This window comes from Coturnix japonica, chromosome 6 (assembly GCF_054131305.1).
Source record: "Coturnix japonica strain WE chromosome 6, WE-NBRP24, whole genome shotgun sequence".
NCBI lineage: Eukaryota > Metazoa > Chordata > Aves > Galliformes > Phasianidae > Coturnix > Coturnix japonica.
Window position 1 is genome coordinate 36,407,300 of NC_140668.1, and position 129,327 is coordinate 36,536,626.

Genomic DNA, 129,327 nt, shown 5'->3' on the forward strand with positions numbered 1-129,327 from the left:
TGTAACCAACCAAACCAACCCAAGCCCACTGAGCAAGGAGTTAGCAGGTGTGTAAAAAAAAAACCCATGCTTAGTTCATGTGTTTTCACATCTGCTTTTAGGTTTGTATCGATCAGCCCAAATCACATGACAGGGGTTCTGCTAAACTGGGACTTTAAAAATAAAAAACAACAAAAAACCATGGTTCTGAGAAATGAAAGTTTTCTTCTGGAATAGGGAGTTTTGCTGTGAGGAAATGCAATTCCTAGTACAGGTCATGGAGTGAAGCTTGGGGATGTGTTCTGCCCCAGGCTGGTTGATGCTGGGGACCTCTACAAACCTCCCTCTCCATACCTTTATTCCTTTGGAAACATGAAAAAAAACCCAACAGTTTCTACTCTGTTTTAAAAAGGTTTTGATACCTGCAAATGAGAACTGCTGCAGAAATGCTAAGGGATGTCACTGTATAAAGTGTATGAGGACAGAGGGCAGTCAGTGCTCAAAAGATTAGTTAAACGTAGAGCCTGCAACTGATGAGGGGCAAGGTCAGTGAGCTGAGAAGCAGCTGAATATCATATGGCTCAGATGCAGGCCAGCCAGAGCTATGAGCTCCCTTCCTTCCTGTCAGCTCGTTGCTAGCTGCTTCAGTTTACCTGAAATCAATATTTACTTCATTATTTATAGTATTGTGATGGTGACAGTAATTTACCAAAGTTAAAACAAAAATATTTGAAGGATGGTGCCAAGTGAGCACCAGAACACTTTTCACTTTGCCAGGAGCCCAAACTCCACCAAGCTGAGATGTGCTGAAGCTGTTGTTGCAGCTGTCAGTCAACATGCACCACACTGAAGTATGTCTACACCTAAGGCTGCTATATTTTGCTGTGCTGCTTCACTTCTGCAGCAAAGACTGACTATCAGAATGATGGCCAACTCCGTGCATGTGTGGCTTGCAGGTTGCTCAAGGGTAGTTCCTGTGCTGAAGCCGTGCCGTGTGACTGGTGTGATGGTACTGAGCCTTGTGAAGCAGAACCAGGAGGGGCTGCCTGGGCTGAGATTCACTGCTATATATCCACATTAACACTGGATTTGACGGCTGGGATTCGGACAGCAGAGGTACAAGGTTTGGGGCTTTCTTTTTGTGGTGGTTTTGCATGCACTCTTTGGTTTCTGGTCCTGAGAAGTCGAGCTTAGAAGTCCTATTTCTGGTCCTGATCTGTCATGGATGCTCTTAACTACAAGTGTTTGCTACGTGACTTGGGCAAGAGTTTCCTAAAATTCTCCTGGCAGCTTTGGTGGATACAGTGAATAATTTTGGTCCTTTCTGACCTTTGCAGCGAGGCAGCATTGCTCCTGGTGTTTGCTGTAGGACTTGCTGTCACTACCTCATTCCAGGTACTACACTGTTTCAGTAATTTCTGCACGTAGAAATAATCAGAATCAATCAGGCCAGATTGTGATCGACACATTGTTGTGATATGATGGATATGGCCGTGGATCCCGTTCATTTTAAGCCTTTTAAGACCCTTCGGGGGCGCCGAAGGGACGGTAACCGGTCCGACCAGCACCGCCCGCCCCGCGCACCAGGAGGTGGCCGCCGGGGTGATGTGTCCCGCCCCTTCCCGGGTACGACAGAAGCAGAAGTGGGAGCCCCGGAGAGACGCAGCCGGGCGGGGCGACGCCGCCACCATCTCCACCCCGTCCTCCCCCCCGACCCCCGTGCTGACACCGGCATCGTCCGCGCGGCCGGTGGAGGTGAGGCTGCGGGGGGCAGGAGGAGGCGGGTGGGGAGGGAAGGTGCCGCCAGGGGCTGCGGGGGAATGGGGGCTCGCCGATGGGTTGGCTGTCACCGCTGCGTGCCGACCTGCTGGAGGGGGAAGAAGCCCAGAGTCCTGCACGACGGGTGGGCGCAGGGCTGAGAGCCGCAGCTTTGGCCGGCGTTTGGTCCCTAGCAGGTGTCCCGTGCTCTGCAAAGCTCCGTGCAAACAGCCTATTGTTGGTCGTTATTAGTTGTTAGCGAGGTGGTGGTGCTGTCTGGAGGCAGGGCTGGGGCACAGGGTGCAGCGACGCGTGCAGAATGGGGACGGCAGCGCCCAGAGCTCATGGGAAAGTGTAGAAATTGGGGCGAGTCTGACTTCAGATTCCGCTTTTTGAGCGGCCTTTGTGTGCAGGGAAGGCACCTGCGGTGGCCTGTGGCTCAGGAGAGGTTCTGCTGTGCTCGTCTGAAATGTTTGTTGCCAACCTGCATGTCTGCAAGTTCACCTGTCTACAGCTCTTTCTTTCTGTGTTTCATCAGGTGTCTGCACGGTAGGAATTGTAGGCTGATCTTCAGATAAGGGTTTGGTTTTGAAACTGAGAAGTACTGCAGTGAACTAACACTAAATATGCAGGTTCTTGGATAGCACCAAGTGCGTCTTTCTCCATGTCTGAGCTCACTTGGCTCCTCGCAGTGGGCCTTTCTGACTTCTTGGTACAAAGTGTTCAGGGTCTTCACTAAAAGGCACTGTAGAAATTACTGTTGTGTCACAACACAATAAGTAATGGGAAATGCTGATTCTGCTTTTGATATAGGACAACATCGAAGTTTTGCTCCTGTGCTGCTTACACAAGGGAAAGACTCATACGTTGGTGTCTGTGCCTAAACGAGATCTTATATGTTATGGGGTTGCCAGATCTCATTGAATCATTTGGTTCTTTCTGCTTTAGGCTTTGGAAATGCTTCCATAGAAGAGCAGCAATGCTTCTGCTTTGCACAGAGGTGACTTGTAACTCATGGTTCACTGATTTAGAGGCAACCAGGTACTGTGTTGATCAGGGTCATAGTGGAGTTTCTGCTGGGTGAACTGGTAGAGATACTGTAGATTCAAGATAGAGATATTGTAGATTCATGCAGCAAATAGCGTAAGAGGGCTGAAGGGCACATGTGTCTAGGAAGCCTCTTAATGCTGAGAAGGTTAGGTCTGGTATCAGGTGCTTCTGTTAGTTCTTTTGGGAGGTCTGGTGTGTTGCACTGCTAGGAAGCTCGTGTGTTCTAATGTGTGGTGTTTGTTCTAAATTATGGATTAAGTAAACAGACAATAAAGGAATGGTTGGTTTGGTTGATGAGGTGCTATGGTGTTTTTTCCACCTTCTTGCTGATGGAGTCGGTGTCCTCAGCTACGGTGTTGTTTGGCAGTAAGTTAAAAGCCTGGCTTCTAACTTAAGATTTTAGGTAGGCTAAAAGCAGCGTTCACTTTCTTTTTTAAAGAAAGAGCTACTTTAAAAGAGGAAGTCCAGTCTATTATATTCAGCGGAAACTGCTTAAGAAGCCACCTCTGAGAGGCAGTTCCTTTGTACCAAGGGGCCAATCTCTCAAAAAATGCTTCATTGCCTTTTATTAAATTAGTATGTTTAGAAATTCTTTTTCATGTTGTTTTTAGACACGTTTCATTTTACAGCTGCAAAACAGTGTGCTTTTCGAAGACTTTTACTCCTTACCGTATTTCTTTTCTCCTTGTAGTTTTGATGTTATAAGTCACTGCAGTTAGATGACTGTGGCTGTATTGCTAGATGCAAGCTGGTGATGATTTCAATGATAAGCTAAATTGCTGCAGGGAGTCAGAAAGCATCAGTGAAATCTGCCATTGTGTACAATCCTTAAATACTGTCCAGCAGTCTCAGCTGTAGGATTGGCATATATGTATTTTTTAAGTACCAGTAGGACAATAGAGTACCCTTTTCTTTTACAGTAACAAGCTAATTAAACACGGTATAATCTGCATAACTCTTAGCAAAACACTGGATGCAGGAGAGGCCGCTTTGCAGATAAGAAGGGCCTTGTGTTTGCTTCCCTGATAGCCTAAAACAACTCCCAGTGTTCATTGAAGTTATAGAATTTAAAAAGAGATTGGGAAGATTGCACGGAACCGCTCCAGAGTTTGACAGATGGGACTGAAACTGGTTAGTGACAACACTGAAAGGCAACTTTGTGGTATTAATGAGAGAGCAGAAAAGAGAGCTCCTTAGTGAAGCGCAGGTCAGGAGTCTGACGTGGGGTGATGGGGAGGAGGGTTGGAAGAAGTTACCAAGGGGAAGCGAGAAGTGACATGGACAAATTAGTTATCAGTGCAGAAACTGAAACTGTGCTGGTGAGTGCTGGGCTGAGGAGACAGGAGAAAAGCAGGGATGCTGTGGCAGGGGGAAAATTATACATAGACCTGTCCTGCCTGGGGTGAAATTAAGAGGGAGTCATTGAGAGCCATGTGGCAACAGCTCCTGCTGCTTGGGCAAAAATGGTATCACTTTGTATGTGGATGATAGAGCAGGTTCTAGGGCTTTGTGTTTGTAAATAATCCTGTGGAGGAGTAATCAAGCTTGTAATTAGCTGTTGGGTTTTTGGAATTCTCTTCAAGAATTAAATTAATGCTTCTGTATTAAGACAAGGCAAGGAGAACAGCAAATCTGCTGCAGTTCACCATGGCTGCAACATTTTGGCTGTCTGAAATTGGTATTGTGAATATAATAATAATAACAATAAATACAACCTTGGGGGAGGAAAAAAGTTTTGATCGTGGTTCATATCTTGCAACTATTGTTTTCCATTCTGATATCTTGATTGTTAATACTAAGGACAAAATCATTTTCCAGATATGTTTTGCAGTTCCAGAAGTTAAATTACCCCTCAGTTTCAATCAAGAACTGAAGATTTAACTTCTACCATAACACAGAACTCACAAAGTTTATATGGCAAACAAGTCTACAAATACCCTAAAACAATAAAGAAACTTCTATAGGAATGACTGAGAACAGCTAATTTTGTCTCTGTCAAATAGAAAAATGTCCATGAGCAAAGACTTACTGGTATTTTGCTTGCTGTAAAATGGTAAGTAAAAGCTGATGTGATACTTGAAAGGATCTCAGGCTTGAAGCGATGTTTTTCTGATGTCTTATGAGACTCCTGAAGTCATCAAATCAAGATAAATATAGTCAGGGTTTGAGCTTTGTTTAAAGAAGTCTATTCTTTAATTTTAATAAATGTAGTTTCAAAGGAATAAAAATACTGTTTTAAATACTGATTTATTTTTTTTTTTAATTTTATTTTCTTTTCAGCACAGTGAAAACCAGACAAGTTTGATCGAAAAAGAAACCTAAAAAAATGCCCAGAAAGATTATAGATTATGGAGAGCTGCCGGAGTATGAGAAAAGCCAGATCAAAAGGACATTGGAGCTGGGAACTGTTATGACTGTATTCAGTATTAAGAAGAGTAGTCCAGAAAGAAGGACTATTCAGGTGATAATGGAAACCAGGCAGGTAGCCTGGAGCAAGACAGCTGACAAGATCGAAGGTTTCTGTGAGTATTTTCAAAGTGTCCATGAACTTGGAATTAATAATGAATTAACGTGATTAACAAAGGCTCACTGAACAAATATTTGACAATGTGATTAAGCTTTTGGCTAAGAAGAGTTTGGTAATTTGCCAAGAATGTGCTGAATAGTTGCAGTGCTGGTGAAGGATCTTCTGCAGCTCGTTAGTTAGACAACTAATGCTATGCTTATATGTGGTTAACATAACATGCTTTTTCTCTAAATCCTGCCCTCCCAAGTTTTCATCCTTTAATATGATGGTGCTTTTGTTCTCTGTTATGAGTGACAACTATTTTCCATCAAGCTTCAAGGTCTTGCACCTTAAAATGATAATTGCTTCTTTACCTCTTCTTTCTCCTAAATAAAAAGCCAAATGGAAGGAAACTGAATTCAAATCAGTTTTCTTGAGGGTTTTGCCATATCAGGATAGGAATCATTGTTTAGGACCATTGTTGGAAAATACCAATGACTTATAGGGGTGGAGGTGTGAGATTTAAGGGGCAGTTTGAAGGTCCTGAGTTGACAGTGCCTCTTTGGCTGATATCTAAACTGCCTATAATTAGGTGGGGAAATAAAAGTGGTGTTTGTAGCTACATAGGACTGCAAAAGCCATGGTATAAAACAAAGTGAAACTTATTTTCAGTTCTTACTGAGCAAGGTTGATATCAACCAAGCTCAGCCTGTAACTTCTGGGATTCTTGCAATTCCCACTGTTATAATGTAACTACAGCGTTTGCATAAGACCACATGGTAACTATTTTATTTTACTTTTTTATTCTGTTGTGGCCATGATTTTCCTATGCAACTGCTAAATGCCTTCAATAAAGGAATTGAGTTGTTTGTCTGAGTTGCCAGAATCATTTATTGCTCAGCCTCAGATAATATGAGAATCTGGGTGCTGAATTTAGGACCTGAGATTATGATAAGAAATTGGAGTTTAAAGGTGGATGATTGTGATGACTGAACAGATACACTGTAGTAAGAAGTTAAGTATAGTATGGGGAGTCTCAGAGGTGAGACTAGAACTTACTAAGAAGAGTCAAATCGGTCCAGGCCTGAGAGAAGGAAGAGGGGTTGAGAACGGGAGAGAAACTGAGACTGAATTAAACTGGGGTGAGGGAAAAGGTCATAGATATAGAGGTGTGTGTGTGTGAAATTACATCGTAATGTGAGTGAAACTGAGGAGAAGAGGAATGAGGTTTGACAATTGATTTCTGGATTTCTAGAAACTTCTTTTTTGCTAAATCTACAGTAAACTAAAAGTGCATCAATCTGCAGGGTTGTGCAGACCAGCACTAAGAACATGCATAACTTTTGGATTGTCTGTGTAACTTCATTTCATGCTACTTACAAGCATTACATTTCTACTTGCTGCTATTTCTGCTGGCTCCTGTCTGGTTCCTTGCATGGCCTGGAAACAGGAAATCTATTGGAATGAAACGAAAGGCTGGTTGTCATGAGAATGGTTTTTGTCATTGGTGGTGAAAATGTGCTCATATGTAGTGTTCTGGGAAAAAGCAAGCATATCTGGAGATGTTCATTAACTTTAATTAACTGTCTTGCTGTGCCTCAGTTACTCATGTAAAATGAGGGTAATTATCCCTTCCTATAATTATGAGTGTGAATGCAAGTACTTCAGTAGTTCTGATACGCTCAGATCCTGGAACGAGGCGTGCTGAAAACCGAGTCCTGTGTGGAGGAGTAATTCAGTTATGAGAGCATGGCTTGAATGTACTTGGTAAATAAAAGCTGGGGTGATGCATGGGTTAGAACAGATTGGGAAATGCCCACGTGGTGGGTGAATGAGGCCTTAGAGTCCTCTGGCAAAAATATCATGGGATCATAGAGGTAAAGGCTGCCACAGCCACTTGAACAAAGTAGGCAGACCTAAAGAGGTGTGTGCGTAGTGCTGCATCCCATCAATTAAATCACTTGCTCTGCACTGAGATGTTGACACTTTACAGAGAAGCTGAATATGATGTTAGACTCTGACACCAGGGTAATCCAGCAGGGTAATGACTTGCCTTCAGACACACTGGCACTCGTTACCAGAACAGGGAATTCAACTGTAGAGCTGCAATTTATCCAAAGGCCGTCCACCTCTCTGCCTGAAAGTTCCAGTGCTAAAGCAGTTATTTTAATTCAGCAACATGTAAGTGACCTGTACAGCAATGGAAACTTCAGATCTGAGAACATGACCTACTGAGGGTGTGTCATTTGCAGATATGCACAATATTATTTAAACTTACTTATCTTAAAAATCAAAGAACCTTCCCTAACCCTCAGAATTATTTTGCAGGCATTGCTTCAGAAAAGCTATATGTGAACTGTTGGGAAGGGTCTGTCTACTTGAAATGAAAGTCACTGCAGCTTTAACTTGCTGACAGTGTTTCTGCTGAAGAGGAAGGAAATCTTTTTTCTTGTTGTTGTTGTTTTTTTAAAATAAATTTGCTATTGCTTTTTTAGTCTGAGGCCCAGGCTTCCCTTTTTTGCTTGAAAATTGGAATACTTATGGATATACACTTTACATGTATTTAGTAACTAAAGCATAGGCTTCTTGAGTACCAGTGATAGGGGGATGTAAAGTTTTTTGTTCTCTGGAGCTGTACTAAAACGATACAACCAATTTTATGATAAGAGAAAAACTGTTTCCACTTGTGTATGTCTAAACACCCCAAATGACCCCAAAAATTCACCGCTGGATTGTGTTGACTTTGTGAAGAATAAAAAGCCTTACACATTCGCAGTGTATACATATATCTCGTGGCAAAGGGCAGGGGATTATGATCTCAAGTTTTAGATTGTTGTTCCGTATCCTGTGCTTTAATACTGACTAGTGCTTTTCAATACATAGTTTTTGTGACGTGAATTTTAATGGTTGCTATTTCCATGTGCTGCACTCCAGTAAGAATTGGTATTTATTAAGGGTGAGAGTAGTAAAGTAACTGTAGCAATCCAGGAGAGCATGGTATGGCTAGATACAGTAATGACTGAATGTGTCACTGTGTATTGGATGTTTGTCAGCACGGTGGATTTTGGAAATAACTGCACAAATGAGTGGAGGTGATTCTGCTCAGTGCTTGTTGTGGATGAACCCTCAGGTTATTACAAGGACCTTTTTTCAGTTTGGTTAGTGTTGTTTTGGAAGGGATTTAAGTTAAGCCTCAAGCTAACGATAAGGCAGCTACTTATATTTGGATTAAAGAGGTCTGTTCAGGGAGATGTAGGATTAGCTATGCTGATAGAAATGTTTAGACAACCCAGTGGCTCTCAGTGTGGTAGTTCTCTGTGTTTTTAATTGCATTACCTGCAGAGAAAGCTGCCAGCCAAGCCTTTGCTGTGGCAATGAGTGACGATATGCCAGGGCAAGGAAAGCTGGTTTAATCATTCTTTGCTGTATAGCTTAGACTGTGCAGTGCCATAGTACTGGAGATATTCCATTGGCCATCCAAAAGAGTTGTGTGACCATACACAAAAGAGTTTTTTTAACAAAAAGGAACTGGTGTGAAATCTTTGCATTGTCCTTTGTGTGAAATAATGCAGGTTATCCGTGTCCTTTTAGTAGGATGTGCTATCTCAACAGTACATCAGGGAGCCAAGTTTTCAACTGATACTTGTCATGGAAGTTCTTTTACTTTAATAGAGCATCTGAGGGTCTTCGTAATTTCTTTTGGCTTGAGCGTTGTGTTGGAACAGAATGGTGCTACACAGCTTCTTAATTTTGCAAGCACAAAGTCCTGTTTCAGCTGGTGCTTTGTTCTAACTCTGCAGATCAGGGTGTGCAAAACACACCACATTGTAACCTCACTGTTTCCCTTGAAGGAGCCTCACGTACCACCTCTCATTTTAGTGTCTGTCCTCCCTGCCCACCTGCAAGTGAGGGGAAAGAGCTGCCCATTTGTGGTTGTCTTAATGCTGTGGACAACCTGTGTATGTGGCTTTCTGTCCTGCACAGCTGTGCAGCCAAAGAAGTTCTTGAGTGATGGCTTCATTTTCATGAGGACAAAGTAGCTGTTGAGTTTGTCTGAGCTAATCAGGCTTACTCTGGATTATTCTGTGTGGAATCTCAGATCCTCCTGTGTGACTTCCCTTTCTTGGGTTTACTGTGATTTTGCTGTTGGAACATGTAACGTGTTGTAGGACTAAGCACAGATTAAGTGAGGTGACTTTCTTTTCTTTATAACCTGCAGTGTTTGAAGAGACTGATACATGAGCACCTTTCAAGAAAAGATAAATACAAATTGTCCAGATTTTACGTTCTTTGGAAGCATCAAGTTGTCTTTTAAATGAGAGGAAGGGTCAGCAATGGAAGGAAGGAAGGAATGGAGTTGCCTGACCCAAAGTTATCTGGGTTTAGCAGAGGCCAAGAAGGTTCCTGGTGCTGCTATTCTTTGTCATCGTACACATGCCTTTCCTGGATTCATTTGGGTCCAATGAACCCATTGAGCAAAACTGAAATAGATAGAAAGGAGCAATACACCTGTTAGAACAGCTGTAATCACAGATCTGTGGCATGCAAGATTTCATTAATGTATTTGAGTGCCAGTGACATGTGCTTCATTGCATGAATCTGCAGACAAAAAGCTAAAGGGAACAGATCTGTGCTAGATATTGCTATGTTCACCCATGCCTGGATTGTTTTTTGTCATCTTGCTACATTTCTGTACAGAGAGATGTCTTGGGTGCCCTCATAGCTCTGAAGTCATCTGAGGGAAACACTTGCAGGTGCTGGCTACAAAATGTTGGGGCTTTTTCTTCTGCATTCTTCTTACTAAAGCCATTCATTTTTATTCTGCATTGTCCTCTATCTTTTTAAAGTACAAGGATAATATTTACTAGGTGGGCTATGGGACTGCTGGTGGGGCTCAGAATATCAGAGCTCTCAATCCTAAGTTACCAGGCCATCAGTGGCCAAACATTGGTTTAACTTCTGATGACGATGTTTTTGCCCTCAAGTCTTTTATTTACTTCTTTTCCCCGTTGTGCTTTGCGTATTGCATTGTGGTATTAATACATGTGCCTTGAATGAGACCCAGTATGACATGTCCATAGATTTTGGTGGCCTATGACTGAGTTTATGGATTTGCAATTTCAGAAGTACTGATCTTGGTTACTGGAACAGAGCTAAACTGATGTTTGTATTATCAACACATCAGAAAACAAAGTTTCAGTTTCCTGGTATGGAGGGAATTGATTTGCTTATTTAATTTGTAATGGTTCTTTTCTGGCAAATGCTAATTTCTTCATGCCGTGTGTATGACTGTGAAGCTGTGACATTATTGCAATGCGCTGCTCAGCGTGTCACTTCCTGTAGTTATGCTGTGTGGTTGTGTAGCATATAAACCCTTTACAGCAGTGCACAGGTCTTCGTGGTGGCCCCAGTCATGCTTGTGCTGCTCTTTAAGCTCTCTCCTCTTTAAGCTGTTGCAGGCTGACCACAGCTGCAGAGAACTTCTTGGCAGCTGTGAAAAGCAGAGAGGAAGGGAAGGGTGACCAGGAGTGGGACCTGCTGAAGGCAGTGTTCTACCAAGAGACATGTTTGGGGTCCAGCACCTGGTGTTTGCTGACTTGGAGTGTGTATTCAGCACTACCAAATAAAGCTTCCAATATTTCTTGGAGTCATGATATACATACTTAGATGCACATGAATAAACTAAGGCACAAAGAGGTTATGTTATCTAAGTTGGTGTAGCAAGTACTTTGATGAGTTGTAGACCTTCCAAAAGGTGAGCTGGAATTGGTATTTTGTTCTTTACTGATGGGAAGTACCTTAAGGAGAGTTGTTAAGGGAAAGTTTGTGACAGTTGGAGTCTGGAAAACATGGGAGTTTCTGCACGCTCCTCCATCAATCCTTTTGTGAAATGATGATTCATAGGTAGGATAATTTATGCTCTGTGGTATCCATGACACCACCATGGCAAACTTGTGAAGAAAGGGAGTGAAAGAAACAGAGAACTAACTCAGTAAATTCATGTTGTATGTAGAGTTTAGACCTGTGCGTACTGCTCTGTTTCTTCCTTACCTGTAGGACTGTGCTGTGTTTGTTGTCAGATTTTGTTACACTGCCAAGTAGAAACTACAGTTCTGCAGAATGCTGCACTTGGATAATAATCAATGCTCCCTGGAGCAGCAGTGCATCTATAATGTAGTCATGTAGATAACTGGAGCAGATCAGGCCAAGTGCGATTTACAGGTTGAGGTGAAATGCAGGGATGTGTAACTAATATAATGGCAAGCTTATGTCTGCTGCCACAGATGGTGCCGTTCTAACTAACAAGGTATTTATTTAGATCTTTACTCTTGTATTTTGTGAATTTTATCCTGCAGTGTGTTGTCCCTGAAATGAAATTGTGCTGAATTTGCTTTTAGTATCCCTGCTAAAATGATGTGCTGAAGGGAGCACGTTTTGGTCCTAAGCACCCCGTCTGCTTTCAGACCAGCAAGAGCCTAAGAGGCTGTTTATGGAAGCATTTTTTGCATTCTAAAAGCCATTAAGAACAAAATGTCATTGCATAAGTGAATCTACTTCTTGCTCTTCGCAGAGCAGCATTTCAAAAAGATATTAAAATTCACCTTTTTCTAAGTTGAAACTGTTGTATTTCTGTTCTTACCCAGGGGATCTTCGTGTGAGCCTCCAACTGAGAATTTAGGCCATCGTTTCTGTGGTCAAATGAAAAAATGAATGTGTTTTAGCCTTTAGCTGTTCTCAAATCATTTTTCAACAGCTCAATTTTGTGGTGTTTAATGCTAACTTACAAAGACCAGAGTTCCTGTTGTGGCTGGCCAGTGAAATGGGGATCCCGCCAGGTGATCTTTGCAGACCAGAGCACTGCTAGTAGAGTCGATCAGTGTGAGTGGGAGATGTGGATACTCCAGTATATTATTCCCAAAGTCAAAGTTTTGCCTGGCAACCTTTCTGTTTTGTTTGAGGGAGTAGAATATCAGCTTTTATGGGCACTTGTATGTTTTTTTCCCATTTTCTGAAGGTGCCTTTTGCTTTTTAATGTGAAGCCAATAGCCGTTTGAGGTCTGTGGCCCTTTGAATTCAGGGCCCATCAAGCTGAGAAGGGCTGTAATGTGCTGTTGCTCTGCTGAGCAGTGCAGCGAGGAGTTGTTAATTCATAAGGTGTAGCTATCATTGGTAGGATGATAATTCACTGCTTCTGTAGATGGTGGCTCTGTGTGACATGAGGGCCCCTTGAGAAGGTACTCAGGTGCTGTGCCAAGACCCACCATGCCGTTTCTTGCATTGCATCCTTGCAAACTGTGCTTTCAGATACTCCTGTGACTTAGCACTAATTCCTTGGGCCACTGCATGTCATATTCAAGTTCACTGTTTGTATGTGCTGGATCACTTTGCATACCACTTCTGTACTCGCGTGCTTCAGTTTTCTTCCTTCATATGACTTTGCCTTTCTGTGAGAGAAGCCTCCCTTTTTTTTCTCTTTGGAACTGCACACGGTGTTTCACCGCTGTTTTGAATAAAACAGGAGACGCACCTTACGTAGTTAATCTTTAATTCTGTAAAACCAAGACCAAAGTCATTGTCCTCACAAACCACAGTGAAATCCATTTGCAAAAGGATACTGAAGGCCTTCTTCATTCAACGGGGGCTCATTTGCACATTGCCTATCTGGAAGGAGGTAGTTTCTGCCTTTCTGAAATGAAACCTTCTTTAGCGTATTTTGTAATGCAAATCGTTGAAAAGATGTGGATTCTGAAAACTGGTTCTGAAATGCTTGTGCAGAACGTTACTATATATACACATAAAAATGCAAAGATATTCTTACAGAGAATGCCCACCCTTGTGTCTGGGTCTGTGCCGTTTGGATGATCAGAATCTCTTATCTTCCTTTCTGAAACATTGCCAGTAGTTCCCCTGTAGACTTCTGGGAACTGTTAATGAAAATACCTAATGAGTAAATAATGCATTTAATGTATTAAAGCATGCCTTCTTAATATAACCTTACATGGTCGCTTCCAGCTAATGTATTGCAGTTCTACTGTTAGCATTGGATGATGTTTAGCAGAGTTCCTTTGCACAGTTATCTGCTTAGCCACTGAGTAGTTGTGCTTCCTGCAAGCAATGAGTGAAATGTGGGTGCTAGGAAGGAGGCAAACCATTCCCTTTGGGTAGCAGTACTGGTTTGTTCCTGTTTAAAGCGTACCTGAAATGATCAGCACAGTGTTGTCATATACAACAACGTAATGTTTTCTGCAGTGCTGTTTGCGTCATGCACCTGCACCTTCTATAGTGAAATCCAAGTTCTGTTTTCCTATCTGCCTCCTGGGGTAGCTGACAGAAAGGTAACAGCAGTTCATGATTTTTGCTGCCAAGTTATTTTGAGTGAAGATCAGTGTTGATGTTGTGGATCAAAAGGTGGTGGTTAAGTTTGTGGCTGTAAAGAGCTCTTGCAGGCACTCTTAGTTGCTCTGTGCAGTCTTTGGAAAGTTGTTGTGTAGTGGTGTAATGATCCATTGAATTAACTGATTTACCAGACACAACATCAAGAACAGACATGCAGCTCCTTCAGGCACTAAACTGCCACAAATGCAGTGAAAACTGCTTATCCAGACAGGAGCCTGAAACAGAATAGGAACTGAGGGTGCCTTTGAGTCCAGTCTGGTTAAACAGTCACCTGAGAGAGTTGTCAGAATCAATAGGGGGCTGCTGAGACTGCCAGGAAGATTCTTTTAACCCGTGGAAGAAATGACTTAGAAGAAGGGATGAAACGTGAGCTGGAATTGTAGGATTTTTGAGTGGCACTTGGCTTCTTAACTCTTTGGTATCTTAATGAATGCATTAACAGTGTCCTCCTTATCTTGTTGGGTGTTAGTCAGCTCCTCTACAGAGCACGTTTTGAACAGTTTCCTTGAGAGATTCATTAATCTTAAACTGTTACTTGGAAATTGCGCTTGCAAGCCTATTGTACTTGATCTTACAATTTGCAAGCTGCATATGTCCAGATCTGTGTTTTTTTTAGACATATTAGGCTCCAGCAATATCTGTCCATGAAGTCAGGTCAGAAAATGACTGCAATTTCCAAGTGAGATTGAGAATAAAGCTTCCATAAGATCAAGGCAGTAAGAAGATGGAGTGTCCAAGGCACTGCGCTGCTAGTTGTAGCATACGCATGAAGTTATATTTTAACTGTTTGGTGGCAGATTGTGCTATAATAAGTCCACAGTAAGAGGTGACTTGGTGCGGTTGGTTTACTAATCTGAGTCTGAAACATGTTGCTGCTTTTCCTGGCTGTTCCCTTCTTGGATCATTAGGATTGGCCATTCCGGATGCAGTGGGTGTTGGCCAGAGGGTGCTGGCAGCTCTAGCCCCTGTGGGGGGACAGCAGGGCTTAGCTGAGACCCGAATATATCCTATCTGTGCGTGTCTCTCTGATTTTTTTCCCCCCAACTTTCCTAACAGTATTATGAAATAGACTCATATTAATTAAGCTTGTTCTAAAGAACACATGAGAAATCCCATAAGAGCAATATAGTTTTTGTAAGACCTTATTATGTGAACAAATTCCAACACTTCAGTATTACTACACATTAAGAGGATGGTATAGTTTTCTCTAAATTGCTGACTAGCCCTTGTAAGAAAAATAATTTACATTTATTCTATTGTTAACAGCATCTACCCCCATAGTCCAGTCCTTAAAGCAGTGTGAGTAAAACAAGAATGTAAGATTAGCTGTACCACTGTGAAAGCTGTGTGGGCAAATGTCCTTGTGCATGTATATACACACACATACATTCACATGAGAGAGTGGAATGGTAGGGTTGAAAGGTTGTAATGCAAAGCAAAGGAGTGTAGTGAGTGCTTATGTAACTGAGGGAAGACATTAAGCAAGGCTGCGTGTTAGTTTCAGAGGCCTGGATGAGGTAAGAGCTACTTGAAATGACAACAGCAGTGCAGATTGTGAAACTTCTATTGCTGCTCATAGGTCATGCTTTGAGGGGCTCCTTGTGGTGTGGTGTTTTGTCTGCATGGATTTATGGGAGTGTGAAATGAAAGGTGCGCTTTGCTTTCAAGTTAAAATTGTGTTTCTCAGCAGAGATTTGTTGGTTGAAGGGAAAGAAAATGTACCTGGCATTGTTCTTATTCATTATCAGCATGAGCCAGTGTGGTGTACGGTCCCATGCTGTATACTGTGGCCACTAAAGTACTTTGCAGCCTGAGTGATGAATGGGATTGAGTGGGCTTAGTCTGTCTTATTCAGATGCTGGCATTTTGGGATGTGTATCCAGGTACGCTGCTGGGGATCTAAGTGAGACTGTCAGAAGATTTGAGTCATCAGGAAGAGCTTCTAGTTGTGGATCATTTATGGTTACATCATGAATTTATTTTAGAAGGTTACACTTAGGGCTCTTGTCCATCCAGATATTATGAGATGATCTAGTAGTTTGAAAGAGTGGCTGAAGAGGCTGAGACATTAGCTGCCCTCTTTCTTGAAGGTAATTATGCTACGAAAAGTAAGTTCAAGAAAGATGCTTGTGTCTTAAGGGCAATTGAGGTTGACATTTAAGGTCTTGTTTTCCCAAGAGAGGTTGTTTAATGTCAAAGAATAAGGATTAATATGAATTAATAAATGAGTGTTTCATTATCAGCATTCTGTTGGTGGATGTCCTTGCTTGTATCCCCCTCCTTTGCACACTGGCTTCATGGAAGTGTAGTGATAATGGGCCAAAGCTTTAACAAGTGTTCAGCTCCTCCACCCTTTTGGCAACAGAGCTGCTTTTTCATTATGTGTTAATAACTGTGATGAGGTGTTCAGTTAAAACTTGCTTTTCGTATTATACAGTTCTTAAGTGCATGAACAGAAACCCTTGGTTATTTTCCTTGGATCTTGCTAGGTTTGATAAACACATTTCAAGAACAGCCATTAAACGTTTCTCTTCACTCTTCATTCTGCAGCTCGTAACTCAAGATTGTCCAGAAGTGGGAAGAGCCACTTGTTTGGTTCACAGGCAGAACAAACCACTTCCTCAGTTTTTTAATAAGTATCTTATCTTGAGACTACACATATTTCTATTTCAGTGCTGTCTCACTGTTCTTATGTAGGCAGTATAACAAAGGCTGGACAAAAAGGGAGCTGACTTGAGAAAATGCAAGCTTATGTGTTGTTCCCACTTTGCTATGCTGTAATCAAATTGAAGGTGCTACAGCAGCTTACGTTGAATGACAGATGCCTGTTTTGAGGCGGCTGTGAAAAGGCTCATAAATGCTTTAATTTTTAGGCTGCATTTTCTCTTTCTGGAGGGTGCCAGAAACACTTGTTCAGTGTATTCATATGAGTGCTACCAAGTGTGCTACTAAGATGTGATGCATAATTTTTTAGATAGGTAAATTAGAACCTGTATTATTTTTCTGTCTCTGAACAGTTGGCAGTTGGAAATTTCTTGTTCAGTATAAATTTCATTTGTGAAAACATGTCTTCTATATCCCAAAAGGACTATATGTATAACCTTTGTCCCTTGATAGTCAGTGATAGCCATATGATAAGAACAGAAGTTATTTTTCTTCTTCTTTTGGTCTTTCCCTGCTATTGTCTTATGGTCAGTAATACACCGAGTTGTTTATTTGTGGATTGCAAGCTGGTGTAATTGTCCTTTCTTGTCATATAACCATCTATAATGATATACATATATTATATATGTATACATGTTTTGAGTTTTTTGTCTTACTGTTTCAGGTTCTGCTGGAAGGTAAGTGCAGTTCTGCCGACTGACTTACTGTTGTTTGCTTTCAGTGGATCTGATGGAAATAAAGGAGATTCGCCCGGGAAAAAATTCAAAGGACTTTGAACGATGCAAAGCAAAACACAGAGAAGAACACTGCTTCACTATTTTTTATGGTACCCAGTTTGTCCTCAGTACCTTAAGTTTAGCAGGTAAACTTGTTCTTTTCACTTTTTTTTTTTCCTCCTTAAACCTAACTACTAAACAGTCAAATACACTAATAAATAGCAATACAAAGAATATTGTGATTTTTGACAGTTCAGGAGTGCACCAAATGCTTAAAGCCTGAAACCTTTTATTTGGCCCCTAATCATCTGAGAACTGACGCATTTGTAATGTTTTGCCATCAAAGTGTATTGTGTGAGACTTTTCCTTATATTGTCTAAACAGAACAGTTATATAACTTGTGGATGTAGTACGTGAGTTGCCACAATCCGTCTTGCACTGTAATGGCCAACATCGCTGTGTGTTTGGGGAACTTTTGTGCTTGTTGTTTATCAGAAGACAACTACTGTTAAAGCACTAATAAATAACATGCCTCTTAGTATATATTTCTGTTAACATATCACTTCCTGAGATCACATTGAGAGATATACCAGAGGTTTTTAGCATAGTTTCTGATGTGTTCAATCATCTGTAGAACCTGGTTAAACCTCTCTTGTAAAGTTTTCAGTGCTGAAGAGCAGGGATGATGTTGACCTCTTTAAAGGCAGCGAAGGATCTGTCTGCATTAAAGATGAGAGCAAAATACTGCCCTGGCATTTTCAGTATGGCCAAACAATATAACGGAAACAATATCCATAGAGTTAGACTAAGTCTGTATCACAGAAACTTTCCTATTACCTATGAGCAGGCTAATTTGAAAATGAGGTTATAGTTTGTGTGGGTGGGAGTCGCTTGATAATACTAAGCCTCTTCTAAAGGAGGATTAGGGGACCACAAATAAAATTGGAAGGTGGTAAATTTAAAGTGAAGGGATTGATGGGAAATAAAGAAATGGTGCCTCCTGTATCTTGGGTAAGGATTGGAGCACTTCTTTCAGGTGAGATTATTTAGGATGGCAAAGTGAAAGATTTTGAATTGAAAAAGGATATTGGTTTTTATAGTGCAGGCTGAATATGGTTTCTGACTGATGGAGTTTGTGAAGGGATTCTATTCTGAAAAGTTTGTAATTGAACTCACTTTAGAATCATGCTGATGGTTTATTCACAGCAGTAGTTCTTTCTCTCCTTCCTGTGCAAAAATGTGCCTGCCCATTTTATTCATTAAAGTTGTTGCAAAATCATCGTAGGGAAAAAGAGGAGTGCTTTCCTGAGCATTGTAACACTAACGTACCTTCCTTTTTATTTAATGATCATTTTTTTATTATAGAAACTATATATTCCAGGTAAGCTAACAGTGTTTTCATGTGTGTCTGAGAATTAAGTGCTTATAGATCACAGCTACATTATTAGTTCTAGAATTAGCAACATGAAACCATGAAATGAGATTTATCAAAAAAGAAGGTTGACCTGCAGCTCTATGTACTGGGGTTTGGCCAGATTTCATAAGTTATGTCCTACTTCTCACAGCATTTTTATCTTTCCCAGCTGATTCTAAAGATGATGCTGATAAATGGTTGTGTGGCTTGAATATCTTGTATCAAGAGGTCATGAGAGCTCCGACACCTGCAATCACAGAGAGGTATGCAGACATTTTTTCACACTGTGAGACTTAACATTTCTTTGGGATTTAAAGAAGAAAACCTGAAAGAAGTTTTTAAGGTGCAACCAGTGGTGCTTGCCAGTTACCTTAAGAAACAACTTTCCAGTTAGTTGATGGTACAAAAAAGTCAAATGGAAATTCTCCATGCATATTTTTCTATATTAATGCAATCACACCCTTAGTGCTTCTTAAAATATCACACTTGAAGCTACTTATGTTCAGAATGTGGATTTTCTTGACAAGCTTCTAACACTGGTTCTGCACTTGATTGCTGTTTATCACTGCTGACTTTTCTGTTTAAGGATGAATCACTATTACCTGTTTCATGGATATACTCTGTCCTCAAATTCTACCTAACCAGGTGCATATTAACAGAACTTTGAGTCAGGAGTCTCAGCTGGCCTAAATCATTGATTTGGTCGAGTAACTCTGGTTTGGGTTAGCTGAAGTCTCGGTCCATTGTAGCAAGCTACATTTTATAGTTTCTGTTTGTTCATTCTTTGGTGCTGTGCACACCCTTCCCTTTCCTGTATTGTTTATCTGGCTTTCAAATGTAGTATTAAGCAGTAAAAAAGTGTATGTATATACAATTACAGTTACAAAACTGTTTGAAAGCTTAGATGCTGTGCTGAAAATATTTTTGCTTTATCAAAAGACATGCATTTTCTGATTTATAAATGCTTCTGTTGAATTTCGTCTCCAGATTTTGATATTTCATTTGTTATATTTTCCTTATTATTCTCAGATTAACTCTATTTTTCCCCCATTTTCCTCCTTTTCCCCAAGCTGGCTGAGAAAGCAGATCTATTCTGTTGATCAGACTAGAAGAAATAGGTAAGAAACTCTCCCTTTATGTTCTTTTTAATAAACTTTTTTTGCAGGCCCTAACATAGAACTAACATAGAAATAAATATCAGGCAGTGTCATATACATCCAGAGATTGAGCTGCCCCAAGCAATAACATAAGTTATTTCCTGCAGGGGGTCAGAGAAAGAACAGAACAGAGTCCTTAGAGGGAGATAACAGATATACTTGTTGAGTGCATTGGGGGAGAGGAGGGGCATTGTTGTGACAGGGTATTACTGTGGGAAAAACTTCCTTTAGCAGTTGGAAACCAAAGACACTTTAGATGATAGCTACAGAGAGAAAGTAAGTAAGTTTTTTGGAATGAGGACAAAAATCTCTGGTTGTATGTTGGTTTTTTTGGGGGTTGTTAGTTTTGTTGTGCTTTCTGAAGGCTTGCTGTGTTGAGTGAATTTCTTGTGCAATTGGGCTAGATACCTGGGTTTGTGTCTTTGCCGCGTATTCAGATAGCCCAGAGCATCACTGATGCTTCTTATGTGAAGAAGTGCCATAGGCTGTAGGTTCCAAATTGCTGTGTTGCTTCATATGTTTGAGTTTTAGGACCTTCTTTCAGCTCTGTGTGTGCACTGGGTTTGCAGCTTTTGCACAACAGAAGGGACTTTCTAAATGTATTCAGCTGCACACTTCTGGTTAAAGTTGCCAGAACATGTGCAACACTGGGAAGAACATTAACCCTTTTTCTTCTGTATATATTACATTACCATGATTTTGCTCTTTCATTTCTTTTCAAAGTCTGGAAAAGAACAAGTGTTTCCTCTCATTTAGACCTTTTCCTTAAAACAAAATAGTGTGATGTGTCATTGTGTGAATAAGACTGTTATTGCAGGAAATAACACCCTTCTGCAGACAGCCTGTGACATTGTGCTGCTGGCTTCGGTGTGAACCAAGACACAGTTTGAGGAATGGTGTTTTCAGAAGTGCCCAGAACAGTGAAGGACCTTAACTGGATGCTGGCTTACACCTCCTGATGTGTTTTGTAAAACTAGCTCACAATTGAGGTGTTTTGGGGGGGAATCATGAAGCAGAAGCAGATGTTAAGGTTCAGAGGCTGTAGCTGACAGTATGCCTGCTGAAGAGGTTTCACTTGGTGCTGGAGCATTGTTTCATCACTGCAAGGCAGTCTGCTGAGGTTTGAGGGGGCTTGCAGGTGGGGAGGGCAGTTCTTTGTTCTCCTGGTAGATGATTCATGCTTTTAGAGAAATTCAGGAAAGGAGTATGAGCTGGGCTTCACTTTGTTTAGAGCTGCAGTTTCTAGGGAGGTTGATTGTAAAGGTTAGGATTCCAAGCAAGTCATATTTACTGTGCTGAGTTTTTGCCAGTGGTGATGGAGCCTCAGCTCTTTGTTTTGGCTTGTGCTTGTTCAGCCAAAGTAAACTGCTTGTTCTTGGTGTTTGGGGTGCAAGCAGAGAGCTCATTCTTGCTCCGACAAGGAGTTTTTTTCCAGAGATCTGGCGACAGGACGGAAAGCCATTTCCTGACCTCTAATCTGGCTTTGGCATAGATTTTGGCTAAGTTCCTTCTTGTTTTGCAGTTTTCTGTCTATGCATAGTAGAGATGAGGATCTCTCACAGAGCAGTTGATTACATGGGCACAGTTGGAATATGTTTTTTTTTTAATCTAGATGCTGCTTGCTTTTGTTTCTTTCAGGTTACTCTGTTCTGATCCTGTGATTCCATAGAGTTAATGGCTTATGAATTGCAGCGGGGGTCAAGGCAGAGCAGCTTAGCCTTGTTTTCTTGGGTACTATTGGTACTGCACTGATGTCTCGTGAGCATCGGCTGTAGCACCCATAGATGTGTTTGTGTTTCTTCCCTACTTCAATTTGCTGCTATTCCCTTCATCTTCCAGCCTAGGACTTGCCCTCATGCCCTTCACACATCCTGTTTTAATGCTGTACCCTCCTTGAGTCCTCATACCAGTACCTGCCCAAAGTACAAAACTCTCTATTAAAATAAGAAGCCTAGTATCTGTTCTTTGCTATCCAAATACATATGGAGTAGCAGGCCACTGAAATGGAGCTGCATGGGATGGATTATCTGGTGTATCAACTTGGTGTTGCTGGGTGGATGAAGTCTTGCTGTTTCCTTTTTCTGCACCATCTTTACTTGCTTCTAATCAGGCTCTCAAGACACTTTGCTTATTCCAGCTATGATACTGTTATGGAGCTGGGTGAGCTCACAGAGCCAATGGAAGACTTGAAGACTTGTTCTCTCTGCAGCTTTAGACGTTTTTCCCAGCCTAACAAGTTGAATTATGTTAACTGAAGGTTTGAGGAGTGTCAGAGCTGGTCAGTGGAAGCACAGGAGTGGAGCACAAGTGGGGTTGGGGTCACTTTTTTCACATAAGTGTTTTATTGTTTTTTTCTTTTCTTGCTATGTTTTCTTTTCTCCAGTATCAGTCTTAGAGAGCTGAAAGCTGTCCTTCCCCAAGTAAACTTCAAAGTGAGCAGCATGAAGTTCTTGAAGGATAAATTTGCGGTAATTGCCTGTTAAATCTGTTTTGTATTATCTGATAGATGTTGATATTTTTGTTCAGGTTACTGTGTATACATTTTTTGTTTTTAATTGCTGTGTATAGATACTTACATCATATTCTCATTGCTCATTAATTTCTAAGTTTGACTTTGCCTACGTTTAAGTCTTTAAGAAAATACAGAGATAACTTCATTCACTTCTCAGACACTGCTTCATTCTCACTAAAGGTACAAGGCACCCAAATGTAAGGTCGCTAAACAAAAAGGACAAAAAACAACTTCCCCTTTACCCCCCAGTAATAAAAAGTAATAATCCCCAAATGTAAAAAAAAAAAAAAAAAAAATGAAGTCAGAATGGAATTCAGTGTGGCTGCTGAAGCAGAAATAACTTGCATGCTGTGCAAATGCTGTGTAAGTTTCATGGAATTCTCAATTCACTACATGCAACTTTCTGTTGTAGGAAATAGGTGCTCACAAGGAAGAACTTAGTTTTGAACAATTTCATTTGTTCTACAAAAAGATCATGTTTGAACAACAGAAATCGGTAAGTTCTTTAAGTAGTCTTCATAATGTTAAACTGATCAGAATAAAGAGGAAATGCTTTCCTTGTAACAGCAGAAAGCAGCATAGCACTGTGCTTGATGTATAGGCAACAACCACCATCAGCAATTGGCTTAAGAAGATGAATAATGGCATTTCTATGAATAACTTTTCTTGTGAGATTTTTACGGTAAACAGAATGTCTCCATATTGAGTTTGGTTAATCTCTCTGCTGATAGATGCAATGATTTTTCACACTTCTATTAATTTTGCACCACATCATATTGTAAATCACTGGGATGTATCCTGAATATCAAATAATAGTTATTGTTCTCATTGGCTCGTACAAATTACAAGCAATGAGTGTAAAGCATGACGTGCTTCAGATAGTGCTTGGATAATATGAGTGCAGCGGAATAACTGCCTGACTGTAGTTTTCTCATGTTAATTGTGTAGTTTGATAAGACTGGTGAAACCTGCATATATTTAGGGCTTCTGAAAATTAGGAACTCTCTGTAACTGTGAAAAAGGTGATTTGAAATTACTTGCATACATATCTTTATTGACGATGTACGTATTGTTGATTCAACTTAAATTTGTTAAAACAGAAATAGTGAAAATCAGTGCCGCTGCCTTTTGGCAGTAGTGCTTTCTTGTGCTGCTTAAAAGTGATGCTGAAGTTATTATAATAATCTCTGTTTGCTGCCAGGGTTTAGGTTTTGGTCATGAAAATTTAGTTAATTAGCTTGAGTAGAAAGCTGAGGAGTAAAACAGAATAAGGAGTTTATCTGACTTCCTTAGACTCTGGTTATCATCCCTTGTGGATTGTTTCAAAGAAACTCCTCAGTTTGTTGAAAAACTGCTACGATTCAGTTGACAAGTTTCCTGTGATCTCTTACTAGATTTCTCCAAGCTGGAAGCAATATAGATTTTACATTCAAATGAACAAATATGATGGAAGAGATGCAATTCAATTTTATATGGGATATAGAGCAATAAAAGCTCCCCTAGAAAATTGACTAGCTGTGTGTGTAAGGTGCTTTATCAATAGCAAAATTTCTGTTGCTTCCACACTGAAAAACCTGATATGCAATTGTCCACCTTGGATGGGAGTAGATAGAAAACGTCATGTCTCTTATTTTTCTTCTTACATCCTTTCTCTCCCCACCCTCTTTCTTTTTAAAGATTCTCGATGAATTCAAAAAGGATTCCTCTGTGTTCATCCTTGGGTGAGGCTCCTCATTTGTGTTATTTCTCCAAGTATTCGTGTGGTTGCAGTGCTGCAAGATTTTTTTTAATTACATCATAGTATTTTGGTTCCTGTGCTTTAGTAAGTGAGAAGGAAGGATGCATCATTTCGTATTCAGAAAAGCGAATTTTTCATGGAAGTACATTGTGGATACTGTTTGGTAAATGTTTTCACTCAGAGGATTTAAAAGTTGTCTCTGGTTATATTGTGTATTTCCTCAGTCCTTGGTCATGCTGTGTGAATTAAACTTGGTGATGCAGGTAGTAGTAAGGAATACCGCAGGTATCTCAAGGATGGGTACCAGATGATGCAACTTTTGTGTCCTATTACAGAGAAAGCAGCTGTGCTTTCTTAGTGCTAGCTGCACATTTATACTGCAAATGCAAAATGTAAATCCCTACCATCTTCTGCTATAACATCTGATGATGCTTTTTCTGTTGTTTCTTTAGCTTCACTTTTCCTTTCTTACTCCCTTTCTTTATTTTGTTTAAGAAATACTGACCGTCCAGATGCTTCAGCAGTTCATCTCCATGACTTTCAGAGGTTTCTCCTACATGAGCAGCAGGTGGGAAAGCTGTAGAAGCTGCGAGTTACTTTTTCTTGAGGTTGTCTCTCAGAATTAAGTGTGGCTTTAAAAACAACAGCAAAACAACCCACAGGAAAGTTATGTCATAGTATTACATCTGACATAAATTCCAGGTCTTAGAAAGTTTTCTCCTTATTTGTTGCTATTGAACTTCACAAGGACTATTATTTATTTATGTAAAGACTCTACAGGTGCGCTAGAGAAAAAGAGGCAGGATAAATTAGGGCAGCGGTTTTAACAGGTCTCCACTTAGTAATGTAGGTAAACAAAAAAGTTTGGAAATAAACACTGCATGGTAGCCTGACCTAGTTACGGCTGTCACCATAGATACATCTGGGGTATTACCTTGTCCATGGCCCCATTTTGTCAGCTCTTAAATAAAAAGCTGAGCTGACTGCCTACATTCAAGTTACTTTTCTTTTGAATGAGGCTAGTCTGGTATTCAGTTCCAGCAAGCAGATAACGATGGATGCAGGGATTAGATCTGTCTGCATAGTCTTCTGTGATCTTATTTAGCACAGATACCGTGGAAGAAAAGTAATTCAATAAATAGGCCAGTATTTAAAGCTAGGCTTTCATAAAAGGATATGATGGAGTGAGTCTCAGAGGGGTTGGAGCTGGTGATCCTTGAGGTCCCTTCTAACACAAGCCGTTCTATGAGTCTGAGGCTACTGCTGGGATCAGTCCGTGTTTCAGTTCTCTATCACTATGCCTTTTAGATAGCATGGTATTTGCTAGGTACTGCTAAATTCCAGGTTTGCAAATATGATTGAAAAGTGAGAGATGCACTTCCTTTATAAAGTTGCTACTTTCTTTTTTCTCCTATTTCATTGTCTTAAAGGGCATTCAGATTGTACTTAGAAGTGAAAAGAGATTATTGTTAAGGCATATACTCAAAGGAGGCCCCCTTTTTCTTTGTGTGTATATGTGTATATATGTAGTGTGTAACTTGTGGGCCTTCAATCTATATAAATGTACTTGACTGGAAAACTTTCTTCCCTCCTAAGCATCAAAGAGGAAACTGCATAGATATGTGCATACAACAAAATGCATTGGAAGCAAGATAGCTGAGAGAGTGGTTAATTATATCTATCTGTAGCCCCCTCTGTTATTTATTGGATTTGATACAGCATCTCACCAGATCTATTTTCTACTTTATTGTTATAATTTGAAGGAATCTTGGGCACAAGATCTGAGTAAAGTCCGAGAACGAATGACTGAGTTTGTAGATGACACTATGAGAGAAACTGCTGAACCCTTCCTCTTTGTTGATGAGGTAAGATGATGATACTTTCTAATTGTTCCTTACAGACATTTTCCTTTTGCTGCTAGCTCTTGGTTTCTTAATGGGTTGACAGATCCTTTAGGATGCTTCTGCTACATTGTTGGACTTCTTTTAGTCTTGTATGGTTAAAAACGTTTGAATTCTGTCTGTCTCCTTGTATTTTAGTTCCTCACTTACCTTTTTGCAAAAGAAAACAGTATTTGGGATGAGAAATATGATACAATAGATGTGCAGGACATGAATAATCCTTTGTCCCACTACTGGATTTCTTCCTCTCATAACACGTAAGTTACCAAAAGTCCCACTGTCTATCCCCATTCAAGCACACTTGGCACATGTTAGGAGGAAGTAACTTTTAAATTATGATATCCAGAAATATACTGTCTGGTTGTTTGGAGATCTTCCTAAAGTGTGGTGTAAAGGTGGCAAAGTCATCTTCTGGGATTCCTTTCTCCTCTTCTCTTGCTGTCTTATGTAGGCTTTGAGATACAGTTGAGCTCTTCTGCGGTAACCCTGAATTCTGTTACAAAATAAGCCTTGAGCTCAAACTATTCCAGAAATGAAAGATACTGAGAGAGCTTCAATTTTTCTAAGCACTATCAGCCTTTTTGAGGTCGTGTTAACATTATTTGTACTGAACATAAAAATGCTGTAACGACCCACTTGTCCTGTGGGAAAATTCTGTATTACTATTGTGATCTGAAGGGCATCTGGTTCAGGAGAATCTAGCTATTCTGTAGCAAGTTTTTGAAAAAGAAGTCAATATAATCAACATACTGCCTTCATAATGGAGGAAAACATTTTGCCCATGGAGTGGGAAGTGATTGAAATTAATTGCCAGTGTTCTCTTGCAATTTTCTCTTATTTATTTAGATATCTGACAGGAGACCAGCTTCGAAGTGAATCCTCCACAGAAGCTTATATCAGGTGTCTTAGAATGGGATGCAGATGTATTGAGTGTAAGTAATGAGTTTGTGGAGTGGTTTATAATGTGTTCTCCTTATAAGCACTGTTTCCCTTGTTTACTAAAAAAGAAAAAAAGAACTGAAATAAAGAACTAAATGGAGTGTTTTTTGGTTTTAATAAATTTTTTGTTTTAATAAATTGAAGTTAGCCGCATGACAAACATCCATTTCCTGAGTCGATTTTGTCATGTCTCACTATTACCCTGTAATAATCTGAAGGACTGGATATACATTATATTCTTTCTACTGTTTGATGTCTTCATTTTTAATCTGCTTGTCTTTCCTAGTGGACTGCTGGGATGGTCCTGATGGAAAGCCCATCATTTACCATGGATGGACACGGACAACAAAGATCAAATTTGATGATGTAGTACAGGCAATCAAAGATCACGCTTTTGTTACATCTGAGTAAGCTTTGATTTATTTTCTTTAACATTGTTTTTGAATGCTTAGATTTTCCTGAACTTATTTAATCTGTGATTTAAAGATGAAGAGCAATAAGGGAAGAATGAAAGCCTAGTCTTCCTCTTTATTGCGAAGTACAAATTAATAGATTCATAATTCCTGAACTGGCAATGTGAGTTTAAACCTGGACCTCTGCTCTGCTCTTCTTCTAAACCTTGTGCTAAGATGTCCTTAACAAGAAAATTGTTATCCAGCAATTGGGAATGAGAGAGGGATATCAGTGTTCTGATTTTTCTCTTTATCAACTGGACACTGAGGACAAGGATTATTTTCTTAAACATGGCAGGCGTACTTGCCTTAATGAAAACCATAGTTCAAGTTGGTTTCATTAAACCAATAGTGTGGTGTGATGCTTTCCTACGTTTGTTAAGGGATAGGCTTCTCAGGAGGAATGTCAAAGTATTTTCTGAACGTGCAGGGAGAGAATTATAAAAGCCAAAGCTCATCTGGAGATTAAAGCACTGAGAAATGTGAAGGGCTAGAAAAACTGCTGCAAGTAGAACTGCAAGAAAAGGAAGATGTAAGAAAACTGAGCCTTCTGTTGAGTTGGACAGGAGACTTACAGAGAAGATTGAAGTATTGTCTTCTTTGCCTTGGTTTTCAATATTAGAGTCAGAGCACATGATATCCAAGGGTAGGCTTCCAAAACTGTTTAATTTAGAGAAGAGATTAATGAGAAAGACTGGTTGCTGTCTTCTGACACTTAAGAAATATATGTCCTTTTAGCTATTCAAAACTCGGTTGGACAAAGCTTTGAGCAGCCTGATCTAACTTAGGAATTGGGCCTCCCTAAAGAAGTGGTTTGGAGTAGGTGATTTCCAGAAGTCCTTTCTGACCTTATGTGTTATGACTACTCCTTTTATCATCTTGTTTTCTTTAAAGATGTTCTTTATTTTAGAGTTGAGATAGGGTGGTGTTTTCCTTGCCGTTTCAGTTGAGGGAAGAGGAATGACTTCATTTGTCTTTTTTCTGCAAAGATACCCAGTCATTCTGTCAATTGAAGAGCACTGTAGCGTGGAACAGCAACGGCACATGGCCAAAGTGTTCAAGGAGGTATTTGGGGATCAGCTTTTAATGAAACCTGTTGAAGCTAGTGCAGATCAGCTACCGTCACCAACTCAGCTGAAAGAAAAGATCATCATCAAGGTGAGTTTGTGTTGTGTGCTAGCTGATAAAGTGGAAAGACGAGCTGGGGCCAGAGTACTGCTTTTGAGTTCACAGCTCTACTGTTAGTATACAATTTAGTGAGCCACTTCTGAAAGACTGCAGTGCTTCTCTTGGAAGGCATTCACTGTGAGGATGTCTTACCTGCTAGGCAATACTGATGTTTTACTTGGTAGCCTTGTGCAACAACATGAAGCATATAATTGAAAGAAGTCTTCATGAATTGAAACTGCGATAGAACTTTTTCGAAAGGCAAAATTAGGTGGATAATCTGAAGCTGATCTTGATCTTTTCAGTAAAAGAAAAGTTGCTTTTTGGCTGTGTTTTTGTTTTCCAGCTCTTGTCACAGTACTACATCACATGCATTGAACTGCAGAACAGAAGAAGCAAGGGTAGATGGATATAAACGTAGTTCTTTAAAGTAGGACTGGAAATGATAGCACCCCACTGTGAGGTGCAGAAGAGCAGGAAGTAGAAAACCTAAATTTATGTGTTTAGTTTTCTCTCTCTCTTTTTTTTTTCTTTCTTTAAACTGTCTTTTATTACCACACAATGCACAGAAGGGGTATTGTGTAGACACGTGAATAAATAACGTGACAGATCTAATTTAAAGGGAATTTCCAACTTTGCATGAGAACATCCATATCATTCTTTCCTCTCTAAAACAGCATGAAAGAATTTTTATAAATGGATCAGCACCTGTCAGTAAGCTAGTTGTGTTATCTGGCCTTTGCCTGGCAAATGCTGTTAGTAAACAGAGTCAATTCCTGCTGCAAGGGCCTGTGGGAGTTTTCAAATAAGCCTGTCAAATTGAAATCTTCCTATAGTAGAGTTTGCAGAATTGAATGTATTTGAGAACTACTCCCTACGAGAGGATTTATCTTGTTATTAACTGCAATTTAAGCATTTGATATTATCTTTAGCGCCTCGAGCCACTGTTTTTCACGAGCCCTTTCAAGGTAGGTGTAGCTGAGCCTTACCCTTCAGCATAGCTTGCATTGTATTGTTTCAGTGTGTAGTTAAATGAGAGTGTACTGAGAGCACACTGATCACTTATGACTATTTCTAATGTACTTTTAAAGAAAGAGCGTTCTTGCAAGAATGAAATAACAGAAGTTGCAACAAGTAATGTTCTCCAGTGTTTTGTGTTTGTTTTGGTTTTTCTTTGCTCTTCTTGCAGTGGCCAGCCTTTTCCTTCTTTTACAGCTTTCTTTCAGAATAGTCCAGCTATTGCAATTTCATCTGTTCAACCTTTTATACAAGGATTTGCTCTGTGGGCTGTATTTGATTGCTTTCTTCTCTTTCCTGTCATGCCCTGTCATAAGCTTTTCATTGCTGCACTGGGATTGTCTAAAGCGTCATGTCATCATTTTTCATTGTAACTGAGGATTTTTTTCTGTGTGTATATAGCAGGAGTTAGATGTGAAATACTTCTCAAGGGTACTGACTTGTGCTTTTCTGTCTGCCAAATTGTGTGCTGCACGAAAACCCCATGAACTTTAGTAGCTATGAATTGAAAGCTGTCTTCCCCTACCCCCTACAAGGACTGGTGCTGTTCCTGACCTTGCAGTAACTTGCCCTTTTTGTTCATCCATCTCATATCCTTCATACTACTTGAATAGGTTTGGGCTAAATTGCGTAGCACTACTCAGATAACCTCTTTCTGCACTCATGTAGAGTGTGGTCCATAGACTAGGATTTAGGTGGCAAGGAGAAGTGGAACTTATCCCTTTTCCATAAAATATTTCACTTCTGATAATTTTTGTTCTAGGACTGTTCATTTTAATTTGTTTGTTTGTTTTTTGCTCTGTATTTCCTGATCTATGTAGAATCTGTCTTATCTTATTCTTATTCCTTGTTATGCAAGTGTTCCCTAAGGAACTGTAAGCTTATCATACTGTTTCTTCATTGCTTGAATGATACCTGTGCTATCTTTTAAGTCCTTGTTTTGAGATTTAAATCTTTAAGATAAATTCCACTTCTGTTACATAAAGCTTTGTGGAACAGCTGCTGTTCTGATAATACTAGAAGAAAGCTGAGCAAAGGAGAGAGATACTTCCAGTAATACTGAATATATGAGATTGTGTGATTGACTTCACATATAATTCTGTAGGACTGTATTTATACACTATTTTTTTCCCTTTTCTTTTTAGCATAAAAAACTGGGGCCGAAGGGAGACATTGATGTCAACCTGGAAGACAAGAAAGAAGAAAAAAAGCAACAAGGAGAACTTTACATGTGGGATGCAATAGAACAGGTACAACTTATATGATGTTTGCTACGGTTTGCAACTATGTTGTGTAATAAGCGTACATGAGTTTTATCAGTATTTGTATTCTGAGTGCATGACATGTGATTGAGGGGAAATTTGTTCAGTGCTGGAAACTGTCACTTAGAGTCTGACTCTTAATTTTATTAATAAGTTTTAATCTCTCTCAACTTTTAGCAATGGACTCGGCACTACTGTGCTATTGCTGATGGAAAGCTTTCATTCAGTGATGTCATAGAACAGAATGCTGATGAAGATTCATCTAAGGTGATGGCTATTCTTTATTAGTTGTCTTCTTTTTAATCTCTCCTTTTGTCATTTACAGTTCTGTGTTTTTTATGTTGACATTATTGAAATTAGAGAGAATCTCTATCTGAGAATATGAGTATCTGCAAATAAGTTTTTAAAAAGGATCTTTGCCAAGGTACTCCAGTTATCTCCATGTTTAATTTAAAAAGATCTATGTATATTTTCCCTTGGCTAATTGACGACATACAAATGCTCAGTACAAAGACAATGAAAAGTGATTTTGATAGTTAAATGGTAATGCTGATGAGTCTGCTGACAGTCAGAGTTCTTATATGCCTTTGGCTAAGTGTTATTAATTAGAAACGGACAATAAAAATTCTTATTTTCTGGTCTAGGAGGTAAAACATACTGAACTGCACTTAAAAGAGAAATGGTTCCATGGGAAAATGAAAGAGGGGAGAACAACTGCTGAGAAGCTGCTCCAAGAATATTGTGCTGAAATGGGTGGCAAGGATGGGACGTTTCTGGTTAGGGAGAGCGAGGCTTTCCCTAATGATTGCACCTTGTCATTCTGGTACGGTAGTTGTCGTAAAAGCTTTGGATGAATTTTGTTTATCATATTGCATTGCATAAAAATATGTATCTTGTAAATACGTGTTTGTATCTGAGAGGAAGTAAGAATTAGTAGTTTTTATTTATTAGAATGGTACTGATAGGATTTGAGAGACTATTTTCTGCATTGAACTTCAATGCACGGAATGGCGCCTTATGGCAGAGCAGGCTCTACTTGAAGAGTTGCAGTTATCAAGAGGGGACTTGGCAGGTCTGATATGTTTTTCCTTTTCTCACATTTCTATTCCTCTGTCAGGATGCAGGATTTGTTACTTCTTCTATGAATGGGCCAAAACTTGATCTTTTGGTTTTGAGATAAATTACAAGTTTCCACACTGATCCGCCATTCCAGGCTCATGGCCTTTATTAGCAGAGATTTCTCTTTTCAATGAAAGTATCCTCTTGGGGAAAAAAAATCAATAATTCTCTGTTAGTTATAGCTGGGTGTGGTTTTGGTTGGTTCTTTTTGTCTTTTAGGTGGATTTCTGAGCCATCAGAGTTGTCAGAGTAAATCTTGAGAGTGTTTGCTACATTTTGAACAGCTGTGTACTGACAAATATTATTCTGGGGATTGTGATAACACTTGTCATGATTTTTGTAGCTGTTGCTACTTTGGTTATTTTAAGAGATACTACAGATTTCTTGCCTTTTCACAAGTAGATAACTATTAATGAGTGAGGTTAAGAGTAAAAGCTGTTATAATGCCTTTCTTTTTCTCTTACTCCCCTCTTTGCTTCTTCAGGAGATCAGGTAGAGTCCAGCACTGCCGTATCCGCTCTTCAAGTGATGGGGACACTGTGAAATACTACCTGACAGACAATGTCACTTTTGATAGCATCTATGATCTCATTCAACACTACAAGGAGGTCCACTTGAGATGTGCTGAATTTGAGCTGCGTCTGACTGATGCTGTGCCTAATCCCAGCCCTCATGAAAATAAAGAGTACGTACAACAGAAGGCAAGCAGAAGGGTTGTTATGTTACAGAGTATTTTGCATTTCTTGTATGGTCTTGGATTTTTGCTATGAGGATTCTCCAGATTCAAGAGCATATCTGAGTGTTGTTTGCTCGTGGATGCTAGAGATAAACCTCCTTGAGAGAGGGTAAATAAGATCACTGACTTTGTCAGAACCTGTTAAAACAGGGCAGTCTCTGGGAAAGCAGTTTTGGTAACAATAGCTAGAAAAATCAGTGAGAACTGCATTGCTGTGAAGTGTATAATCTTCCTTCTCTGGTTAGTGATTTATAGAACTCATGGGGTTGGGTTAGATATTTAGTAGTTGACTGTGATGTAGCAACTGTTCTGTGCCATCTGGAAACTCTTATAATTGTGGCAGTGGGCCCAATAGAGTTGCCTTTCCCTAATCTTCACTTTCAGTTGACCCTTGTCAGAATTGGTTAGGCTGACTTGGCCCCATGCTGATTGGAAGTGGTGTAACTTGATGTTTATTTCTGGCTGGTATTTACCTGACATAGATCACAGGCAGAGCTTACTCTTGTCTGATGGAAGAACAGTCTCATCACCGCCCTTTGATCTGTTTCCTGTGCAATCACAAAAAAGAATTCTCCCGTGCTTGAGAAATATTGATCTATGACTTTAAGCTTCTCAATCCCACTGTCCACGTCACCAGACATGATGTTAAATAACACTACTCCCAGTGCTGACCCCTGAGGGATACCACTTGTCGCTGATCTCCACTTGAACATCAGGGAGCTCCTCAAATGCAATCACTGAGCCAATTCCTTATCTGCTCCGTGGTCCATCTGTCAAATCTCACGTCTCTCCCTTTTACAGTCAAATACTTAGTAGGCTTAAGGAGAAGCCCAAATACAGATAAAGGAAAATACTATGTCAAAACTGTGATTGTAACTACTGAAAACTGAATGGCAGATGAGAAGTAGAATCCACTAACTTTGTTTTGGGAAGAAATGCTGTTTTATGTTTTACCATTGCAGGGTGGCAAGATACTCTGCCATCTTCTTGATGGTTTAATCCAAAACAAGCTGTTGTGTTAAAGTATTTTGTAATAAGATGCTGTTGTAGATGGCAAGGTGTGGAAAATAGAGTGAATAATTTTTCTTGTATTGTTGGAGATTCTGTTGTTTGTAACGCTACCTGCTAGTGTTACTGAATTACATTAGACAAGCTTTATAATCCTCTGTCCATTTTGATTTTTGGCTGTTGTAGTTGGTACTATAGCAACTTGAGTCGAGGAGAGGCGGAAGACATGCTGATGAGAATTCCTCGAGATGGAGCCTTCCTAATAAGAAAGAGAGACGAGCCTGATTCATTTGCCATGACATTCAGGTAAGAGAAGACAGATGTGAATACATTATCTAGTAGCCAACAGTGTTCTGGGTGGGGTTTTTTTTTTGTTATTCTCTTTTTCTTCTCTCATTTAAAAATGATTGTTTATTTTTTGAGTCATAAAGTCCATGCTGTCAAATTTGGAGTAATTAGTATGGCTGATTTGTATAGCAGACCACTTGTGGTCAAAATTGTGTGAGAAAGTGTACAGCAGTAAACTGTCAATGGAATAAACCTTAACTTTACAAAACTGGGCACCAGTTGTCCCTTTTTTTGCAGTGCAGAGCTGTGTGTGACCCTTCTTTAATTCCTTGATATTCCCTGCATCAGAGCACTGTTTTGACTTTCTTTCTGGTGCTGGTTCAGCAATAATTCTTTATCCTCTGGGAATTCCACCCTGTCGTCTGACTGACTTAAATCCGTTCGGTATCTGTCAAAACAACAGTGTTTTCTATCTATTTGTAGGCTTTTATTGCCAGGGAAAATATTTTTGAAACTCTGGTGCCTATAACAACATTAATAAAATGTATGGAATTATGGTATTCTCCATTGTGCCTTCAAATCAAATTGTGTTTGAGGTGAGTTTGACTTATTGCTTAGGGACAGCGGCAGATCAGCAGCGGTGGATTCCGAAGGGACTCTTAGTCTGATTCTAGACATTTATGTTCGTCTGAAAGTGACAGAATACCCCTGTGTACGGGAACAAAATAGGGAAATTTAATCTAGGCAAAAACATGGATTTTTCCCGAGGCCCTGTATGTTGTAGAAAAGTCAGAATATCTTTTTGTGAATTTAATCAGGCAAATGAAATTCTATTTGAATAAAAGATGTTTTGGAAGAGGGAGAAACTATTTCACGTGATTAAGATGCGTAAAACAATTTTAGTCTAGTTTGCAGCACTGATGCTTTCGCTATGCCAAGTACCAATACCTTCAACAGCACTTATACTTGTTTCACAGAGCTGAGGGGAAGGTGAAGCACTTCCGAATTCAGCAAGAAGGTCGCCATTTTGTGCTTGGAACATCAGCCTACTTTGAGAGTTTGGTGGAGCTGGTAACATACTATGAGAAGCACCCTCTGTACAGGAAAATGAAATTGCGTTACCCTGTGACTGAGGAGCTGCTGGAGCGCTACAGCACAGTAAGTGATGTCCTTTGTATGAGTGCCAAGTGCTTTAGCAGATGGAGTCCCAAGTCTGGGTCTGGTGGAGCTGGGTTTGGTTCTGCCTGTGATAGATGTCCTTCAGGGAAACTTAAGCAGTCTGTGAAATCAAGATAGTTACACTGATTTCTCTAAAAGTTTTTCAGACATGCGAAGGAAAAAGCCTCATCTTCATTAACAGGGTGGCTTCTGCTTTCCTCATAATTTAATTAGAATAGCTCCTCCATGAAATGGGAGATACTGCTCTGTTTTTGATAATAGCCTCACCTGCAGTTGGCTCTCTCTTCTGCAGGGAAAAACAAATTTGCCATCTTTCAGGAAATTCAAGTCTGTTTTTTTTCCTGTCTCTTCTGGAGAGCCTAAAAGGACCAGAAAGAATTTTAGACCTCGTGATTATTGTTAATATTGATGCTCAGCTGGGAGCATGGGGAGGGAAGCCAAACACCTGTCTTACGATCTTTAGTTTGCATCTCTGTTGTCAGAAAGGTATTTTTCTAAGTTTTGATGACTGTAATTTACCTTTTTTTTCCTTTTTCCCATTTTTAGGAAAAAGATATAAACTCTCTTTATGATGTCAAGATGTATGTGGAACCCAGTGAAATCACCCCTACAGTGGTATGTGTTTGGAGAGATGGCCTTCAGATCTTCTCTTAGACTTCTGAAAACAATGAGTTCTGTTCTGATTCACCCATATTGGGAATTCAGGCACTTCTTGCTATTTAGTCTGTGGAGGTGGCTTGATTTGTACATGTGCTTATTCAGGTGTGCTCCAAAATTTAATACCAAGCAGCACAGCAAACATTTCCTCACCTCTAATTCTTGTTATGGTCTCCTCCTGGATTCCCCTAAACTTCACCTGTTTGGTTAATTCAGTGGCTATAATTTTCTTTTAGTCTTTTTGGCTGATGTATTTAAGTTGCTTCTGAAGAACTGGAGTACTAATAAGATAAAGCAATGATTTTTTCTGCTGAAACTAGATGTCTTCCTAAAGGAAATGTGAGCAGCAGGATAGCTGATGTGGTTTGGAAGTGGAAGCTCTCTGACTGTATACTTCTAAGCCTATGAGCTCCAGCTGTATATAAATACTGGTAATGGTGTAGAAGATTGACACTTCTTTTTTTCTTTGCGATAGTAATTATGTTGCAGTGCTTTTCAAAAACCAAACAAAACACTTTTTTACCCAAGCTGATACTTGAAAAATAGCAGTTAAGTAGCATTACTTGCTTCCAACAGTGGGTGTCACTATGGAGCTTTAGTACTGTGTTTTCCGGGCGTTGTAACAGCAACAGAAAAGGATTCAATTCCACCCTCTCCTCCTCCTCTCTTAAAAACAATAAAATTGCATTATTGATCATTTTATGACCTGTCCCCCTGGATGACCTGTTTGCTTTGTTTCTCTTAAAGCCTCAGAGAACAGTGAAAGCCTTGTATGACTACAGAGCCAAACGAAGTGATGAATTGAGCTTTTGTCGAGGAGCTCTCATTCATAATGTCACAAAGGAAACTGGAGGCTGGTAAGGACAAAGATTCCTCGTAGGAGAACTTCTAGTGGCTTACTGGATGGGAGAGAAAGATTAAACTTTGGATAGCATGTTTTTAAAAGCATGCCTGTTTGATGGCTGCTTATTAAATGCGGCCTTATAAATGTTATAACTGATATACTAAATGAAAGCAAGAAACATCAGATGTAAATCTCCTGTCTTTTGCATAGTTTTTGGCCCTACAGAACTAGCCTCAGCTTGCAGAATCTTCATCATGACAGTGTATCCCCTATTTCTCTGTTACCACTTTAATACTTCCTTAACACTTGTGTTCTGAGAAGTTGTGCATCTATTACCTGTGTCATCATTACTGTGTTTCTTTTGCTCTGTTTAGTACTTCTCAGGAATGAAATCCATTTTATTTAGTTGTCTGTATAGTTTCCTTTCATCAGTGGCTTTGTTTCTTAGCTGCCTTGCAAATTGCTTGGGAATCTAATATTTCCCTGTAGTTTCTGCAGGGCAATCAACCACATAATAGTATTTTTAGTAGTGGAGGGGGAAATGCCTCTAAAGTCATTAATTGCAGTATATAGTAGCTGTAATCCCTCTGAAATGATCTGTTACTGCAGTTAATGATCACTTTGTTAGATCTTGCAACTATTTCATCGCTTATATTCTTGGCGATTGCCAACTAGAGAAGCTATTGTTGGGTATTAATGACCAATTTCTTGAGGATTATTTCATAGAATCATGGTATCATTTCCTCATTAATGGCCTGTTGAAGCACTTAAACTATTATTTTTTTTTTCTCTGTGTATGCTTTTTGTCTTAATTCAGGTGGAAAGGGGATTATGGAGAAAAAGTGCAACACTATTTTCCATCTAATTATGTTGAAGACTTGTCATCTGATAATTCTGCTGAGCTTGAAAGCCAGGTGAGGTTTAAGGTTTGACTTCTGTGTTTCCTAAAAACACACTGCCTGCTGGAAGTAGGAATCTGGTTTATGGACTTCAGATGCTTTGTTTAAGGGAAAGCAGAATAAAGAAATGAATGCATTCTTCACTGTTCTCTGTGCTGTCAAGCATTTTTGTCAGGATGTCCATCAAGGAAAACTGCTCAAGGAGATAACTGATTTGATTCTGTTTTCTTGTATATTATACCAGTATGGATTTTTATTTCAGATGGCTTATCTAATCTATAACTTGCCTGAAACTTAGAATTAGTTTGCCTTTTAAATATTACAGTGGATATGCCTTCAATGAAAGTGTAATTAGATTGAGTGGTGTGTATTTATTATTTGTTAATGTTCTGCGCAGAAGGCTGTGTCAGCTGTATCTCATGTTGTTCACAGATTATTGAGGACAATCCACTAGGCTCTCTGTGTCACGGCATCTTGGTGCTAAATACATACAATGTTGGTATGTACTTTCTGATTTGTGTGTGTTGACTCCTGAACTTTCTGTGCTGAAGTGGATCCCTTATGTTTAGCATAAAATAACTGGCTTTGAAAGCTATTAGTATTCATGTAGCAAATACTATCAATACTTTAAAAGATTCTGATACTAATTGTTCGGTCCCATAAGAGCACTTATTGCGGCCAGGACTTTAACAGTGCAATTTAACAGTGACAGCATAGAAGAACTGTATTTTAGTGTAAACTTTTTGCTACTTACCTGACAGTGAAAATGCCACAAGGGAAACACAAAAAGCCTTTTGTCTTCATTTTGGAACCTAAGAATCCAGAAGATCCGTGTGTTGAATTTGCAACTGATAAAGTAGAAGAGCTGTTTGAATGGTACCAAAGCGTCCGTGAAATCACATGGAAAACTGCGGAAGAGGTATTGTTAAAAATATACCCTTTTATTGGTTTTTAATATGTAGTGCTGTTTTAATATGTGCTGGTTTTTAATACGTAGGACTTGTTTTATACCGCTAAATCTTGCTAAACTACATACCTAATCTGTGTACCTGTACTACTACCTCTACTTAAAAACGTTCTTCAGGACTTCTTTTTCCTGCTCTGATGTATTAATTTACTTCCCTGTTGTCTTTTTTGGTATTTAAGAAGTCTTTGACATGGCCAAACTGTCCTTGTGTTGACTATGCTTAAAAACACCATTTCCTTCTCTGTTTATACTCTTTATTATTGAGTGGGTGTTATGAATGACAGAAAATATTTTTCAGTATCATGTTGGCTTGTGCTGTTTATCTTTCATCTGGAGTGGCAATATTCTCTGGGTCATCAGAATCCCATTTATAGCAAGCAAGTTGGTGCCTCAAGCAGAGGGGGCAGCAAATTCAGCAAGGGGAGAAACAGCAGGAACTACGGTAGAGGGAGGAGAGATGTGATTCTTCTGCCAGGCTTCTGTTTAGAAATAAAAAGGAGAAAAAGATAAACCTGGCCTAGAAGAAGTGTCTCTAAATGGGTTGTTTTTCATAGCACTTCAGTGGCTCTTCAGGAGCTTGGCAGCTTTCTCTCCCTCTGTACGGTTAGGAAAGTATTAAACAGCCTGCATTCAAAGATGCCTTGAACTCATTTCTGTCAATCAGGAGGCTTTTCTCAGTGTAGCCTCTTGAAATACTTGCAGCACGGTGAGAAGAAAAAGGCAAGGAAAGGCATTCTGTGCCACTATAATTAAATTCTGGGGAAGGAAAAAGTATAATGCTGCACTATGGCACAGACATGTTTGTATATAAAAAGGCTTCCCATACCTTGTTCATTACTAGCTCTCCTGGCTAGGTATCTCCAGTGTGTTATGTCTAAAAATGAGCTCAAGGCATCTGGAAGCACTCCACTGCTACATGGAGCACTGCGTACTGTTGAGCTATGTTTGGGAAACCAATAAATCACTAAGTACAACGACACTTGTGTTTACAGGTTTGGGTTTTTTCCCAAGTCTATTTCAGTTCTTAATGCTGTATTTCTCTTTGCGTTTCTTAGACTTCAGTGTATAATCTCTGGTTCAGAGAAACATTCTAGCATCTCATCAGCTTCTCTGATTTTCTTTCCTCTTCAGTTCATCTTGTTGAGACAATTCTTTTGGAAGACTTCCTAATTGCTGCTGCTTCATAACCTCTTGTACCAAAGCTAATAGCTGTTTGATATGGGGCTCTTCTAACATTTTCTGTCCTGTAATTGCTTCTTGTGTCTGAAAAGCCTCCAGCCAAAACATCTCTGCTTAGGACAAGTCTTGCTGATTTCAATAGCTTCCGGTCTGTGGCTGCAAGGACTTTGGCTCAGCTTCCTCGTAGCAGGTGCTTACAAACAGGAAAGTATATTGTGGACTACTTATTGGTGAGGGCCTACGTGATTACATATGATTTTCTATAAATAACATTTTTGGTTTCACGTGCAAATAGAAAATTACAGGAATTATGCACTTGGGGATTGAATTTAGCTGTTGGGGAGTTACTAACAAGACTTATGTCCTGCTTAAGATGGTAAATAGAGAGAAACTTCACTATATTTTGCATTTTTCGTGCACACATTTGCATTTACGTGAGGTGTAGAGTCAGGAATCTAATAAAAATGGAGTAGAACCAAAATGCTTTTTTTTTTTTTTTAATTAAGAAAAATGTTGCCAAGCTTCTGAGTAGGACTGATTAAAGAAACAATCTGAAACACAAGCTTTAAAAAACCAAGCACTTGGTTAATCCATTGTCTAAATTGAAACCATTACATCTGTGCAAGTGTTTTAAGTACCAATTAAGAATATGGGCACAAAGGAAAGAGTCAACTTAGTCATTTTGTTAGAGTGGAGTTACTGTACCGTATTGCCTGCTGTGTCCATAATCTAAAACTTCATTGAACTTTACAGGAGAACAGGAGGAAATACTGGGAAAAGAACCAGTTGATTGCTATTGAGTTATCTGATCTGGTAATCTACTGCAAGCCAACAAGCAAAACCAAGGACAATTTAGGTATTTTCTTTAGTATTACACCTGAATTTTAACTTTTCTACTAATCAATGTCAGTTGAAATTCCAGAAATGGAGCTAGAATCTATTCTTTTTCTACTAGAGAATATTGAGCCTCACCTGGAGAATTTCAGTGATGATTTCAGTTGTACAGTAGGGGAGCTTGTGGCTCTTCATACTGTAAAGTATTGGGTAAAAAATGCTGATTTATCAGAGTTGTTTTAGGCACGTATCTCAGCCTGTTACGATTTAAGTGTGGGACCAAATGTGGAACTAATTAATGGTATGAGATGAAGAAATAATAGACCATAAATGAGAAGTTGAAAGCTCAAGCAGTTTCTCATTGTTCTCATTTCCCACACCATGTTTTTGTAGTCAATACAATCATAGTAAAGACTTAGAAACTTCTTGAGTTTGGTGAATTTCCTTTAGAAAGGAGGCTCTGAAAGAGAAGAGATTCTTGAGACTGTCCCAGATTTCTTACCTAATTGATTAAAGACATCATCTTAATATAACTTAAATAGGGGGTTCACTAGTTGTATGTCAGGTGGGTTTTTTTGAGATTAAACAATCTGTCTGAGCACTTGATGTTTCTTTGTCAGAACTCTCAAGAATGGTTTTATTACACATTTACTATATATATAAGCTTATAGCATCGATATATAGTTCCCTAATATAAATGAGTACTGGGATCTACGTAAGTGTGCAGGTAGAATCTGACACTGAAATATGTACTTAGTATTCCAGAGAAGCCAGCATATGTGCCCTCCTTCCTTAAGTTTCTTTGCAAATGCTTTTAATAAGCTGTCACCGTGGCTAAGACATTATAATTACAGTCATTGTTTGAAGCATTGGGTAACCTTGACTGACCCTTTCTTCTCCCCATTTAAACCTAGGAAACGATGTCTCATTTAAATGTGTCCTGCAGTGGTCAGAAGTGCATTATTAGCAATGATGAGATAAGAGCATGGCTACTGACTATCTGCCCTGTTGCAAAGCATGTGGCAGGCAGGCAATTTTAACTTTCAGACCTGACGTTCAACCAGATTATTGTGTCTGCACTAAAACAGTACCAATTATTTCATTAAAGGACAAAGCGAATCAGAGTAAAACAAAATGTTAGTAGAAATAAAGCATAAATGTCAACTTCTTTCTTCCTGTATAAAAGCTCTATTCTTTTTTTTTTCTCTCTCCCTTGTGTAGAAAATCCTGATTTCAGAGAAATCCGTTCCTTTGTGGAAACCAAGGCAGAAAGTATTGTAAAGCAAAAGCCAGTGGAGTTGCTGAAATACAACTTGAAGGGACTGACACGTGTCTATCCTAAAGGACAGAGGGTTGACTCATCAAACTATGACCCATTTCGCCTCTGGCTTTGTGGCTCTCAAATGGTGGCTCTTAACTTTCAGACTCCAGGTAATACTCCCTTTAAAAAGGATTTTGTCCGCATTGTGTTTGTGAATGTGCGAATCCTTTTTAGAGCAGGTCCACAAAAATCGGGCTTTCTATCTCTGAGCCCATTTGTTACCTTTGAAAGGTGCGTTCCACTTTGATTTCTTCTTGATAAGCAAGCAGAGATATTTGCAGTAAAGCTCAGTTGGATGAAACAGTTGTTCATCCATAGGGAAAGCTGTACACAACTTCCTGGCAAGGGAAGCTAGCTTATGACCCACTCACAGGAAACTAATTGTGAATGGAGATGGGTTTATTAGGATTAAAACTGCTGAAAAATGGCCTGTCAGGTTCAGTTACTGAAGGGAACTGAGTCTTCCAACTTGCCTTTACAACTCTTTCTGTGGAAGTATCAACCAGGAACAAGTGCTGAGAGGAGCCATTGATTTGGTACTTCCTAATATTCAGATGGGGATCTTTCTGTTATGACTGTTTAACTCTCTCCCTAGATAAATACATGCAATTGAACCATGCCTTGTTTTCACTTAATGGACGCACTGGCTATGTTCTGCAGCCAGAAAGCATGAGAAATGAAGAATATGACCCAATGCCAAATGAATCGAAGAGGAAACTGCAGATGATTATGACAGTGAGGGTAAATCTCTTTTCTAAATTATGTTTGTTACATGTCATAAATATCTATAATGCTATAAATAAAGTTATTATGTTGCAGAGCAGATTGTCAAAATACTGTTTTTAAGTGTTGGAGTATTTGAGAATAAAACTAGTTTCACTGGTTCCTGTTAGGAAATACATATCTTTATCATGCTAATGAAGCACATGCTATAGAACTAAAAACACAATCCTGGGATAATTTTATGTTATATTATGATAAAAATTCCAAATATACTAACTTGCATTCCCAACCTAGTAACTTCTTAGTAGAAATATCCTATTGGAGATTGATTAGCAGCAGACTAACTAGTTCCAAAATTTCCAGTATGGGGATGAAAGATGTTTATAATGAAAGAGAGAAACAGAACAGAAAAAAATAAGCTGATTATTTTTTTCTCCATTCATCATATTATTTGGTATGCTGTGACTTAATCGGAATGTCAGTCTCATTTTCATGGAGAAATGGGATATATCGTTTGAAAATTATACCATGTTGTTTTCTGGTGCCAAATGTGAGATGAGCTTGTTTCTGTTCTCAGTTGTTATTCAGTAAGAGCGATGTCCTCTAAAAATATGCTCTTTGAGAAGGCAGAAACATATTAATTGCTTTTTACTACATTTAGAGGAGTGGTAAACAGGGGTTGTGAAATAAAGCACGAATGTTTTAAGGTAATAAAGACTGAATGAAGATAATGTTACAAGCTTGATTTGGAACTGCATACTGTATGCAGTGGATGTCAGCCATCATATCTTTCAATGAAAATCACTGAGTCACCCAGACAATTTGGAGTGTTATTATTAGTGACATAGTGCACTTAATACATGTAAACAATATTCAAGAGAGGGAGCGAGCATTTCTGCGTGCTCTTTTGGGTATATTTTCTTTAGTGAAATTCTCTTTTAGTTCTGTAGGACGCCTTTCCATGTGAGGTCTCCTCTGGATGTGGTTATAACTCACAGTTTCTTTTGAAGGTTTTAGGTGCTCGTCATCTCCCTAAGCTCGGTAGAAGCATTGCGTGTCCCTTTGTAGAGGTAGAAATATGTGGGGCTGAGTATGATAACAACAAATTCAAGACAACAGTTGTGAGTGAGTATCTGCTGTTTTCTGTGTAGTGGGAGCATACTTTGAGTGCACTTAAAGTAGGTGGTGATGATGTATTTACAACGTCTATAATTGGTCAGCAACCTATATGGGGAGTAATTTGGTAACCTCCACTCCTGGTTAATTTGCAAAACTTGAATGAATATCTGAGTTTTCAGGGAATCAACCTGAACCATTAGCTTACAAGAAACTGCAGCTGTGTTATGTTTTTTGCCTGTGCAACACTTTGGACAGTCTGCATGTTTTTCTTTAAATCACTGTCTTGAAAGTGTCTCCTACAGAGTTAGTCAGTTGCTAGAATTCTATCTGAAATGGGGACTTAGTACTGTGAGATCCAGACTGTGTTTAATTCGAGTTGGGTTCTAAGACTGGCTTCCTTTCAGAGACAGCTTGGGTAGATATGGTTGTAAAGCTGTATAACCTGCAATGCAGTAAAATTTTGATCAAAGCTTACTCATGGTCAGTTCTGGGATAAGGAGTGTGTGTGTGTACATGAACTTCATGTAAGCAACTGAAATGGGACAATATCTAAGCAGAAGTCAAACAAAAATTGATTATTGAAATTTTGTGTGCAAGAAGATAAGGCAGAACAATCTTTAATAAACTGACTGGCTGTCTTTTCACAATTTAATATATCTGGATGCAGCAGTGTTCCTGTGGTAGACAAGAGGCTTTGAATCTAATTATCTAAGCCACTGAAACCTACAGCTTAGACAGCAGTGGAAGATAAATACAGAATTAGGAACAGAATGTACATTGTGGCTCTTCAGTACTTCAGAGAAGAGGATTATGATTTTAAATTTTTGTCAGGAGTGACCAAGACCTTAGACAGCAGAATTCCTCACTGCATTGCACGTGCCAAGTTACTCAGTGTTCCATAAATGAATTGGGCCATTGTACATTAGCATTGGACATTGTACATGCTTTTCCTGTGATATGGAACATGAGGCTCATGAATATGAGCAATGAATTAGGGTCCACGGAGGTTTTGTATCTATAAAGACAAATAATAGCTTTTCTTCATGGATTTCTATCCCTGCCAAGTTTCCTCCTATCTCCCCTCACAAATAAACAAATACAAACTGTGTGCAGTGAGGTTACAACATGAGACAGATGGTAAATAGGATTTTTGGGCCTTTGTGTGCCCAGAAAAAAAGGCCTGGGATACATACCCATATAGGAATGAAGTGAATTTATTGTTTCACACTGTAAATGCTTCCTTTTCATTACAGATGACAATGGCCTTAATCCAGTTTGGGCACCCTGTCCGGAGCAAGTGAAATTTGAAATTTATGATCCAAATCTAGCATTTCTGCGCTTTGTTGTTTACGAGGAGGATATGTTCAGTGACCCCAATTTCTTAGCACACGCCACTTTTCCCATCAAAGGAATCAAATCAGGTAAGAATAGCAGGTGTGATCAGGGGCTAAGTCAGAATGATGTTAAAAATTATTGTGCTGTGATTTTGCTCTCTGCAGTGGCAGCTGTAACACGCCAAATGAGAAGTATTTTTTTGACCTGAATTCCTTCAATTTGTTGTTCATTATGATGTTAGGTGTGTAGTGTGAAATTATGTAAAATAATCCTCAACTTGCCTTCTGAATTTATTTGTTCATTTTTAATTCTGTTTAGATAGGATAGAAAAAATTGCAGCAGCAAAAAATCACAACAAAGGCAGTGTTAGAAATGCTACTAAACATGTGCCATGACTCTGTGAAAGCTAAATATAGTTCCTGTGTACCGATAGACCCAGAGGTTTCTTTGTTCTAAAAGTAAGAGATTCTATTGAAGTTCTTCCTTCCGCTCCTACTTTGAGCTGTTTTTCAGGTGAAAGCAACAAGATCAATGTTTTGATATTATTCCTATCTCCTTAGTAATATGATTCCTGTGTCTTTAACTGTCTTTACTATGGACTCCGTTTCAGCAACAGAGTTATGTGCTCTGAGTAAAATCTGGGAAGGTTTGTTTTCTGTTTTTGTGTCGGAGTATTTGTTAAATTAAAAGCCTTAGACATGGACATATTCAGTGTAAGTTCTTCTGATTTTTCCCTGCATCTCATTTTCTAAGAGCGTATGAAATCCTTTGTTTCTTAGTTCTAGCATGCTTGCCTTTTGTTTCTCTGTAATTCTCATAGGAAAGCATGCTCTCAGCAGTGAAGCATTTGAGCAGTGAAGGATCTTTTTAGTCCTCAGGCTTGCTTGCACCATTTCTGTGATAGCCTTGACTCTAATACTTGTTTGTATATGATTTGCTTCTGTTTTTCTTTCAGGTTTTAGATCAGTTCCTCTCAAGAATGGTTACAGTGAAGACATAGAGCTAGCCTCACTTCTGATTCACTGTGAAATGCAGCAAGTTCTGGTGAGAACCTCTCGCTTGTTTGTGCACTGACAACATGTGTTAGCAGTTCTTCATGGAAACCAGGAAACGAGGATTTAGGTTTTCAGTGTCTGATGTGGTATTGTCTGATTTTTCTTCTTTAGGTATCGGGGAAGACCAGTAATGCAAATTGAGCTACTCTCCCACTGAGGAGACAAATTACTCATTTCTTAAAATAAATAATGCACAAAGAAGGACTAATTACCTCCACTGTTTTTTGCTGTACCAGCATGGTTGTTGTATTTCCCATGTTAACTGACTAATGCCATGCAAAGCTTGCTAAACTCAGGCTTTCACCTCTGAAATCCAGGCTTTTTGCCACTTGAGATACCAGTTAGCATTTGTACGCATTCAAGGAAAAATGATGATGGTGCATCCTTTGCTCATGGAACCACACATTCAAATGCTTAGTGTGTGAAGATCATTTGTTGGTCTTCAGAGGTGCTCCTTTATAGGATAATTTAAAGCAGGCTTATTCTTAGACTCTCTTTATATGTCAACAATATTTTATTTTATATATTAATATAACTATATATAACTAAATAATTATAACTATATATGAATCTGTATTTTATTATATCTCATTAAATACAATGGCACAGAGAATAAGTAATGAACTTTTACGGTGCTTCTGGGAAGTGAGGATTTCTGGGTGCTTTCCAGTACCCTTCATATTCAGAGGAGGAAAAAGTGTAATTCATCTGTAGTTGTTCACAACTGTTCAGCTAATGCTGTAGTTCACACCGGTATATGTTAGTTTTCATGATTAAAACACTGGGTTCTGCTAACAGTAAGTTATCATGTCTCTGGAGAGATTTGTCCCTGCGGTTATGACGCTGAAATGGAAATCACTGAATTCTCAGTCACATTCTTCATGGAGAAGTGGCAGCCTTTTTCAAACATTCTTGTTAAGATTTTTGCAAAGCCACCTAATAAACACAATAATGTAATATGGCTGTGTGTAATCAGCATTTGGCAGCCGTAGTAGCTGAGAGAAGGAGGCTGGGAGCTGAGACCAAGAGTGTATGTTTAAAGAAAAGAGAAGCATGTCCTTTGAAGATAACATTTGAAGTGTTCGTATTCCATGAACATGAGTCTGATCCAGGAGACCAGATAAACTCATATATTTATATATTTTTTGGCTTGTTGCCTTTGGGAAAACTGGTAACAACTCACTATTACCTAATGTTCAGCATGGGAATGATGCATAGATATATTGCTGATACTTCTTCAGAAATTCAGATCGTTCTTTGCCTGGGGCTGGTGTATATCTTAATGTTGCTCATAGCAGCAGCATGTCTCCCAGTCTGTCAGTACTAAGTACTTTGGTGGTAGCACGTTTCACGCTCTTGAAACACCTGCAGTTTGTTGAGCCAAAGGAAGATGCAGCATAGCTCTTTGTTTTCACAAGATCTGATGTTTCTGGGTGGTAATGCAGTAGCAGGAGAACTTGCAAAAGAATTTCCTTTTGTTTGGCAATCTGCAGCAAATCAAGTTTTGCCATGGTTAATCAGCTTCTGGAAGTTCTGCCAGATCATTCAGAGGAGGCATCAGGAATGATCGGGGCTGTATCCATCTGTTCTTCTGCCCTTTTTTGTTTTTTTTCTTTATTTGTGTAATGACCCTTCACAAAATGGTATAGTTTAATAACAGGCCTGTTTATATACAGGACTCCATCTGCATTCTTTTGGATATGAAATACACTGTTATAAAGGGGAATCAGAATGACTGTGAAATTTCCGTAGGAACAGAGTAGTGAGAATCTTGCAAATGTAAGCATGCATATATGTGAATTGTTATGTGGGGCCTCATGCAGTTTTTGTTCAAGTTAACCAGTCTTCTTGATACTGTAGAAGTTGGGTTACACTGAGGTTTATACATTTGGAAGCATGTCTTATTGTCTTGAAAACTGATTTGCCTGCATTGGAAAGTGTGTACATCTCTTTAGCTTTTAGTTGCTTCATTCCATGCCAGGGAACTGTAGGAATATCTTTTGGGAGGAAAAAGGTCAGGAAAGGATCTTGTTCCTTTAACTGTGAAACTCCATGGGCATGTTACTAAATATGTCAATTTTCCTGGATCTGGACTGAGTCCTATTAAAGGCACTCTTGTTAGTACGCCATCTCTGGAAATATTTAGATTTGTTACGTTTATTGATTGCATGTCATTTCTTTTAGGATATGTATCTCATTTTGCTGCTGATTTGAAAATTAAGACTTTGTTGCTGCCAATACTATTTCCCAGAAGTAGCACTAGAAAAGAGACAGCTTGTGTATCCAGAGACTTTGAAGTGTTAAATTAATTTGAAGTTGTGAGAGGAATCATATTGATTATTTATACTTGAGGAGAATTCTGAGACATTCTACCATGGGCCACATACAGTGGAAGTAAAGTATTCCTCAACTACTTAGTGTGTTCCTCTGCAAGTTGAAATGGCCATAGCTCCTTAGAAACAAAGGATCTGTCCTTCCTTATTAGGAATCCTGATTACCACTCACTGGTTACCTGTATTATTACATTGATTTCCAATATTCTTTTGAAGGAATATGAAGAAGAGCTTTATTCTTCATGTCGGCAACTTCGGAAGCGCCAGGAGGAGCTTAATAACCAGCTATTCCTTTACGATACCCATATGAATTTAAGGAATCCTAACAGAGATGCATTATTAAGAGAATTCAATGTGAATGAACACAAGCTACAGATGTGTCAAGAAACATGTAACCGGAGGTGGGTTGATAATCATTGTTCTTTCCAAAGCAGCTCCATCTAAGTAGGGCTTAATGTTAAGAAAATCTCAGATTTATTAAAACAAGCCTCTATGAGAAGTCAGAATAGGGTGAGCAAATCTGAAGTGAGGCAGGGCTGCAAGCCACTAGAGGCCAGCAGACTCAGTGAAATGTCTGCTCAGTGAAATCCTGCTTTCGGTAATCACAGTGTAATCCTGTGAGTTCATGTTCTTTTCTCCTGCTTTCTCGGAGAAAAGCTTTGAAATACATTCTATATAGCCAAATAAACCAACCACCTCTCCTCCATTGTTGGAGTTATGTCCCTGGTGGTGTATTAAATATAAGAACAATTTTAAGACCACACACTTGTCAGTTAAGTGTCAGCGTGGTATCCAAAGCTGAGGGAAGGGTATGTCTCATTTGCTGCCACCTTTGAGTTGGGTAGCAGGAAGACAGGCTTCCTCTACCAAGTGACCACGTGGAAGTATTGAGTAGATCTTTGGGCCTTTCTGAGGTGATGAAATGGGAGGAAGGCTTTTCTTTAAATATATTTATATATATTTTACCTTTGTGTGTGTGTGTGCGCTGAACAGTATGAATCACTGGTTTATTCCCATTTATTGCAGGAAAAAAATGTACAATCCTTGTTGCTGATACATTACTCACCATTTATGTCTAAGTAAAATGAACGTAGTAAACCATTTCCCTCTGAGAAATATCTAGGAGACTTAACTCTTTCTTTTTTTTTTTCTTTTTTTTTTTTTTTCCCTTCTTTTCCCTGAAAGATTAAGGGAGAAGAAAGTCAGTAACAGCAAATTCTACTCTTAAAGCAATCATTCTTTGATGCATGCTTTATGGAGCAGTTCAGGTGGAGATATTAATTTCTCCTGGTCATTCTACTCTGTGAAGATCTCATCATGCTGAATGAATCGACGAGGAGGAAGAGGAGGGAAGATGGATTTTCTTATTAGTTTCTTCTTATAAGAAAAGCTGTTTTAATTCCGAATAATTTATGTTCTGTACAAAGTTTGGCCTGTACCTCTGTGCAGACCAGACTTTCTGTATATTAAAGAATCTGAAGGTGGGTAGCTGCATAGACTCCACTGCTTATCAATACCTGAAGTACAAGTTTAAATTGTTTGTTGTGTTTGTGTACACAGGGTGTAGATAAGACATTCACAACAATTTGCATGCATAGAAACACACCACTTTAACAACCTGGCTCCTTAAGATTCGCTGGTGGGGAGTTTTTAATTTATTAAATGCTGTAAAAGCACTTTTGCACCAACATTCTTTTAATGTATATTACCTTACCTTAGGCAATGGATTATACTTCCGATACTGTATAAAGAATTTTGGGCAGCTAATAGCTCCATACTGTACTGTCTCTTATCAGTAGTTCTCTGTGTCCTTCTTGAATAGCAGATATGTTACTTTTGTTGAAATCAAATATCCTCTCTGACCTTAGATGTTTCTTTGTGAAGGGTTTAAGAGAACAGTGCATGAACTTGTATTTGCCAGCCCCTCTGAACTTACGTTCCTAAATTAAGGTATTGGAGGGAAAGGTTTTAATGTAAATATGTGGTAGGAAATACGTGGTGTTTTGTTGTTTTTTTTTTCCTCTTTTTTTTTTCAGAGAGGCATTTGAACTCTGAGAGGCACTTACTTTGATATAGCATCATTTTGCAAATCCTTTCAGCTGCTAATGTGCTTAGAAATGATTTTTTTAATGAACTGTCCATTTTTAATCTTGCAGTCCTACTTAGATGATAGCATCAGATGATAGTGTTCTGTAAATGTAAACCATTTTAGCAAAACACATCTAATCCAAGAATGATAGTATGCACAAATATAGAGGTACATTAGTCTTACATCTTTAATCGAGTGAAGAACATTGAGCTACAGATGCGAAAACTCGATAGATCAGCAAGTGTGCTTTACTGTATGAGTGCAACGAGAGCCCTTGGCTGGTATATTTAAAACCAGTTATGGTGGTTTGTGTACAAGTTAGTTCTTTGAGCTAGCACTATGATACTACTCTCAAATTCCTGGTTCCTTTCTCTCTACATGGGTGGAGTTTTGCTGTCTGTATAAATGAATTTCTTTCCCGGGTGTTAAGTTCTGTCTGTATGACTGTCTGAATCATAACATTTTGTGTACATCATGCTATATTTCTCATCACAGAAAACTTGCTTGCATTTCGGATTTCTTGCCTGATGGAGATGTCTCAGCCGTTTTTGGTTTCTCTTGCTCCCTATGCTATTCTGTTGTTTCAAGATGTGCTTAATTGATGCCATTGTTTATTCACAGCTGATGGTTTGAGGAATTCCACTGAGGTTTTAGATATTATAAAAAGAGTTGTGTCTCACTTATCTCGAGATGGAAATGCTGTAATAGCATCCCACAGTGGGGTGACTTCTTTAGATATTTTAAATGGAGAAATTAAATACCAATCAGCCATCTGAAAAAGAGAAGAGGACAAAGTTTAAGGTAATTCTAGGCTTTTCTTCTTCCTGCCTGAAGTCTCTTCAGTCACCAGTTCTGATTGGTCTGTTCAAGGATTAGATGGATGCATTTTTTTTCTTTCCTTTTTGGGATAAACTGTTGATTTTAGAAGTACAGCAATAACTTAGACTGCTGTACAAAGCTGGGCTTACCTGCAGTATCACTGTATGATGAGCTGATCCAGTCGCTGTTTCTGGGTGGTGAGGACCTTTGGTGCTCATGCATTTTGTACTGCTTAAGAATTAGCACGCCTTACAGTTCTTCTGAAAGTTGTGTGCATATCCCCCAGGCAAAGATTATATTAAAAGTTATACGAGGTACTCCTCGGTACTTACGAAAATCCATTTTGTTTTACCTAAAGACTTTTTTTTCCCCATGTTATATTCAGAAGAAAAATACTGCTTTGGCTGCTTGGTTGACTTGAGTGTTAGGCAGGGCTATGTACTGTTTTCTTGTATCTTACATTGTTTTAACTCCAAAAGGCCCATCTCTCAATTCTTTGTCAAGGTCGACTCAACCAACTTCTTCACAGTTGCAGCTGTTTTAATATGAAAGTAGGCTTGAATGTGCATGCTAATTTTATGATCTAGAAGGAAAATCATTTATACAAATGTTATCGTTTAAATTGTTGTATTCTTTTGGAAGCTATTTTAAATTCTTAAAGTAACTTATTTTAATAAATGTGTTTTGATATCAGTGATGTGAATAATCCCAGAAGCTTTTTTATTTAAGCATGGTTTATTAATGTCATGACTTAAAATTGCCAGGCATTGTGCATGAGTTCTAACTGAACAGTGGTCTGCTGGAATGTTATGGTGTGTTGCACTACAGATTGAAGGAAGGGCACTTCTGTATTTTTTTAAGATGAACTGACTTAATGGTTGTTTTCATAAAGTCATTACTGTTGCACTTCATCTGGATACAAACAAGCAGGGCAGAAGGAAAAGGCCAAAGATCATGTTTAACATGCAACTCCTAACTGACCTTTTCCAGTAACAGGTAAGATACCATCTTCAGCTGTGCTGAGCATCAGATTTGTATGAACTCAAACAACAAAGTCTGAGGAAGGCAGAACTGAAATTTGTAGTCATCTGGAACCACTGTTCATGGTAAAACTCTATTAGTGCACTCTCTGCTAATGAGGTTGTCTTGATTGCATGGGCATAAGTGTTGCTGGATGAAGGCACGGTTGTGATTACGCTGTGATTTTTTTGTTTTGTTGAGATTCTTGGGAATCAAATTTTTCTCAGTCTTCTAATAAAAATGTATATAGCTGGAATCAAGCATCTGTGAGGCATTTCTGCTGCTGTGGGATCACTGCATTGCTGAAAGTAGGTGGAAATTAGTGAGAGAAATGGAAGAAAAATTTGGTTGGGTCTCCTAGGAGGTGACACTACAGAAAGCATTCTACTTAAGGATGACTGACATTTAAACTTCTAAAACATATATAAACACACATCATAAGTCGTTCATGTACATCTGGCAGACATTAGTTTTATGCTGACATGCTGCATTATGCAAGATTAAGCAGCTGCCAAGAGGTTTTTAAAGACATCAGTGCCATTCTTTTTACCAGCTGCTAAATACTTTGTAAAATCCTTTGTTAGGAGCACTAACAAACTTTCATTTCTGCTTTTTGAGTTTCGAGGTGTATTTCTGGTAATTCACTTTCAGGCAAACCAATAATGGATGAAGTTTTGGAACAGAAGAAACAATTGGATTACCTTAATTACTCAGCCTCTCATATAAAAGCAGTAATAACAGGAAAATAATTCTCATTTTAAAAATACTTGCAATAGAGCAGCTGTGACTAGCTTTGTGCATACGTAAGTCTTAAGTAGTTTTCGTAGTGTAAGTAATTTTAAAGTAACTCCTGGAGCCTCACATTCCTTTTTTTCATTTTGGAACACAAAAGAGGGAAAGTATCCTTCACCTCTTCTATAGTTTACTTGAAGAGCAAACATGACTCTTGCTTTGTTTATTAGATGGAGCCAAATAAGCTGCTGTTTGGTTTGGGGTAGGCATTGCCAAGTGGCTGCTTGTTTCTCTCAACTCAGGCTGATTTAGTACCGTGTGCTTGAGCATAAGTTATGGGCAGTTAGGACAAAATAGCACCTCTTGCTGTGTTACCAATGAAGAGTTTTGTCCTTGACTCCAGACAGATGAAGAGCTTCACATGTTGTGCTCGTTCTGCAGGAAGTTGAGCTGCTTCAGTTTTGCTATTTGTGTCTTTGTCACACATCCCGAGTTTTCTTGGTACGTAAACAGTTATCCAGGACTTTAACCTCAGCCAGCATTAACTGCCCGTGTTTACACTTTGGGACACTTGTTTTGTAGACTTGTTTTTTCCATCAGCCCCACCGTCAAGATAAGTGCGCATGGTAGTGGCTCCTTTGTTTTGCAAGAAAAGCATAGCAAATAGAAAAAAAAACAATTTCTGGAGCACAGGAGTGGCATTCCACATCTTAAAGAGATCTGCTTTTTAGAGGACTTAGTGTGAAATACCAGTGTTATGGTTGGAAGCTAATAGACGTCTGCGATTTGTTGTATGTTGTCTTTTTTTACCATTGCTTCTGTTAGCTTTAAAATCTCTTAATCTACTTTTGTTAACATTGTGTCAGAACGAGAGGATGGGCAGGAGGATATAGCCAGTGGTTTTCACTTGAAAAGCACAGCCCTGTAGGAGAGCAGCAGGCCAAAGCTTTTGTGAGGTCGCTTGTTTTTTCCCCCCATCTTTTATTAAAAATGAAAGATTAATCTTTGTGCAAACTGCAGCGATGTATATTAATGGCTTCTGGTAAGTGACCCTTCTGCAGTCAGTGTGGTGGAACAGTGAAATGTTATCTGTTGGAAGCACAGCAGCTTTTGATAATGGAGTTCAACACACCTGGGATACAAACACTGCCTCAATTTATTCCTAAAAGTGAAAAGTGAGTGCAGCCTTGAGCTGCCCCTTAAATATTATATTTAGTTTCTTTTGGTTTATCATCCTGCTGTAAAATTGAAGTTCTAATAATATCAAGTGCTAAAGAAACGTTATCAGAGGCTATACAGATTTCATAAGGAATGGAATATGATTGTAATCACTTAACAAGAGTCCTTTAGATATGTTTGTTTAACCATTCAGTTAAATGCTGGGAAAAATCACAGCGGTTTCATCATGCACTTTAGCTAACTCATTCATCTTCAACTGGAATATTTTAGTTAGAAAATCTACAAGTCTGTGCTGCTTCAAGTGCTCATCCATAACTTAGGTACACAATTGTACGTTTCCAGAAGTGTCATTAGATATAACACAGAGTTTATTCAGAAAAGAACACCACAATGTATTCATCAAAGTAACGATATTTATTGTCTAGCAACTGAGCCAAATTCTTGGTTAGGCATATATATATCCAGGATGGGAAGCAGGACTTGGTTTTGGAATGCGATCAGAGAATAAGTTTCTTCCCCGCTGGATAATATAGCACAAACTTCTTAGGAATAAAAGGTGTGGACCATGAGTATAATCCTACTGGGGAAGAAAAGGTCAGTCTTAAGTGTACCAGAAAATAACATGCTGCCTGCAGTGGTACAGTTTCATCTTTTTAGTGACCTGGGCAATTTTACTTTGAAGAAGAATTATAAGATATGTTATAAAAATTAAAGGTTTTTGCTCACCCATTCCATTCACCGAGGATAGAGCTGTTAAAGGTGTTTACCCAAGAAGTACATACATATATATTTAATTTACTGTGAAAACAAGGAGTACACAACATAGCTAAATCCCATCCCCCCATGCTCAGTGTTTCATCTTTCAGGGTGAAAATGTAACTGCAGATGGAAGCCATGAAACCAGCACAGCAATGAACAGCAGGAGTAGTCCTCCATTCCTAAGGAGACGTGTCATGGTATACTTCCTTGGCTTTGGTCCACAGCCCTGAGATCTAAACCATTCAACCACTTCATTTAGGCTGTATTTCTGAGGCTCGTATCCCAACTCTTTCCTGGCCTTCTCCATGCTAAAATAATGTGTGACACCAGTTTTGTAAACCTCTGTGCGAGTGAGGAGAGGCTGAAAATTATAAATGCGGCCTACAAGAAAATGGACAACTTCAGTAAGAAATGCAAAGAAATAGACAAGGGAAAGAGGAAGGCGGCAGGTTGGGAACTTGTATCCCAAACCTTCTACTAGTGGTCGGAAAAACTCAAAGTTGTTTACTGGTCTGCCGTCTGAAATAAAGTAGGCTTGGCCTGCAGCTATGTGCTTTTTGTTGGCTTGGAGGGCCTCAAAGGCAAGGATGTGAGCCTGAACAAGATTATCAACGTGTACAAATTCTACTAAACTAAGAGGGTCTCCATATACAAATTTAAACAGTCCCCTCTCAATGTAACTAACTATTCTTGGAAGATGTCTTTGTTCTCCTGGACCATAGATGCCTGCTGGTCGGAGAGCACAAGTCCTCAGTACACCTTTCCCGTTTGCAAGCTCGGTACCGTTTGCCTTCAGCACCTTCATTTCAGCTAAAGATTTGGTCCGGGAGTAGTGATCTGGGTGGAGGTGAAGAGGTAGATAAGGCAGAGATTCGTCCCCATTTTCTATAATCTGGCCTCCAAATATCACATTATAAGTACTTGTATAAACCAGACTTGACACTCCTGTACTCTTGCAGGCTTGGATGACATTTTCTGTTCCTTTCACGTTAACATCTTCTATAAGTTTTCGGTTCAGCTGCTCCCTGCCAGACATTCCATAGGAAGCGATATGGAATACACAGATTACATCTTTAAGAGCCTCTTCCACTTCAGCCAGACAACAGACGTTCCCTTGCATAAACTTTATCCCTTCTGGCACAGGTTGAAGCGGCTTCATGACATCAAAGAGGATCACATCGACTCCCTTTTTGTATATGGTACAACCTAAACTAAAACAGGACAGAAAACGCATGTTATATACATAACACAGAATGCATAAAACACTTCAATAGAGATAAGACTATTAACTATTTCAATGCTTTTTCTTTTCCTAATTGGACTCAGTTCAACCATCTACTATGGTGACGAGTTTGTGCAGCTTAAGGTACAGAGTAATTTCCTCAGTCTCCATCTTTGCTTTGAGGAAAGCAAAACGAAGTGGATGAACTGCCAGTAGGGAAAGCTCTGAACAAAACCAACGTGTGTTTTCACCTGCTCTTTAGCAGAACCCAGCTCGTGCTCTCCTTCTGCCCCATGATGTACCTATAGCATGATAACCTAAATTCCCATTACAAAGCTGACCAGACCCGTTGAAAGTTATGCGTGGAAACAGAATATGAAACATGCTTAAAGCATTCAGAAACAAAGTAATGCGACTGCTGACAGGGAGCCACGAGAACAACAGGCACAGGGATGGGGTGAAGCACTGCGTAGGAGTTATTTAGTGCACTAACCGGAAGCCAAAATAGCCTCCTCCTCCCGTAATCAGCACTGCTTTCTTGGCATTGCTTCCTGCTTCCATCCTCTTTGCTTCGGAGATTAACCTATAGAAGAAACAGTAAAAAAGCACATTAACACCAATCTGTCTTGTAATATCGCTCGGCTTTCAGTTATTACAGCTGGGGAATCCGGCTCCGAGGCTGGACCCGGACCCGGACCCCGACCCGAACAGCCTGAACCTACTCGGAACCCGCAGCTCTGCGCTCCGCCTCCCCGCAGTGCCACCCTGCCGCGGGGTTTCACGGGGAATGGAGTTTCATGGGGACAGTGGGAGGGTGATGATGTGTTACAGCGTGGGGTTGTTGGGCTGTGTCGTGCTATGTGCTGCTTTCCCCTCTCCCTCTGCAGCAGGACTCGATCAGAGCGCACAGAACTGTGCTCTCAAAGTCTGTCTTGTGGTATTTTCCCTTTTTCTTTCAGAGAAGCGTGAGTCACCTGGGGAATGTCAGGAAACACAAGAAGTGAGTTATCTGTCAAAACTGCTTAACACGTGTGAGCTTCCATTGTACAAAACCTTGAGAGAAGTAGACAAAATACACCGTGGTTTATTTTGATTGATGCCTGGCAAGAATTAAAACAAAGATGATTCTAAGAAGAATTATCTGAGCACCAAATATATATATATGCATATTTAGCAATTGTTTCTTGCAAGGGAACCTTTGTGGCTCTTAAATGGCAATCTATGGCATAGAACATATGCTGCACATGAGCAGAGCATACACTGTCATGCCAGTCGATGTCCGTTCTCTGAGAAAACAGATTGTGTTTCAATGGAACACAGGAGAACTGCAGAATATTTGTGGCTGGTAAGATGTTGTAGAATCCTAGAAATGTTTGAGTTGGAAGGGATCTTTAAAGGCCATCTAGTCCAGCTCTCTGTCATGAACAGGGATATCTACAGCTCAGTCTTGATCCAGCCTGACCTTGAGTGTCTTCAGGGATGAGGAATACTGGTGATGAAGGGATGGAAATGCTGGAGACTGTCCAGTCCAACCCCAAGCACACAGCAGGGCCAGATAGAGCAGGTTACTGAGGACTGTGTTAGTATTGAATACATCCAGCAATGAAAACTTCTTCTGGTAGCTCAAAGAGATCTGCACTTCCTGAACTATTTTTCCAACCTTACACTCCATCCTGTGTTGCTAAATCCTTGCATTTGAATAGGTTAACCTTAGGATGTAGGTTTATCCTCTGGACTTTGTGATTCATCCATGCAGGGCAGTTTGCAGGACTGAGACCTCTTTGCCTTCTGCTTTTTCTTACTCTCTGCCCGGTCATTGGGTCAGTTTATCTCATAATTAATGTAAGTATTATGAATATTAAAAAAAACTGGAGTTGCAATAAAACTTCTGCTCTTAAACCACTCTCAGTTTTAGCCCTCATTGTGAGGAATGGTCTTTATCATCAAAACATAGTAGGAAACAGTCATTCCTCATTTCAGAATGGCAGATTTGACTACAACTCAAAAAGCTGCCATTTAGTCTTGCAGTTAAAAAGCCAAATTTTAGCCAGTCCCATGCCTTTCTTTCACAAATGATTTCAGTCATGCAAAGTAAGCACACAGGACTCCAAGGGCTAAAGCTCTGAGCCCCTTCATACCTGAACAATTGTATGCTTCAGAAGTGAGTACATGGAGAAACATCTGATGAAAAGACAAGCAAAATGTTCTTGAAGGGGCTTTCACAGATGTTTTTACTCTCAAAGTGAGGAGGACAGGATCTGGAATGCAGTTCTGAATGTCTTTAATTCGGTCACTTAAAGCAAGACTTCTCATAAGTTAAATAGGCAACTCCTTTGGAACAGAATTACAGAAGTTTTAGTCTGATTTGTTTTCAAGCATGATTCAAATGCATCCAGCTGCCCAGATTTACCACACTGATATGGCTTCCCTGCTGGAGTCAATTATAATTTAATTTAATTTTTAATCCATAGGTTTGCAGAAATCTTACCCACGTAGCCAGCAAAACCAAGATGATGTCAGTGCACTGTGAGTCATTGGCACAGAACATCCAGCTGATGGTTGGAGACACTACTTCGATCACGTAGGGAGATGTAAAAGATGTTTTGGCATCACAAGATAATCATGTGCTATGCCATACATAGAACAAACTGGAAGCAAATGTGTTCTTTAGTCTGTATATTGTACTGTGCTCATTTTCTGCAGGTACTGGAGCTGAGAATGAGATGTGTCAACAAGAACACCCAAGCCTCAGCTCGTAGCATTTCAGTGGGAATCTCAGTGGAAGCAAAGGGGAAAAGGAAACGTATTTGCTGAAGAGATGTTATCTGTCTTCAAACCTAATTCTGGTAGGTCCCTGGAGTTTTTCAAGAAAAGGATAGATGTCACAACCAGGGACACGGTTAGTGGGCATGGTGGTGATGGGCTGATGGTTGGATGCTCTTTTCCAATCTTAATGATTCTGTGGTGCTTTCATTTTCATGATGCTGTATTCAAGGTCTAGGCAGTGGTCTTCCCTTTGTCTGGCAAGACAGCAGAACAGGCACTGGCCTAAAAATGATGTTCCCCCTATTTACTTCTGTAATTACATGGAAAGCATTGCAAAAATGACCTAATTTTTGCAGAGGAAGGATTAAGTAAGAATAGTATTTATTCTTTACCTTTTAAGAAATATCCAGTCTGTTATAAAGTGATTTTTTACAGTCGTCCTGGATTAGTTCCAGAATATACAATGGCTTAATTCATTGCTTGTTGCAGGTATGTGTGTATAAGGATCAAACATCCAACGTGTTGTGGACAAGCCGTATAAACTGAAATATTCTGAATGGCTTAGAAGAAGAATGCGTTCTAGTAACTGAATCTTGTGCAATGACAATGTTGCATGTCTGTTATGCAATCTAGGAGTTACACATGCACAGACTGTGTTGCCAAGAAGTAATCCACTAGCTGAATAAAATGACAGACATTGAGCAAAATTGGTTAATCAGTTTACATTTTCAGCTCTAGCAGCTCTCAGTCATTATTATCATAACAATGTCTATTTCAGCAGTTGTCATTTTAGCACTTTCTAAGAGAAGGCATTAACTATTAAAAATCCTTCTCCAGGCCAACCACTGACGTTGCCAGTTAAAAAATATGCTGGGAAATCCTGGGAAAGCTGTTGGAATGGCCAGCAAGGATCCATTGAGCACCCATTTCATTAATAGAAAAGCCAAGCTGACGTCACCCTTTGTGTTTCTCATGCAGTTTTGTCCTGTTAGGTGGTTAATCACATCAAAGTAATGCATGTGACAGCGAATCACCCCACCTTCCATCATGTGTTGTCTGCTTATGGAGAAAATGCCTTCCGTAATTGTTGAGGCAGGCCTGCAATCACTGTAGATTATGCTATGAGGAGGGGTCTCTGCTGCTACTGAATCCTTCTTCTGTAAGTCATCTTGGTGCAACAGCACATCATTTATGTGTAACATCATTGACATTTGTAAAGCCAGAATTGTTAAGTTATTTGAGCTGTTAAATTTCTATAACTAGTTGCTTCTGGCTACAACAGTTGAAGTTATGGCTTCCCATCGTATCTTGGGATGAAAGCGCTGTGAAGCATGAACTTGGGATTTACTTCACTCTTTAGAGGAGTAAAAAGAGTGCAAAAAATCAAGGCTAAACTGAACTTATCTTTAGTGTACTGCAGATATACAGGTGGCTGTAGCCTGCTTAGTACATCATGCTGGAGACTGCAACAGCACGCTAAGAAAGGCAGAGGCGGTCATTTTTTCCCCTCTATTGGCTGTGTTCTGTGGCTGCACTTTCAGCCTTTGTATTACAGTTACACTTGTCTTAAGTCACTGGATGACGGATCTGTCCAGTTACAGGAAATGAGCTGCACTCTTGGACTTGTAGCAGTTCTGTCAAACAGCATCCTGTAAATGATCTTGGGTGGCTTAGCATCTTGCTGATGATTCTTCTGCAGTTTCTATCCAAACATGGCTGTGGTGCAATGTAGATACAGGTTGTGTATCATATCTATAGACACATTTATATGATAGTATGGGTGAAAAACTGGAATTTGAAGTTTCTCCTGCTGGCAGGTTGGTTCACATTGTGACACACTATGCCTTCAAACCCAAAAAGGAGCTTCACTTTTGTGATGTTTAGCTTTCTGCTAGAGTTGGCATTAAGGTTACCTAATACTTGCCCACTTCTCCATGTACATTTGGGTGCCTCATCTCCATTCACCAGATGGAATAGATCCGTGGGGATGAAAGACTGATAGATACATAAGCAATGAAAGGCATGGAAGCAAAATTATGTTCCTAAATACACAAGCAGATTCCATGTGCACAATTTGGATCCCAAAGTTTGGCCAGTCTCTACTCATTTCTATCAGCACTTCCTGTGGTCTCACTTCCACGTCCATTTTGAAAGCACGATGCTTTTTTCTTCTCTAGAGTCATTTTCAATCTCTCCTTATTTTGTACGGCTTTTTTTCTGACTACATCATTCAATCAAAGGCAGCGGTGATCATCAGTTCTTTGTCATCAGATAAAAGAGCAAGAACTTTTATGCTTCTACATGATATTGGAATTCTAATTCAACAGCACCAAGACAGATTTGACCCAAGTTTTTGCTTTATTTAAAAATAAAATAAAAACCCAGTTTAAGGGAAGCAAAAAATTGCTCATAGGCTGGTACTTGCAAATCCTGGCTTCAGTCTATAGATTGGATCATAAAGTTAAATTGAATAACCAGAATATTTAACAAGTAACATAAAATCCTTGAGAGTTGGAGATATTCTCTGCTTTAAAATGTTATAACTCTGAAAAAAAAGAAAATTGAAAACACGTATGAGCTCATTATTAATAGTCACCGAGATATAAAGCCGCCTTCGGTATCCGTGCATATCACTGTGAAGTTAATAGAAACCATCTCATACATCTGAAAACTTCCCTAAAAATGCATCTAGAAGAGTTGTTAGGTGTGAACTATCTAATTATATTCCAGCTTGTTAGAATATAAATTGCACAGCTGGGAACACCCTCAGGTTGTGCATGTTCCAGAGTGTCCGTGACTTTGCAGAGGTTATTGCCCTTCAGCAGTACAGCCACAGCTCAGCAGCGAGCAGCTGCCTTCTGCTCACTGTGTGCAACCTGCACAGAGTTCCATTCCCAGTGACATTTGTTCACTGCAGAGGGGATGTCCTGAGCTGCAGCAAATGAGAAAAGCAAATGAGGGTATCATGGAGAACAGGTTCTTCTAACCCTGTGGCCATTGAGGTGGGTTAATGACGTGGGTTACAGATCGCTGTTAATTGTAATAATTGTATCCAGAATCATATATATATACGCATATTCTGGGGGCAAGATGCAGGACCTGTATGCCATCTGACATTTTTGACAAGCTCTCCAGAATTAATCTGTCTAGGAAATGCTGTGCTCAGCTTAATTATGGAAAAGGCTGCATCTGTGCTCAAAGCTGTTGAGAGAGATGGAAGAAAGTAAAAATGTCCACTAGGGTTGATTGACTGCTTTCAGCCTGATGAATAAAGACAGATGGTTACTAGTTATTTTTCCTTAATGGATTCTGGAGCTCCATTTGGTAGATGAATTAAAGTTATAGGTCCCAAATCTGCCTTTGAAGCTACATGTGCATAGCTCTTGGTGACTCAAACAAAGTTTGCATGCGATCATCCTTGAGAGAGGCTTGCCCTCAGGCTTTCATATACATTCTTAAAAAGCAGATTCAGACTAAAAATGTAAAGCCATGTGACAGTTTACAGCATTAATAAAACAAATTACAAAGTATGCACAGCTCAGGAATGAATCTCATGCAGGGGGTGATTTATTGGTGCACATGTGTACTTATTCCCATAGAATCTGTGTCCCTCCTGGGTCTTAGCAGCATTTTAATACTGGCTGCAAAACATGGAGACATCCATAGAAGTGACACTTGAAAACTGTTTCACCTCTAAAGTGCAGGGAATCACTTTATGGTGTGTGTTCATTTGCATGAATTGATCAGCGTGGGCACATCTCACATCTATGTGGAGGGGCTCTTCATGACAGACTCTAATTCTGCAGGTTTGCACATTTAGATACATGCATATGAATGCTTATGCCATGGACGTGTGCATGGATTTCAATGTTTAAGAATGCACATAAGTGTGGGTGTGGGTTCTCAGGAAGTGTTTAGATCTAACAAGTATTTGGAGCCTTGTTCAGGAAGCTATTAAATCATCTGGTGAATTTTATGTATTTGGAGAGTCACGGTGATTTTAATGGGAGAAGATACAGTTACAAGTAGGCAATTTTTGAGTCAGGATTTAAGGTTATTCCACAAAATAAAACATCTAAGATAGTATAATAAAGAGAAACGCAACAAAGCAAAACAAAATGACATTTATTGTAAGATTTTCTATAGTTAGCTGCTTGTCTAAATAAAAAACAAAGTTTAGCTAAAATACTGCCTGCTGGAGATCCATCAAAACCTCCCCAAGGCCCCACAAAGGACCTTGAGATGTCATGTAGCCTGTCCCCTGCTCCAAGGGAGGAACATCCATCACTGACAGCAGTTGCAGCAGTTCACCAACAGCACAAGCATCACTGAGAAGCCACAGGAATGCCCTTCAGATCTGCAGCATCGAAGGAGAAATGGGTAGCATTCAGTAAGTAGCAAACACATTCAATCAAAGCAGCAATGTAAGCCATTGATTAAACACAGACTGAGGTCATGCTTCCTCAACAGGAAAAATGCATGGCTTTGTGTTCCCAAATTGAGGGACTTGTCCTTCGAGTGGCAGGAAGCAGAATGCATTTAGGGCAGGTGGCACTTTGTCATGTTTGATCACTTAATGCTTTTTTGAATCATCTTTTCTTTTCCATCTCGATTCATTTCTGTATGCATCTCCAAGAGTAGCTGATAAAACTCTGAGGAAAAGCTGAAAAAGAATGAATTCTGTTTTGAGGAGAAGTTTTCAAGAGTATGCAGATGGAAGGAAGATGTGTCACAGGTCACAGAATCATAGAATCATCAAGGTTGGAAAGACCACCAAGATCACATAGTCTAACAGTGCTGTAGGGCCCAGATTCCAATGGGAACTAGTGATCTACCATGATCACTGGAGGCCCTGCTGTGCTGGGTCTGCTGTAACTCCATCACTAATGTGACCTCTCTCAGTGACTCTGTTTGTTTGCTCTTACTTTATATCAGACTTTTGATTATCATGTATGCCTGATTTTCTGTGTGCTTCCTTAATGAATTTAATTGTGGTGAAAATTATGTGACTTTTGTGTGGGTGGAGATACACAAGAGGAAAAGTTACAGAAAAGAGATGCAAAGAGTATTTTTTGCTGATGTAGTGCTCATAGGGTCTATTTGAACTATGGTTAAGAAACTCTCCAAAGTAAGGTGAGGGAAATTGTGGCTGTGTTTTAGGAAGGACCAGCAAAAGGGAACAAGTAGACTCTGTGAAAGGAGGAAATTCTTTGTATTCTGGGCACACAGATGCTACCATTAACTTCATGATGGCAGTGCTAGGGAAAGGGAAAGGAATAGAGTTCACATAATAAAAATCTAGTTGAGAAAACAAACTAATCTTCCAATCCCGTGTACAGCTTACGTCTTTACTGATCCTAAACTGAGGCACAGTGTACCAAAGGGGATTTTAGGGAAGACTCTGTTGCTGTTAGAAAAGTGGGCTGGGATAAACTGATACTTTTCTTCTCTAACACTGATGGTTCAGTGAAAGCCGTTTCATGTTAGTGGTGACAGAAGGAAGGCAGGCAAGTGTCATTTCTCGTGTGAGTGATGTAGAGATGTTTCCTGGCTGACTCCCTGAAGACACCTAATTACCTTTATTTTTCAATTATTCCATCCTCTTTTGGGAAGATAGTAACATTTTATTTGATAAAAAATGACTTATTTAGGGAAGAATGCAACCCTCTTTCAACTGTTCTTGAAAGAAACAGTAGAAAACATCCTTTGCAAATTATTTCTCTCATTCAAGATGTTTTGTCTATTGCATAAAATTTACAGAGGTTGAATGAAGTTCATGCTAATAGCAAGGCAGAACTTACAGCCTATGGCTGTATGACCCTCTGTTTCACAGGTACAGCTGCTGCTGGCACTGAATTCACAAGAGAAATTCATTCAGGCTGCAACTGCTTCTTTTGATGGTCATATAAAGCTAAGGTATGCATTGTGTGGGTACCTGCCAAGAGAATTTGTAAGTCCCGGCTACAGAAGTTGTTCTTTTTCAAGTCTTATGCTTATCTGAGGAGGTTGTTGTTGTTATTACTATCACAATCATCACTAACTTTAGCATTATTAGCTTTTGTTGATAAGCTGCAACTGCTTCTTCACTGCCATGTGATCTTAAGGAATCACCGCCTCTCTCTGAATTCCCAGTCTTTTCAATTATAATTACTATGTTTCTAAAGACAACATCTCCAGTAACTAAGAGGTATTTCTTGATTTGCCTTAATAGATACATACTTCTTTCTACAGGAATAATTTTCCCTAAGGTCTATGAGTCCAATAATTTGACCACAAAGGAGAGGTTGGATGGTATTATTTCCAGATGCACATAACCCTTTTTTGCACTGTTCAGTACATGTCTGTGCTTTCAGAGATCTTAGTTCACAAAGGTACTTGGCTACTCTCCTAGCTTTAGGCAGTTGAACAGTTCTGTTGTCTTTACAGGGGTAAGTGCTGTGTTTTGAGTTGAGTGCATGAAGAGACAGAGAACTTGCTGAAGGCAAAAGGTTATCTCAGCCTTTGTATAGAAGCTTGGTAGTATTTTTAAGTACAAAGTCTTTTTGCCCAAATAAGTTTTGTGTAGGAAAGTTCAGTGATTTCCATATCTAGACTATAAGCCTGAAAGTGCTTGTACAGCCATTGAATCCACTGAAGCCATCGATTAATTGCCCTTTAAAAATGATTACTTAGCATGAAGATTTGCATGGTGGGCATGCTGGAGCCCCACTTCTATTCTGCTGTTTGACATCAGCATGGGCTGACTATGGAAGCAGTATTCAGGCTTCAGCACAGAACATGGAGGGTTTCAGGGTGCAAGGGGTCAGGACACTGAGCTATGGGGTGATGGCTCTGGAAAGCTGGGAAGGAAGGTAAATATCCTGGTAAAGAAAGAAAGTCAAGGCCTTCATTGCTTATATCTTGCATTCAAAATACAGAATCAGCATTAATGCAGCATTAATGCAGACACAGATCCCCAGTCATTTTGCACCTCAGTGAGTGCAGACGAGAGTTAAGACAGCACAATGCTGTGCCAAAACATGAGCTCGTGTATCCTCCAACTTGAGAGCCAATGTTTTAACTGCTGTCACATCAGCGGTCACCTAAATCATGCTGTAAAGACTAGTCAGTGAGGAAAACCAGAATTCTCCAAGGAAATCTTTATGAAGAGAGTAGGGTAGAGCTGACTTATGGGCCACCATGCTAATAAAAGCATGAGCAGCAAATGGCAGAGGTTTGAGAATAGCCTGAGCTTTGTGCATGCACATTGCGGTGGAGGGATGGGTGGATGAGTGCTCACAGTGCAGTGAATGACAACCAGACCTCGGGGTAATGTTCCTTTAAGAAAGTGACCTCATCTCTAATGTAAACTGCATATAGACATATGTAAACATTTTTACTGGCTGTAAAAATTTATAGTCAATAGATTTACCACAGAGGAAAACCACAGAGGAAAAACGGAATGGAAATGTGCTGTGTCCCATGCTAGGTCTGCACACTGAGCTTCCACCTCACTGTGTCTGAAGCAGGGCTGTCTGCAAATACTTGCATCCTGTGGGCTGGTTGTGATCTCAGACCAGTTAGGGGGGGTTGTTACAGAGATAAACATGCCTGAACTGCAGTTCATGCCTTATAGCAGGGTGACTGTTACAACACCCTTTTCTTCTTTAAACAACTTTCAGAGTACAGCATGGTAGCTGTCAGATCTCTCAAATACAGTGAATCATTTGCATGTGTGTTTTTGGTTTGCTTTGGGTATGGAAGGGATGCTTCCTGCCTTAATCAATGTTAATGGAGCCGTGCTGAGAGCTCCCCACAGGTGTGCCATGTGTCATTGCTTAACAGGCTGCCCTCAATGGCAGCACCACCTGTGCCATCCCACCCTGAGATTCCCCATCACACCCAACTCCTCAGAAATCACAGCCAAAGTTTTCACACAGGACTTTTCCTGTAAATCAAGCAGTTTGTTTTTTCTTCTTCTTCTTCCTTTCTTTTCTTTTTCTTTATAACATCCCTGGGGAAATGCTCTGTAAGGACACACAGAACATATAGCGGTGAATTTCTTCCCGAAGCCAAGTGCTTGCTGCATCATGTCCATTCCCACTGCTGTCAATCATTACCCAGCCAGCATATTATGCAGAAGGTGGAGCTGTCAGGCAGAAGGAATAAAAGGTAAGAAAAGCCAGAAGGTTCCTGCTCATTGCAGATGCCAAGGGTGAGTGAGATTATGTCAAACCTTCACAGTCCCCTCTCCCCGCCCCACCCCTCACCCTGCCCCTATATAAGTGGGCTGCAGACAGCAGCACCTGCTCTGCCTTCCTGCCTGGTGCCTGGGTGATGGATGCTCTCCCCAGCAGCCCCTTGGGATGGCTCTGTGTGGCCATCCTTGTGCTTTTTGGGCTCTGCTTGGCCAAGAGGAGTTACAGAACCCACGTGCTGCTCCGAAGTGTGCTGGCTGCCTTGTTCGGACTGCTGTGTGTGGCTGTGTTGGGCATGTGTTGGGGGCTCGTAGTGTTCTGCAGCATATGGCTCAGCTGCTCAGCGTACCTGGATGCAGGGCCACTGCCTGTGGGTGACAAAGCTGTGCTCATCACAGGTAAGGAACTTGAGGCACAAAGATGGGCTCTGCATGGAGCTGTGCTGGAAAAGTTTTTGTTCTTTAGGATGGAATTCTCTGAAATGCATGTTTCTGGTGCTGTTCTCTTCTTGTTTTACTTGCTTTTCCAGAGATGTTTTCTTTTTCTTTTTTCCTTTTTTAGAACTTAAGTAGAGAAGCGTCTTAATAGATGCCATTATTTTAAGAGTTTCATTTAATCCTTAGAAGTAGCTTTTAAGATATGCTTGTGAAAACAACTGGTTGGGGGGAAAAAACAACCCATGAGAATACTTACAGTGGGTTAATTGTTCAGGAGAGACATTAATTTCTGGGAGCCCTCAGAACGCTCCACTTGTGCTTTACTTCTGTTTGTTTCAATTTGCTGCTCTGGCTGCTGAGGTACTGCTGTCTTCTGATGTGCTGCATACTCTGTGCCGACAATTCAAGGCACTGCTTTGGTGCTGTCTCTATGAAATAAAGTATGTTTGGGAGTGAGTGATTTGCCCCGCTGGCGGGGGAGTTCAGAGGTAATGAACTCTGAGACTCCTTTGGTTTTCAGGGATGGTGTTTTTGTAGTTTTGTGGCTCTGCTTTTGTTTCTTCTGAGACTTTTGGTGTTGTTGTCTGTGTTAATCAGGCTTCTGAACTGGAATGCCCACCTACTCATTCTTCCTGTTTTTCCCTATGGAAAGCTGAGTCAAGTTGCGTTGGATGATTGAGCTATTTATTGCAGCATTTCATTCTGCTTTATAGGGACCTCCTGGAGGTGATTTAGAGCTGCCTGACAGCACTGCTGTGGGGATTAAATACAGAGCCCAGTGAGTACAGGGCAAACGAGATCTCTTTTTGTAGCCAGGGTGAGGAGGGGCCCTGGGAATGGGCTGTGCTTTCTTTGTACCTGTGCTACAACTGTCCCAAACAAATACAAGTTCAGACACCTCTGGTAGCTGATGCAGCTGTGGAAGCTCTTCTGGTTCTCTTTGAATTCAGACGGTACACAATCTGACCCTCCTTAATCAAAGTGATTTACTCAGCGTGGTTCTCAGCTGCCTTGTCTGCAGCACTTACTCCCCCACCCCTGTGAGACAGAACAGAGGTGCTCAGTGCCCTTAACTCAGTTTTGGGATCCTTTTCTCCAGTTTAGAAGAGACCTGAGGCAAGCTTTTAATAGGAAATTATTTCTCTGCACCTTCCAGCCCTGTGTGGAGTGCTGCAGCCATTGCCCATGGCTGCCTTTGGCTAGGGCACACAGTGACCTCAGTGCTTCTCTCTGGGCTTTCATATGTGGTTCTGGTCATCGTGTGCTGCTGCTGTCTGTAATTCACACCAGTAACTTGACAGCTCTGTTGTCCAAATGCTCTTTCACACAAGCAGGTGTGTGAGCAGTCTGGAATACAGATGAAACATTTCCATTAACCCTCATGTTGGGACTGAGTGCTTTGTTGTCCTCAGCGGTGGCCCCAGGCACAACTGGGTTTGATAGACCAAACTGAAAAAAAGAGCTGTCATGAAGATGCAGGGTAGCAGGATTGTGGAATTCTTGCCTTGATTATTGTGTGTTGAGTGGGATGAATTTCTCCAGCTCAGTTGGTCTTTCTATTCCTAGTGTGTGCCCTGTGTTCCTGTTGCTCAGGGTGAATTGAAGTTCTTAGTAATGAAGTTCTTAGTAATGACTCGGTTGCTATCTGTACTGACTCCCTCTCTTAAAACAAGTTTTCCAGTGATTCACAGATGGCTGTTTTGTTTGTGGGGGAAGTCTCTAATTCCTCTGCCCCCTCCTCAGTTCAAGCTGTGTTGCAGCTTCATGTTTGTGTCCCTACTGGAGAGGACGGAGGAGTTGGGATTTGAGCCAGAAATCTTTCTCAGTAGAAGAGAGGAAGACAGAGTACTCCCACCCCCAACTTTACCCAGAAATCCATCATGTCACTGGGGTATCTGCAGGCCTCATCATGTTTCCTATGGATTTCCAGGAATGTAGGTTTGTTCATCTCCTCCAGACCAGTGCTGTGAGAAATGAAATGTGATGGATGTCATGGTCTGGTACATTGTCAACAAATGGCAGATTTCAAGAATACCAGAAAGCATTTGTTAGAGAAGGGATTAAACAGAGCATGAGTAATTTGTTTCAACATCTTGTGCTGATTGATCCAGGCACTGAGTACACGTTTCTTTCAAATCACCTGGAATTAATTTCTTTTCCATCTTTCAGTACTAAAGTCTCATATAGAAGACAAAGCCCAGAAATAGAGATCTAGCACGAGTTAAGATGAGTCTCTTTGGCAGTCAAGCTCTGTTGACTGAGGGTTTTCGGTGCAGGAGCTGGCCCATTATCAATAGTTGTAATACCTGCCTTTTTGTGCTGGAATCACAGGTTAACCCTCATACCTTTCTGGTAAGGTTACACAGTGAGACTTGCACTCCTTTGCATATACGGAAATGGCAAAAAGCCACCTGAAGTCCCATCCCTTTTCTTCAAGTGTGGGTTTTCACCCATGCTGAAAATGGGTTTGGAAGTAGAGCTTACTTGGTGAGAGGATCTGTACGAGCCTGATTGTTGCTGTGCACTTACATTAGTGGTGCCTCATGCGTTTGGCAGTTTGTTGCTTTATATGTAAATGTTATTACAGTACAAGGTTTGGGAATAAGTTTGATGCTAGAGAGGATAAAAAGAAATTCTGATGCAAGTTTGCACAAATCAAATAGCTGGTGTAGCTTGGTTTAGCCTGAAAATGCCTTTTTGGAGTTTTCTTAGTGCTGGAAAGCACTGAGTCCTTTTGCAGCTAAAGACAAAGTTGCTTAGCTTTAGCTTGGTGGTAACCTGTGACCAAAAGTGTTCATCAGAATGGTCAGGGTGGTGGATATTTGAATAAAACAACACGACTTCCTTGAGTTAAGAAATGTAACTCATTTTATTTGAATTGCAGTGCCCTAAAATGCTTTGTCCTGTTGAGATTTCACATTAAATTCTGGATTTTCATTTTTTCCTAGATACTTTCTTATTGGGGTTTTGAGTGTTTGTGTTAAGTCAACTTGTGGTTTTAGTTCTTCTGTATGAATGGAATGAATCTCGGGATCTCTGTGGGACAGTGTAAGCTGTTACCCTCAGCTCTGAGTGAGGGGGGGATGGTGTTTACTGGTGTTTACTGAACATACAAAGAACTGGCTTGTCACCGAAACCTCCCTCCCTGCTCTGATATACATTTTAGTTATCTTCTTTCATCTTTCCTTTGGTTACATCTGTGCTTTTCCAACGACCTCTGCCTCCCTCTGTGTTAGTGATGATGATGACTTAGAGACACTTCAAGTCTATCTGTCCTTGGATTCTTTCAGGAAGCGACACTGGGATTGGGCACGCACTGGCCAAATACCTGGATAACTTGGGGTTCATTGTGTTTGCTGGAGTTTTGAATAAGGATGGCCCTGGAGCTGAGGAGCTGAGGCGGACCTGTTCCCAGAGGCTGTCTCTCCTGCAGCTGGACATAACCAATCCCACCCAGGTCAAGGAAGCCTACCTGCAAGTCTCAGAGAAAGTGCAAAACACAGGTACTGCTTTTGTGGCATTCTATGGGATACTAGTCTATTTATTTAGGGGCACCTCTTACCTGTTGACTTCATTGTCTCTTATGTACGTAGGTTATTTCCACCCCAAAGTGTGTGGGCAGCCAGAGCTTATGTATTTTTGTTTTCTCCTCTTCCCAGGGCTCTGGGGAGTTGTGAACAACGCAGGCATCCTGGGCTTCCCTGCTGATGGTGAGCTGCTGCCCATGAGCATGTACAGGCAGTGCATGGAGGTGAACTTCTTTGGGGCTGTGGAGGTGTCCAAGACCTTCCTGCCTCTACTGAGGAAATCCCGGGGGAGGCTCGTGAACATGTCCAGTATGACAGGTGAGCCGAGTGAGAGCACCAAGAGAAGGACCGGTACAACAGGAAAAGCAATTCACCTCCTTGGCATAAATGCTAAGGAAAATGTTGGTTGGTCTCGATTGTAGGCATGTCCAGGGAATTAGTATTTAAGTAAGCAGTGCAGGCTTCTGTTGTTGAATAGGCTGTTTTCAGAAATCAGCTCTTGAAGAAGAGTTTAGTATAACTAAAGATACGTTACTACATAGAACTGTAAAATTCTGACCTTCTGTTGTAGTTGCTGTGAGGGGTAGTTCTGATTTCCTTCTAGGAAGATGAGCGATAAAACACAGAATTTTCTAGAACACATTACAGTAGACTTCTGCCAACACCTTTGTTTGTGCACCCTTCAACCACACTGTGGCGATGCACAAAGGTTTTCTGACTTAAGCTAGAACAGGTATTCTTCCACTTAGGCTGGTTACAGCCAAAGGCTCAACTGGACTAGTTTATTTAATACACTGGGTTAAAATTAAAGTAGAAATATATTTTGGGTAAGTTCATGACATTTGCCACATGCATTAATGTGGATATGCATATATGCCCTTATAACATAACCTTCTATTCTAGGATGACAGCTGAGTCTAAGATGGGAGTGGGAGTAATATCGCTATCTGATAGCCAACAGCTGAGGAGCATGAATGCTCTTTTGAAAATGAGACCTGCTAGAAGCAGGATGTCATGATGCTGGAAGGTATCCTTGCAAGACCTCTTTGGGGTTTGCCATATCCGGATTTTTCTTTTTTCCTTTGCCCTGTCTGCTTGGGTTCTCACCTCTGTGCAGTTTGTGTCCACTTGAATCCTGCTTTATTGCCAAGGTGTTACCTTGAGCTTGTGGCATACCTCAAGGATGTGGCATCAGCCTGGCTGTTGTATTGTCATCTTCTGTCTTTATTTCAATTCCAGGAATGTTTTTGTACCTCCGAACGTGTATTAATGTCTCATTGCTAGCAATTAAGTCCTGATTTTTTTTTTTTAATTTTTTATTAATGAGGGACCATTGCCCTTTCAAGCCCAGAAGCAGAGGACAGCTCTATTTTCTGAGTGCCCAAGTGAAGCTTGTATTTTAGGTATTTTGTGGCAGATGTCTTGATTCTTGGCGTGAGTACCCAAGCTGTCTTGCAGGGATAAACAGAGCTTCCCTGTGCTGAATAATTTGCTGTTAAAGGAGTTAATAATGACCTTGCTTAAACTATAGATGTTCACAGATGTTCTGTTTTGGGTAAGTAGCTTCCTCTTAACATGGGGTCTGAGGGTCCTTTGGTAAAACATTAGCAGAAAAGTTAGTGAGGTCTGATTGTGCTTAGCCTATTCCTGCCTGCAGAGAGCTACATTAACTGGATTTGAGGTTACCCTGACCTCAGAGGGAGAGCATATGTGATTCAATTGGCTCAAACCAATTGAGACTCATGTTTTCTCAGATGCATACAGGAGAAAAATTAACATATGACTGGCCTGACTTCTTCAAAGAATTGATTCTGCATCCGGAGCTCCTGTGATATCCTGGTCGTCACAGTAAAACAAAAACCTCAACAAATGACACCAGTGGGTGATTAAGAAGTCCACCCACTTTCAAATGTTTTCTTTTAAAAGCTTCAAATACACTGAGACAGCAATGTTCTGTCTGAAATGGAGGCTGTCCCAGAGGTTGTGCTGGGTTGCCCACGCAAGCAGGAGTGGTTTGCCTGTGGAGGAGAAGGGATGTGTGTTTTTGTAAAGCTGGAGTTGAGATCACCTGCTCTGTTGTAACTTTAGTTTATAATAGGAGTTTGAGATTAGTTCTAGTGACAACAGGAATAGCATTATTAATCTATCCTTTCACTGTTTATACGAAGTAAAGCATTATCTGTGTTTTGGAAACCAGCAGTTGTATTGCATTTGAGGGTAAAGAGTGCTGCAAATTACACTTCATGTTTTCTGCCTCAGATGATATCTTACAAGGAGTTACTGAGCATAAATGCTATAAGCAACTGCTAATTTACAGCTCACACTTTTTTTAACCTCCAGGAAGAAATGATTCCCTCACCGACTTGTCTTTAACCTCAGAGAGAGCCACGTAATTCTGGTTGTGCTATAATCTTCCTTCTAAATCACTGAAATAAAGGCTGGAAAGAGCCAGTGTTAAGCTTTATCACGTTTATATTGCTCCTGCAGGAGGCATTCCACTACCGAGGTATGCTGCATATGGAGCATCAAAGGCAGCTCTGTCCATGTTTTCTGGAGTAATGAGGCAGGAGCTTTCCAAATGGGGAATCAAAGTTGCTGCAATTCATCCATCAGGCTTCAGAACAGGTTGGTGTTTGACACTTTAGATAGTTCCTGCCTCTTTTTTCCTGCAGTTCCATGTCCTTGAGGGGAGCTCTTGAACGAGTCTGAGCACTTTCCTATTCCTCATGTTGATTACAGAAATTAAGATGTATGTTTTTTGACTGCTGCTCCCCTCCAGGTCTCACATCTCTGCTGTGTGAGCCAGGGCAGAGAGCTGTACTCTTTGCTTTGGCAGTGTTTGCACAGAGTTCTCCATTAAAGGATACTGTGATCTTGTTATACCTTTCAGGTGATGGGACATGGTTTGTCTTCAGAATCACTCTGCATCTTCCCTCTGTTCTTGTTGGGGGAGGGGGTAGTAGCTTTTTCCCTTGAATGCTTTCCTTCCTATGTGCTGGGCTCTGCCAGCATCCCCAGGTTTCTACCTTCAGGAATCTGCTGTGCTATTTCCAGACTCCTGGATGGGAACATCACCTGTCAAGACAAGTCCCAGTATTGGAGCTGTAAACATTTCTTTAAAGATACGTCTTCATTTGCAAGCAATGCATTGGAAAGCAACTGCTTTCATTCTTACATATGATGAATTTTTTTTTCCATCTGTCTAATACAAGTTTCATTCTTCGTGAAACAGCTTATTAAAATACCAGTGTCACTCATGAGAGAGGCACTGGGCCAACCCAGTTTAATCTTGCCCATCTTACTTTGCCTATCTCTCTCTTCTTTCAATGAAATCTCCTTTTAATAAATACTAATTAGAAATACCTGTTTTTAAGAAAGAGTTTTTACAAAACAGAATGATATGGGAGGAAAATGATACTCTTCTGAGTAGAGCTGGTAACAGAACGGTGTATTAACACCATGCAGTTGTAAGTAACCAGGTGTTTTGCTCTTCCTTTGTGCAGTTCAGAACAACTGTGCCTCCAGGCTCAGTGGCAGGGAAGGGCTTATTGCCTTCAGATCATGGTTTAATTTCTTTATGATCAACCCCAAACTCACTTTCAACCATGGTGTTGCTGCTGCAGGTATCCAAGGCACATCGGAGCTATGGGTGAAACAGGAGAAAGAGCTGGTGGAGCACCTCTCAGTGGACGTACAGCAGGACTATGGCAGGGACTACCTGCTGGGGCTGAAAAGCTACCTGCTGCGCATCCCTGCGCACTGCGATGCCGACCTCACGCCAGTGCTGAACTCCATTCTGCATGCATTGCTCTCCAAACGACCACGTGGCTTGTATACTCCTGGCAAAGGGGCTTACGTGATGCTCTGCATCTTCTGCTACTTCCCACTCTGGTTCTATGACTTCTTAGTTAGTAAGTCGTTGGGACCTCAGTCCATCCCACAGGCGCTGAGGACATCGGAAGCTGAGAACGAGGACCTCTAAGGTATCCACTGGCATTTATCAGATTTGTGATCACTGTGGGAAGAACTCTGTTTTAGGGCACTGCTAATTATTGTACTGTCTCTGGTATATCAAGTTTGAGTTGCCTTGTGAGTGGAGTGAAATCTCTGCATTAAGAGTAGTGTTCAGGAAAAGTGGTGGGTAAACAAGTAGAAGGCACAGGTTTGGTCTTTCTGGAGTAACTGTTTGTCTTTAGTGTAAGTTATCACATGAGGCTATATAGCCCCGTCTGCTTCAACAACCACTACCAACACATTGACAGATATCGAACCTGTTTTTTAATCAATCTTTTAGTTAACAACCTTTCTAAACATTAGAAAAAGCTGTGTACTCCCACCACTAGAAGGACTTATAAATGTTTAATGCGCATCCTTTTCACTGCAGCTTCCATATTCCTTTAAATATGGTTCTCTTTGTCAAACCTGAGAAATGATTGACTTTTTTCCCCCCAAGTTCTGTGAAGTATTGTGTTGTTCAGTCTGCAGGGGATACATTATAAACATCACAAACAGTATGAGGAGGAAAATGAACAAAGACAGATGAAGATCTTCATCAAGGTGCCAACCATCTCCTTCCTGCAGTGTATTACTAAGAACAGGGATCCTGACTGCTAATTTCATGTCACTGTTCGGCCTGTGTTTGCTTTTCCTGCTTTATCTGTAATAATGAGTAAATTGATCTTGCTTCTCTCTAGACGATACTTTATTCGGTTTTGTCATTAATGAAGAATTCATGATTTGTTCACTTTTTTTCTGAATCCTTGCCTGTTTTTCCTGTTTTCCCTGTTTTCGTAGAGGTTGCATTCATCCCATGAGTCTTGTGCTTTTGGTCACTCCTCCTGAATCCATTTGTAGTTGCCCTCCTGTGTGTTCTTTAGAACCCTTTCCAGTACCTGAAGTTGAACAGTACTGATTTCCTACCTCATTCCCTTTTTAGCATCACCTGATTTTTTAAGAATGTGATATTCTGGAATAAGTCCTATCCCTTAGTCCCCTGGTGTTGCCATTTGTATCTTGCCTTGCTTCCCTTCATGCGATGAAAAGGGTAAGCTGTTATTTTCTGGGCTTTCAACATAGGTGCGTTTTTCCTGTCCTGACATTCTCATCTTTTGTCGTAATACTACTTGCATTACATAGTCCTGATCAAAATTCAGTTAAATTTGTGTCTGTAATACTTCTGTCTCCTTTCTGTACCCCATACAGCAATACCAGACTCTATATGTGCCTGGAGGATGCTCTGCAGACTTGTCTCACTATTTCAGTTTGAATCCTGGTTTGGAAATCCTCCTTTCCTCTACAACCTGTTGTTATTATTGCTTTTATCTATGGTGGCTTTGCTCCTTGTGGGTTTATATCAGTATCAGTCTCACTCGTAGATGTTTTTTGTGCCATCCTTTCAGGAAAATACGACTACAAATGTTTCTCTCTCAGGAAGTCTGTGACTGTTTCAGTCTCTCTATCAATTTCTACCTTTTATTTACTTCACAAAACTTTTTGATCTGCCTGTAAAAAATGTATAATAAAATGAATTGCTCTGACTCTTTTTGTCCTGTCTTGACTTTGTACACTACTAGGGACCAATGCTACAACCAGAAAGGCTGAATCCTGGCTGCCATCAGAGTGAGGGAACTACCTAACACCTCATCTCAATCCTGGATGGAGGTGTTGGTTTTTCACTTTGCATCTGGTTGAACTGTAACTTGGGTTGGCTGGAGTTTGGCCCTTAGGTGCTCGCAAACATTATACAACCCAAATTCCCTTTGGCAGCCAGTGCACTATTTTATGTGGCAATCTTCATAACAACCCTTAATCACCACTGCGCTATTTGGCAGCGGTTATAAAATGTAAATTTTTCTCTCCTTTGCTTCCCTAATAGGAGTATTACCTTGTGTGTTGCAGACTGATTAAACTAGGCGTTCACCTGGAAGATTTGATTTTTATTTTTAAATTATTTTAACTTTTATTTCTCAGGAAACTTATATTTTAAATAGCTATTTTATTCATCTTCCACTAATGATGAAGACGATTTAGTCAGTCCCAAGCAATTGTGGGATCAAGGGTTGTTAGTGTTTCATTCCTATAGGGACTGTACTTTGTTTTCTAAGGATAATTCTGTTGTAACATATTACTGAATTATTCATCGTTTAACAGGTTGCAACATTAAAGGTGATTTTCTGTTGTTAATGGCTTAACTTGAGAAGAATCCAAGCTGAAAATGGCTGGTGGCTGTGAGAACAGGATAATAAATTAAGGGAGGTTGTAGCCAAAGTGCTTGTGTCTGTATTAGAGCTGATGCAGCTCCTGCTCTCAAGGACCAGCGTTCAGGTTTTTTCCCTTCTTTAAGGGATGAAACTGTTTTGGGAGTGGGAGGAGAGGAAGGGAAATGGAGATATGGTGGTTAATTTACTTAAATACATAACTTGAGCCTGTTTTCAAATTCAAGTCCAATGAAAAGCATCAGCAAACTGAAGAATGTGGCTGCAGCCCAACAGTGGGACTAACAAATAATACCTCAATATGTCACTGTCTAATCAGGTGAGTAAGTATTAAAAGCCATGTGAGTATAGTTTAAAAGAGGTTATATGCAGCAGAAATCATGATTAAAAGAAAAGATTTTCTACAGCTCCCTCAGGTCTAGCCTCTGCAATGAAGGTTGTGACTGAGGAGTAAATGGTCTCTGTCACTTCTTACCCAGCAAATCTTTGGCTCCCACTCTCCTAGTCAGCACTTAATTCTCTTCTTCACATCTTGTCTTGGTAAATGTGAGCAATTGACTTTAAGATATGTAGCCTTGGTGAAACAAAGGGTGAGTTATAAAGTCTTTATTTTATCATTTCTTTATTCTGCTTCTCTCTCTATGAGGCCCCCTGATGACAGCCATGTCTGATGTGTGCTTCTAGTCTTGCACTGCAAGCTGGGTAAGAGCAGTGAAAGCATCTTTGTGGTTATGTTATGGGAGAAAGCTGTCATGAGTGAGATTTGGTGGCCACCTGCTAAGGGACCATCTCTGCATCTCTAGAAGAATGAGGCTGACTGTATGGCCAGAGGCAAGGGAGGCAGTCAAAGTGTTGAGAATTACAGTGCTCAAATGAGGGCTCTGAAAAGGGATTTGGGGTTGGGTTAAACGTGTTTCATTCACCCGGAACATGGAGTTATGGATTGCTGGGGATTATTATTAGTTTGTATGGGAATGGGAATTAATCCCAAGAATGTTTTCACACTCTGTTGAGTAAGAGGGTGAGCAGACCTGCTGTTCCACATTTGGCCATCTGATGCTGGTACCTTGGTGAAGCTTAAGCATGACTTTTGTAGTTCATAGCAAAGCCATAAAAACAGCATAACATCCATCTCTATATAATAATCCTGAAGCCAAATTTTCATTAGTAGAGGCCAAACACAGGAATGAGGGGTGGGGGGAAGCTGCTTTTTCTCATTTAATGTGTGTGACCAACAGCTTAGTTATTTCTATATGGAGTGATTTAAAATATACATGACTGCTGGAATGACTTCATACCAGAAAGCAGATGTGAATGTTGGAGAAATCTCTGTTTTGTGAGTTTTCTCCCTGCTGTTCTGAGAAGAAAGGGGTTGACTTCCAAGTTCCTATGAGCGAGTGCCCTGGCATGCAGAAGGATGGTTTTAATTATAGTTAAGAAAAGTCACAAAGACTCTTGTATGCATCCTTTGTGTCAAGAGGATGCTTCCAGGGAACTCTGAGGTCTCAGTAATATAAAATAATCTAAATCCTAAAGCAGAACTAAAATGGGTGATGCTTCCCTCTTTTGAATTGGTTTACAACCAGCCATCAGCACCCATCTGTGTATGTGAGTCCTTGGGAACTTACAGCACATTTGGACCAAAAATATGAGCTTGGAAGAGTGATCGCTTCTGGGAACCTTTCTTGATTTAGCCTTTTTATGGCTGTGTTTTGCAAGTCAGCTGGATTCCCAAAATGTTGCAAGAACCAATGGAGTCATCACACTTCTAGGAATGCTCAGAAAGACTTACTTTGAAGACTGCCCAAATTTATTTGAAAGCAAAGGAGAAGAGTTCAAACAAAAGGTCTTGGCTCTTGCAAGGTGACACAGAGATTAACAGGATTTTTTCTTGGTTTGGTTTTTTTTTTTTTTTTTTTTCCCTATTGCTTAGAAGTATTAGGATAAATAAATGGAAAGTAATGGCACTGCCAGGAGCCAGCCAACGCATTGAATCCTGAGCTGCTTGAGGTGTAATCATTCCTGCTGAAACTTGTCAGCAGTGCTCCCTGGTACGCAGGCACCATTGCAGGCAGCAGTATTTCAATAGCCATTGCATTCGTCATCCAACTGGAGGATTAGGGCTATTGCTATTCATGTATACAAGTGTTGTGGCAACCTTGAGGCAGTGGGCTTTTACCACTGTAAAAGCAGTAATTACTTTGGTTATTATTTATTTTTTTATTAAAGCATGCCCAAATCATAAATCAAACACTGCTGACGTTTCATGGCAGGAGACATGCTTTAAATAGGATAAATGGGTTTTGAGCGTGTTGTATAGGTCATTGTAACCTAAAGTAATGAATCTAGATTAAAAGCCTTAGTGAAAGTAATTGCTGTAATACAGCCAGTCTACATATGTTTAATGCCTGGGTTATATAGGTTAAACAATCTAAGTTATATGCCTTGTTGCCTTTGGCTTTGGAAAGAGTGCTGAACTATCTCAAAATAGGGGGTGAGAGATGAAACCAAGATCAAGGGATGCGAGAAAGAAACAGCCAAAGAGAACACGAGGGCAGTAAGTATAAATGGCAGAGTTGCACAGGAAGGAAGCATGGTGATGCTAAAAAGAAGGGTCTGAGCAGGCTCAGCTCTGCTGGCATGCCATGCTCTGGGTTGTGGTAACCTACCTGCTGTCTAACACACCTTCTCCATCACCTTCAGTGCTTGACTTTGAGAAGCTCTATTGAACGGACTGAATGAATGGTTATAAAATTACCCACTTCAAAGCCCTTCTAGTGTTGCTCGCTCTTGTAACATCCCATCCCATGAAAGCCTGTGACAGAGAGGTGACCTGTTGTAACTGGGGGTAGCAGCAGGGATGGGGCAGCAGCTCAGTAATGCTTCCAGCTCAATGCACTCCTGTTGGCTTTGGGTGGTGATGGGAGGACCTGGTTGTTTGTTCCCGTATACCTGGGAGTGGAGAGGGGATGCTGGCTGTAGGCCAAAGCACATCAGCCCACACAAAGCTGGCAGCGGTTGCTTATTTGTGATCTCTCTTTCTGGGGGAAAGAAAATCACACTGTACTTGTCATAATGGGGGAAAAAACGTACTGCCTTTTAGCCATAGTAATTTCCATTACAGCAATCTGGGAGAGTAGAATTCATCAGTACCATGTTTCCTATGGGCATACACTGTCAGCAATACGTGCTGATGCCAATCCAGGAGCACATGTGGAAAGCTCTGTTGCATGCATGACACAGAGTGCAAAGCCAGCAAGACTAGAACAAAGATGTGCATCTGACTGAGAGCGACCTGAGGGTGATTTATTCCACTGTTGTGTGGGAGAATCTTACCTTTCCGGAACAGGAGTAAGAAATCACTGTTCTTGCTTCTGCATGTCTCAGAAAGCATCTTTAATGCCTTCAATTTCTCAGACAAACTCAATTCACTGCCTGAAGGACAAAATCCTTAAAGACCTCATTTAATTAAAAAGATGAATGGGGAAAAGCAGAGCAAATAAGAGATAATTATTGTGTTTTAATGTATATACAGCAAAGTAATCATGTTGCACATTGGGCATAGATTAGGGGGATAAAAAGCTTAAGAATTTAGCATTTTTGGAAATGTGTTATCATGAAAAATTACTTTGAAGTTCGTGTTGGGAGTTGGCTCTTTTGTGGGCTCTTCAGAACTGTATGTTCATGCAATAACATAGTGGTGTATGTTTCCCTTCACACCAAATGCTGTCACTATGATTGCAAGAAATTGCAGTCCTTAGAACTAAAAAACAAAAGTAAATCCATAAAAAAAATGGCATCCAATCACTTGAAAACATTGTTTTGGGCCATGCCATCGCTCCCTCTGCATTTTTCAAGTATTCTCGTGGACAGGAGAAGGCTGATAATAGCAATAATAATTAAAAAAACCAACAAAACAAAGAACAAGGTAGGTGCTGAACCCAAGAAGATTAATGATTCTGCTCTGCCTACTGGTTTAACATATGGTGCAGAGAGCAAATGGGATGTGGTGACAGACCCATGTGCTCTGTAATGAATGGCTGTGTCCACCGGGTAGAACACAGCAATCCAGCAGCAGTAGCATCAGCAAAACTCAAGCATCCAACAGCAGAGAGGATGCCTGAGTGTGGCTGAGGGCAATGTGATGGATGTGCTATGCATGAAGCAGAGCTCGCAGCCTAGTAAGCTGGGTTTATATAATGGAAGTGGATGCAGCTCCTGCTATGGGGCAGGTGGTGGCCTCACCAGTGCTGAGTTGTTTTGGTTTGGTTTGGTTTGATTTTTTTGTAGATTTTTTTTTACTTCTGACTTGTTTTTGAAGGCTATTGGAAGCATTGCAAGTTGTCAGACCTTTCCTCCAAGTAGAAGGGAGGAAATGCAGATGTGCACCCTGAAGTTACCTGAGCTTTTGAGTTGCAGTGTCAACATCTCAGTACTTTTTTCTTTTTTAGGGATTTAATGGCTGAGAGTTGAGTCTTGTTTATGGGGGGAGGACTGTGGGGATGACTACAAGAGCTGAGACACAGTTCTTACATCCTTCAGTGCACCTGACTGCAGTGCAGGTACCCAGAACCTGCAGTTCCACCACTTCAAGGGAGTTGGTTTGGAAATGCTGGATGCCTCTTAATCTTCCTTGTCAACACCCGCACTAGTTTTGGTATGCTTTCGTAGCAGGTATGAGAATTGCTTTCAATTTTCTCTTCTTACCCTATACTGTGCAATGTTCTGAAAGTGTGTGGTGCTGGTGAGGAGGAAAACAGCACTAATGAAACAGGCTTTGTCTCTTGTTGCTTGTGCATTGAGGTCTGATGGGCTGCAGTTGCTGTGGTCATATGTGGCACTGTGGGAACTGGCATGCTGCAATGCATGGAGTGGAACCACCTCAGGACTGATCCTGATTGACTTCTTGAACGTAACCTGGGTTGCACCTGGTTCTTAATGGAAGTTCCTACATGTAATGAATTCCTGGTGAAGCAATTTGTTTTTTAATAATGAAGAATTTAAGTCAACTGTCTAAATTTTTCCATTGATAAACTAGAATTCCCATGTGTTGTCCTATAGGTGACTTGAAGATTTCAGATATTTCTCCATGCCAAATATCACTGGTGTCTTCAGGAAGCTTCAGTGCCTGTTGTTAGCTCCTGTAGCCCCTCCAAGCCTGTGCAGTTTGCTCCCCACTGTGTCAAAGAGTGACTTTGACAGTCCAAGCCCCTTCAGGCAGTAGAGCTGGTTGCTATTTTCTTATGTGCAGCTTGAGGTTGGTCCCAACTGCCTTAATGTTCAGAGAGAACTGGGGGGTCCTTGCTGGAAAACACTCATCAGCAAAAATCCCCCTTCAGACAGCAGAACGTGCTCCTGCCTGCTCAGCCCTGGCTGCTTAGGTAACTGTGTTTAGATAGCAACCAGACCCAACAGCTTTTTGCCAGCATATTAACTAGACAACTTACTACACTTTGCTAAATATTTACAGTGTATTTACACCTGCACTTTTGCAGTGAATCTTCTTGCACTCTTTGGATAGTGAGTAAAGTTGCAAAATAAGAGGGAAATATCTCCAGAATCTCTAAAAAAAAAAAATAAAAAAATCACGGTTTTACCTAACATAAACTCCTTTGATACTGAGATATGGTTTCACGAATACTATTGCTGTTGTAAGACTTAACTGGGTGATGAGACTACCCAGGGAGGTGGTGCAGTCACCAACCCTGGGGGTGTTCAAGGAGTGGTTGGATATTGTGTTGAGGGACATGTTTTAGTGGGAGCTATTGGTAATAGGTGAACAGTTGGACTGGATGATCTTTTAGGTCTTTTCCAACCTTGGTGATTCTATGATTCAGTGATTGATTCTATGATGAGCGAGCAGGTGACCAAACTCAAGATAATCTGTTGGCTCTAGAAAGAAGAGGGGGAGGTCTCTGTCTTGGCAGCTCCAGTATTGTGCATTTTGTTGAAAGATTAATTGGCTGCAATCAAAGAATCAGTGGGATCAGAAAAGACCACTAAGATCATCAAGTTCAACCCTAGCTGGATGCCATCACTGCCACTGACTTCATCCCTCAGCGCCATGTCTCCATGGTTCTTGAATGCTCCCTTGGGCAGTCTCATGTTCAGCCAGCACTGTCCCTTTCACATGCATTTTTGACACTGGTTGTGTGTCCAGTTGCTGATACTAGACTCAGACCAGCACTAGTTCATTTTCACTGTGTGAACAGCTCTATAGAATGCGGTGTGCAATAAGCAAGTCTGGGCTTTTTTAAAGAGCTGGTGCTTGTTCACTCAGTGAATATAAATCTAGTGATAAAAGCAGAATGAGCCAATTTGAATGAGCTGTGGAGGTGGTTTGCAATCAGGTAAGCCGTACACATTGTCCCAACTTAAAACTTTAATTAGTTTCAACAGATGTTACCTCTGTGAATTTTCAGTTCTGGGCTAAGGGAAGAAGTGCCAACCACGTAACCTACTTGCAGCCACCCAGCCTTTCCTCCTGTAGCTGAATTCAACGAGCTGAGGCAACTAATATTCCCACCCTGAATGAACGGTTACTGCCAGAAACTCTTAGAATGGGACTCACAGGATGTTCTGATTAAAATCTGGATCCTTGCAAACAATGGTGTCCAAGGGAAGAAAAAAAATTACAGGGCTTGAATTTGCAAATGAAATCATATTTCATATTCATATTGTGCAATCTTCCCAGGATACGCAAATGAAGCCATGCAGATGGCTGTCCAGAGCCTTGCCAGAGCTCCTCGTTCATTAATCCTGACCACCAGGTATCTTACTTGGATGAAACCAAGCTCCAAGATCAGCAAGCCTCTTCTTTTGTGGTCACGCAATGTTCATGTGGGAAGCACAAGAGGTTTGAAACTCTTTAGTTCCTCCACAGAACTTTGTTCTTGGTTCATAATGTCTGAATAGATGACATAGGTATAAATTTAACGAATCCAAGTGAATGCCCTACCCAAATCAACCAACCACCAAGATTTGAGGAAGTAGGAACTTGTCCTAACTCACCAGCACCAACATTAATACGGGGACAGCTCTCTTTATTTTCTCACCTAATCCTTTCTTCACAGTGGGCTCTTGGTTTCCTTCTTTTTGCCCATAACACCCCTCAGGTTGAATGAAGCTGGCGTAGAAAATCCCCATCAAAGGAGATTAATTAAAGCATCTCATTTTAGTTGTGATTTTCCAATGTCTTCACTTAAATACCCATAGACTGATTTATTTTTTTTACCTTGAAACTTTTTTTTTTCTTTTTATATAGTGACTGCCTGGTCATGTTTCTTAATTAGATGAAGCGTAACTTCATTCTCTCTCAAGTCTTTGTCAGGCCAAGTTTTTTGTCTCATATCTTCCTTCTTGCCCCTGTGAGATACTCATCTTTGAAGGCTCTTTTGCATTTTTGAGAGAGAATTATCCTTTAGGCAGGACTTTGGTGTGAGTTCAATCATTAATAAGTAATTTCTTGTAAGTGTTTGTACATATAGCCTCTTATTGAAAGGCAATTAAGCACTCTGGGGAGACTGAGTTTCTCTCAAGGACACGATATTGCCATTAAAGTTCCCTGGTTACCCATCGCTGACTTTTGTTCTTTCAAGAAACTTGATCTTATCCAAAAATACAATTTCTATCAATTCTGAAGAGATTAGCAGAAATATGAATGGTAGCCTCTTCATATTCCATGATTTCATATCAGCTGCCGCAGAGGGTTTGCACAATGGCAGACTTTATGCAGACAGAAGGGCAAGTTGTTCTGCAGCTAAGCAGGAGATGCTATAGTTGTGTTGCAATCTGCCCTCTGTCGTGAATAAATAGGCTGGGAATTACAGTGTGATTGCATCATTGCAATGCTTGGCATCCTCTTCTTCCTGCAGAAGCACCACTTGGCTACGGTAAGGTAGAACTGTGCTTGTCCGAAGGTGGTGGAGATGACTGGCTGTCCAAGTGTTGATATTTGGCTATGAAGATTCAGAAAGGATCCACTGTTCCCCTGGAAGGAGCTGAGAGTGAGCTTTACTTTCTTGTGAGGTCTTTGAGCCCAAGGCATCATCTGGCTGTGGTACAGACTGTAGAGTATCTTGGACTCCACTATTTCCACCAAAGTACAGTGTGTGCTCCTTTTGCTTGCTCTTCTACAATAGTCATTAATTACTTTTAAGATCTACATAAATTAAAGGTCTGTACATGCCAAACGTTTCAAATAATTTCAGATGACTTGGGAACCTACAATTCAGAGAGGTAAGTTCCCAGTTCCTGCCCTTGAGTCCCACGGGATGCTGATCTTCACAGTGAGGCAATGTGATTGCTTCTCAACTTTGGCTGTATGAGATGTACCTGAGCTTACATAAAACATGAGAGCTGGAACTGAGTGCACTTCATCAGTGTCCAATGCTAATGCTGCCATCAACATGGTGTTCTCACCTCCGGCGTGGCAATAACACTGTGGGGTTTTTTTTAGCAGTTAGTCTTGCCTGTATTTGCAAGCATGAAGACAGAAGAAAAGCAGTCCATTTAAGTGGAAAGTTTCAGTCATAAACCCTCTGCTAATTCCTGCTGTTTCACAAGCTGCTAAGAAAATTTAGAGAGAGAATAATTTATGCTGTGGTAGGCATGTCAAATAGCACAATTAATTGCACTGTAGGTTTTTTAAACTTCTTACTTCTTGGAAAATTGCAAGAAGTTGGAAGGATGTGGAAGGGAGTTATGACTAAGAGGTGGTCTCTGCCTCAAAGCACTTTTATTCTTTTAATGGGAGGTATTAGACATCATGTATATGTAGGAACACATACACTGCTTTCTTTTTGTTTCCCTAGGGTCTGTTGAGAGGGAGGACCACTTCTCAGAGTGGGCAGAAAAGTTATTTTCCGCTGTGTGTTTTGCTTTGATCGGGACTGTTGCAGCTTTTGCCAGCTGGAAATTGAACTTATCAACCCAGTAAAGTGCAAGAAGTTGACCGTGCTCCTGTAGACCATGGGAAATGAGATGGCACCTTTCCAGAGGCACACGTTCATAACCCTGTTCCATTCGGTAAGGTCTTCTTTTAATGAATGTTGTGGCCGGCTTCTGCAGGATCATAGACTCATAGTATTGTCTGAGTTGGAAGGGACCTTTAAAAGCCCTCTGGTCCAGCTCCCCTGCAATGAACAGGGACACGTACAGTTCCATCAGGTGCCCAGAGCCCCATCCAGCCTGAGCTTGAATATCTCCTGGGATGGAAAATTCCCACCACCTCTCTGGGCAACCTGCGCCAGTGCCTCACCACCCTTATTATAAAAAACTTCTTCCTTATATTCAGTCTAAATCTCTCCACTTCTAGTTTGAAACCATTTCCCCTCATCTTATCACAACAGATCCTGCTAAAGAGTTTGTCTCCTTTCTTATAGTCTCTTTAAATAGTGAAAGATCAGATACTTTTTGTTGACCCATATGATTTGCACGTGTCTCAAATGTTTTCTATGTCTCCTAAAGATGCCAGGAGAGGAAACCTGCTTTGCTGCCAGTGCAGCCGAGCCATGGCCGACCCATGAAATCATGACACTGACCCCAAAGGAAAACAGTTCTTCACCAAGCCACAGCTGCCCCAATAGATCTGTTTGAAGGATATACCTGAAGATCTGCTGATGCATTACAGTTATTCAGCCAACTGGGAGGTGAGTTAATTTTGTGTCAAGTCATGCCAGCTAGTCAATGGGTTTGGGGTCCTCCAAGTCCAATACCAGTCGGTTTGTCGTGCCCCTGAAGCCTTTTGTTTCCTGCTTTTTCTCTCTACTAGCAGAGAGGTTAACATTATTTATTCTTCCCATAAAGGAAAAGCAATATCAAGTGTTCTAAAAGCTGTGACCTAAAGGCTTTCATTATGTTGTGCAGTCAAGGGCAAGGCTTGTATTCAGAGCTATGGAGAGGCAGATGCTGATGTGGATCAACATAATAAAAAATATTCAGCTGAAAGTTTAAAGAAAAAAAAAAGAAAAAAGAGAAATCTGGAGGCCAAATATGACAGGTATAAAGATGTGGTTGTGTTCAGAGTTGAAAAGGCCACATTATCGTCCTGGCAAAGGGCAGCTTAGTGAGATTTCTATCCCACCAGCATCTGCTGACGTTGCTAGCTTTTCCTGGAAATAACGGGGCAATTACAATGCCTTGTAGACCTCAGGAGTGTTTATAGGAAACAAGAGGAGAAGCACGAGGTCAGGGCATAACGTGATGGCAGCAGAGCATTACCCACAGGCAGAGGCTGCAGGGTGTCTGTAGGGCAGAAAATATGTTGGTTTTTTTGTTTGTTTTCCTTGTGAGAAGCCCTTCCAGTGGCTCTAAGTCTGGGTGTAATGTAGCCAAAGCAAATCTTGGACCCATGCAAAATACACAAGTAGGTTGAACTGGGGTGAATGGGAAAGAAACCAGTCCCTGTTCTCGCTTCCCAGTGCTTGGAGCTGGGTGCTGCCAGCTCTCCTTTCCCACATGGGATGCACGTTTTGCACTCTGCAGCAGTGCAGATGGGCTGAGCTGCAGAAGGTAGCAGAGCGCTTCCCCAGATTTTCTCTCCAGTGCCTTAGCTTCTGAGGCTAATGAAGCTTTGAGGGATAATGTGAATTGCTGCATAAATTGATATCCTTTGCTAATTGCATCAGCATTTTGCTTTGATGAAAGCCTGGTAAAAGGTGCCAAGAAACTAATAACGTACAACATCAATTGCTATTTAAAAAAAAAAAAAAAAAAAAGAAAAAGAAAAAAAGCAGTCACTGATTGATTGAATGTGCAATGATTCACGGAGCTGTGAGTCAGCTCACCAGGAGATGTTTGTTACGGGTTCAGTGGAAGGCTTTATTTTAACGTGGTAAAGGGCCGTACTTTAAGAAAAACATTCCTAAACATTGCTGGAACATCATTCAGACAACGAGATGAAGGTCACCTTGCTCTGCTTGCCAGGACACGACTCACCACCACCCACAAGTAGCTCAGGTCAGCTCTAGTGTTTTCCTTGTTTGCACGCTGGCCATATTATCCCAGTAGCACAAAGCCACTGTTGCAATGGAGGCATGAAAGCTGGGAGGTGGTTTTGCTCTTGCCATCCCTTCATGTCTTTCTTAATCACTGCACTGTCAGGACCTCTCTCTGCCTTCCATATTGAGTTAATGTAGTTAAACAAGTGCAAGCCGCAAGGCGCTGAAAGAGTGGCTTGTTTTAATTAATCTTAAACCAATTCTGAATCAAATCCAAAAACTAGGAACAAGCCACCAAAATGCAAGTGTGTCTAAATGGGAATATCCCTGTTTAACTGAATGGGCTTTATGGTATGCTTTGATTTGAAATGATGCAACTTTATGTGGATCATAAGCACTTTTTAAAATGTGACTTTTAAAACTATACAAACGAAGAAAACCTCATAGGACTCAACAGGAAAACATCATCTGAGGGTGATCCAGAGTGTAATTTTTATTAATCAGGCTTCCTCTTGCTTTTAAAGCAGTGTGATAGAGGTGATGGCATCACACATGCATGTGTGGACAGAATTCAGTCCAGCTGAGGGAGTAATACAGATGTAAGTACATAACATTGTGTAATATGTTTACCTGATGCATTGTAGGTGCATTCTTGCCACAGGGGTGCAATTCCCAGATTCCCTCATAGCTAATTAATTATACAGATCTTACTGATTTTACTTTCTTTCTTTAAATCTCACTCAGTGAATGCGTGTATGTGCTGATGAGAGCTGATAAACACATCATTCATACCTCTTCCGTAGCTCCCTTCATCTTCTAGTTTATGCCTGAACACTTGGTGTTGCCCATTATGCAGAGATCAATGTGTCAGAATGAGGCAGATTTATAGAGAACACATTTCCCTTTCTGAGTTGGGAAAAAAAATAAGTGAGATATTTTCCCTGAGTTAATCAAAGGAATTCAAAGGGAGTTTAAATCTTTCAATTTTCTTTAGCTCATGGAGAGGATGAAAAATGTTTGACCTCCAGGAAACCAACTGAATTCATATGGTGGCTCTGTTGATAAATAAAACGTCCAACCAGACAGAATATTGATTACTTGGATACTGTATGCTGAATCATAAATAGGACCATCAAAAGCAAAAGCAAGGAAGTATCATAAAATACATCAGGGCATCTAAGGTGTTGGGTCTGATGCAAATAGGCAAATTAAATAAGCAATATTAAACCAACAAAGCTGAGAAATTGCAACGTCCCACTGCCCACATCCCTCAGTGCCACATCTTCTTAAACACCTCTAGGATCGGTGGGTCCACCCCCTCCTGGGGTAGTTGTGACACTCTATCACTACTCTGAGAAGAAATGTTTCTTGATATCCAACCTGAGCCTCACCTGGAGCAACTTCAGGCAGTTCCCTCTCTCTGTATCACTGTAACCTGGGAGAAGAGACCCCACCTCACTACAACATCCTTTCAGGGTGTTATAGGGAGCATCCATCACCAGTTACCAGGGATAAGGTTCGTGGGTATAGGACCACCTACCCTGTCTGCCAGGTGGATCTTTTATCTGTGAGCAGAGTGGTGTGGGAAGCAAGAGAAGAGAGGGGAGAAATAGAGGAAATGAGACATGAAAGACTTTGACCTACATGGAGCCACACTTCTTTTTGTCTTCCTAATGAAAGCAAGATGTGGCCAGTTCCACTGGGTATTGCACGTGTTTTACTATCGGGGAGAACTGAAGATATTTTGTCAAAAGAGGTAATTTTAAATTTAAATGAATTCCTTAATCCTAGAAGAAGGTTACCTACTTCCTAAGGAAAACTCTGAAATTAAAGATAACCTGCATCAACTTTACAATCAGTAGCGAGTTACAAAGTGGCTGTTACAGACAGACTTGCATGAAAGAAATTAAAATAAGCAACCTTTGCTCTTTATATATTTGTGCAAGAAGTACTGATAAAATGCATAATCTGTTTCATCCTTTTCTCTACAGAAAATACACGAGTTGCAATTAATTCCAAGTACAGCAACACTGCTGGAAGAAGTAATCATAAACCAGACCTAAGATGAATGACTTGGATAGTAATATTTTGAAGCTGAGATCCTTTTTTTTTGGACTTGTCATCTTTGGATGAAGTTCTGAGCCACTCCTATTTCTTGCATTAATTACGTTATGTGTCCTGAAACAAGACTGAAAGTAACCCTTGACTCGGCAGCAAGAGAAGACAGTGGACTATAGATTGAAAAGATAACTGCTGCTGGAGGTACAGAATGATCCTTTAAACAAGCATGAGCATCTCCAGTTGTTGTTGCTGTGGGAAGTTGTACCTTTACCTCTGGAAGAAGAAACGACATAAACAGGGTAAGCATAGGGAAGGCTGGAGCCATTCCTGGTAAGGGCTGACTTGGGAAATCCTGAAGGAAATTTTAAATGAGGAGTCCCTCTTGGAATGCACTAATTTATGCCATTCAGGGCTTATCCAAAGTCAGGCAGTCTCACAGCGATCTGACAAATTACTGCATGATCTAGGAGATGAATTCTTAGCCTCAGGCCCATTTGAAGTACTTTTATGTTGCTGGACATTTGGGTAATTAAGGAGGTGAGAAAGCACAAGAGTCTAGTTGGGCCCGCAGTCCCACCTCTGCATTGCATCTATATGACTTTGTGCTTGTGAGGTGTGAGACAAAGTGGAGCTTCGTGGGGTCGTGCACACAATTTCTAATCCTCATCCTCTAGATTATGGCTGGTGTGGTGGAGCCATTTGGTTCATCTCCTCACCGCCTCTTCCCTTGGCCAATTCCCTCCCAGGTGATGCAGCTCGCTGTCAGCTGCTTTGCTCCAGCAGAATTACTGAGTGGGAGAATAATTTTAAAGCTAGTGAGGCTGGAGAATTAAACAGGGCTCTGGTAAATGTATTAAAAAAAAAGTAATTTTAACTTCATGTCTAGCTGGGGAAATTGAATCATCAAGAAATAAAACTATCCCTTTTTTCTATCAAGAGACAAATTAAAGTCGTATCCTTGTGTGCAGGATGGTACTCTCACAGATGGCGTGCACAAAAGCAGGAGTCTGGACCACCTTTTCCTCTGAGCAAAGTGTTCATTATGGTAGGTGTTTTGTTATTGTTGTTATTAATTAGTAATTATTTTCTTGTGTTCTTAACTTTAACAGCTGGGTAAAGACTAGAAAGCAAATAAAATCGTGGTGACATCTAGTGGCTGCAGGGAATTCACACTGGCATAAAGGGTGAGAATGCCACAGCTCTGGATATTTAAGCATGCTGTGCACAAAGCCAGGACATTAAACTGGAGCAAAGAATGAATTTAAACTGTACAGGATGTAATTATGTGACCAGACCCATAATTTAAGTCAAGCACGCTTGTAAATTCTCAAGAACGCAAGCAATGATTGCAACCAGAACAAGCAAAAGCAGATTAATTTTCGGAAAGGTGTGTTGGTTTGTGATGAAACAGAGGAGAGTTTGCCTGGCAGGTTTTATGGCCAGGGGAGAAACTGAGGCTTCGAGATGGTGAGTCTTTCTGGCTGCCACTTGATTCAGTACTCATTTGGTTCTTTAGAGATGGGCTCTTTCAATACCTTTGGGCTCAGATCCTCAGTGGTTTCCACAAGGCCTTGGTTGGGTGAGCTGTGCAGAGGTGTTGGAGCTGTAAGCCAGGCTGCATTGTGGCTCCTTGGTGGAAGGGCTCCACCACTAAGTCCAATTTTTAACACAGTATGGTGGGCAAGGGAAGCAGGATTTCCTTGACAGCCCTGACCTCAGGGCTTGTGTGCGTGAGCAATGTTACTCCTGTAGTCAAAGGATAAGTGAATTAAAATAAATCCAATTATGGCTGTGTTTTCTCTGACGGAGTGCATCCACGCGGGCTCGCCATCTGCTTTAACTAATCTGTGCTATGAATTCATAGCACTGTATTGTTTAAGTTAGTCTTCTGGGGTACTGCTGGGTAAACAGCAATTAAATCTGCTTTAAAAATATGATTTACTCTAATGCCTGTGTAAGGGTGTTTCGCATATCTTTGGTCTGCTTTTGAGTTGTGCTCCGTGTAATATTAACTTGTGTTTTCAACCAGTAAAAAGGAATGGGTGTAAGCTCTCAATATGCAGTCTCTCACTTAGTACTGATAATTATTTATATTGGGTTATACTGAAAGGGTTCCTGATAGACTCAAATTGCACAGAAGTAAGCCAATGGCCTGACAAGAGATGTTATGAGCAGGGAGCTGCCCATGCTTAATGGGGCTTAAAGTTGTTCCACCTTTAATTGAGCCGCTCCAACGCTTCTTATGCATGCACAGATTCCTAGATAATTTATTACCCTTCAAAACATGTAAGAAAATTCATAAAATTCCTTAAGAAGAGTTTGAGAACCTTGAGGAGAGTCTGCTATAAATACAAAACCTGATCCAGGATGTCATTTTCATTACTTAGCCACTTCAGCCCCTTGCTTTCTCTATCCTTCCCCACCATTTTTATCAGTTACCTTGATGAAAGCCTCTCCAGTGCTATTCCTGGCAGAGAAACCCCAAGGGAGAGCTGGCATCAAGGAAAAGACCACTAAGCTCATTAAGATCAGCCATCAACCCATCACCACTGTGCCCACTCATGCATTGTATTGACAAGTGCAAATAAGGGATAGGGTTGGGGTTAAGGTGCTGTTCTAACACACCTCGAAATCTCTCCTCCCACCCCAAGCAAAGTGCTGGTGTGACTCTGCATTAGTTTTAACCCAGAACTACTAAGTCTCCAATTATCAGAGAGCTGCTTCTGCCTACCTGCTGCTCCCCTAACACGGGTATGGTTGTATGGGCAAGGTTTCCATTCATTTTCAGGATTAGCAGCATAGCCCTAATGTTTTTCTAAATTCATTGGCAGAGCTTTCAAATCTCTTTAGTTCCTGATTTGTATGTCGCTCTCACTCATTAGGCAAAATATGGTGCATCATAGTGGGATAGATTTGGAGTGGAGAGTTTCCAAAGAGAGCACTCAGTCGTTCCAAATAATCAACAGAATTCAAAGGAAATGTAGGAGTTTTTATACTGTGGCTGGCAGAGAAGATGAAAAGAGCTTGACCTCTGGGGAATCAACAAAGCTCCTCTGGTGGCTACGTAGGAAAATAAAGTGTTTGTGTGGAAGCATTGCTCACTTAAGCTCTTTATAATGAATCCCAAATAGAAAAGCTCGTAGAAAGTGAGGCAGTGCTGACTGCAGAATGTAATGCATTCAAGCATCTGAGATGTTGCATTAATGTTAAACAGGTGAAAGATGCAGCAACAAAAGGTGGTGGATCATTCTGTGGTGCCCACTGCTCATTCCCTCCAATATTTTCAGCTGTGGCAGCGATTCCTCATCCAGAAGGATCTGATTTTTCCCCCCCGCATCTTTCTTTGTTCATTCATTTGTGGAAGAGAAAACCAGAATCTCCCCTTCCCTGGCTGTGGAGTCCTGGAACAGGGACACCCTGACCCTCAGCTCCCTTCTCTTCACTCACCAAAAGATGCCAGCAAAGAGCTTTGTTTTCTCAGCTCAGCCACCAGCGCTGCATCAGGAACCTTCGTGCTGTATTCTGGAGAATGGATTTTTCTTAGAAGTCCTGCTCTCAGTGTGTTCCCCCATGGGATGTGGTGTATGGGGTGAGTGACCTGGGTAGTATCAGCAGACAGAGACACGTGGTCAATGTGTGGGTATTCCTATGCATTTCATTGTGTGGGTTTTTTTTCCCAATTTAAAAAATCCCATGCATGTTTACACAGGAGTGTGGCCTGTAATATTTAAACTATGTATAGCAAAAGATGTGTATAATGCAGAAATGATAGAAGTAAACAGGTTAGGGAAATTGAGAGTGTGTGCTTGAGCTGACTTGGGAGTAATACGTTCTGTAAGAATCTTTAAGGGTAACAGAAAGATGCTTTGTAGACATACCTGGGCTCCTACCCCTGTGTGATTAACTGCAGTGCTGGGAGAACACAGGCAAAGCCCGGGGTGAGGTGTGTGCTGTGCTCCCACTGCAGGACACCCGAGCCCAACAGCCAGCTGCTGCTCTGCTTATCGCTGATGCATTCTGCACGAGGAGCTGCAAGCAAGCAGAGCATGGGAGATCACGGCTGTTCGGTAAGGCTGGAGACAGTAAAATTACAGTGACATCTAGTGATCATAAATATTTCACAAAGGTGCCACGAGCGAAAGAAATTAAACATTTATCGCCAGGGAGCGTTTTGAACGCATAACACACAAAATCAGATCGTTAACCAAGGGCGGGGAGCAAGCAGGGATACAAACAGGGCAGCTGATGAGAATTAAAGTGCTGAGGGGACACTGCCAGCACTGGGGAGGCTGTGGCTGGGTTTGTATTTCTGCTTCTGCAGAGTTTGCTGATGGTATTAAATCACAGCGCGTTCGTCTAAAAGCAGCTCGATGTTGTTGCGGCTGGGAATAGGACTAATATATGGTGTGCAGCTTCCTACAGCACACACTGGTCTCCAGGGGGAGGAAAGCAAAATGAAAGCTGTGCACTGATAGGGACACACAGCATGGGCACAACTCTTCCAAGCGTGGGCACAAGGCTGAAGGGATGGTAAAGAGGGAAAGAGGTAAAGAGCAGCAATAGGGCATCGCTGCAGGCACAGCTGGGGCTGTAGCATGATTCTCTGCAGGCTCTGGGGCTTTGTTTTGACTTGCTTGTTAGATTAGAGGGTGTATAGTGCAAGTTTGCAGATGAAACTAAATTAGGAGGAGCTGTTGACTCCGTGTGAAGCAATGGAAAATGATGGTGGGGCTAACAGGAGCAGCAACCTGGAGTGGTAACTGATGCACTTAGCGCATTGATTTTGTGGTTTTAAACTGGGTAGCTTTGTGGCCTCATAAACAAGCAGTCTAATTTTCTTACAATGAAACATTCAGGAGAGCCTTTGATAAATTTGCAGAGGAAGTTTCTGTCCAATAGCAGCAGCCATGTTAGCCACTGGGTTGCTGTGATTTTCTGGAGGGAAGTAATGAGCCCTGGGACTCGAGCTTCTGCATGGCAGTAAAGCTCACAATACTATACTGCCTATAAAATTATTAGTTAAGCTGGTAAAGGCAGGGATTAGTTAAGAATAATAGCAAAGTGGGTAAACACTGGTAACAGAACAGTGTGAGGACTGGTGTGTTGCTTGTGGTGCTTGCCTTGTGCTTCTGTGGGCAAAGACATTGGTCTTCAGCCACTTCTCAATGCCTGTTTCTTACTACAGCTCCTGTTCAGTGTTTGCTTTGGAAAGGCTGGTGACAATCTTCCAGCATGACAGCATCCTCAGCATCTGCCTGTGAGGAAGCACTGACCTGGATTGTAGCATTAATTTGTGATTGATAGCATGATGACGCAGCATAGAAATTAGCTGCTTTTTACCTTATGGGCTGGAAATGTACAGAGGTGGCACTGCCAGATTCATCATGGCACAGTACAGGTCAGTCTGTGGTTCAGGTGGTCAAGGATCAAACCAATCCTTGCTGGGAAAATAAAGCTGCTGTGGGTCAGGGGCTGGAGATGGTTCTGCAGAGAGGGCAGGATTTGGCTCTTTGTAGAGGAGATGTGGGAAATGAGAACATGTTCAGAGGATGCAATGGAGAGCAGTGCAGAAGTGTTGGAGCAGGGAGCCATTACAGCCCCTGGTGCCCACTCTCCCATGGAGCTATGTGTGTTGCACACCTCTCACTCTGTGTCTGTGCTATCCATGCTGGCCCAGTCCCTGCACTGCCACCTTGATGTGACATCCATGTCCCTCAGCACTGCTCCTGAGCACAGCAGGGAGGAGAGGCAAGAGTTGCAGGTTGCCACAGTAACCCCTGCTGCACCACCTTTTGTTTCTACACCAGAAAAATACATCACTCTGCAGACGCCCAGCTCCATGAGCGTGATTTATACCGAGCGTGTCTGCATTGGGGCTATTGAATGCTGAGGGCTGGTGCAGAAGACCAGCTCCATGCTCCTGAATCTCCATCACTTCCAGATTTCCTTGGTGCAGCCAAACAACCTCAGGTGAGTCTGGGGGGTAGCACTGTGAACCCTGAGCATCTCTGCTGTCTTTTCTCTGCTCTTGATTCAGCAACAGGGAGGAAGACAGTGGTGTCATCCCAAATGTGCGTGATTTCTGTGATGCATGATAGTGAATTATAATGAATGTGTTTTCTGAAGGTGCAGGTTTTTGCTGTCACTGCACCTCTCTGTTTCCTACTCTTCACATAGATAAAAGGTTTCCCTCCCACCTTCCTCTCCAAAAACTAAAATATCTGAGCAGCAGGAATGACAGAACTCATGTAATTGTTCCTCATGTTGTGTGTTTCCAGGCTGACTGCCTGAAATAGGGCTGAGCATCTTTCCCCCTGAACTCAACAAGAGCCTTCTCACTGAAACAGCAGCTTTCTTTTGGTGGAGCTTTTATGGAGGAGCAGGCTGAGAGCCAGGTGGGGATGATTTCGTTTTTCACAGCTAATATATGCATGTGTATACATATTATATATATGTATGTATCACAGGAAAATATGTATATATAAATAAGATCTCTATATGGAAAGCACATGAATTAAAGCCAGCATATTTTCCGTTTAGGCCAATTAAAGGCTATTTCTCTTTGAGATGCTCTTTAGGTTGCTTTAACTCACAGAAGTGTTTTTTCCCCCACAGTATTCCTTCAGGTAAACGCTTCTCCTTCCATCAGTGCACCTGTGGATTAGCTGTGAGTAATTTCCTGTTGAAAAATATTCTTTGCATATGGTAAACAGGTTTGAATACCCAGGCTGATAATGATAGAGGCTGATAATGACAGAGCTTGGTGCCTTGCAGACCCTCTCTGTGCAGGTAGGTCACACCTGTGCAGCTGGATTGCGTGCGCAGGTCACGGGCTATTTTCTATACTCATTTGGCAGCCGTACAGCATTTTTGTGAGTGATCAGTGATTTAATTTTAAAGGTATTTCTTCTGCTAGTTTTTGTATTAAGGCCAATGTAACACCTTTATTGTTAGATGAGGCCTTTCTATCCTTGCAAAAAACATTGCCCTGCTATATTGCTGCTACCAATGATGGTGAAAATGAAGTGAAACTGGAGAGAACCTTGTGTCCTTCAGGGATGAATACTGCCCCATACACCACTTCTTTTGCTTGTGGGCTCTGCTGTGGATGCCCATTTTGCCCAATGCAGCTCTGAACCAAAGGAGCAGGTGAGGAAATGCCCCGTGTGGCTCTGACAGCGTGACCGACAGCTCTCATTAGAAAATGTGAAATGAAAGCAGCTCAGGGTCCAGCCAGCCTTGCCGAGGCCCATTACACATTACACTGTCACACTTCCTTTCAGCAATTACAGCTTAACATGATGGCAATTATTAACTGCTTAATCTTGGGAGTGCATATATCTGTACAAAAAAAAAAAAAAAAAGCTAGGAGAATGGAAAATATCCAGTGTCTAGATGGGATGTTGAAATGAAGAGAGAAAGATTAACGTCCTGGGTCTCCAAAGGTGCTCTGGGGGCATATTGTGTATTGATTTTGGAAGGCAGTAGAATATCTTTGAGGTGGTGGATGCAGTGGTCAGATAAAGAGAGAGGGAGAGGGGAAGAGACTTTGTGTGCTTCTTGCAGAGCTGAGATTTGAAACTGACACCTGAGCACCTGCAGCACCAGGTATGTGAGCTGCAGCAGGCTGCAGGAGGGCCCCCAAGCTCCATTAGTTTGGATGGGAGAAATCTGACAGTGGTTATGGGGATAGATCCCACAAGGAGAATTTGCCAGGGGGTGGCTGCAAATGGGGAAGGACATGTTGAGGGTGTGATCACTGCTTGTGAAATGGAGGACAACTTCTGCTTTCACATACTCACGCTGGAGCTGGATGGAACTGTAGGATGGCTCAGAGTGCTGGGGACGCATGTTGTTGAGGATCCAACCCTGACCTGTCCACCATAGCAGTCATGATCCATGGGAAAATAAAAGCCGTGTAAATGGATATATTTTTCATCAAAGCAGACGCTTAAAATGAGATAAAACCATTCATGTAGAAAGGCTTATTGTTCCCTTTGTAATGGAGTTGAACTGAATTATGACCACTTGCATTTAAGAGATTTATGCTGAAACCCTTTGGACCGGAAGGCACTGCAGGCCAGAGTGGTCTTGGTCTGCATTAGCATGCCTGGTGTTGGCTTGTGTGAAAAACCTCATATTAGCAGGGTAAAGATAAACAGAATAGAGGTTTTTTTGACTCTCACTGGCTCTCAGAAAGATGACTTAAATAGTCGAGATGCTAAAACTGAGGTCTTATCTATTTCCTGCCAAGAGAAAGCCAAGCAATTCAAGCACAGCTACTACCTTCCACGGGCAGAAGTCACTGCTGCTATTGCAGACTCCTCCCTTGGACTCCTTGCAGCATCCAGACTGCACGTGGGGGATGTAAAGTGGAGGTATGTAGCCACAGCTGCTAGATATGTAATATTAAGGCAATGAATACAAAGCATAAGTAAGTCCTACCATTATGAATATTGCTTATAGGCCATGAATATTATTTAGTACTCATGTACTAGAGTAGCTCACAGGTATTAAAATCCCTTTGGAAGTGGTGGGATAGGACACGCTGCTCAGCTTGGGGTGTACAGCATTTCATTTTGCAGCCACACAGAGCTCAGCAGGAAGGAATAATTGGAAGTTTTGTAAGAATTTAAGATTTTATTCCATTTAAAACACGTCAAATGTTCTATTAGTTTCCTCCCCACCCCAGACCAGATGAGTAGAACACAACATCACTTCTCTATTAAGCACCCAGCTAACATAAGATGATAATCTCTGCTTTGTTACAGAGCCCATTGCAGAGGACACTACAGTGGGAGCTGCTCAACGGTGAGTAGACACTTGATTGCACACCATTCCCAAAGCCAGGGTGTCTAATGCTTTTATTTCTCCAAGCAAACACTGCAGCATGTAATGCTCTGCTAAAGTGGGGAGGGAGGAATATTTGATGCAGCCTCTCAGGAGAGTCAGGATGAGAGGAAGATTTCAGTAATGAATTAAATGCTGTCGGCAGTTTAAAATGAATAAATAAATAAAAGCTATGTGCAATTACATTGATGTTCTTCTGGAAAATGCTTAAAGAGTTTCAGCTCCTGCCAAGTTTGGGAAATTGAGTTACAGGTCATTGCTGGTCAAGTGCTCTGTGTGACCTGGGCTGGGCTTTGCCCTTTGTCACTTAAAAGGATGGACTCAGTTGAGGCTTTATGGCATATCATGGCCACACTATGCTATACGTGAGCAGTAATTGCATTTTATTGCTCTGCAAAGCCTGGAATAAGCCACAATGATATGTCATAAAGCTGATATGGAAACTGTCTGCGGTAGGGCTTCCTGGTCAGGAAACTTATCTTTCAGCCCTCTGACCTCCTTGGGTGCAAGCAAGTAGGATGAGAACGCGTGGTTTTAAAGGTTTGAGGAGCAATGACTTTGGGCAAGGATTGTGTCTGTGTTTTCTTGCAGAATGAAGCGATGGGACCTTGGACTTCTTCTCAGTATGGTTTCCACAAGCACTACAAGTGCTTGAATGAACCTGCTTGGTTTTTGGCTGCCCATTATTGAACTGACACATGTGACAAGAGAATGGAATAGCCTATGTACAGCAAGCTCTACCTAGGGAATATGAGTCTTCTCTTTTAATCGGGTTGTACATGACCGGAGAAGCCCAAGAAAGGCAGAAACCTGCTCCTTAAGCATCTCTCACCTTGGGCACTGGTTCTGTCTGGTTGGATCAAACACTGGATGCTGATGGGATGATAAAGAGGCACGTTTTGATATGGCAGTGGAGCTGTGTTACCACAGGCATCTCCAGTCTGATTTATTATCTCTACTAACTAATTATCGCAATAAATCAGCACTTGAATGAAACTTGCTAGTGATACTAAATGTGAAGGAGGGAATTAACACAAAAGAATCTATTGGTATATATTGAGAATTAATAAGGAAGTAAAAAGTCCTAGCTTGGGAGAATGCAAGCAACATGAGTACAGAGAGTAAAGCAGTGTGAAGCACACTGAGAGGATGGAGTCCCCCTTGTGTCTGCACTATATGTTACCATAGCATACTCAGGTGCTAAACTAAGCTGAGTTCAAATCAGGCACACTGCTGGCCCAGCCTTTTCCTGTGAAGTTTGTTGTAATAATAAGAAAACAAACAAACAAAAGCAAACAAGCATGTAAATGAAAAAGAGTGAATTAAGCAAACACTAAAGTTACTGTGTGGGCTGACTGAGGCAGGGGGTTACAGGTGCTAGATCCCATGCAGAAATCTTGCTGCTTTTCAGACAGAATGGATGCAAGGATTCTTCCCCATGTACCTAAACAACCAGTAAGCCAGTACCCAGGGTAAGTATTTATTACTCACGTGCGTTTGGTCAGATATTGAAACAAAATAGCTCACCCTCTTCTTCTTAGCCCAAGATTTGCTGCTGGCAGTGTGAGACAAATAACAATGTCAGGCAACCTCTGCTCTAATAAAGACCAGGCTTTGCATGTGGATCGAGTCAGTGCTGTCCATCTTGTTTACTCACTACGGCTCTTTGTGCTCCACCCTTTTCTTTTATTTCTCCCCTCCTCTTCCAGCTTTTGCAATCTGACAGAGGCGGGTGGAAGCAAGTTGAGAGAAAGGACATTCCCCAGGAAGGGAGCTGGACAGTCCTCGACCCCCTGCTAAGTAAAGGACAGCCAGCCACGCCACTTGCTTTTGCCTAAAATAACCCCCCCACAAGCCCCAGGAGATCCGTTTGCAGTTGAACTGATTTTCCAGGTAAGACCTTTATTTAACCCCTGAATTCAGGCAGCTGAGCTCTTCCTAACCAGGAAGTGAGAAATGTCTGAGAGCAGAAACAGACAGGTTGTGTAACAGCAGAGAGAGCAACATTCAGCTGCTTCCCAATGCCTCTTTTTGTGTCAGTGTAACAGATTATTTACGTGGTTATCAGCCTCTAACATTTGTTTGAGCATTTGTGCCATATGACTTACTTCAGATTCAGCTATTGAAAGGGCCTTATAAGGAACCACAAGCAGCATACAGGAAGACAGATAAACTCTTTAACACCAACCTTTTCCCTTTGAATTAATGTAAATATTTCGCCTACTTTGGTAAAGTGAAGGAAGGGAAGAAAGAAAGGGGGTTTGGGGGTGAGGGGCCAGGAGCTCACAGCTGGTGATACTGGCTTAAAGCTCCCACTGCAAGAACTCTGCTTCTGAAAAACCCATCTCCAAGTACTAATAGTCCTGGAGTTGTGATGCCCTGGTAATAAGCTTGGGAACAAGGCAGAAACTAAACTAAGAGAAAGTCCAGAATAATTATTGGATGCTCTTAACCCAATGTTTGATAATTCCGGCCTGCTGGTTGAATTTCATATACCTGTCATGGTGTGTAATAGTGACAGATTTCTGAACATTTGGATCCTAAATGTACAGAGCCACCCTGGGAAATCCTCCTGCTTCTCCCAGGACACTCTGCCAGATAGAAAGCTTGTGTTCTCATTGCTTTTGCATGTATACTGAAACTATCTTTCCAAAACTCCCATGCAATTTGCTGTGTGCTATTTTTCATCATACTGAGAGCTTAACCCTGTTGCAACACTTGGAGTTCTTCTCATGGTGTTACTCAGAGACATCTGAAATACAGTAGTGCCAGGGTAGGATAGCAAAGGTATGTGGCCACATTAAAACCCCATTTCTTGCCACCTTACCACAAAGAGTTGGGGGCTGTAGAATGCTTTTTTTCCCCTTGTGAATCATGAAAGGCAGGTTCCTGCTACAACTTCTGCTTCAGATTGCATGGGGAGGGCAATGCTCACAGCCATAATGCCAGGTATGTATTCCTGGTTACATCTGCTGCCACCAGTACTGAGCAGATATATCCTGCCTAAAGAATGGAGACAACACCATAGGCAAGCAGATTAATTTCAGCTGTGGTTGATGAAGATGCTCTAGATTGCACTGCAGGGAAGGGGGGGGGGGGGGGGAAGGGGTTTGTTTTCTGTTTCTGCTTTGCTGAGTCAAACCACATGTAAAGCAGTTCAGAGCTGGAGAGTCTCAGTTCCTATAATTTCTAGCAGGAAAACAGAGCTGCTACTGTTTTTGTTCCTTCCTACAGAGATTTGTAGCCTTGCTGGGCAGGAACTCTCTGCTGAAATACACTTAACACAGCTGGAGCTTCTCATCACAGCTGTAAAAGAAACAATTAAAAATAACATTTGTGCTCATCAGCAGTGCCCCATTGGCTTCCCCCAGCACTAATACTTGCACTCAACTGCCTTGGATAGGGCCATTTGTCAAACCCCATTCCTCTTCTGAGTGGGTTGTTCATAATGGGGCTGTCGTCAATATAACGAATGAGGAAGATCCTTCTGTTACTTCTGGCACAAACTATGGTGTTTTTTCCACCCTTTTCTCAAAGGCAGCATGGACATCAAGGAGTATTTTGCCAGAATTTCTTACCAAGGCTCCCATGATAAACTGGACCTGGAAACCTTGACAGAAATATTCCAGCACCACATCCGAGCTGTTCCTTTTGAGAACCTCAGCATTCACTGTGGGGAAAGCATCAAGCTGGACCTAGCAGCCACTTATGACAAGATTGTGAGGAAGAAACGTGGGGGCTGGTGCATGGAGAACAACAACCTCTTATCTTGGGCCCTGAAAACCTTAGGGTACAATGTCACCCTTCTGGGAGCAAATGTTTATTTCCCAGAGCACGATGCATATGCTGATGACATTGATCATCTGTTGCTAAAAGTGGTGCTTCATGACAAATCCTACCTTGTGGATGGTGGTTTTGGGATGGCCTACCAGATATGGCAGCCAATGGAGTTGATTTCAGGGAAAGATCAGCCTCAGACACCCGGCATCTTCCGCTTCCTAGAAGAGAATGGGACCTGGTACCTTGAGAAGGTGAAACGGAAACAGTGCGTTCCCAACCATGGCGACTCTGCTCTTCATAACACGGACAAAGAAGTCTGCCGTCGAGTTTATCTCTTCACCCTCCAGCCACGAGATATAGAAGAGTTCAGAGCCAGAAATCAGCACCTGCAAACTGCACCAGACTCACTTTTTGTTACAAAATCCATCTGCAGCCTGCAGACCACTGATGGGGTCCGGGCACTCGTTGGGTGGAAACTCACTGAGATAAAATACAATTATAAGGATAACATGGATCTGGTGGAAATCAGAATCCTTGCAGATGAAGAAATGGAGAAAACACTGAAGGAGAAATTCAATATAACATTAGATAAGAAATTTGTACCCACCAATACAAGCAGGTTGTCTCTGTTTTAACTCACTGCCTGAATTATAATTCAATATGGTGGCATTATGTGCAACTCTCCCCCCTCTTCCTGACAAGAATCTAAAGGTTAATCTTTCTTCTTCCATTTACCCCTGTGTAAAGCAGAACAGATTAGCATGAATCTGGAAAAGAAATTGATTTTCACAACTGCTCCTGCATCTCTGCTTGGTTTGGGTACAAATAATTTCTTCCTCGCTCAATCAAATCACTCCCCTTCTGTTTGTGCTTAGCTGGCAGCAGATGCTGCCCATTCCCTGCTCCATTCATCTCTTAAAAGCTTTTCCCACTAACCCAGAGCAGCATGGCAGGGAGATGGAACAGTTTGTCCCTTTCCTTATTACTCAGCTCTGCCACCTGGGGAAAAAAATAAAATCACACCCACATCTTAAATTGATGCCATACTATTTTTTGAAATGCAATAGCCAGAAAAATAAAGACATCCAGCTCCATTTGCTACAATAAGCCAGAAGCCTGTCCTTTGTGCTCCTGCACCCTTAGCTCCTCACACAGCAGTTCTAACGCTCACCAAGGGGCTATTTTGTGGCCTAAAACTGGTGATGAGAAGTATTAGGAGATGATTCTGCCTTCTTTCAGATTCCTGTACCCTCAGCAACATAACCAAAGCTTTCAAACTGAAAGCATCTCCTGCAGATTTCATTTGTGAGCACCCAGGAGAGGATTGCTGGGAATGCACCCTCCTCATACAAGAATGTCACTTCTGTGCAAATGTTACTGTTTTTCAGTCAGTTTTTCCGGAGCGTATGTATTTGTCTATTTGTAGTGATACTAATTATATTGATATAAGGAGAAACGATGAATCTTAATCAGATACCTAAAGGCTAAGATTTTGAGCATGAGAAATCACACAGATGTAATCACTTTGCCCTTTGAGATGATGCTTGATGTTCCTTTATGTACAAATCACAGAAGCATTACAACTATGCACTTACTTACAACTAAGTAAATAATGTAAGTGAATGACAATTAAATAAAAAGACAAGAATTGTGAAGTAGAAGTATTCAATCTGTTTGTTCCTCTCATATTACAACCTCTAATTAAAGAAAAAAGATAACATTAATCACCACGACTATCCTGATTGTCTGCACGTGCTGATGTTTTGCAGCTAAGGCTGTTAGAAATGCAGTATTTCTTATGCTTTGGGTTGGTTTCTTGGCTCAGAGGAAAGGCTGAGGGGTTAAGCTCACTGCCCCAGAGATGCCACATGTGAAGGGCAAACAATGACAGAGGAAAAAGTGCTGTTCTTTCAGCTGACTCAGCTCCAGAGGTCCATGCCCCGGCTGCTACCTGCTGGTCCAGCTCAGCATAGCCAGCCTGACGAAATCACATGCATTTCTATTGGGAGGGGAAAAAAAAGAAACTTATCAGCTCAGATTTCACTCGGTTGCTTTTTCCCTTATCAGAGGCAAAGTCTTAAAGGCCTAGCAGGCTTCACAACTACCTCACATAGGAAGGACAGGGCTTCCAGGTCTCGGAGGGCTGTCTGCCTTTGCACATCTGGCCCTGCTGCCTTAGAGCCAGAGCCAGCCGTGATTAATCCTACTGCTGCCACCTCCTGTGTACAGGTCAGTGACTTGCTCAGCTTGGCTTATAAGCTCTCAGTCCTAAATCACTTCCTGCTGGGATCCTGGATGTGTCGGTGTCACTGATGTATTAAATATTGCACTCTTGCTTTTCTGCATTGGCATGGGTGCTCCAAAGACTGAAGCACAGGGGTAATGGGGATTGCAAATGGGGTGACAGCCACATGCAAAATGTGCTCATGCTACCTGTAATGGATCTCTGCCTTGTGTGCCTGGAGGACTTTTAGCTCTCAATCAGTAATCTGGGAGGTTTAAGCCTACATGATATTATAAGCAATCTGGGAATGCATCACTTTCTGGCTCTTCCTATAGCACCTACTGCAATTAACTGCACAGCAGGGCTTTCTGTGCTTATGCCAAAAAAGAAAAAAGACCATCAGAACATACAATATTACAAAAAAGAAACTAATCTGCCTTCCTGTCCTGGTTCTGCTAGAGGAGAATGCTGTCCCTGCCAGGCAGCAAAAAGCAACTTCGATCTTTAAGGGCAGCAGCTCCCATTGCAAACATTCCTGGGACTTAGCAGCCAGCCAGCCCACAACTCCACATGCAGAGGTAAGCACCCATGTGTCTGAGCTCTCACTTCTGCATGTAGCTGTGGACAAGCCTTCTACCACCCCTATGCATCTACGTACCGTGTGTTTCGCCCTGCAGGCATATTAGCAAAGTGTGAATTACAGCAACATGAAGAGTTACAGTGTGTGTAGCATTGCAAGGCCATTGTCAAAGTACAAAGATCAAGTGCTCAAAACAAACTCATTTTATGCTGAGCCAGGGTGTATGAAAAAGCCAGCTCCCGTCTTGCAATTCAGCTTAAAATCAAGTAAACTGTATAGGCATGTGCAAGAGGATCTTACCTTGGAAGTCTCTCTTGAATTCTAGCAGGAAAGAATTGTTCTGGTTTTGGATGCAAACCATTCCCTGGGCCAGGATTTACACTGTTACAGCCCCGCTGTGGTGGGCAGTGGTGTCATGCAGATAAGAAAATCTGCCTCCAGGAAGCTGTGAGAGCAAACAGCGGTTTACATGGCTGCTACCTGCCCATATTCCCTAACACTGATGTTTTCATGCTGCAGTCTTATCCTACATAAACTTTTTAGAAGCAATAGATACTCATCTCTATTACACAGTCATTAGTGAGGTCTGGAGCAGAGGAAGCCATAGCACAAGCTTTTTGCTTTGAGTTTCCCAAGCCCCCCCTGCCTGTGCCCCACGGAGGCTCCCAAAGGCTTATACACCACAGGGATCCCAACACTGGAGATGGGCTGCATGGAGACCACCAGGGCTTTGGCTCATAACAGGGATGGATGGGCACTTACTTGAAAGCCACTGTCAACTTCATGAGATTCACCAGATTAAGGGACTCACTTGGCTCCTCCTGGGCACAAAAGTACAGCTTGATACCATCATAAGAAAGAGATGCTTCTATCTGGCTATGCAGAATTGCTGGAAATGGGAGCAGAGAGAAAAACGAGGCATAAAACCACAGGATGGGCTTAGCAGCGTGCACGTCTGCATCTATTTGGTGGCATGGCTCTGTACAATCAGTGTTTCCTAGGAGATTCTGCCAGAGATGAGTGCTCTTGTCCTAAAAAGAGATGGAAAAAAACACACACAAAAAAAACCAGAACACATAAAATGCAGCATCAAATACACTTTTTTCATGTAGCCTCTTTGGGTCCTTCTGAAGCTCAAATGTTTATTTCTTATTCCCTCCTTGTGATAGTACTCTGTTTTATCGTATTTTCCTGTGTCGCACAGTCTGAATCTTGGTACTAGTGCAAATCAGCAGAAATACAGCTAAGTTAAATGTGTTCTGCTGATGGCTTCAAAGCTGAGGTTAAGGTCTAGAGACAATGTCATCTGATGCACTCACCTTCCAGCTCAAGGGCGGTTTTACTTACGTGTTCAAGGTGGGATTTTCAAAAGCTCCCTGCACTCTCAGAAATTGGATCTAACTGCTGGTCACTTCTAGGAGAGCAGGTGGACCAAAACTGAGGGTAGTTGCTGGGAAATAATCTCTCCTGTGTCATCTGTGTCAAAGGATTGTTGGAAAACCTTCCTGGGGAACGTATGAGTGATTTCAAGGAGGAAAAAAAATCAGACCTTTTTGGAACTTCATACAGTCCTTTGCAGAATATAAAATCATTCTGTGGAAAACAAACAGACAAACAAAAACATATTTGGAATGGGAAAAATTCAAGAGAAATCTAAATTAAAGGCAAGTCAGACAAATCGGTCAGTGGATTAAAAGTGTTATAGGGAACCTTCTGCATCTCTGCCATGCAGCCATTACAAATTACAGTCTCTTCCTGCTAATAGAAAGTGGATGAGAGACATGAAAACACAAAATACATGCAGTAATTTCAGTTGAATTCATTGGCTTGTAAAAGCTTACAGAAGAAACCAAAAGCCACTGGACACATCTTGAAGGTATTTGAAATAATTATCAGTTCTCCTGGCTGTTAGGTTAGAAAAGTTAACAATCCCTCCTTTTCAACAGACGGAGTCAAAGCTCTGCCTGAACTCCACAGGGAAACTAAAGAGATTAAGAAAACAACAATCCACTTCACATGGAAGCTTGTCTGAAACAGTGACACACTGAGAAGTTAATCCCGGTTAGCTGAAGCCATGAATGCAAAGGTTCCCTGTTAAATTATCTGTGTGATAAAGAGTTACTTAACTATTACAGCAAAAGCAATAGCAAAACATTGCTGTGACTTCCACCGGTGCAGGATAACAGCTTGTTTGCAAACCTCGTTTGCCAGTTTCCTAAAGTTTTTGTCACATGGACATTCACACAGAGCCAAAGATTCTGTTGTGCCGTGTGTTCCTGTAGCAGAGACACCCAACTGTGCTGAAAACAGTGTCTGAGAGATAAAGCTTTACTGTTATCTGCTCCTGTTCTCATCTCTTTGTTTTTAAAGAAATACAGATGATAGAAGCAGCTCTGGCCTGTACTCATCTCCCACCAAAGACACGTGTCTTTCAAATCTTCAGATTTGAAAGCCTCAGATACATTTGCAGGCTGGTTAACCTGTACTACAGAAACAGGAGGGAACCCCTTGAGAGCTGCACAACAGTAACTGGCTATTTTCCTGCTCACACAGGTGAAATGAACATTCAAGAGTATTTCTCAAGAATTTCTTTTGATGGCTCCCATAAGGATGCAGACTTGCAAACCCTAACAGCCATCTTCCAGCATCACATCCAGGCGATTCCTTTTGAAAACCTCAGCATGCACTGCGGAGAGACAATTGACCTGGATTTGCAAGCTACTTACAATAAGATCGTGAAAAAGAAGCGTGGTGGATGGTGCATGGAAACAAACTACCTTTTATTTTGGGCTTTGCAAGAAATGGGGTATGACGTCTGCATCCTTGGAGGAAAGAGTTATGACCCAGCAAAGAAGGCGTACATCGATCAAATAAATCACATCCTACTGAAGGTTGTGATCAAGGGAAGTTCCTACATAGTAGATGCTGGTTTTGGTGGTGGTCCCTACCAAACGTGGCTGCCGATGTTGCTGATTTCTGGGAAGGATCAACCCCAGATTCCTGGCATCTTCCGCTTCACGGAAGACAATGGCATCTGGTACTTGGAGAAAGTCAAGAGGAAACATTATGTTCCAGAGGGAAGTGTTCCTCTCACCGATACTCCAGAAATGGGCAATATCAGAAAACTATATTCATTCACTCTTGAGCCAAAGCACATAGATGACTTCCAGGAGCTAAACACATACCTACAAGTGTGTCCAGACACCATACTCCAGAAGAAGTCAATCTGCAGCCTCCAGACCACTGAAGGGTTTTATGCCTTAGTTGGATGGACCTTCTCTGACATGAAGTACAAATACAAAGAGGACACAGATCTGCTGCAGACTACAACCCTCACAGATGAAGAGGTGGAGAAGACACTGAAAGACAAATTCAACATAGTGTTAGAGAACAAATTGATACCAGTAAATGTTCGTGGCTTGCCACCTAATCTGGTGGATGCCATATGATTCACAACACTGCTAAATGAGTCTTTAAATATCCAATACTGAAACATCTAAAACTAACATTAATGGTATTAATACATTCTAAAAAGTCAGCTAATTAGATGAACAGAAAGCTTGGTAAATTCAAGTGTATTGTTAGTTAACTGCCTGTACTGACTTTGTATTTTTTCTTACACTTCTTTAGAAACTAAAATCTCTTATTTCCTTTAGTCTTCCCATGTGGAAATTGTATTTTGTCTCCCTTAAATTTTGTTTTAACTCTCTGTATCTCATTTGCTGCAGCAAAAAAGAACAAAACTAAAAGAAATCTGAAGTATAAAATGAGACCAAAATTATCTGGGATGAAAAGCTGTATTACCATTTTACACAGAAGATCTGTAATGCTCTAATGTTTTTTTGGTATTATTTCCAATCTCCTCCTCAACACATTTTTGCAAATTACTCAGGTCTCTCAGCAGTCTGAAACAGAGACTTGAGCTGGATTTGGCCAAAGATTTCATAAGGAAAAAAAAAAGGTTCAGACTCTTTCAAAACAACCCCCTATTAGGTGCTGATTAGTTGCTGATGAAGTGAGTTGAGAGACTCAAGTCCTATTCCCTTACCCGATACTGGCTTGAAATGAGCCATTTATGTAAGGGAACTTAAAACAAACAGGAAACCCCTCCAAATTCTGTGCAGTCAATTTTAGCTCCTTTCAGTATGATTTCTCTGGAATTGAAATAAAATCAGTAGAAGTTGAGAGTCTTCAACAATTCTTAAGACAATCAGACGACTGGTATCAGAAACGGAAACAACATTAGATCAACCTTTGAAAAATATAAACATTTGGGGCCTCGCTTTCCTCTGACATCAAACAGACGCAACAATAAGCTACTCTGCTTTCTGTTTATTACCAATAGTATTCTGCACAAAAGCGACATTAAAGACAAGACCCTGGAAAAGTGAGGAACACTGGGAAGTTCAGACATGCCAGCAGTGTGCCATTGCAGCATGCTGAATGTAACACAGCTGCCTTTTACCTTTCTGATGCTGAGTCTCATGGCAGATGCTGAACACGATGAGCAATGAATGAGGGTGACTTAAGAACACTAATCCTCAGCCACACTGTCTGATGGGGCAGCGTGTGCCTAAAGCTCAGGTTCTGTCCCAGATACAGCCCAACACGGTCTTCCTCTTCCCCAAAAGGTGATCAACATCTTTCCACTTCCATCCAATGAAGGAGACGCTCTGGACAAGGAAGAGACAACCACAAACAGCTACGTAACGTCAGAAAGGTACAGACAACCAAGTTTGGGAGAGGAAGTGCATTACTTTGTTCTCATGCAACACTGTGCCAATAAATATCTGTCATGGTATTTATTACACGTGGCAGCTCCCAAGTAACTACCTGCTGCAGTGGAAACTTAGAAGGGATCAAAAAGGTTCTTCGTCTGCAAAGATGGATCATTCTGTATGTGCATAGAGCATGGGAAAACACAGCCTGCAACACCTCAGCAACTCCAGAAGGAAGCAGAAGACAACACTCTACAAATCACTCCTTTGCGAAGTAATAATAATGCTATTATAAAAATAAAATGCAGAACCATTTGTGAATATCTACAGAAATTACATTACATGAAGAACAAGTTCAGGCTGGTCTTAACCAGAGGAAAACATAAACTTCTACTCATGGAGAAGAAACAAAGTTTAATTTGCTCATGGATGAGTGAAGTCCAAACCTGTGCATTCAGTTTTGGTGGACTCTGCCCTTCCTTGGCACTTAAGATCCAGGACTGCAGAGCTTAAAGAAGAAGGCAGCCCTCACAGCTTGGATCCACTGCCGGCTCTCCAGGCTGCTGCCCCAGCAATTACCAACCCAGAAGCTGCAAACATCAACAAAGAAGGTTAAAGAGGTAAGCTAATTTTCCTCAAAACTATCAAACAAATCAAGTAAATGGCTTCTTTATGATGGTAAAGGTCATTGGGAGCCACATAAGCAAAATTCTCCTTAGCACAGATATTTAAAGAACTTCAAACTAAAATACTGGCTGTTTAGAGAGGGCAAAATGATAATGTGATCTCAATTCTGTCTTGCTGCTCTTCAGGAGATACACATGCCTACAAGAGAAATTTCAGGTAAGAGTAGTAGATAGAAAGACAGTCTTTTCTTAAAAGTTTTTTTCCTAGATTTCTAATGACATTTAAGAATATTGCACATGCAAAGGGAGAAAAATAAAAGCTATTCAAGAATCAGTAGATCCTTCTTTTTGCAAATAAAATTACAGTTCTTTAATATTTTTTTTTTAAAGTGAAATTACAGGCTGTGTTTTGCCTACCTCAGAAAGCCTCTGTGCTGCTGTGTGAGGATAAAATTAGATAGATAAATATGTATTTTAACAGTGAAATTGCTGATAATGTGCATAATCCTAGTAAGTAAGGTACATCTTTTGCTTGAAGACCTTCATTTGCACGTTTAGAAGTAGTCCTTGGAAGTGTTTTTGCTCACATTTGTAGGATTACCTTTTTAAAATCTAGGTTTTCATATCTCCTATGGTTAAGATCTAACATAGATCAGAATAGCATTAGGGAACTGCAGAGAGAAATTATCAATGAGATAAACTCAAGAACCAACTTTATGCTGGTGTGATCTACTTAACATTTAATCTGACTAGGTAGGATCAGATAGACTTGGATTATGCAAATCAAATAAATACAGTGCCAGAAATTTGTGTTCTACTGAACAAACATTACACTGGAACATCCTCCAGCAATACACTTACATATCACTGGAAGTTAAATTCCCTTCTGTAGATGATAACATGCAGCTTTTGATGAGGCTCTCCATTCACTTTGGACAGCTGCTTCTATAACATCCATATGCACATCATAAACCTGTCACTGAAAATCACCTTGAGAAATTCTAGCGTGCAGTAAACATTCAATGGTTCACTGCTGCATTTATCTGAATACAATAGACTTCCCAAGTCGCTAATATTAAGTGTCTAAACCTCAGCTTACTGCACTCACAAAAGATTTCCAACTAGCTTTGCGGGCTGTCAAGAAGCGAAATATTTGCACTAACTCTGCTGAAATGTAGGATTTTCTCTGTAAAGGTTCAAGCATGCAAAGCCTTTTATCTCCAGCTCCATGTCCAAGTAGACAATCTACAGTATTTTTTTACAAGCAGTATCTCACCAGACATCCACAGGTCCCAGCCCATAATGACAGCCAGTAGACTGTGAAAGCCAGATTGGTGTGCGTGACTTTTCATGGTATCAGAAGGCAGAAACTATGTTGTATTGCTCCTCATCCAGCAGTCTAGCTCATGAAGAGTCTTATGAAGCCAGTAGAGGCGGTGGGATCAGCTAGAGGAAGGACAGACCAGGGATGTGGCGAACATAACGCTGTTATGTCTCCTTTGGCAAAAATAAATCAAGTTTTCAGAAAGGTGACATCTAAAGGGCTTTAAGCCACTCACAGCCCACTTTCAAAGTGCCCCGTGGGGTGCAGCAGGAACTAGAGATGTGCTCCTTGTATTTTAGGTCACTTGCCTCCATTCAGGTTCGTTATTCTTACACCAGAAGGAGTTTGTGGAACACTAAGAGCAGAGCAGAGACTCAGTGGTTTGTGCCTCTTGAAAAGGTCAAGAGTTGTTTTTTTTTTTTCCCAGATAAAACTACCTGAATAAAACTTGTCACTTTACAAAACGTGCAGGGAGTATCATTTTCACTTTTTGTAGGTGGTGAGAAGAGACACATAGAGAATGAGCCATTCATGTTTTTTGATCACAGAGTAGTGGCAGGCTCATGAAAAGAACATGTGAATCCTGGCTCAAATTATTTGCCCTCCAACTGTCAGACAACACTACTTCCCCTACTGGCACTCATTTCATTCAGCAGTTAGGCTGTTTTTCATGAAACATACTGAAAACTCCCTAGTGTGATCTTGCCTTTCTTCTTAACCCTGCCCTTACAATGCAAAGATGTCAAATCCCTATTTTGCAGCCACTGCACATCAAGCTGCAATTGCATCACTTGTTTGCCGTACGGATGCCTCCAGGACAAAAAATAAAGCCCCACACGCACTGCTCTTCTGACCCCTGTGAACTGTTTGATGAGAATATTTGTTACCTTTAAGAACTGCTCTGATGAGGTTCGGTAGATTAATGCATCTTTTCAGGCAGCAGCCTGGGCAGTTCTTCACAGCATCATAAATCACTGATGTAAAGAAACAAAACTAAAACACATTTCCTTCCTTCACAGGAGACATGAATCTTGAAGAGTATTTTGCAAGAACTGGCTATAGAGGTTCCCTTGAAAATCAAGATTTGGAAACCTTAACTGATATATTCCAGCACCACATTCGTGCCGTTCCATTTGAAAACCTCAGCATCCATTGTGGGGAGAAAATTACTTTGGATCTGGAGCACATTTATAACAAAATCGTGCACAAGAAGCGCGGTGGTTGGTGCATGGAAAATAACCAGCTGTTAGGTTGGGTCCTGAAGTGCCTGGGGTATGACACCAGCTTTTTGGGAGCATACGTGTTCAACCCGCATGAGAACGCATATGCCACCATCATGACCCACCTCCTAGTGAAGGTAGTTATTGAGGGAAAAGCCTACATTGTTGATGCGGGTTTTGGTGTATCCTACCAAATGTGGCAACCGATGGAGCTTGTATCAGGGAAAGACCAGCCCCAGGCTCCTGGCATCTTTCGTTTCACAGAAAAGAATGCCATCTGGTACCTTGAGAAAATGAGACGGAAACAATATATCCCCAATCAGAATTTCTCTAATTCTGATCTTCTAGAGAAAAAAGACTGTCGGAAAGTGTATATGTTCAGTCTGGAGCCACGGGCAGTGGAGGATTTCTGTTTTCAGTGCACGTACCTTCAGACGTCTCCAGATTCCCTCTTTACAAAGAAGTCCATCTGTACCCTTCAGACCACCGAAGGTTTCCGAGCGCTCATTGGGTGGACACTCACTGAGACCAAATACAATTACAAGGAAAACATGGATCTGGTGGAGTTTATAACCCTTAAGGACGAGGAGGTGGAGGAGACACTGAGAGATAAATTCAACATCACCCTAGAGAGAAAGCTTGTCCCAATTAACGTCAAAGGATTTTATACAATCTAGATGACTGGAAAAACCCATGGTAATGCTTCATGCATACAGAATCTTCCATGTCTTTGCAATCACTACTGCAAGATCATGGGATTCCCTTGCAGGCGACTGGAGGAAAAAAATACATTAATACCAGATTAAAGTGAATTTCACTCTGGAGAAAGGAGAAAATCAGGGATTTAAGACTCATCTGTCAGGTAGATAGAATTATTTTCTGTGAGATGACTGCGGTTCAATTTTTTGGCACAAATGTAGAGACTGATTTGAATCTGGTTATAAACTTGGGTAAGAAATATCTCAGAGTAATTTTGGAGTGCCTATAGCACATAAATTGGAGTAAGGATTATTAACTGTGATATGCTGCCAACACATTTTCTATGGCCATTATAGGAAAAAAAAAAAAGTCATCTGTGAGCTTTTAGACAATGAAGTATGCATTTAAAACTTCATTTTTCACAAGATCTAACCACTCACTGCTCATCTCATTACCTTTAATATAGGTTGAACAATATTGTCATCTTTGAAAGCAGCATTAGGAGGTGTAATTCTTTCACCATCATCCTTAGATGAAAACACAGTACAAAACGAAAATTATCAAGTGCATCCCTTCTGTCATTACTGAAGTAAACTGCCCAAGGTAATTTTTAGTACGTAGGTATTTTTCCTTTGATGCAAACTGTATATACGGCAGCATTATTGTGTCTGATGGGTTCTAAGGAGATACCTACAAGCTTTGTGTCTGATAAATAATCATCCTGTAACGGGTTGAGTGGTGCTTAGATGTCTCAACTAGCTTAGATTTACTTCTACCTCAAATGGGGTAGAAATTTCATGTTTCCAGTATTGCAAATTATTTCTATAACACAAGTAGAACAATGAAGCTAACCCTGCTATAGCCTTAAACCTACCCTGCTTTTTGTGTATAGCAAATATGGGAGTCCACATGCTATCCCAAATAACTAATGCTTAGCATAAGCTCTCTAGTGTCACAAATTAGTCTCATCACCTGTATTCAATTGAAGAAAAGAATAAAACAAACCACCATGAACCCAACCAAATATGAAGAAACTCCTTTCTTTAAAAAGTATTTCACAATTGCATATTCCCATTAAAAATACGTTTCCCCATCACGCTTTTCTGCAAAAAGCCTGACCAAGAAAACCACTGAGAAAGCAAAAATGCTCTCAAGAGCACAAGATCAGCAGCAACACTGGAAAACATCCTTTTTCTCCTTCGCATGATAATAAAGGAAAACAAAAACAAAGACTTGCTGTAAGTAGAGCCTCCCCCAGTTACTGCATGACTCTCTCATGCGCTAATAGCTAAGTAAATGAGGTCTGCACAGTTGTGCTGGTCAAAACTGCCCACCACAGATTCCTTGAACCAAACAGGCCAATACCAAAATCTGAGAGGCTTCTGTAAAGCTCGCAGGTTGAAGAGGACATTCCCTACCACATCCTATGCTGGGCTGGCTCCTCCCTGTCCATTGGCCATAGTGGCAGTTCTGCCTGTTCAGGGACAGAGAAATAAGGACCAAGCAGGAAGCAATAGGAGACACTGAAAGATCTTACTGAGGTTTACACTGTTTTTCTATGAGCAATGGAACTAAAGACTTTCTTCTATAATTTGTGTTCTTACTACTACATCACACCAAGGTCTCATTAAGGGTTTTTACCCCTTTCTAAGTGATTGATCACAACAAGCTGTTCCTCAAGACCCCAAGGAACATTCTGAGTTTCAGAACACTTACCGCCTCCATTTTGGCTGTCAGAACATCCCATCTGCATTCAACCCAGGTCACAAAACCATATTCCTCTGTGCAGTGAACTACAGCTGTTCTCTGGTGCTGCTGCCTTTTGTCTTGAGGGCAACCATTTACAGGCTAGTTATTCTGCCTCTGTATTTCTCTAGAGATGTTCCTGCTATTGCTCCCAGGTAATTGCTCAGGTTGCAACGCAAAAGGCTTCCTCAAGCCGAGCACTATAGGCTCATACTTTAACCATGCCTGTAAAGATGAGATTCAACACAGGTACCCTTTCAAGTATTATGTTCATACTTCAGATTTATGGGACAGACAATGACTGAAGCTCCAACCCTTTCTCTGACTCCACCTGTTGATAACAGCTCACTGAGATGGGTTTTTCTTTTCCATGTTACAAGCATAACTGGGTCCTCACCATGCAGCATCAAAACACATTAAGAAAAGTCAACACGTACAGGAACAGCTCCACAGTTTAACTAAAGCTCCTGATAAGCTGACAAAAAGCCTGAAGTTATTGGGGCGTGAATGTCAGACCCAAAATGTCTCAAAGGTTTGAGATGAGAACGGTGCAAAAACAAATGAAACCAAACAACCCCAGAGGCCTCCTGCTGCAGTTTCACTAGCAAGGCGTTACTGTAAAAGACAGACACTCTCCTACACCAAAAAGGAACAAACCAAACAAGTAATTAAAGCATCAACTCTCAGAGAAGCTTGTATTCACATGCAGTAAGGAAACACAGAATCACACAGCTGCAAGGCACTCTGACATCCTTTGCCATCACTATACCTTATTAACAACCTCTCTTTAAGGTTTAATGAGAGCCTAAGCTACTGTGCAGTTTTCATTGCAGATTGTTGTTCACATGAAGCAGAACAAACGTGTAGAATCCCCTGCCTGCCCCCACCCCCCCCCCCCCACTTTTATAATTCCAAATAAAATCTACAAGTATAGCATTCCAATTAACAGAAAGATGAGACCATTTCTTTTTAAGTCTGAATTCTGGAGCAGCTCCCAGAATCCCAGCCCAGCTGCCCATTACACACACACACAATGCCCAATGGCAACGACAGCCATCCACAATTGTATAATGGAGAATCTTATTAGAAAACAAGACGCATAACGGAAGAAACACAGTTCAAACTCCATGGCCCCACTGCCCATCCTCCTCCCTCTCCAAAGAGTCAAAGTTTAAGCAGCTCATGCATTACTAAAGGGAAGATTCGGGATGTCTCATTGCAGTTGCGCTCCGGTCTTGTAGTTTTTAAGATCCAATTCCAAGCAGAATAAAAGCAGCAAAAGAAGAAGCATCAGCAATAAAGATGAAGTTGTTCAGTTCCAACATTTCCAAGACTGACTGTCAAAAGAGGGACAAAAATTCCACCTGTCAAGACGTATATTTAAACTTAACACAGTGAGCTGTCAGCAGGCATGAACTACAACACACTTTGCTTGTTCACCCTAATAGGTACCTTAATACAACAGGCACAAACACTTCTCATGTCTGGTAGCTCTCTGAATTTTGTTGGTTTTATATATATATATATATGTATTTGAACAAAAACGCTACTTACCCAACTTCCTTTAGATCTCAAAGATCTCTGCTTTTCATTTAAAAATACAACCACGTGGGTTTTCAAATTCTACAGCTTAGGAAGATGTTCATGAAAATGGATCTGCGTTTGAGATGGTTTCAGAGCCAAGAAAGCTTGAATTAATGTAGGCTTGCAGTATGAATATTTCACTGCTACACTTGCATCTCTGTCAAGAGTAATTCACATAGAAATTTTATACAGCACAATTTCCCTACCTTGGCTACGAAGCTGGAGGTCTGACTTTAAAAAACACCCAAACAACACACGTATTTCTATTTATAAAGTTGGAAATACAGATGGGTATTTCTGAGGATCCTATCATCATTCTAAACGCCTGCTGGTAACTTTGGACATGGGCACGTTTCTAAAGTAAGACTGGGCAGGTTTTGAATTCTGCCTCATTTATAGTAACATACCATGAATGCTGCTTTTAACATTGCATTATAGAAACACCTCATGGATAAGAGCTGATAATGCTAAAACTGAGCAGCTGGTCATACCATGGCATTTCAGTAGCTCACCTACCCACCAGCTAAACATGAGCAAAGCACCCAGATCTGAAGACAATAAACCAAAACCTGTCATATTACAGTCTTCATAGTTGATGTTAAGCATTTTCAGAACACAAACGAGCCGCCTTTCCTCCCTCTTAAACTCCAAAACCATGGATTTTCTTGGAAGCTGATGAGAGTTCACTCTGCACAAATACATGCCTTGCCACTCACATTCCCAGCCATCCACCAGGACATGACATTAAGGAGCCATGTATAGCAGAAGGCACTTCAGCTGCACAAAATTACCCTCCATCAGACTGAACAGAACCATTACAAAACTACCCCAGAACTCCTTTACATGGTATCACTGAGAACTCCACTTTCCCTCAGGGAAGGGCAGTTGTGAGGAATATGGCTGCTGATGGTTCACCAGAACACACCTCCCTCAACTATCCAGCACAGCTATGCAGAAATTATCTATTGAAGAAACGTATTCTCATAGAGGGGAATCATTTTCCTACTAATAAGCAAGAAAGAATAATGGGATACATTGAGTTTCTCTTGTGATGACCAACAATAAATCATTTCTTAGCTCAGGTCATATCTTCTATGGGAAGAAAAATGTCTTGCCATCATTAACTTCTTTTCAGCCTGTGATAATATATGATCAGATTTTAAATAATTCAACCAGTTGCATTTAATTAGCTCTGAAAAACTATCCCAGATCATGAATCACAGACTTTCCACCTGTATGAGGCTTTCTTACTAGGTTAAAAGTGTATTTCTCTTTCCATGTGTGATCCATCTTGAATATTTAACAAGGTGCTCCTGATATACGGATTACAGTTCATATATCACACATGCAAATACAGACATGAGACTTTCTTCATATAATTGAGTTTCATGTCTTATTTAAAAAAAAAAAAAAAAAAAAAAAGGAAAAAAAGAACCCTCAGGTCCATGCTGGGATGGTCACTGCTTGAAGAATGTGTTAAATTGTAGCTTTCTCCAGAAATTTACCATTAGGATGAGTAATTGAGACATCTAGATGAGGAAATAAAGTAATAGAAAGAAATGACTTTGATTTGAAAGCTATAATGCATTGACCTGCTGCAATTTTAGACAGAACCACACTGACCTTTCTCAGTTTCCCACAGCACTGACTAAAGGCAGTGACGTTTGGGTCCCAGAGTTGCTTCAGATGCTTTTGTTGCACGCTGTACAGAAAAAAAGCTCAGACAACCAATATATTCAGGCCATCCACAGCCAGCACAAAACAGGATCATTTCTTCTATCCGACTGAATTAAGCATAATTGTTTTTTTTTTTTAAACATTAAATTAGTTAAACCACAATGATTAACCACCACCAAAAAAGACCAACAAAAATCAGTTTTTATTAGCTCTCCAAACATGTTTCCGAAGCTGTTATTATGCTTCTATGTTCAGACCAAGATAATTATAAGTTCAGAATTTTTTGGTTGGAAAAAAGAGACAAGATTAGCAAACTTCTTTTGGAAGACAGAAATTAAAGGCTCACAATCTGCTCAAGTGTCAAACTGGAAACGTTGCCCAATATTCGCCTCGCTGGAGGAAAAGCTTTGCTCTAAACTCCTATTTTTAAATATAATATGCTTTATAAAAAAAATAAAATTGAAAAAAAAAAAAAAAGGATTTTGTCTCTGTTCTTTTCCCAGCTTATTTGTCAAGCAGTTAAAAAAAAACTATGTTTCTGCTGAGTGTTTTTTTCATTTTCATAATAATAAAAATAGCAGCAAAAGCTGGACTGCCTCATTGGATTGGACAAAGCTCATCTTTACTGCAAATACTTACTTTAGATGTTATCGTAAAACATATATACTGTTGCTATTGATTGCACGTTGACACTCATCCTAGTTATGCACAACATTAAAAACAGCTGATGGGCTTAATATCCCACACGTCAAAAGCTGCTTAGAGAGGGAAGGATGTATGACATCCATTATATACACATCCACTTCAAAAAATGCTTGTTATGTGGACAGCAGAAATTTCAACAAGAACAGACTGAGATTAACAATTCTACCCTTTATATAAAACAGCAAAAACTCCAAACAATCTTCAGTTCTTGGTGCTATATTTGGTAGGCAACATTTCTGTTAGCTCCAGTTGTGCAGCTGACATTAATCCTGAGGTTTTAAGAACATTTTCCTGGCTTTCTTAGGTCTCGTGTTACTATTCTTCTCTTCATCTTCATCTTGGAGAACACGCTGGTCTCTTTTTCTCATGAATTTCTTCCCTATTGTTCCCACCAGTGTTTCATACCTGTAAACATAATTAAAAAACAACGGTTCTTACTAAAATCAGAGAGAAGTTCAATGCAGGAAATCATAAATGCAATCAGCAATGTAACTATTGTAACAAGCCTGTCACTGTAAGTTTGAGAAGCACAAGTGCGACGTGATCACAGATTATTATTATTATTCACTTTGATCATTTAGGATTTTTAGCAATCTGGAGCTAAGAGGGAATTAGCATAGAATACATGGACGTCAAAAGGCAGACAACAGCTACAAGTTTTTTTTAACCCTGAAAGTTATGGAGATCTTACTGAACAAACACCAGAATTCTTGAATAATCAGTTCTATGAAGTATCAAACACTGTTTTTCTTTGTTTGCTTTTTGTTTCTCCTCCCATATATAATGCTGTAACACAGGACATATTTTATGACATAATCAGTACTGATAAGGAATAACATACCTTCTGGCCATTTCTTCATCAGACACATCAGCCTCCATTTTACCATCCTCCTCAATTTCTTCTTTCTTGCTCTTAGAGTTCATTTGGACCATTAATTTCTGAAAAACGAAGCAAGAAACAGCTTAAACATGTAACCCTGACAAAATGTCAGCTACGCTGAAATAGTGTCACTGCCAGGAAGAATGCATAAAAGGCAGGAATCAGTTTCAATACTGCTTTCCTTCATTTGCAGTACCTTGTTTAGGCTTCTAAAACAAGTGCCTTGTTGCTATGCTGAGTTTGATTTGGTTTTGAGAATAGAGGCAACACAGAGACAGTTTTTCTTTCAGTGAGCTGTACTATTCAAGCATCCTCAACAACATGGCAGGTATCTTCAGGAGACCAGAGATTTAGATACTAATTTTTTTCATTGCGATGCCAGTCTTTGAAATAGTTTTGTTACAGTGGAAAAATATCTGCAAAGATCTACAATAAACTACCAGTAAAAACCGTAAAGCAATGATAGGCCTGGTCACAGTGAAAGCAAGTTCAAAATAACTGAAGGAATGCCCCATTAAATAACCTTGAACAGCCTTCTGTGTGCCTCTGGTTTTGTACTTTCATCTTCTTGTTTCAGTTCAGCCGCAACACTTATTACTATTTCAGTATGCACTAGTTCTATCAGCATGAATCATGCTGGAAAGAAATGAAAGACCCTCTTTGCCCAGAATTTTTACTTTGGAACCTCAAGTTCTTACTTATACAAGTGATGAATAAACAGGGTTGAATGTTCATAAGACCGGGCTCTGAATTAAACAGCAGCAGGAACAGTGAGCTATCTTTCTAGTGAGCAGCACATGGAAGTCTCCTGAGGTCAAGGAAGGAAAATCTGCAGGAGTCACATACTTACTAACCACCAACACAAGGAGGTAAGTGGCGTCTGTTTCTCAGATGCTGCACTGATCAGCATTTTGGCCAAAATCAGTTTTCCTATATAAGGATGGTGCTGCAAAGGCTAAACAGTATGGAGTGTGAACACCAAAGTCCTCATTGCTGAGAGCTTCAATCTTTAAAAGACAATTAAATAGTACCTCAATTTCCGGATTGAATCCTTTGAAGGACATTCTGCCATAAAGTAGATCCTCACATGGCATAAAGCTCCTCTCTTCTATTATATAGCTCCTGCATGAAAGCCCAAACGCAGCAGTTGTCAAACAGTGTGCTTTAATATAATCAAATTAAACAAATGCAAAAAGCATTTGCTGTCTTCCCCCACACAAATAAACAAAACTGCAGTGTATTTTATACCATCAACTACTTTCTGAAGATTAATTGCTCTGATAAATCTTTCAATACAAAGAGCTTGGAGTGCAAAGGAATACTGTTTGCCAGTAAAGCTGTGCCAGTTCCACAAGCAAAATTAACTCTCCTGACAGAAAGCACTCTTTGCTGGTATGATTCCACCTACATTAATGCTTTTGCCAGAATAAAAATACCACATAAATATCACTCTCCAGGTGGCATTACTATACCAGCAAAAGCTTCTAATGAATTTTTCATTGTGATGTTAGATCTGGTATTATTTGAGTCTATCAGGATATAAATGTGTAATTCTCTGTTCAGCAGAGAAAAATTTTCCCATTCCCCTTCCTTTTTCCCCCTCCTTTAATGACCCTGGAAAGAAAAGAAACATGATCCCAAACCATCCATAATAAATACGTTGGATAAAAGTACTTTTTGAACCGTTCCATTCTTTTCCTCTCACACATATGCATCCCTTCCCTCAATCTCTTCATCCCTTCCCTCAAACTACAGGAAATCATGCTGAAGGGACCAAACTCATTTGCCTACCTCAAGGCAGGATTAACTAAACATGTACCACAAACAGCAGAGGTCTATCTGACCTGTCCTCAAAAGGCTTCCAGAGATGAAGAATCCCATCTCCTTTAGACCATCTTTTCCAATAGCCTCATTGTTAGAGATTCAATATCCAACCTGAACCTTCCTTGGTGCAGCTAAAGCTCAGATACCTCTCTGTCATACACGTTAACAGCCACGGACAATAGATTATAAATGTCCTGATTCAGTTACAGTTAATTCCCTGGACCACAGCTTTTTATAAATTATATGTTTTCCTATAGAAGAATTTTGTTCTCTTTTTAAAGGACAGAAGTATTTTCAAAGTAGTTCCCTTGCTACTTAAAGCACCTTTTCTATTCAGCAGGAACGGACATTCGCTTCCCTATTAGCTAAGCCCTCCTTTATTTTTGCTTCATCCATTCTCCCTCCTTTTTCAAAAGCAGGATTTGAAGCGATCTGTGCTCAAGATGATGGAACTGTCCTGAATGGACCCAACCACATGACTGGATTTCAAGTTACTCATACAAAGTTTCAAACCTTTTATTCCAATGAAGGGAAAAAGCAGCAATGAATCAATTTGTCCCTGCCTGAAAGAAACTAATTACATGCATCTAGAAGAAAGTGCGAGTGAAAGAAAACAAAGCTTGAAGAAACGAAAGTAGGTCAAACTCTGGATTATTTAACCTTGAGAATGTCTCTGAAAAAAACAAAGCTGTACTCCCAGTCTGCTACTATTTTTCTGTTATTTTAATTGGTAATATCTCCTGGATAAGAAAAACAATTAGATTCTGTTTGCACTACAAAACAATCCAATGGTAATAAGAGATACAAAAGTAGAAGCCTTACTCTTTCTCCTTTAGGTCTGGTAAATCAAGGTACCAGTGTTCATCACTAATTATCTTCTTTTCCTCTTCATCGAGTTGTTTTTTAGTTTGCGAGTCCAAACCCCTTTGCATGAACTAAAAAAGAGAGAGACAACTTCAGGCTTTTTGAGTGTGTTCTGGCAGGCAATGATTACACGACAACAATTATCCATTACATACTATTTAACAGTTGATATAAGCCATACATGCTTTTTGTGATCTCTGTGTTTGGGAGAACAGACAGAGCAGAAGCAAACAACTGCAGGTCACAACCATCCACTGCAAGTCAACAGCCACATCCATACTTGGATACAAAGACATCCCTATGAGCTGAGATCTTCCCTTGGGGCTACAGAAAGCACCTCAATAACTGCACCTGGCAGCAGGGCACCATTCACACAGATACAATTTGCAGCAAGATGCTACCAGCACTGCAAATACACACTGATGTACAAAAATTGCTTTGTGGCAACCAAAACAAACCTGTATGTGCAACAGCACAGAGGAATCCTGTATCAATGAATCTTACCTCTCTCATATAAGCAGCATCATTTCCGTGCTTAGCTAAGCCTGCAGGCTGACAGATAACACCACTGGGGCTCATCTGTCTCTTGAACATTAGCAGAGACTTGGACACAGTTTTGTTCAGTTAGAGTGGACTTGGCTTGGGGACAGAACCCAAGAAGCCATCACAGAACATTTGTCTCCCACAGAAACCCTGCGTTACTGAGCTTATTTGGAGCACACAGGTGATACGTGCGTGCAATATACATCACATAAACACCCACACCTTCTCATCTTTACAGAAAGCCCAGTCAAAATAAAACAAACCCCATCATAAAAGCCACCACAGTGCGTCTCATTTTCCATTATATTTTTATTTGCATTCATTTGCACGAGATCTTTAATGAAAGAAAAAATTGACTTCTGTTTTCGAGTCAACCCAAAATATGTCAAAGCTTTCCAATTAAAATTACAGTATCTGCTTGAGGAAAATGAGGGAATCTATCATATGGAAAACCATATTGCTCAAGGAGATTGGTTAGCCAGTCAGAAACCTCAACAGGAGAAATTCTGCTGCAAGCACACAATTAAATAATCATTTCACATTACATTTTAAAGATTATGTTCCTAAAGATTACTACAAGAATAAATAGATTAAAAATGTGATTGTATTTATCTGTAAACACATGTGGATAAATTAAAAATACACCAGTGGGGGTAAATGTAGGGTATGTACTGCAGCAATCAGGTGGCTATTTGGCTGGATCAAGCAGTACAAAAACTAGTTTACAATCATATGAACTCTGTTATTCTAAAAGCAGGAGCCATCTTTCGACATCAAGAGGTGAGCACATACACTGCATCTCCATGAAAAGGTCTGACCATGTACCACCTTTGAGTGCCCACTGAATTGTGATGATCCATCTCATCCACACCCGCAGAGGCAACTGCTAAAAGATTATTAAAGCATTTGTCAACAGCAAGATCTGCAGAAGGGAAGAGCTGAGTACAAGATCTGTGTAGAGCCTTCTCAAAACCTACCCACCCCTTTTAAGCTGGTTGCTGCTGCCTGGACTCTAAACCTGAAAATGTCAAGGCACCACATTCATGGACTGGTTTTCCACTGCCTGAAGGAAACCTAGGAATCTGCCTTTTGAAATCCATGGAGGATTTAAAAAGTGGTAAAAAAACAGCTGCACAAGTTTCACCTAAAAAGTGATTATTGCATAAAAATGAGAAAAAGATCAGCAGTGCCACAATCCAGAGTCTTGCCCTCTCCTGCATATCTGCTTAACTAAGACCAACATTCAATTGCTCTTGAGAGAGAAACATAGAATGGCCTGGGTTGAAAATAATCACAACGATTGTCTCATTTCAACCCCCCTGCTGTGTGCAGGGTCACCAACCACCAGACCAGGCTGCCCAGTGCCACATCCAGCCTGGCCAAGTTATCAAAATATAATGGGATATTGCTTCAAAGGAAAGTCAACTAAGCCAACAAAGGTAAGCCAACTTTTACTAGATGCTTTTTAGCAATCAATATTCAGCCATCACAGGAGGATGAGGCACTGAATTACACAACAAGAATCATAACCTGTAAATCCACCTGAGCTGAGATGCACAGCATGGTGGGCTGGCCAAGGGAGCACCAACAGCATATGTGTATCTATGGGAAGGGGGGGAGGCTGAAAGGTGGTCCAAAGAACATAAAGACAAGGGACACAACAAACCAACCCTCTCTGGGGCTGCTCACTGTAGAAGACAGAACTAAATACACGTGCTATACCAAACCAGCAGCCTTGTGCCGAGGTGTAAGAAGTGGAAATACCCCGAACCCAGCACCGAGACGGCACCAGATACCAGCGGAGGGCCAGGCCCGCCCCATCCGCTCCCAGCAGCCCCGCAGCCCGGCCCGGCCTCCCTTTACCTCCCGTTCCCGCAGACCGGCCTTCATGCCTCCTATTTGCCACCCCGCACCTTACCTTCATGCGGAGGAGGTTCTTGGACAGCTTTGTTTTCACCTCCCCAGCCATGGCGGCCGCGGCGCTGCCCGTAGGCCGCGCTGGATCCCCGTGCTCGCGTAGCGCCGCGGCCGCGCACGTTGGGGGAGGAGAGGGAGGAGGAGGAGGCGAGGCTCCACCCTCCACGTTCCGGGTCGGCTGCTGGGGGCACAGCCCATAACATGGGGCTGAGGGAGGAGAGGGAGAAGGATACATTGGGGATGTGTGAAGGATGAGCTGGATGGAGCCGATATATAACGGGGTGGGGGGAGAGTGCGCTCATGAGCAGGGGTGTAAATTGGGATGGAGTGATGAACTAATAGAAGAAACCTAAGTTGTTTGTTTGTTTGTTTGTTTGTATGTATGTGTGCTTGTGCATGCTGTAGTCTGATGATTTTATCCATATTTTTCAGCTGTTTATAACTGTAAAAGGAAAAGGTTACAAAATCCTTCTCATATTGGAGACTGCTTGATTTATTCAGCTATCTTTAAATAAAAAATAATAAATAAATAAGCATTGACTTCTGCTTGACTGTGTAGTCAGATATGGTTGTAACTGGAGAGCAAATAAATCTCAGGATACTGCAAAAACCTTCACAGCTCTGTTGTTCCTGGGTGGGTGGTATTGGAGTTAACACTAAGCAATGCCATCTTTAGGCTGCCGGGCTGGGCCCTGTTGTCCTGATAGGGAAGTCTTGATGAGGAGCTGCCAGCTGACACCCAGCCACCAGCAAGCACCACAATTTCTGTATATATCCTCATAAATCAGATTTCTGATGCCTGGTTTGACATTCGGCGCATAAACCAGGCAGTAAAGTAATACGAGTGAGAGTTCAGTGTTCAAAACTGTAATGAGCCAGTGTGCTTGGAAAGACAATCTGGGAAGGAAAGTTCCCGTCTATGCGAGATGTAGGTCAGAGTGAGCTTGAAGAGCTTCTGAAGATTTATGCTCTAATGGAGTCCACGAAGATGTACAATGAAGGGCAAAGTGTTACTGCAGTGGGAAAGAGAGAGGAGGAGTAATCTGTATCCAAGCATCTTTACTACACAGTTAAGCTCAGAGGGTAAATATAACCACAAATACAAATGAACCACGTCCACTTCAAGGGCAATCCATAACGCTGGGTAGAAGTATTTAATTTCCACATAAGCAAAGCAGCTTCATCTCCAGGCTCTGAAAATGAGCTGAAGGTGCTCGTGAAGTTCAAGGCCCAAATGAGAAGGTCTGTGTGACTGCGGGATCTGTCCCGCTTCATTTGACCCCCCCTGTTCATCATTAAGAGTTTACAACCCTTTCCAACAGAAAGTAAGCTGGGAAAAAGTTCGCAGTTTTCCAAACACAAATGTGCATCAAAGCGGGTTTGTATCTTAGCAAACAAACGCCTTTAGTTTGTATGACAGCACAGTGCCTCCATTGGCTCCCCATTTTAGCCTTGTTTTCTGTTTTCCATGCGCTCTAATAGTGCATTTGCTTTTTGTTGATCATTGCACGTCGGAGCCTTGCATTTAATTGTGTGGCCTTCAATGTCACTCAGGGCATTTTCTGAGCAGTTTCACTTAATTTATAGTCCGGAAATGTACTTCAAATGATTCTTTCTAAATACATTACTCTGCACCCATCAGCACGTCTCCAGCTACTGTGCCTGGTTTGTGTGGTGCCCTTTGTGAAAGCTTTTCCCCATTCCTTGCACATCACCCTCTCCTGCCTGCGTGGCAACATTTCATCAGTCCCTGCAGCCCCTTTCTTCAGCAGCCACTGCATATATCAGCAGCGTGATACCTTTGATGTGATACCACCAACTCTTTAATCTTTGGGAGCTGAGCCTAATAATTTAAAACGGAGTGCTGGGAGCTGAGAGTGAATGGTGCGAGGGGGTTTTGAACTCTAATGCAAATTATTCTGGGTGCTCCTTGGGTTGGCATCCACAACCTGGGACCTGTGGTGTCCCTATGACTGTTGGGGTCTTGGTGCCACACCGTGGGCTCGCAGAGGTGTGCTGCTGGTTGTCTCGTGTTGCTGGCACATCAGCCACGTGCAGGCAGGCGAGGAGAAGTGTTTTCCTGTAAATGCAGTACAGCCCGCGTGATGTTTATTTAGAAAAGTGGAGGTTGTAAAAAGCCTGCCATGAGAATTTGATCTATTTCGGCAGTAAAAAAACCTGAAGGAAATTTTTGGACTACATCCTCCCATAGCTAGAATCGGATGGGGAAGTTATAGATAACAATCAGCTGCCTCGTGGAGCAGATTATACTGTCTGGTAAATCTGAAGACACTCCATTGATTATAGGAGAAAGGTTTATGATTTACTGATGGTGATGGAGGCAGGCCAGAAGAATCCGGCCCTGTAATGATGCCTGCCTGTGAGATGCAGTGAGGGTGAGGAGCTGAGGCAGAAGGGACACTGCTTAGAGAGAACACAAGGCAGTCAGACCCCTTTCCCCCAGCACTCACAGCTGCACAGCACCATTGCTTTCAACCTGGAAACCCATTTCTTTTTCAAAACGAAAATGCTCAGGGAAACAAGTCGGGAGAGGAGCTCCATCTCATCAAACATGCATTAAGCAAGCAGATAAAACGTTTTTCTTCCTAGGAAGTGCAGTCCCTTCTCTCTCCAGTAATTACAGAAGTCAAATCAAAGTTGTCGTTAGCGTTATTTAAGAGTTAATTTCTCTTGAAACAACACAAGTGACAGTAGTGAGCTGATTTCGTGCCAGTGGGATCTAATCTGAGGGAACTCATGCGTTGCATTTTCTGCAACCTTTTATTTATTCACCTGCTTTCAGTCCTGTGATTTTAGCACCAAGCCGATATCTCAGGCCTCACACCAACCCACTCAATTTGTTATGAGCTGACTTTAAATCCCAAAGCACCTTTTTACATATCTCAAAATACTCAAAGCCTTTTCTTTTTTTTTTTTCCTTTCCCTTGCAAGTATCAAAACTCTGATAGTCTGACAGGTGAGTCATTAACTTGTGTTAAACTCCTCCGCCGTGCTGCCAGCGAGGACGTTATGTGTTCTTCTCTGTGAACAAGGAAAACAAGGTGTAGAGCTGCCGCAGGTGTGTTTGCAAACCTGAAAGAATAATGCAGAATGCCACGTGGGACTGAGCGGCATCAGAAACGTGCTTCTGTACCTTGGTGCCCTGCTCAGAAGCAGTGTGAAATACTCTGAGCAGCAGAGACGTGTGGTTTTGAGGCAAGGAGACTTTGTTTTTATCTCCCTTGCTCCCGCTAATGCATGCGGCGTATTGACAGCTTCGATGGCCCAGGGTGGCCGGAGATTTGTTACCATATTCATTCCCTTTGATGCATGCATGTATAACCTGCTGGCCGGCTCGCTTTGTACCTAATGCTCAGAGGACGTGGGTTTGTCACAGC

General features: G+C 40.9%; 8 protein-coding genes and 1 long non-coding RNA gene across 20 annotated transcripts; 6 read left to right on the forward strand and 3 right to left on the reverse strand.

Annotated features, from left to right (window-relative positions):
• The first annotated feature begins 997 nt into the window (after positions 1 to 997).
• On the forward strand, positions 998 to 52,409 carry PLCG2 (phospholipase C gamma 2). 3 transcript variants are annotated; one of them, XM_085551864.1, is made up of 33 exons: positions 998 to 1,095; positions 5,068 to 5,309; positions 17,076 to 17,216; positions 18,654 to 18,747; positions 19,555 to 19,602; positions 22,025 to 22,109; positions 22,566 to 22,649; positions 23,831 to 23,874; positions 24,387 to 24,459; positions 25,655 to 25,756; positions 25,931 to 26,049; positions 26,639 to 26,724; positions 27,018 to 27,138; positions 28,173 to 28,341; positions 30,513 to 30,617; positions 30,807 to 30,896; positions 31,274 to 31,452; positions 32,233 to 32,433; positions 33,679 to 33,798; positions 34,758 to 34,938; positions 35,506 to 35,574; positions 36,364 to 36,473; positions 37,278 to 37,374; positions 37,792 to 37,858; positions 38,121 to 38,278; positions 40,259 to 40,361; positions 41,561 to 41,770; positions 42,256 to 42,401; positions 43,394 to 43,508; positions 44,756 to 44,923; positions 45,793 to 45,881; positions 48,442 to 48,626; positions 49,411 to 52,409. In XM_085551864.1, exons 2-33 carry the CDS (start codon positions 5,114 to 5,116, stop codon positions 49,451 to 49,453), a joined length of 3,798 nt encoding a protein of 1,265 aa, XP_085407990.1. In that variant the 5' UTR covers positions 998 to 1,095; positions 5,068 to 5,113; the 3' UTR covers positions 49,454 to 52,409. The 3 variants fall into 3 exon arrangements, with proteins under 3 accessions (XP_085407990.1, XP_015729648.2, XP_085407991.1); XM_015874162.3 differs by lacking the exon at positions 998 to 1,095 and adding an exon at positions 1,613 to 1,734; XM_085551865.1 differs by lacking the exons at positions 998 to 1,095; positions 40,259 to 40,361; positions 41,561 to 41,770; ... (4 more) ...; positions 48,442 to 48,626; positions 49,411 to 52,409 and adding exons at positions 1,613 to 1,734; positions 39,458 to 39,625.
• Positions 52,410 to 54,414: 2,005 nt separating this feature from the next.
• Positions 54,415 to 56,807, reverse strand: SDR42E1 (short chain dehydrogenase/reductase family 42E, member 1). Of its 4 annotated transcripts, none has more exons than XM_015874176.2 (3): positions 56,768 to 56,807; positions 56,539 to 56,628; positions 54,415 to 56,029 (listed from the first exon to the last, which is right to left on the reverse strand). In XM_015874176.2, the coding sequence occupies exon 3, from the start codon at positions 55,980 to 55,982 to the stop codon at positions 54,927 to 54,929; it is 1,056 nt and encodes a 351-aa protein (XP_015729662.1). In that variant the 5' UTR covers positions 55,983 to 56,029; positions 56,539 to 56,628; positions 56,768 to 56,807; the 3' UTR covers positions 54,415 to 54,926. The 4 variants fall into 4 exon arrangements, with proteins under 4 accessions (XP_015729662.1, XP_015729659.1, XP_085407992.1 ...); XM_015874173.3 differs by having other exon boundaries at positions 54,415 to 56,034; XM_085551866.1 differs by having other exon boundaries at positions 56,737 to 56,807.
• A 222-nt stretch (positions 56,808 to 57,029) lies between these two features.
• Positions 57,030 to 76,489, forward strand: HSD17B2 (hydroxysteroid 17-beta dehydrogenase 2). 3 transcript variants are annotated; one of them, XM_085551867.1, is made up of 6 exons: positions 57,030 to 57,045; positions 58,749 to 58,891; positions 70,716 to 70,928; positions 71,085 to 71,270; positions 73,440 to 73,577; positions 74,576 to 76,489. In XM_085551867.1, the coding sequence occupies exons 2-6, from the start codon at positions 58,864 to 58,866 to the stop codon at positions 74,932 to 74,934; spliced, it is 924 nt and encodes a 307-aa protein (XP_085407993.1). In that variant the 5' UTR covers positions 57,030 to 57,045; positions 58,749 to 58,863; the 3' UTR covers positions 74,935 to 76,489. The 3 variants fall into 3 exon arrangements, with proteins under 3 accessions (XP_085407993.1, XP_015729664.2, XP_015729663.2); XM_015874178.3 differs by lacking the exons at positions 57,030 to 57,045; positions 58,749 to 58,891 and adding an exon at positions 66,830 to 66,962; XM_015874177.3 differs by lacking the exons at positions 57,030 to 57,045; positions 58,749 to 58,891 and adding an exon at positions 67,087 to 67,386.
• A 17,687-nt stretch (positions 76,490 to 94,176) lies between these two features.
• On the forward strand, positions 94,177 to 100,866 carry LOC146760582 (uncharacterized). 4 transcript variants are annotated; one of them, XR_014947816.1, is made up of 6 exons: positions 94,177 to 94,235; positions 95,976 to 96,138; positions 96,447 to 96,563; positions 96,784 to 96,835; positions 98,940 to 98,979; positions 99,610 to 99,736. XR_014947816.1 is itself a non-coding variant. In XM_085551870.1 (5 exons), exons 1-5 carry the CDS (start codon positions 96,903 to 96,905, stop codon positions 100,816 to 100,818), a joined length of 342 nt encoding a protein of 113 aa, XP_085407996.1. In that variant the 5' UTR covers positions 96,844 to 96,902; the 3' UTR covers positions 100,819 to 100,844. The 4 variants fall into 4 exon arrangements, 2 of the variants coding, with proteins under 2 accessions (XP_085407996.1, XP_085407995.1); XM_085551870.1 differs by lacking the exons at positions 94,177 to 94,235; positions 95,976 to 96,138; positions 96,447 to 96,563; positions 96,784 to 96,835 and adding exons at positions 96,844 to 96,957; positions 98,423 to 98,546; positions 100,728 to 100,844 and having other exon boundaries at positions 99,610 to 99,641; XM_085551869.1 differs by lacking the exons at positions 94,177 to 94,235; positions 95,976 to 96,138; positions 96,447 to 96,563; positions 96,784 to 96,835; positions 99,610 to 99,736 and adding exons at positions 96,850 to 96,957; positions 98,423 to 98,546; positions 100,728 to 100,866.
• Positions 100,740 to 104,453, forward strand: LOC107319389 (arylamine N-acetyltransferase, pineal gland isozyme NAT-3). 2 transcript variants are annotated; one of them, XM_015874143.3, is made up of 2 exons: positions 100,740 to 100,911; positions 102,556 to 104,453. In XM_015874143.3, the coding sequence occupies exon 2, from the start codon at positions 102,561 to 102,563 to the stop codon at positions 103,431 to 103,433; it is 873 nt and encodes a 290-aa protein (XP_015729629.1). In that variant the 5' UTR covers positions 100,740 to 100,911; positions 102,556 to 102,560; the 3' UTR covers positions 103,434 to 104,453. The 2 variants fall into 2 exon arrangements, with proteins under 2 accessions (XP_015729629.1, XP_015729630.1); XM_015874144.3 differs by having other exon boundaries at positions 102,560 to 104,453.
• On the forward strand, positions 100,740 to 115,208 carry LOC107319387 (arylamine N-acetyltransferase, liver isozyme). Its single transcript, XM_015874137.3, has 3 exons — positions 100,740 to 100,911; positions 108,156 to 110,940; positions 113,290 to 115,208. The coding sequence occupies exon 2, from the start codon at positions 108,161 to 108,163 to the stop codon at positions 109,049 to 109,051; it is 891 nt and encodes a 296-aa protein (XP_015729623.2). The 5' UTR covers positions 100,740 to 100,911; positions 108,156 to 108,160; the 3' UTR covers positions 109,052 to 110,940; positions 113,290 to 115,208.
• LOC107319388 (arylamine N-acetyltransferase, pineal gland isozyme NAT-10) lies at positions 100,740 to 115,208 on the forward strand. The gene is made up of 3 exons (XM_085551868.1): positions 100,740 to 100,911; positions 108,156 to 110,940; positions 113,290 to 115,208. Exon 3 carries the CDS (start codon positions 113,295 to 113,297, stop codon positions 114,165 to 114,167), a length of 873 nt encoding a protein of 290 aa, XP_085407994.1. The 5' UTR covers positions 100,740 to 100,911; positions 108,156 to 110,940; positions 113,290 to 113,294; the 3' UTR covers positions 114,168 to 115,208.
• LOC146760583 (uncharacterized) lies at positions 106,538 to 107,195 on the reverse strand. The gene is made up of 2 exons (XR_014947818.1): positions 106,950 to 107,195; positions 106,538 to 106,633 (listed from the first exon to the last, which is right to left on the reverse strand). It is a non-coding gene; the product is annotated as an uncharacterized LOC146760583 (long non-coding RNA).
• Positions 115,209 to 119,379: 4,171 nt separating the features above from the next.
• MPHOSPH6 (M-phase phosphoprotein 6) lies at positions 119,380 to 126,070 on the reverse strand. Its single transcript, XM_015874145.3, has 5 exons — positions 125,931 to 126,070; positions 123,428 to 123,540; positions 121,813 to 121,903; positions 120,743 to 120,840; positions 119,380 to 120,306 (listed from the first exon to the last, which is right to left on the reverse strand). Exons 1-5 carry the CDS (start codon positions 125,979 to 125,981, stop codon positions 120,165 to 120,167), a joined length of 495 nt encoding a protein of 164 aa, XP_015729631.1. The 5' UTR covers positions 125,982 to 126,070; the 3' UTR covers positions 119,380 to 120,164.
• Positions 126,071 to 129,327: the final 3,257 nt, after the last annotated feature.

Bases quoted from the DNA above. Each gene is read 5' to 3' on its own strand.
- LOC107319388 (XM_085551868.1), top strand. From the start codon at position 113,295: ATGAATCTTGAAGAGTATTTTGCAAGAACTGGCTATAGAGGTTCCCTT.
- PLCG2 (XM_085551864.1), top strand. From the start codon at position 5,114: ATGCCCAGAAAGATTATAGATTATGGAGAGCTGCCGGAGTATGAGAAA. The intron at 40,362-41,560 runs GTATTTTCTTTA...TCCCTTGTGTAG, and splicing joins CAAAACCAAGGACAATTTAG to AAAATCCTGATTTCAGAGAA. The intron at 44,924-45,792 runs GTAAGAATAGCA...TTTTTCTTTCAG, and splicing joins CATCAAAGGAATCAAATCAG to GTTTTAGATCAGTTCCTCTC.
- SDR42E1 (XM_015874173.3), bottom strand. From the start codon at position 56,606: ATGGAAGCAGGAAGCAATGCCAAGAAAGCAGTGCTGATTACGGGAGGA. The intron at 56,035-56,538 runs GTTAGTGCACTA...GTCCTGTTTTAG, and splicing joins GGAGGCTATTTTGGCTTCCG to TTTAGGTTGTACCATATACA.
- HSD17B2 (XM_015874177.3), top strand. From the start codon at position 67,128: ATGGATGCTCTCCCCAGCAGCCCCTTGGGATGGCTCTGTGTGGCCATC. The intron at 71,271-73,439 runs GTGAGCCGAGTG...TTGCTCCTGCAG, and splicing joins GAACATGTCCAGTATGACAG to GAGGCATTCCACTACCGAGG. The intron at 73,578-74,575 runs GTTGGTGTTTGA...TTGCTGCTGCAG, and splicing joins TCCATCAGGCTTCAGAACAG to GTATCCAAGGCACATCGGAG.
- LOC146760582 (XM_085551869.1), top strand. From the start codon at position 96,903: ATGATAGAGGCTGATAATGACAGAGCTTGGTGCCTTGCAGACCCTCTC. The intron at 96,958-98,422 runs GTAGGTCACACC...TTTCCTGCCAAG, and splicing joins TGCAGACCCTCTCTGTGCAG to AGAAAGCCAAGCAATTCAAG. The intron at 98,547-98,939 runs GTATGTAGCCAC...GCTTTGTTACAG, and splicing joins GTGGGGGATGTAAAGTGGAG to AGCCCATTGCAGAGGACACT.
- LOC107319389 (XM_015874143.3), top strand. From the start codon at position 102,561: ATGGACATCAAGGAGTATTTTGCCAGAATTTCTTACCAAGGCTCCCAT.
- MPHOSPH6 (XM_015874145.3), bottom strand. From the start codon at position 125,981: ATGGCTGGGGAGGTGAAAACAAAGCTGTCCAAGAACCTCCTCCGCATG. The intron at 121,904-123,427 runs GTAAGGCTTCTA...GCTTTCATGCAG, and splicing joins CCAGACCTAAAGGAGAAAGA to GAGCTATATAATAGAAGAGA. The intron at 120,841-121,812 runs GTACTATTTAAT...TTCGTTTTTCAG, and splicing joins GATTCAATCCGGAAATTGAG to AAATTAATGGTCCAAATGAA.
- LOC107319387 (XM_015874137.3), top strand. From the start codon at position 108,161: ATGAACATTCAAGAGTATTTCTCAAGAATTTCTTTTGATGGCTCCCAT.